At 34.9% G+C, this 144179-nt stretch overlaps 5 protein-coding genes, 1 long non-coding RNA gene and 2 pseudogenes across 6 annotated transcripts; 2 read left to right on the top strand and 6 right to left on the bottom strand.

Moving 5' to 3' along the window:
• The first annotated feature begins 16466 nt into the window (after nucleotides 1–16466).
• LOC120148990 (dCTP pyrophosphatase 1-like) lies at nucleotides 16467–17510 on the top strand. Its single transcript, XM_039161958.1, has 2 exons — nucleotides 16467–16638; nucleotides 17166–17510. The coding sequence occupies exons 1-2, from the start codon at nucleotides 16501–16503 to the stop codon at nucleotides 17394–17396; spliced, it is 369 nt and encodes a 122-aa protein (XP_039017889.1). The 5' UTR covers nucleotides 16467–16500; the 3' UTR covers nucleotides 17397–17510.
• Nucleotides 17511–18191: 681 nt separating this feature from the next.
• LOC120144261 lies at nucleotides 18192–21828 on the bottom strand. Its single transcript, XM_039158397.1, has 9 exons — nucleotides 21710–21828; nucleotides 21132–21271; nucleotides 20751–21030; nucleotides 20292–20655; nucleotides 20092–20198; nucleotides 19593–19911; nucleotides 18986–19285; nucleotides 18613–18863; nucleotides 18192–18527 (listed from the first exon to the last, which is right to left on the bottom strand). Exons 1-9 carry the CDS (start codon nucleotides 21826–21828, stop codon nucleotides 18359–18361), a joined length of 2049 nt encoding a protein of 682 aa, XP_039014328.1. The 3' UTR covers nucleotides 18192–18358.
• Nucleotides 21829–64930: 43102 nt separating this feature from the next.
• Nucleotides 64931–68107, bottom strand: LOC120148923. Its single transcript, XR_005518414.1, has 3 exons — nucleotides 68023–68107; nucleotides 67385–67481; nucleotides 64931–65080 (listed from the first exon to the last, which is right to left on the bottom strand). It is a non-coding gene; the product is annotated as an uncharacterized LOC120148923 (long non-coding RNA).
• A 17579-nt stretch (nucleotides 68108–85686) lies between these two features.
• Nucleotides 85687–89573, top strand: LOC120152406 (probable serine/threonine protein phosphatase 2A regulatory subunit B''gamma). The gene is made up of 4 exons (XM_039164657.1): nucleotides 85687–85809; nucleotides 85929–86054; nucleotides 89212–89372; nucleotides 89556–89573. The coding sequence occupies exons 1-3, from the start codon at nucleotides 85702–85704 to the stop codon at nucleotides 89350–89352; spliced, it is 375 nt and encodes a 124-aa protein (XP_039020588.1). The 5' UTR covers nucleotides 85687–85701; the 3' UTR covers nucleotides 89353–89372; nucleotides 89556–89573.
• Nucleotides 89574–90774: 1201 nt separating this feature from the next.
• LOC120144161 (probable serine/threonine-protein kinase ndrB) lies at nucleotides 90775–92434 on the bottom strand. Its single transcript, XM_039158323.1, has 6 exons — nucleotides 92381–92434; nucleotides 92188–92301; nucleotides 92056–92103; nucleotides 91498–91582; nucleotides 91232–91285; nucleotides 90775–91112 (listed from the first exon to the last, which is right to left on the bottom strand). The coding sequence occupies exons 1-6, from the start codon at nucleotides 92432–92434 to the stop codon at nucleotides 91012–91014; spliced, it is 456 nt and encodes a 151-aa protein (XP_039014254.1). The 3' UTR covers nucleotides 90775–91011.
• Nucleotides 92435–96401: 3967 nt separating this feature from the next.
• On the bottom strand, nucleotides 96402–128445 carry LOC120152212 (annotated as a pseudogene).
• On the bottom strand, nucleotides 108235–108933 carry LOC120152311 (protein LIGHT-DEPENDENT SHORT HYPOCOTYLS 4-like). Its single transcript, XM_039164586.1, has one exon. The coding sequence runs from the start codon at nucleotides 108877–108879 to the stop codon at nucleotides 108271–108273; it is 609 nt and encodes a 202-aa protein (XP_039020517.1). The 5' UTR covers nucleotides 108880–108933; the 3' UTR covers nucleotides 108235–108270.
• On the bottom strand, nucleotides 126650–130527 carry LOC120144070 (annotated as a pseudogene).
• Between the last annotated feature and the right edge of the window lie 13652 nt (nucleotides 130528–144179).

The raw sequence follows: 144179 nt of genomic DNA, 5'->3' as shown, positions 1-144179 counted from the left end.
AATAACCAGAAATTAATCATAAGGATACACATAAGACGTCCCGGACAAAATGAGCATCTACAAATTCAATACAAAATAATGATTCTTTAAAGATAGTGCAAGTTGTCATATTATGAAAATTTTGGAATTAAAGTGGAAATGGATTAGATGCTAAAGAGTAATGTTTAAATGTTTGATTAGAATGCTTGAGTATATTTTAGATGCTTGGAATTTAAGTTAAATGGCAAGATACCATTTTGAATAAATTGAAAATGTTGAGAAGAATTCTAAAAGAATTCATTTTAATGGTTAGATGGGGGAATTTGTAAGAATTAATTGAGTTATGAGTTAACATGCATGTTAAGAGGATTGAAGTTATATTTTAAGTGTTATGATTAGCATTGACGTTTTGAAATGGATTTAATATCGAATAAGTATTGATAGAATTTTTATACTAAATTGTGTATATGTTAGTAAGATACTAATATATGCTTTGGAATGTATGTGATGTATAAATGACGAATGTGAATATCAAGATCAAAGAAAGCTTAAAGGTAAAGAAAAAGTTCAAGAGTGAAGTTAGGAACACTAAGTAAGGTTACTAGTGAGGCATTACCAGGTGAGTGCATTCTTACTATACTTTTATATATAATAGGAGGAAGACTTGCGATGAGTCAACCTCGAATGTTTAGAAAGAAAAAGGTTTTGAATTTTATTATGATATACTTTTATAATGCTTTGTTAAATAATTTTTGAATAATTTGGCTTGTGATGAGCCAATCTTGAAAGTTTGACAATGAAAATGATTTGGTTTATGTTATGATATTTTCCTAATATTTTATTGAAAATATTTGAATGATTTCGGGTATGAACTGTCAAATGCAACTTTTATATGATATTTAGATATATTCGTGTTTATGAAACTTTGACATGTGAATGGTATATGGATTTAAATATAAGGCCCATTGTATGTGCATTGAGAGTAAGTGGTACAATTGGCATGCCAAGAGTTCGAGTGATTATTGATCGATCTTACATTGTACATTCGTGTACATTCTACACGGCACTTTCGAGTGCAATTATATGTGGCACTTTATGAGCAATTCTACGCGGCACTATTTGTGCATTCAGGAAACTCATGATGATTGATCTTTATGATATTCCTAATTTATAAAGTGTTGATGTGTTCTACAGTACCTATATATTCTACGTGCCACTTTATGTGCATATTATCTACGTGGCATTTTTAACTATATATTTGCGCACACTCATATATGACTCACGTATCATGCATTCTTATTTATCATACATTAGACTATGAATTGAAACGAAAGTGAAACGTACAAGTTTGATATATTTTATTGAAAGTAAAATTGTATAAGATGATTTTACATTATGTCATATGTATGAGATTTTCCTATACATGTTTTTTTAATTATTATTCTTATTTTTATTTTTGATAGTATCATAATGTATCACTAAGTGTATACTTAGCGTGTGATGATTTTCATGCGTAGGTAAAAGTAAGAGATCGGAGTAAGGAACTAGGCCCAACATCAACTTTTGAAGATCATATATGTTCCAGAATCAGTATGACATCTTTTGAATATTGATAATACTAGTTGGCATGTATACTACAAGGTTGTGATATTTAGAACTCGAAATGTTTTTATCTGGTTTTAAATGGATGATATTGCTTAATACTATTTATGAATAATAGTTTATTATCTAGTATTTTAGTGAAAATGATTTTCAATGCTATCGTTTTATTAAAATATTTTATGATTCTTGATATAATTGATTTATTTTAGAAATGAACAAAATTTTACTGGTTTTCGGAAAAGGACTAATTTTCCAACTCTGTGTGACATCCTGGACTCATATGCGGTAACGTGTACAAGAAATGGGTGTTACAACTCTTGAGTCAAACAATACCTGGCATGCGGTTACTCTTCCATCTTCTAAAAAAACCATAGGTTGCAAATGGGTGTATTGGATAATGTATAAGGCTAATGGTGAAGTTGAGCGCTTTAAAGCTCATCCAGTAGCCAAAGGATATACCCAGAGGGTAGCTGTAGATTATGTTGAGACCTTCTCTCCAGTGACTAAGCTGGTAACTGTTAGACTCTTCTTAGCTCTTTCCTCCTTGAATAAATGGTCGGTTTATCACATGGACGTCTATAACGCTTTCTTAAAAGGAGACTTGTATGAAGAGGTTTATATGTTGCAGCCTGAGGGTTTTTGCAGTCAGGGGGAACCAAGGTCTACAGACTGCAAAAATCCCTTTATGGATTAAAGCAGACCTCGAGGCAATGGTACTTAAAATTAATTGAGGCGTTGCTTTGCAAAGGTATCGACAAAGTAAGCATGGTTACTCATTATTCACTGAGAAGGAAAAAGATGGCATAGTTATCTTACTGATATATGTAGATGATCTGCTCATCACGGGTAGTAATGGTAGAAGAACTCAAAGAAATCTTAAAAAAAACATTCAGGATTAAAGATTTGGGAGAGTTGAGGTTTTTAATAGGCTTTGAGGTTCTTCGATCAAAAGAATGAATGGTTCTCAATCAAAGGAAATACACTCTGGAATTGATAGAAGATATGGGGATAGAGGGAGCAAAACCAGCACCAACCTCATTGAAGCAGAACAAGAAATTCACGTCCCATGATTTTGATCAGACCATGGAGATGTGCAGTGAAGAAAAACTATTGGAGGACAAATGAATGTTTCAAATTCTTGTAAGATGGCTAATATATCTGACACATACGAGACCGTATATAACCTTTTTTATTCATTTTCTAAGCCAGTTTATGCAGCAGCTTAACAATTGCATCTTGAAGATGCTACTAGAGTGGTAAGGTATATAAAAAAACTGGGCAGGGGATTTTACTGAGTGCAGAATGTGAAAAACAACTTGTTACCTATTTTGATTCATACTGGGCATCCTGTACCATGAAAAGATGGCATGTAACAGGGTTTTTTTAATTAAACTTGGAATTCTTTGATATCTTGGAAATCAAAGAAATGAAGCATTGTTGTTAGATCTTCAGCAGAAGCTGAATACCGAAGCATGGTAGTTACTGCTGCACAAATCATGTGGTTGGAGGGACTCTTAAAAGAACTTGGAGTAATAAGTATAAAGCGTGCTAAGCTATTATGTGACAGAAAAGATGCGCTCCAAATGGCTAAAAACCCTGTGTTCCATGTGTAGAAAGTCAAAACTTATTATGGGTGAACCGAAAGGTACAATTAAGGAACTGAAAATTAGGTGTTGAATTTTTTGATTTTTTATGGGCAAATTACAAACTCTAGTCACTAAACTTTAGGGTATTTACAATATTAGTCTTTAAGCTTCAAGTATAAATACCCTATCCCATTTGGCTTCAAAATTATCCCAAATCATTCTAGTTTTCTCCCAACACTAGAGAGTTTCTTGAGAGTTGTTTTTCTCATTTTTTTTATCAAGAGAGAATTATCATTGTTTTCTTCTTGGTAGATCGAGAGAGGTTGTAATTCATATTTTCTCATAGTGAAATTCTTCTACCGTTGCCCGTGGTTTTTATCCTATATTATTTAGGGGTTTTTCACGTAAATTTTGTGTCTCTTTTATCTTATTTTTTATTTTCTCAAATTATCAGTTGTGATTTTGCTATATTTGATAGCCGTCTTCCGCAACAATTGGTATCCGAGCCAGATTTGAGTGTGTAATATCTGCTTATTTTCTTTATGGTTGTCACCAAAAGGTGGATCCTCCAATATAAGAAAGTAAGAAGGTATTACCCATTCTTTGAAGGTTCCAGAGAACTATTCACGATAGTGAAATAGTGGGAGCTATCCGTAATAGAAGTTATGGTAACAAAATTTGATATTGAAAAGTTCAATGGGAGAAATTTCTCATTGTGGAAATTGAAGATGAAGGTCATCCTGAGGAAAGACGGTTGTCTAGCAGTTGTTAATGAAAGGTCGATAGATTTTACTGATGACAAAAAATATATCGAAATGGACGGGAATGATATGGCAAACTTTCATTTAGCATTAGCAGATGAAGTATTATCAAGCATTAAGGAGAAAAAGACAGCTTAGGAGATATGGGATCATCTCACCAAATTGTATGAGGCCACATCGCTGCACAATAAAATTTTCCTTAAGAGGAAATTGTACACTCTCCGGATGCCAAAATCTACTTCAGTGACAGAGTACTTAAACACGATGAACACTTTATTTTCTCAGCTTACATCCCTAAGATGTACAATAGGAGAACAAGAATGTGATGAACTTTTACTTCAAAGTCTACCTGATTCGTATGATCAGCTCTTCATCAACTTGACAAACAGTAATGTCACCAGTCTAGTCTTTGATGACGTTGCAGTTGAAATTCTACAAGAAGAAAATCGGTGCAAGAACAAGGAAGACAGACAAGTAAATCTGCAACAAGCGGAAGCGTTGACAACGATGAGAGGAAGATCAATAGAACGTGGCCAAAGTAGCACTCACAAACATGGTAGATCAAAGTCGAGAAATAAGAAGAATTTAAAGTGCTACAATTGTGGAAAAAGGGGTCACTTGAAGAAGGATTGTTGGAGTCTAAATAAAAACACCAATCCACAAGGAAATACAGTAAACACTTCAAATGATGGAGATGTTTTATACTGTGAAGTGTCAACCACTTTCGAAGGAAGAAAAAGATTTGCATATATATGGCTCGATTCGGGAGCAACATATCACATGACCTCAAGAAGAGAATGGTTCCATCATTATGAACCTGTCTCAGGAGGATCTGTGTATAGTTGCAATGATCATGCCTTAGAGATCATTGGCGTGGGAACCATCAAATTGAAGATGTATGATGGAACAATTAAAGTTGTTCGAGATGTGTGACACGTAAAAGGCCTGAAGAAAAATTTATTATCCTACGGATTGTTGGATAATATTGCAAGCAAGATTGAAACACATAGAGGAATCATGAAGTTGTTCCGTGGAGCGCTTGTGGTGGTGAAAGGTGAAAAGATAACAACAAACTTGTACATGCTGAAGGGAGAGACTTTGCTAGAAGAAGAAGCCTTTGTTGCCTCATGAAGTTTAGATTCTGCAATGCTATTGCATCAGAAACTTGGACACATGTAAGAACAAGGAATGAAAGTCTTTGTGGAGCAAAAGCTACTTCTAGGCTTAACAAAGGTATCACTTACTTTGTGTGTGCATTGCATAACAAGTAAGCAGCACCGGTTGAAATTCAACACGTCAAATTCTAGAGGCAAAAATGTTCTAGAATTGGTTCACTCTGACGTATGACAAGCACCAGTTACATCCCTAGGCGGAGCAAAATACTTTGTCTCATTTATTGATGACTACTCCAGGAGATGTTGGGTGTACCCTATTAAGAAGAAGTCAGACGTGTTTTCAACTTTCAAAAACTTCAAAGCACGGGTGGAACTTGATTCTGGAAATAATATCAAGTGTTTCAGAACATATAATGGAGGAGAATACACAAGCGAAGAATTTGATGACTTTTATAGGAAAGAAGGCATCAAAAGACAGTTCACATTGGTGAACACTCCTCAACAAAATGGAGTGGCAGAGCAGATGAACAGAACCTTGTTAGAAAGAACAAGAGCAATGTTAAGGGATACAGGCCTAGAAAAATCATTCCGGGCAGAAGCAGGCAATACCGCCTGTTATTTGGTGAATCGAGCTCCATCAACTGCAATAGAGCTCAAGACACCAATGGAGATGTGGACTGGTAAACCAGCTAATTATTCAAATCTCCATTTATTTGGAAGTATTGTGTACGTGATGTACAACTCCCAAGAAATTTCAAAGTTGGATCCAAAATCCAAGAAATGTAAATTCTTGGGGTATGCTGATGGTGTAAAGGGGTATCGCTTGTGGGATCCCACTGCCCACAAAGTGATCATTAGCAGAGATATTATCTTTGTAGAAGATAAGCTACAAAGAAAAGAAGAATATGGTAGCACTGAAAAGTCAGAGACTACACATATACATGTGGAAAAGGAGTTTGAACATGGAGATTCTTCTGAAGCAGAACCAGCACATGATGAACAAGAACCAGAGAGTTATGAAGCTCCAACAACTCGTCAATCAGATCGTGTGAGAAGACGTCCCAATTGGCACTCATATTACGTTATAGAAAGAAATATTTCATATTGCCTTTTAACAGAGGACGGTGAGCCATCAACATACCAGGAGGCAATAAACAACTCAGATGCTTCACTGTGGATGATGGCGATGCAAGAAGAAATTGAAGCCCTTCATAAAAAAAATACATGGGACCTTGTGCCACTACCACAAGGAATGAAGCCAATTGGAAATAAATGGGTCCTCAAAATCAAGTGAAATGGTGACGATCAAGTGGAGAGGTATCGTTCAAGACTGGTGGTCAAAGGATATGCTCAAAAAGAAGGTATTGATTTCAATGAAATCTTTTCTCCTGTGGTTCGACTAACAATAGTTCGAGTAGTTTTGGCAATGTGTTCTATATTGAACTTAAATCTAGAGCAGCTAGATGTTAAAATAGCTTTTCTTTATGGAAATCTTGAAGAAGAGATTTACATGCTCCAGCTTGAAGGTTTTGAAGAAAAAGAAAAGAAGAACTTGGTTTGCAGGTTGAATAAATCTCTTTACTGTCTAAAGCAAGCGCCGAGGTGTTGGTATAAGAGATTTGATTCCTTCATTATGTGTCTTGGATACAACAGACTTAATGCAGACCCTTGTGCTTATTTCAAGAGGTCTAGTGATAATAATTTTGTTATATTGTTGTTGTATGTGGATGACATGTTGGTTGCAGGACCCAACAAAGATCATATTGAATAATTGAAGGCACAACTGGCTAGGGAATTTGAAATGAAGGACTTGGGATTAGCAAACAAAATTCTAGGGATGCAAATTCACCGAGACAGAAGTAATAGGAAGATTTGGCTTTCACAAAAGAATTACTTGAAGAAGATCTTGTCAAGATTCAGCAAGCAAGATTGTAAGCCAATTTCTACCCCTCTTCCTATTAACTTCAAATTATCCTCCAGTATGAGTCCTAGCAGTGAAGAAGAGAGGATGGAGATGTCTCGAGTACCGTATGCATCAGCAGTGGGAAGTTTAATGTTCGTTATGATATGCACAAGACCAAACATTACACAAGCAGTGGGAGTGGTTAGTCGGTACATGACGAATCCAGGCAAAGAACATTGGAATACAGTGAAGAGGATCCTGAGATACATCAAAGGGATATCAAATGTTGCATTATGTTACGGAGGATCAAACTTACTAATCAATGGGTATATAGATTCTGACTATGCAGGGGATTTGGATAAAAGCAAATCTACTACAGGATATGTGTTCAAAGTTGATGGTGAAGTTGTAAGTTGGGTTTCAAAATTGCAGTCAGTTGTGGCTACGCCCACAACAGAAGCAGAATATGTAGCAGCTACACAAGCCAGTAAAGAAGCAATTTGTTTGAAGATGTTATTGGAGGAGCTTGGGCACAATCAAGAGTATGTCTCTTTGTTTTGTGACACTCAAAGCGCCTTGCATTTAGCAAGGAATCCAATATTTCATTCAAGGACAAAACACATACGAGTTAAATACCATTTCATTCATGAAAAGGTGGAAGAATAGACGGTAGATATGCAGAAGATCTATACCAAAGATAACATAGCAGATTTCATGACGAAAGTGATCAACGCTGATAAATTTACTTGGTGTCGATCCTCTTGTGGCCTGTCAGAGACGTAAGCAACATGATGGTACAAGGTAGAAAGAATGGTGTAAAGATATGATTGTTCCAATCAAATCTTCAAGTGGGAGATTGTAGAAAGTCAAAACTTATTATGGGTGCACCGAAAGGTGCAATTAAGGCACCGAAAATTAGGTGTTGAATTTGTTGATTTTTTATGGGCAAATTACAAACTCTAGTCACTAAACTTTAGGGTATTTATAAGATTAGTCCTTAAGCTTCAAGTATAAATACCCTATCCCATTTAGCTTCAAAATCATCCCAAATCATTCTAGCTTTCTCCCAACACTAGAGAGTTTCTTGAGAGTTGTTTTTCTCCTTTTTTATCAAGCGAGAATTATCATTGTTTTCTCCTTGGTAGATCGAGAGAGGTTTTAATTCATATTTTCTGTAACCCTAGACCCGGCCTATGCGTTTCGACTAAGTCTAGTGGATCACATTCATGATTCTTAAAGACATTTTTCTGAAACCGTTATTCTATCAACGTAAAATCATATTTATAAATGACATTTATGAAATTATAATAAATTATACTATATAAAAAAATAACCAACTCATAATTATGAGAAAAAATAACAAGTTAATTAAAACATGTCTTAAAAATCCAAATTACAATAAACCAATATAAATTAGCAAAAGGTGTACTCATTATAAAATCCAATACTTTTAAAATAAGGCTCATGTTACCATAATAGAGTCAACTTAAAAGATAAAACATTACAATACGATATACTTCAAGAGATATGTTGATCCTCCAAGTGCTTGATCCGAGTATCTAACCAACAGTATCTAAAAAGTGGAAAATATTTTCGAAAAGTGAGCTAGGTTCAGTGTGTACCAATAGTACAATAAAATCATAGTAGGTACAGTAATTAAGTAATAGTTTAGAAATTCATCATCAAACCATAATGAAGTTTAACTTTTGAAACTCGTAATTTAAAACCCTTCTCTTGTACACCATCCGCAATTCCCAAGAACTGCGTCCATAGGGCTTACCTTAAGCACACAACAGAAAAGAAGCCAACCTAAATATAGGCTTTGGGGCCTGTATCCTTAAGTCTGTAGGGATTACCCTAAGCACACAGCAAAGGGAGCCAACCTAATGAAGCATATTGAGGCCTGTGAGCCTACCCAAGAGTCACATTAGGTCCATAAGGTTTACCAGCTTGATCAAAGTTGTACCTCCGTAACGCAATCCAACCCAAAATTAGTATTTCAAAAATACTATTTATGCAGTAAGCATAATTTCCATAATTCCATAATTAATATTATCATATACCAATGAAAATCAATAATCATATATCAGTCATATTCCATAAACCATCACCAGTAAATAGGTGGATTAATAAAACATTAAACCATAGCTTTCAATATACCATATTTCAAAACATATAAAACAATCAAGTAGTACACAGGGAACACACCTCGACAATAGGTTTAAATAGTAGATCTAGTGATTGTTGGCCTCGCCACGCTCTGCTACTGTTTTCGAACCTAATCCATAATAATACTATATTACTAATGGGTAACAAAATTAATTTCTGAAATCATAAAATTTACGGGTCTTACGGGTGAATACTAGCACACGTGGCTTAACTGATCTAGAGGAGCTGGGTCGAGCTGTCGAACGGTCAGGAGAGTCTCTTGTACCTTCAAACATTAATAATTTATCAGTCCCAAGTCTTACTCAACCATTCAAAGCTTAAACTCTTTAGTATATAAGCATTTTTCTGGCTTGACTATCAATTTGAAGGCTTTCGAGTCTGAATTTTACCAAACGGAGTGTGGAATCGGAATCAGGGCGTCGAACAACATAAAGTATGACTTTTCGAAAATTCAAATTCTTGGTCAAAATCAAAGTCAACGGGTTTGACTGACGATTCGGAGACTTTTGGTTTTGAATTTTGTGAAACCGACCCCAAAAACGGATTCGGAACGTCGAAAACTATCAGGATAGGTATTCTCGGAAAAGATTAACGGTTGTTTAATAGCCAGTCAAAGTTCTGGTCAAAAGTGGTCAACAATACTATTTATGCAGTAAGCATAATTTCCATAATTCCATAATTAATATTATCATATACCAATGAAAACCAATAATCATATATCAGTCATATTCCATAAACAATCACCAGTAAATAGGTGGATTAATAAAACATTAAACCATAACTTTCAATATACCATATTTCAAAACATATAAAACAATCAAGTAGTACACAGGGAACACACCTCGACAATAGGTTTAAATAGTAGATCTAGTGATTGCTGGCCTCGCCACGCTCTGCTACTGTTTTCGAACCTAATCCATAATAACATTATATTACTAATGGGTAACAAAATTAATTTCTGAAATCATAAAATTTACGGGTCTTACGGGTGAATACTAGCACACGCGGCTTAACTAATCTAGATGAGCTAGGTAGAGCTGTCGAACGGTCAGGAGAGTCTCTTGTACCTTCAAACATTAATAATTTATCAGTCGCAAGTCTTACTCAACCATTCAAAGCTTAAACTCTTTAGTATATAAGCATTTTCCGGGCTTGACTATCAATTTGAAGGCTTTCGAGTCTGAATTTTACCAAATTGAGTGGGAACCGGAATCAGGGCGTCGAACAACATAAAGTATGACTTTTCGAAAATTCAAATTCTTGGTCAAAATCAAAGTCAACGGGTTTGACTGATGATTTGGAGGCCTTCGGGTTCGAATTTGGCGAAACGGACTTCGGAAACGGATTCGGCACATCGAAAAATGTCAAAATAGGTATACTCGAACAAAATCAAAGGTCGTTTAATGGCTGTTTAAAGCCGGTAAGTTATGGTCAAAAGGGTTCAATAGTCCACATTCGAAAATTACAAAAATATCACCTTTTTTTTAAATAATTACCAAAATATCATCGTTTTACAAATAATTCCCAAAATGTTATCGTTTTAAAAATAATTACCAGAATGTCACTATTTTTAAAAAATTTCCAAAAATGTAACTGGGTCGGGTCGGTCAACGCGTGGGGGCGCATGAGACCGCCTCCGGTCTTCAAAAATCACGAAAAAATTCCTAAAAATTATTTTGAACGATTTTGAGATACTTACAAAGCTCGGTTCAAATTTTTGAATGGGGGAGAGCTCGATTCCAACAAATCGAAAACTTTGACCGCTTCACCTCCACACGCGCCGCCGCTGCCGGAGAAAAGGAGGATACCGGTGGACTCGGAATGGCACAAGGAACACGATGGTACGGGAGGTGTCGAAAACGGAGCGATGATCAGCGATGAATTTAGGATTTTCTAAGCGGTTGTGCTAAAAAAACGTCGATGTTTTGACTTGAAATTCACGGCGTTTGGCAGCGTTTCTCTTCAATTAACTTAAGTGATTTGTTCCTGACTCGATATGGAACACGATGGTAGTTTCAAAATGACGATCAGAATTCGGACGGCGTCGGGATCGTCGTCGGAAGTTGAGGTTGGGAGAGGGAAATTTGGGAGAATATATGAGCAATTGGTTTCTGAAATCAGAAACCAATTGTCGTATATAATGCCCAACATTACCAATTTTTCTTGGGCAAATTCAGTGCTTGGTCCCTGAATTTGTTTTAACTCTAAAATAAGCTACAAGTTTTAAAATCTTTCAATTTAGTCCCCAAATTTTCACCAATGACACAATTAAATCTTCAAATTCCAATTAAATATTATTTTGAAATTTTCAGGTTGTTACATTTTCTCATAGTGAAATTCTTCTACCATTGCCCGTGGCTTTTACCCTATATTATTTAGGGGTTTTCCACGTAAATTTTGTTTCTATTTTATCTTTATTTTTATTTTCTCAAATTATCAGTTGTGATTTTGCTCTATTCGATAGTCGTCTTCCGCAACACCATGAAAGGACTGAACACGTTGAAATAGATTGCCATTTCATTAGAGAAAAAGTTCAAGGAGTGATTAAAACAAAACATGTAAGAACAAATGAACAACTAGCAGATGTAATGACAAAAGCTCTGAGAGTTCAACAATACAGCTACTTGGTTTCCAAGCTGGGGTTTAAAGATATCTTTCAACCACCAGTTTGAGAGGGAGTGTTGAGAGTGTGTGACCGGTTGTATTTTTAGTTAGGTTGTTAGCTAGTTAGTTCGTTAGCAAGTTTGTTACATTTGTTTCCTTTATATTGAAAACTTCTACAAAGTTATGATTATTGAATGAAGAAATTTTTCTTCTTAGTTTCCTTTTCAACAACAATGACCAGAGATATACCTCATATCATAAAGACTGGCCCCCAATCAGCATCAGCCAAAACTATCACCTTCACATTTGTTTCTCTAGGAGACATGACCAAGTTGCGGTCTAGGGTGCCTACTAAATAACGCAATATTCTTCTAACAAGAAGCATATGTCCCTAATATGGTGCATGCATGTACTGCACCACTTTTTTCACACTAAAAGTGATGTTTGGACGTGTGCGGCACACATACAACAAAGCCCCTATGATGCTTTAATACTCTCGAGCATCACACAGTAACGCCCCTGCAACCTGAGTTAGTTTAGACAACAACATGGAAGTTGAGAATGGATTAGCACATCCCCTTTAGCTTTCATTAGCAGTTCAAGAACGAACTTATGTTGACTGAGAACATACACATAAAATAATTAATTCTTCGAGAATCTAGTTAGGACAAATAATGCTATCAACTTTATTTCAACCAATTAATGTTACATCATCAACCCAATTTTTAATAAGGTTGGGTTGAGGATGTTACAATCTATGTTTACTTGCTTATGTTTAATTTAGTACAAGTAGTATTGATACCAGTCTACTAAGAGGCATCGATACTATCCTATAAATTAAGTATCAATACTGAGTATAAATTTTAGATTCTAGTAATCCCAATTTAGTATTGATATTCGTATTGAGTGTCGGTACTATCAAAGTAGTATCGATATTGAAATATAAGCATGGTAAATTAAAAATTTATTCATTTTCACTCATTGGACTTTCATTTCATTCAATTTAATCGCTAAACTTTATACATTGAATTTGTTTTAATTGTTCTGTCGTTTTCTCCCTGACACTATGATGATATGTAAATTTTTATTATTTTTAATCAATTAACATTTTATTAAAATTATTTTTATATAATTTTTATATATAAAAACCTATGACCAATTTAAATATAATATCCGCAAATAGCACAAAATTCCTTATTAAAATATATTATAGTTTAGCTTTCTCCCCTTTAATTAACCACTAAATGGAATCTGATTCTACTTTATCTTAAAATACTATATCATTGGATATAAATAAAAGATTATGAGTTAACTATTTTAAATATATTTATGTTACGTGTATCCAACACTCATCTTCAAATTTAAATGGCCATAAAATTGATCAATATAAAATTTCATAACAAAAAGGTCTTACATTTGACCCCATAGTTTATTGGGTAAGCTACATGTTCAGTACCCCAACTATTATTTTTTTTTCAATTTTGGCCACCCAACTATTTTTTATTTCAAAATCTTGCCTAACGTTATGTTTTAATTTTATTTTATTTTAGTCACTCGCTATTAAAAAAAATTAACAGAACTACTTATGTGATACTTTTAGTTTTTTCAATGATGACATGACACTATCTTATGATGATATGTCATCATCAATGTTAATTTTTTAACGGAAGGCGACCAAAATGAAACCAAAACGTAACATTAAGTATGATTTTGAAACAAAAAAATAGTTGAGTGATCAAAACAAAACAAAAGTGATAGTTGAGTTACTAAACTTGTAGTTTACTCTGTTTATTTAAACAAATTATAACTAAAGAGCTTTGAATCTTGACAATTTTTTTTAATTAAGCTAAGATGATTATAAAGTAATATATGTTTTAGATATTCTAAATCATTTTATAAGGAACACTCAATTACTCCACTTTAACTACTAATGTTCGAACCCGTAACCTCTAAAAATAACAATGATTCTTTTAACCGTTGTAGTAAGTTGGTTTGTGCAATCTTACCGACAGTTTTTGATTATTCTAAGCTGTAATGAGACTGATTTCCGTATGTAATGGTTTAAGTATCACGATTTTGGAATAGGTTAGTTTTCTTTTAATTAATTAAATGGAATCAGATTCTTCTTAATGAGGTTTCGGTTCCTTTTTTTCCCCTCTAAAATATCAGATTTAATATATATTTAAATATTTATACGTTTAGTTTTTCATTACTGTTCGGATTGAAATGTACTTTTTTTTAAAAAAAAAAGAATAATCTTTTAAAAATTGTTTTTAAAAAATACTGCAGAAAAATATTGTAAAAAGTGTGATTTCCTAATTTATATGTTAATATTATTTTTAACAAGTGTTTTGAAAATTAAAATATTCACTTTAAGTATATGTTAAAATTATAATTAATTACAAAATATAAAAAATAAGAGTGTTCTGATAGTTTTGTTCAAAAAGTTTTTTAAAAGTCAAAAATATTATTTTCAAATTAATTTTGAGTTAAAAATTGGTTTAAAATATATCTAATCTTAAAAGTTCCTTATTCTTCATTAGTTATGTTACAAAAAAATACTTTTATTTTTATTTTAAAAAGTGTTTTATATTTTAGATAATGAAAATAACTTATAAATGTTATATAAAGCATTATTAATTTTTTTGGTACAAAAGTATTATTAATTATTTTTATTTATTTTAAAAAGAAAAAATATATGAATATATAGATGATTTAAAAATTTACCAAATAAATGTTAAGAACATAAAATAAATTTAATTTATCAAAATAAAGTAATTTGGAAATTTTAATATAAAAAACCGAGAACGGACCAAATTAAGATGAACTATTCAGAAACTTTAAGATATATGATCGAATCGAATTGATTTTACTTTTACGTGTTATGTTTTTAGACATTCTTAGAAAAATAAATTATTTTCCTAGAAACAATCTACGTTCGAATTAATTTTATGAAAAGTATATTAATTTTTTTAGGCAAAAGGATAACTTTAGTAGACTCAATTTATTACTTTCGCTCCTATCGTATTTTCGCATCAATTTAACCATTAAAATTGTTCAATTGCATCATTCTATAATCCTACCCCTAACTTAAAATCCTAAATTATAAATTATAAACCCTAAACCATAACCTTATTACCTCTAAACACAAACTTAGGGTTTATAATTTAGGGTTTTAAGTTAGGGGAAGGGCATAAAATGATGTAATTGAACAACTTCAAGGGCTAAATTGATGTGAAAATGTGATAGGGGCGAAAGTGATAAATTGAGTCTACTATAGGGGCAAATGTGAGCCTTAAGCCTTTTTTTATTAAGCCAAGATGATTACAAAGTAGTATATGTTCTAAATACTCTCAATCAATTGGCAATGAACTCTCAATCACCTTTTTGCAATCGTTGGTACTCAAATCCATGACCTCTAGGAACAACAACGATTCCTTTAACCACTGAAGTAAGTTGGTTCGTGCAAAAGTATCTTAATTTTAAATATGAAATGTCAAATTTAAATAACATAAAAATATATAAAAACTAGATATTATATAAGTATAGACGTATGATTATACTTCTCCAAAGTGTGATTACACGTTAGGGACGGATTTCTAAAATTTTATAAGAGAATGAACTTATAATTTTAAGGAAAGAAAACAGATTATCAATAAAAAGATATTGTAATATATGATAATTTAGAATTTTCAAAAGAACAATTATCTCTAGCCGTCCATCCCTGATATCACATTTGTAATTTAAGTGAATATCGACAAGTTGCAACAATAATAAATTCAGCTTGAGATGCTACCAAATTGGAATATTGTAAACTAACATTAAGAAGCATCAGATTCCGGAAGTGATTCGATTTAAAATTTTCAGTCATTTCACCACAAATCATAAGTCGGTTTCATCTTATCGTATCTAAAGAGAATTTAACTTGTTTTCTTATATATATATTTTTAAAACTTTTACATTTTTATGCGTGTGTGTTTTTCAACAAATAAGCCACGATTTTGGAATATGGGGAAGAATCACAAATAGGATTCAATTCAAAAATCAGATTGGATGGATAACCAACTGTTAAATTTGGGATTATTGTCAAGTTTATTCCACTTGTTTTTACAGGATTTTGGCCATAATTCTTTTTTTATGTATGCATCAGAATATAGCATCTGAGTTTGTTTGACATATTTTGGTAAACTATTCGATCAGTGATTACATTATGGAATCGATTCTGACCACTAAATAATCTATTCTAAGTAGATCATTAACGTTTAAAATGTTGATCAACCAAATCATCGATAGTTAAATCAATAATATAAATGATGAAGTATCTTTATTATACCTCTGAATTGCTAGTTCTTCGTCAATCAAGATCCCTGGACAGATTTTCTTCGTTTATCGGAGCTCTCGAGGAATTTATATCTTTCGAACATAAAAGTATCATAATCTTCAAGCCAGTTACAGTGCATAAACAAGAACTTTGATAGACCCATGTGATCTATTAGAGAAAAACCCAAAATCTGATAACTGGATATATTTAGCATGTTGAACTACAAGCAGTCATAGTTACCCTATATCAAACATTATTAACTAGAGTCATTGTAAATATCATTGATAGAAATGTTTAAAAAAGGAATATTTCAAACTAAATTAAGGAGTATGAGTGGGGCAGCAAGGAATCTCATGTTTAAACCATGAATGAAGCATCATTGTTATTAATTTATCCTGCCCCTTCAAAGCTATAAATTTTCCTATCAACTTAAACCATAGCAAGTGAAGCAATAAAAAGCATGGGAGAAGAGAAAGAGGATGCCAAAGAGGGAGCGGTTAACATTAGTCTCAAGGATCTTTCAAAGAAGCTTGAGGAATTTGCCAGTGCCAGGGACTGGGACAAATACCACAGTCCTAGGAACCTCCTCCTTGCTATGGTAATCATTTTTTAACATTTTCTTAAATAGTTTAGAATAATTATAAGGTAATATATATTTAAAAAATTTTTAGTCATTGATAATGTACACACGTCCGTAGACTCAGCAGCTTAAACTCAAACTCTAGAGAGAACATCATTCTCTTTATTCACTAAGGCCACTTGATGGATTCCTTTCTCACTCTTTTTTAAATAACCTAGGTTGATTACAAGGTATTATCTGTTCAGGATCTTTCATAGTCATTAACAATGGACACACACCCACAGAAAAAAATATTTAAAATTGAGACTTTTAAGGAAAACAACACTCATTTTACGCAGACGACTTGAATTCCCTTTTTAACACTTTTTTTAATTACTAGAATTCAACTAAATTCTTATTTTTGTCTAAAGTTCCCTTAACTACACGTGTGAAAGTAGGATATTGGAGATGTGTAACAAAACTTAAAAACGAGTGTGAAAGTAGGATATTGGAGATGTGTAACAAAACTTAAAAACGAGTGATTTATTTGTGTTATGGATGTGTAGGTTGGAGAAGTGGGGGAGCTATCAGAGATATTCCAATGGAGAGGAGAAGTGGAGAAAGGGTTGCCAAATTGGGAGGAATCAGAGAAAGAACATTTAGGAGAAGAACTTTCTGATGTGCTTTTATACCTCATCAGACTCTCTGATATTTGTGGCATTGATCTCACTGATGCTGCTTCCAGAAAACTTGTTAAGAACGCTATCAAATACCCACCACCACCCAAGTTTTTATAAACTGCCTTTGCCTTTGCCTCCAAAACAAAAGAAAAGAAAACCCTCACTTGGATGCTATATCATCTTTCTTTTCACACTTTGGAATAATAAAATTCTTCTCCATTTTCCTTTCTGTTTTGGGCCTTATTTTAATATATATATATATATACTCTTATTGTATAGTTACTAATTTTTTTAGAGAGATTGGTCACAAACAATTTACTAAATTCATTAGGATTTATGAATGAGTCACTTTTTATATTGTAAATTAAAATTTACATAACATTATACTCTTGAACTATAAAATTTAAAAACTTTAAATAAACAAAGGGATTCATCACCAACAAGAGTTAGTTCAAACGATAAACAATTTAATATTGTTTAAGCAAAGTCTTAGGTCTAAATTCTTGTGTATGCATAAAATCTCTGTTGAGAGACTTATCCATCAAAACTAGGTGTGCAACGTGGGTCAATCCGAATTAATCATGATGAAGACTTGGAACCGGGATGGCAACAAGAGGAAGAGAGAGAGGGGAGAAGGGGATCATCGTTTTCGTGGATAAATTAATACTTTATGGCAGCATAATTTTTTAAATCAATTTCTTTTCAGACTTTTAAGGTTCTTTTTTAGTTGTGATAATTAATAAATTAAATCCTTTCAAGATTAACACATTTTTTCTGGATTTGTTAAGATTTCAGATTCTTTCAAAAAAAAATATTTAGTATAAATTTCATCATATGAACGCCTTTCATTAAAGGATCATGAGAGTGTCTTAACAATTTAATAATCGTCATCCAAAAATAGCAACAGTTGTTGCATCTGTTAGAAATCCCTCTTTTAAATGACTTTCCAGAAAATCTATTCCAAAATAATTGCATTTCTACTGATTCATTTGTTGGATTAAACCCAGTAGACATTAAGTAGTTAAAGTTCGCTAATTAAAATTCTCACCCCTGGTAGCAAGGTTTGTGGACTGACTCAACTAGGTTGTAGAAATGGGTTTCTCAACTTCTCTCGATAACTTGTAGATCACGGCATTCACATGTTGCCTTCCTTCCGGTCGACACCAAAGGGCTCTGAGAATTACAGGAGGAAAGACGGGAGCTGGCAGCGCAACCCACCAGTTCTCATCCACTTCAAGTCCATTCAAACTGCTTGTGATTGAAGCACTACAATATATTAGGAGAATTCTTGGGTTTGACTATCATAAACACATCAAAAGATTAAAAAGCTTACCTATTTACAATATTCAGCATGTTAGGCCATTCGGCAAGCTTGAAATGCACATCCACAACCCCGGTAATTCTTTTCATCGTACACTTGACTTTTGCATAAGAATTGCATATTTTCTGGAATTTGCTATTAAAGTTAATGTTTGATATCCTCACCATTGTTGTCATGGGTGCATCAATCCTTAGGATTGATAGCTTCCTTTCCGAAACAAGAATGGATCGTTGTGCAAGTGCCCTCTCTTTGGCATCTTCTGTCTGATAAGTTAAGCTTCATAATTACATATTTAAATATGAAACCAAAACTACAAAGACCCTTAATAGAAACTGAACAGACAGTTAAATGCTTAGATATTAACAGCAAAGGGACATAAGTTCACCTCAAACTCCACACGTACGACAGAACTTGTGGAAACAAAGAAAATGTTGGATATGTTAGAATGACAAAAGGCAAGTGCTTCTTTCAGCTGCTGTGAGCTTATATCCTCAGGCAGGTGTTTGACTTTAACTGTTTTGATAGGATTCTTCACTAATGAACTTGTAGCCTCAGGATCACCAATCAAATCAGGAATGGAAATCGCACTACCCGAGTCTTCTGAAGAAATCGACTCCACAAGGGCTTCTGCTTCCATAATATTGAGGTCATTTTTCTTAAGAGAAGTTTCGGAACCTTGACTTGTCTGCAAAAAAAGCCGGAAAAGATTAAGACGCTTGATTGATGAAACCGAATACTTCCATAAGTTCTACATATACTTCCTAAATCAAGCTCAGCAGAGACTAGAACCTGGTTAATAAAACTATTTCACTTTTCCTGATGCCTATAAACTTTATATAGACAAATATTATTAAAAAAAAAGGCAACGGAGTAAATCAATCAAGAAGTAATTAGAGCCTACAATCTATATATATATATATATATATATATATATATATATATATATATGGGGAGGTAGGGTGGCAGTGTGAAGCAACTATCAATGAAGTGACCTCAAAATGTACCAAAAAATCTTTGAAAGGGCTCTGTTTAGGAGAGGAAAGTTCCTCTATGTTCACAATGGGGCCGCAATCACTGAAAGCTTCAAGTATATTTTGCTTCTCAACATTTTTGGTCAAAAACCGGACAAGTACTTTGTTATCCTTGGATCCTTCTTTGCCGAGAAAACAAGTTTGTAAATGGCTTTCAACCTCTTCTCTGCTAACCGGATGCGAACCATTAGAGTTCGACCCTGATTTTACATAATTGGAATTGGCCAAATTCAAGCTGCTATCCTCCTTCTCACTTATGGATTCTGCAAGAGAACTTGACTCTTCTTTCTCGTCAAGTGACATTTTATTTCCATGGCTCATAAGATGTTCTTTAAACAATGTACATCTTTTAACATCAGAGTTTTGCAATTTAGCTGGGCTCTGAACATTGTTAGGGAACCCTCCATTTCTACATTGATCAGTTACATTTGAGATTATCCTCTCCTGATCCTTCATAGATTGTTCTTCTCCAAGTATTTGTTTCAATAATGTATGTCTTCTTTTAACATCAGACTTATGCAAGTTAGCTGGGGTCCGAACAGTGTTACACAAGCCTCCTTTGCTGTGCTGATCAGTTACATTAGAGATTACCCTCTCCAAAACCTCCAAAGTTGGTTCTTCTCCCAGTAAACATTTTACTTTCTATAATGTTTTTTGAACATCAGAGTCCTGAAAGTTAGCTGCGCTCTGATCATTTTTAAGGAACCCTCCAATGGTACGCTGATCAGTTGCATCTAGGATAGTCCTCTCTTGAGCATTAATAGTTTGTTCTTCTCCAAATAGCCCCTTCATGTCTTCAAGTAAACTATTAGTTTTAATGTTCTTCTCCATTTTCTTCCCTTTCAAAGATTCAGTTGGTTCTAGAGTATCCTGCACATTACCTGCCATTTCTCCTCCTGTTGGATCATTCATTTTTCTCATCATGACATTCAACAATTCCTTGACTCTCAAAGACCTTTTGGATGATGTACGGTTTTTGCCAGAATTAGTGCTTGCAGTTGGCCTTTGAACAGAAGTTGCAGTTCTGTTACCAGGTAGATGGTTAATAATTTCAAATAAGTTGTTTGTGTCATCTAGGAAAGTTGCAGGTTTTCCCTATTCGGCTCAAGTACATCCAACATTACCCCTTGAAATCGCTCAACATCATTTTTCAGCTTTTCCACAAACATATCCGAAATCTTTCTTGATTGATTCATTTTCAAAGAGTTCTCTACCGTTACATCAGTAACTGAAGTTCTCAATTCATTGCCATCAGAAACTCTTACAGCTTCTGGTGGCTGAACTATAGTTTGAACGTCACCAAGGGCAACATTATCAGAATTGCTGTGCATTTTACATACCTCTGAAATTGCATTTACATCCGACTCCTTGAAAGCATTTCCTCCAACTGTATCAGATGCTGAACAGGATGAAACATCCTTTTTTCCACCAGGAGAACTTGTTATAAATTCCGTTGATTTAGGTACATCTATAGACTCAAAGATTTAGTGGAAGGTGAACCATGCTCCGTCGCGGTAACATCATATGCTTCAGTGTCAACTTTGGCATCTGATGTTTCCCTGGAAATGGATTTCTGAAACCAAGGCCTTTCTAGCAACGTTTGCTTTACGTTTGATAGAATTCCCTTAAACCATGCCCCACTTTCACAGCATGATCAGTTGTAGAACAAAATTACATCAAAAACACTTAACGCAAACCATACCAACTGATTATAAACATGGATTGTATTCACTCAGGCAAAATAACAGTTAATTGGAATTCCAAATATTATATATATTTATATATCAAGATCAAGATAGGCTATAAAACATTCAAAGAATTTTTTTTCTTACCAAAACCCATCACTTCATCAGTCTAAACTTCAATTAAAATGAATTCCATCAGTAAACAACAGAAAGAAAGCTCGCTTCTTTGGTTCTTTATTTCCTGCTTTGCCCTCCTTTGATGCCTTCAACCCCTTCAAAAACGAAGATTTCGCAGGCCCGTCAGTGGAAAAAGAAGAAATGAAATACTATTTTGTTGATGGGGTAAGCCCTGCAAGAATCATGTATAGAATTCGTTGTTGCTAGAGAACGCACATGAACTGTTCAACAAAATTGCTAGCACAATTCAAAAATATTCCGAAATGGAAACTTTTACCTCTGCCATTAAAATGCAGACCCCGGGGTTTCAGACGAAGGAGGTAGGAGGTTGCCATTTCGAGAAAGGTTTAGCTCTTCCACGGCGAAGAGACGGTGAGGGAGAGAGGAGGAGAAGAGAGGTTTTACAGGGGTCTTAAAAGGTGATTTTCTCCCTTTGGTTCCTAGCTAATAATCTTTTTCGAAATCACATCTTTATATTTGATCCGTCTTCCCTTTCATTGAGAGAAGAAAAAAAGAGTATTATATTATACCGAAAATTATATTTGCACTCATTTCTTCGTTATTTAACAATTTTTATTATTTTGAATAAAATTATTTTTTAAAATAACATTTTTTATATTTATATATTTATTGTATATTTTTAATTAAATGATTAATTATTTAAAATATAAATTTATTTAAATATTATTATTATTTCATAGTAATTTAACTTTCAAATAACATTATACATATTATTATTTCATAATTTGATATCAATTAAGCATGTCTCGAGTTATTTTTTTAAAAGTAAGGGGTTGTTTGATTAAATCAAAATGATTAAGTGTTAAATGATTCAATGGCCTGAATGATTCAATGGCTCTGTATGAATTAGCTCTGAATGTGACATGATGTTTGATAATGGTTCCGAATCATTCAGAATGTACTTTAATACTAAATCATTCAGTAGTATTTTGTTGAATCATTCAGCACAGTCTTTATTCAGAGGTGAGAACCAAACACGCTGAATGCTGAACGGTTCAGCATTCAGCGCTGAATGATTCCATTTAGCAAAAACCAAACAGCCCCTAACTCTGATTTCATTCAAATGTCAATAGCATCAAGCATTACATCTTATTTAATACAATCCGGTTCGTCATGATAGAACCAAAACGGGTTGGTCCTCACAATGCCTATTTAGTTAGTGAATGAGCAACCTTATTCGCCTCACGCGGCGTATACAACATATTAAATTGCTTGTCTATCAAGAGCATCACGAGCCTGTTGAAATGTCAAAGCTTGGGCGGCAGAAAATTGGTTCAAGTTAGGCACCTAATATTGCAATGTCAAAATTAGGTGCAACAATGTTAAAATTAGGTGCAATAATGTTTGAAAATTAAATGGGTAAATTATAAACTTTAGTCACTAAACTTTAGGGTATTTATAAGATTAGTCCTTAAGTTTCAACTATAAATACCCTAGCTCATTTAGCTTCAAAATCATCCCAAAGCATTCTAGCTTTCTTCCAATACTAGAGAGATTTTAGAGAGTTTCTTGAGAGTTGTTTTCTCCTTTTTATCTAGAGATAATTATCATTGTTTTCTCCTTGGTAGATCGAGAGAGGTTGTAATTCATATTTTCTCATAGTGAAATTCGTCTACCGTTGCCCGTGGTTTTTACCCTAAATTTTTAGGTTTTCCACATAAATTTTGTGTCTCTTTTATCTTCATTTTTATTTTCTCAAATTATCAGTTGCGATTTTGCTCTATCCGATAGCCGTATTCCGCAACAATTGGTATCAGAGCTAGATTAGAGTGTGTAATATCTGCTTATTGTCTTTGTGGTTGCCACCAAAAGGTGGATCCTCCAACATAAGAAAGTAAGAAGTTATTACCCATTCTTTGAAGGTTCCAGATAACTATTCACGATAGTGAAATAGTGGGAGCTATCCGTAAACGAAGCAATGGCAACGAAATTTGATATTGAAAAGTTCAATGGGAGAAATTTCTCATTGTGGAAATTGAAGATGAAGGCCATCCTGAGGAAAGACGGTTGTCTAGCATCTATCAGCGAAAGGCTAGTAGATTTCACAGACGACAACAAATGGATCGAAATGGACGGAAATGCTATGGCAAACTTTCATCTAGCATTAGCAGATGAAGTATTGTCAAGTATCGAGGAGAAGAAGACAGCTAAGGAGATATGGGATCATCTCACCAAACTGTACGAGGCCACATCGTTGCACAATAAAATTTTCCTTAAGAGAAAATTGTACACTCTCCGTATGCCAGAATCTACTTCAGTGACGGAGCACTTAAATACACTGAACACTTTATTTTCTCAGCTTACATCCTTAAGCTGTAAAATAGGAGAACAAGAACGTGCTGAACTTCTACTTCAAAGTCTACTGGATTCATATGATCAACTCATCATCAACTTGACAAACAGTAATGTTACCAGTCTAGTCTTCGATGACGTTGCAGCTGTTGTTCTATAAGAAGAAAATCGGCGCAAGAACAAGGAAGACAGACAAGTAAATCTGCAACAAGCAGAAGCATTGACAACGATGACAACGATGAGAGGGAGATCAACAGAACGTGGCCAAAGTAGCAGTCACAAACATGGTAGATCGAAGTCGAGAAGCAAGAAGAATTTAAAGTGTTACAACTGTGGAAAAAAGGGTCACTTGAAGAAGGATTATTGGAGTCTAAATAAAAACTCTAATCCACAAGGCAATACCGCAAACACTTCAGATGATAGAGATGCTCTATGCTGTGAAACGTCAACCACCATGGAAGGAAGAAAACGATTTGCAGATATATGGCTCATTGATTCGGGAGCAACATATCACATGACCTCAAGAAGAGAATGGTTCCATCATTATGAACCTGTCTCAGGAGGATCTATGTATAGTTGCAATGATCATGCCTTAGAGATCGTTGGCGTGGGAACCATCAAATTGAAGATGTATGATGGAACAATTAAAGTTGTTCGAGATGTGTGGCACGTGAAAGGTCTGAAGAAAAATTTATTATCCTACGGATTGTTGGATAATAATGCAAGCAAGATTGAAACACGGAAAGGAATTATGAAGGTGTTCCGTGGAGCGCTTGTGGTGCTAAAAGACGAAAAAATAGCTGCAAACTTGTACATGCTGAAGGGAGAGAGTTTGGTAGAAGCAGAAGCCTCTGTTGCCTCATGTAGTTCAGATTCGGCAATGTTATGGCATCAGAAACTTGGACATATGTCAGAACAAGGAATGAAAGTCCTTGTGGAGCAAAAACTACTTCCAGGCTTAACAAAGGTATTGACAACTGTTGTTTTGATGTCAAAATAAATTCCTTCTTCTCGGATAATAATTAAAGGAAAATTCGTAGCGTAGAGAAGTAGGGTCGAATCCACAGGGACTTAGAAAATTATAAATTTCTGTCTGAATTATTTATGCCAGGCGTGAAACAGTAAAAATGGGGGGATTTTAGTAAAAGATAATAAAGTGATTAAATAAAAGTAATTAAAGTAAAAATAAGAAGATGAAGATTGTGAATAAATACGGTAAAAGTAGCCTCAAGCTTCGCTTTGATTCAATTTCCTTTAGATCATCAAATAAGATTTTCTCTTCGGGATTCACGTCGGTTACTTTGTCTACAAGGGCTATCCTTGTGATTCTATCTTGTATACCGAATACCCAAGGCAATCTTTGATTCCGGCTTCGGTAGTTGATTCTAACAACATCTATTGTCGTAGATCAAATACCGTTTAAGTTCGTGGCGACCGACTCGGATTGTTGTTTCTATAACCGTCAATTCCGATCTCAATTCCCTCTTGGCGAAGCTATCTCGTCAAGTGTGTTCCCAAGAAGTCGAATTGCTTTCTATAAGCCGAATCTTCCTCCCTCACGTTTAATCGCAACAACTTCTTGACCAAAGTCAATCTTCGATTTTGAAAACTGTTTTGATTTTGAAAAATAAACGCAGAGATTGAGAGAGAGATTCCGAAGATATTAAGGGACCGTTTCAATTCTCCCGTTGGAATTGAATCATCGCGACAACTCTCTGCTTATGAAAAATTTAGCTAAGCATGACAAAAGTCATACTTAGCATAAAAATAAAACTTGAAAATAAACAAAAATAAAAAGAACTTGAAAAGGAAAAGAGAAAACTTTTATAAAAACTAGAGAGAAAAGAAGAATGTATTCTGAATGATTCGTTTAGGCTTACCCCAAGTGGGTATTTATAGCCTCTCAAAGCCTAAAGGATAAACAAAGAAAATAATAAAATAATACAAAAGATAATTGTTTTTAAATTTAAATTCAAACTTAAACTAGTCTCCTAATGCAACTCTGCTCGTCAATCTTCTAAAAGGCGTGCAGACGAAGTCTCCTAGAAACCGCCGCTGACTGGACCTTCTAGAAACTGCCATGTCAGACAACGTCGTGCCCAGAGTCGTGCCCATGTCTCCAGCCGTGACCAAATAATAAAAAAAATGCAGAATTCGCCCGTTTTATCACCAATTCTGGAAAGTAAGGACCTGCACGAAAATAGACATAACACAACCAAATCAGCAGCAATAACTTCACAAAATCGAAGAAATAACGAACAGATATTAACGATTCTCAACACTCATCAAATTCCCCCTCACTTATCTCATGCTTGTCCTCAAGTATGGTTAACCAAATCAGTCAAAAACTTCATTAAACGTTCTTTGTCAAGTTTCATATTCAAGGAAGTAAGGTAGAGACCACAATAATTATTGAAGTCAAGAAATCAATCAACTGAACATCACCAATTGAAACAAGTCAAGTGCAATTGTAATATCCATTCATTCATAAATCTCAATGCTCATAACTCAATACCTTATCGGGATTCACTCAAATCACTCAATGTGTTTGGGGTAAAGAAACGCTCAATGTCAGAATCGACACGATATTACCATAAGCCTGCAAGTAAATCAAATCTTCGCTACTAATAAGAACAAGATGCATAAATCAAAGGGTCTTTTATTGGTTGTAACGTGGCTTAGGTAAAGGTGGGGAAAAGGCTAAATATATGGCTAAAATTCAAGGCAAGGAACTAACAAATAATAATCTCAACTCCATCAAAACATTAAACACAACAAGATAAAAAGACGACATATCAAACAACAATTTTCTCGTCGAAATGCATTTTTTCTTTTTCACACTTTTGTTGTTTTGTTTTCCATTTTTTCTTTCATGTCTTTTTTTTCGAACAGTTTTTTTTTCTTTTTCGAACTGCTATTTTTTTCAACATTTTTTTGTGATGGAGAATACAATGGTAAAATTATTCACTTGCCCTGAAAAAGGTAGAAAAGAGGGATAAAATAAAAAGGCTCGGGTTTATGAATATGGTGGAAACAAAGAAATGGAAATAGGCTCAAAAGTGGTTAACTAAGGGAAAATATGCATGGGTAGGCTATTTAGTGGGGAAACGGAATGGTTAATCCTAAGGTGCCCAAATCATTTTTAAGCATCATGTTCATGTGTAATCTCGACAGTATTTAACATGCAGATTCTAGAATGCCAATGTCAAATTCGACACACTCAATCAAACAAAATGAGAGCGAAAATGATATGCTCGTAAAGGCTCAAATCTCACCAAATTGTTTTCATGCATTGAGCTAATCACATTTCAACCAAAAAAATCATGGAATATCACAAAAAATTACCAACTTATCACAATCCAAGCTATCCATTATCAAGAATATCATAACCTAAATAATCATGTGTTCCCAAACAAGCATAGCATTCCAAAAATTTTCACCAAGACAAAGACAATCAATGAAATTTCCGACCAATTCAACTAACACATACTAGATTCAAAGCATAAAAATAAACAAAGGGAAATACAACCAACACTCTACTCCCCCTCACTTAAAGCGTTTTGCCTCAAAACAAAAAAAATTAAAGTGCAAGAGAAAGAACAGAGAACTCCCCGGATTTAATGTCGACCGCGACCATGGTGGGAGGTACTGGAAACATCATATTGTCGGTGGAAAACCAGTATCTACATCCCCCGATTGTGCGTACCATTGTGAGTGGAGAGGTTGAAAACACGTTACCAAGGGCGACGGTGAGGAGAGGAAGAAAGGATGATGGTCTCGTGCTTTTTGGGGAATGAGCGATCGGGTTTGAGAAGATGAAGATGGTTGGAATTTTGGTTGAATTTGGTTTAAAATTGGTTCTTGCCGTGGGTTTTAGAGTTGGGAGTAAATGAGGATTTTTGGTTTTTCTATAATTTAGAAAAAGGTATACTTAAAAATTGAAAAGGTGATTGAAAACGATAAGGTGGGGTCCATGGTCAAAGTAAGATAAAAGAGGGAAGGGGATAAGGTGGGCGGCAGAAGATAACAAAAAGGGGGAAAGAAAAAAAAATGGGGTTTGCTAACGTGCGCCGGCCCTTCTATGGGTTTTGCTAACGTGCGTCGTTTAGTTAAACGGTGCGCACGACTTGAGGCTCTTTTTTTCTGCTCAATTCGATCGTGTACTGCTCAATGGACTCTGAAATTAACACTGTTCGAATCATAATTCCGTAATTTCTCGCCGTTTAAGTTTGAAAAAATATTTGGTTCCTGCAAAATAAAAATAAAAAATAAAAATTAAATTAAACATGCTTGAATGAATAAAAATAAAAAGTAAAAAATATAGTGGAATTGAAAACAATGGGTTGCCTCCCATGAAGCGCTTTTGTTTAACGTCATTAGCTCGACGACCTGATTCAGTCTACAGGTTCCGTGACAGATACTTCCACTTCATTCGCTTTTTCCAACTAATAAATTCCTTATGAGAAATTTGAAAATTCTCACAAAGATTTCTTCGGATATTTCCCAATTTTAAAATCTTGTCCAGAAGAATGGCCGTCAAAACATCTTTTTTACCAAAAAATGATTTCTTCAAACGACTCCTTGATGATTTCGACTTAATTTTTGATGCCTGCAAAAAGGAATGTAAATCTTTAGTTTTTAAAGGAGTTGAGATCAAATTTGAATCAACAACTAAAATATTTTTCAACTCCCTTATGTCGTTTTTTTTTATCATCCGATTCCTTGCATAAATCATCAACAAAGTTAGATTCATCATCAACAAGTTCAAAAATGCCAACAAAATTAATACTATGAATGTTATCCGGATATCTCATTGCTTTATAAACATCAAATTTTAAGATCTCACCGTCAAACTCCATAGTAAGAATACCGCTTCGAACATCAATTTTTGCATTTGCCGTCCTTAGAAAAGGACGACCGAGGAGGATTTCAGAACCAAAGTTGCTACGATCATTTTCCATATCAATCACATAAAAATCAGCAGGGAAAATTAAGTTTTCTACCTCCACTAGAACATTTTCTATGAGTCCTTCAGGATAAATAATTGATTTGTCGGCTAGCTGAAGTGTAACTCTCATCTCTTTCAAAGGCTTGGTGGAAATTAAATTATAGACGGAGAGGGGCATTACATTGATAGAGGCACCTAGATCGCACATAACTCGCTTGATCTTAACCTCACCAATTTTACAAGGTATTGAAAACATACCTTGGTCTTTATACTTCGATGGAAACGGTCATTGGAAAACTGCTGAGACGTTCGCGCCTAAATCCACTTTCTCGACCCCCGGTAAGCTTCCTTTTAGTCATACAGAGATCCTTCAGAAACCGGCAATACCTTGGAACTTTCCGGATAACTTCGAGGAGAGGTATGTTAACTTCCACCTTCCGAAGTATGTCTAATATTTCCTTTTCCTCAGCTTTTTTTATCCTTTTTAACTAACCTTGATGGAAAAGGTGGTGGCACGTCGTAGGGAGATGGCTTCGGATCATCCAATTGTTCTTCTTCATTCTTATTCTGGGATCTTGCGTCATTGGTCTTCTTTTCTTTTTGGACTGCTTGGTCCGATGGGATAGGTGGCGCTACTACTGTACCACTCCGAAGGGTGATGGCGCTAACGTTTTCCCTCGGATTCACTTCAGTTTGAGACGGAAGTTTACCTTGTGACTCTAATCTCCCCACGGTTTGAGCCAGTTGGCTCAATTGCTTGTCCATCTCTTGGAAGTGGGCTTCAGTTTGGGTCTGGAATTTCTCTTGGTATAGTGCTAACCTTTCGACAATCGATTCTAGTGATGTCTTCTGCGGCTGTTGTTGTGGTGAAGGTCTCGCTTGATAGCCTTGATTCGGTCTCGGGTTCTGCGCATAACTGAAGTTCGGGTGATCCCTCCATGCTGGGTTGTATGTATTACCGTAAGGATTATAAGCTTTTTGGGGAGGTCCCGGGAAGTTTCCGACTACGTTGACTTGAGCTGTTGCATCGTCTTGAATCAGTGGATAACCGTCTGTTGGATGATCAGGTAGTGCACATATTCCACATAATCGGTTTTGTCCTGTCTTTCCTGCAACAAGAGAGTTTACGACTTCAGTTAACTTATCTATTTTACTTTCCAATGAAGATGAACTTATCTCATGAACCCTTCGAGAAGGTTCATTATTTGCGCGGAACTGTTGGGAATTTGTAGCCATCGTCGATATTAAGTCTCTAGCCTCGGTAGGAGTTATATTCACCAAGGCTCCACCGCTAGCAGCATTGATCATCTTCATTTCCAGGGGAGATAATCCTTCATAGAAGTATTGAATGAATGTTTGTTCGGTTAGCCCATGTTGTGGGCAACTAGAACACAACTTCTTAAACCGCTCCCAGTAGTCGTAGAGCGACTCTCCATCAAGTTGCTTGATTCCAAGTATTCTCCTTCGTAGTTCACTTACTTTTGCTGCAGGGAAAAACCTGTCAAGAAAAAGACGAGTCATATTAGCCCATGTAGTAACAGAATTAGGAGGAAGATAAAATAACCACTCCTTAGCGGAGTCGGCTAAGGAAAAAGGGAAAGCTCTAAGTTTTATTTAGTCCTCGGTTACTCCCTGTGGTGTCATGCTAGAGCAAACCATGTGAAATTCTTTGAGATGTTTGTGTGGATCCTCGTTTGGCAATCCGCGGAATATAGGGAGGAGATGAATAACGCCAGTTTTCAACTGGTATGGAGTTTCGCCTTGGGGAAAATTAATGCACATAGGTCCTTGTTCAGTGGGTGCCGCGGCTAACTCCCGAATAGTAGGTTCGGCCATCGGATTTGTATTACCTGAATTTGATCTTTCTTCTGGATCTAATTGTTGTCTCCTTCTTTCCCGAAATGTCTGTGCGTGGAGTCTCCTAGCTTCAACTTCGATCTCCGGGTTGTACTCCACTAATGTGCCCGGATTAGTCCTGGTCATAAATAAAAAATAAACAAAAATTAGTAACTTTGGCGAAGTCCCCTGCAACGGCGCCAATTTGACAACTGTCGTTTTGATGTCAAAATAAATTCCTTCATCTCGGATAATAATTAAAGGAAAATTCATAGCGTAGAGAAGTAGGGTCGAATCCACAGGGACTTAGAAAATTATAAATTTTTGTCTGAATTATTTATGCCAGGCGTGAAACAGTAAAAATGGGGGGATTTTAGTAAAAGATAATAAAGTGATTAAATAAAAGTAATTAAAGTAAAAATAAGAAGATGAAGATTATGAATAAATACGGTAAAAGTAGCCTCAAGTTTCGCTTTGATTCAATTTCCTTTAGATCATCGAATAAGATTTTCTCTTCGGGATTCACGTCGGTTACTTTGTCTACAAGGGCTATCCTTGTGACTCTATCTTGTATACCGAATACCCAAGGTAATCTTTGATTCCGGCTTCGGTAGTTGATTCTAACAACATCTATTGTCGTAGATTAAATACCGTTTAAGTTCGTGGCGACCGACTCGGATTGTTGTTTCTATAACCGTCAATTCCGATCTCAATTCCCTCTTGGCGAAGCTATCTCGCCAAGTGTGTTCCCAGGAAGTCGATTTCTTTTCTATAAGCCGAATCTTTCTCCCACACGTTTAATCGCAACAACTTCTTGACCAAAGTCAATCTTCGATTTTGAAAACTGTTTTAATTTTGAAAAATAAGCGCAGAGATTAATAGAGAGATTCTGAAGATATTAAGGGACCGTTTCAATTCTCCCGTTGGAATTGAGTCATCGCGACAGCTCTCGGCTTATGAAAAATTTAGCTAAGCATGACAAAAGTCATACTTAGCATAAAAATAAAACTTGAAAATAAACAAAAATAAAAAGAACTTGAAAAGGAAAAGAGAAAACTTTTATAAAAACTAGAGAGAAAAGAAGAATGTATTCTGAATGATCCGTTTAGGCTTACCCCAAGTGGGTATTTATAGACTCTCAAAGCCTAAAGGATAAACAAAGAAAATAATAAAATAATACAAAAGATAATTGTTTTTAAATTTAAATTCAAACTTAAACTAGTCTCCTAATGCAACTCTGCTCGTCAATCTTCCAGAAGGCGTGCAGACGAAGTCTCCTAGAAACCGCCGCTGACTGGACCTTCTAGAAACTGCCATGTCAGACCGTGTCGTGCCCAGAGTCGTGCCCATGTCTCCAGCCGTGACCAAATAATAAAAAAAATGCAGAATTCGCCCGTTTTATCACCAATTCTGGAAAGTAAGGACCTGCACGAAAATAGACATAACACAACCAAATCAGCAGCAATAACTTCACAAAATCGAAGAAATAACGAACAGATATTAACGATTCTGAACCCTCATCAGGTATCACTTCCTTTGTGTGAGCATTGCATAACAAGTAAGCAGCACCGGTTGAAATTCAACACATCAAATTCTAGAGGCAAAAGTGTTCTAGAATTGGTTCACTCTGACGTATGGCAAGCACCAGTAACGTCCCTAGGTGGAGCAAAATACTTTGACTCATTTATTGATGACTACTCCAGGAGATGTTGGGTGCACCCTATTAAGAAGAAGTCATATGTGTTTTCAACTTTCAAAAACTTCAAAGCGCGGGTGGAACTTGATTCTGGAAATAAAATCAAGTGTTTCAGAACAGATAATGGAGGAGAATACACAAGTGAAGAATTTGATGACTTTTGCAGGAAAGAAGGCATCAAAAGACAATTCACAGTGGCGAACACTCCTCAACAAAATGGAGTGGCAGAGCGGATGAACAGAACCTTGTTAGAAAGAACAAGAGCAATGTTGAGGGATGCAGGCCTAGAAAAATCATTATGGGCAGAAGCAGTCAATACCGCCTGTTATTTGGTGAATCAAGCTCCATCAACTGCAATAGAGCTGAAGACACTAATTGAGATGTGGACTGGAAAACCAACTGATTATTCAAACCTCCATATATTTGGAAGTATAGTGTACGTGATGTACAACTCCCAAGAAATTTCAAAGTTGGATCCAAAATCCAGAAAATGCAAATTCTTGGGGTATGCTGATGGAGTAAAGGGGTATCGCTTGTGGGATCCCACTGCCTGCAAAGTGATCATTAGTAGAGATGTTATCTTTGTAGAAGATAAACTACAAAGAAAAGAAGATGATGATAGCGCTGAAAAGTCAGAGACTACTCAGATACATGTGGAAAAAGAATTTGAAGAAGGAGATTCTTCTGAAGCAGAACCATCACATGATGAACAAGAACCAGAGAGTTCTGAAGCTCCAACAACTCGTCAATCAGATCGTGTGAGAAGACGTCCCAATTGGCACTCATATTATGTTATAGAAGGTAATATTGCATACTGCCTTTTAACAGAGGACGGTGAGCCATCAACATACCATGAGGCAATAAACAGCTCAGATGCTTCACTGTGGATGATGACGATGCAAGAAGAAATCGAAGCCCTTCATAAAAATAATACATGGGACCTTGTGCCACTACCACAAGGAAGGAAGCCAATTGGTAACAAATGGGTCTTCAAAATCAAGCGAAATGGTGACGATCAAGTTGAGAGGTATCGTGCAAGACTGGTGGTCAAAGGATATGCTCAAAAAGAAGGTATTGATTTCAATGAAATATTTTTTCCTGTAGTTCGACTAACAACAGTTCAAGTAGTTTTGGCAATGTGTGCTACATTAAACTTACATCTAGAGCAACTAGATGTTAAAACAGCTTTTCTTCATGGAAATCATGAAGAAGAGATTTATATGCTCCAACCTGAAGGTTTTGAAGAAGATGAAAAGAAGAACTTGGTTTGCAGGTTGAACAAATCTCTGTACGGTCTAAAGCAGGCACCGAGGTGTTGGTATAAGAGATTTGATTCCTTCATTATGTGCCTTGGATACAACAGACTTAATGCAGACCCTTGTGCCTATTTCAAAAGGTCTGGTGATAACGATTTTGTTATATTACTGTTGTATGTGGATGACATGTTGGTTGCAGGACCCAACAAAGATCATATTGAAGAATTGAAGGCACAACTGGCTAGGGAATTTGAAATGAAGGACTTGGGATCAGCAAACAAGATTCTATGGATGCAAATTCACCGAGACAGAAGTAATATGAAGATTTGGCTTTCACAAAAGAATTACTTGAAGAAAATATTGTCACGATTTAGCATGCAAGATTGTAAGCCAATTTCTACCCCTCTTCCTATTAACTTCAAATTATCCTCCAGTATGAGTCCTAGCAGTGAATAAGAGAGGATGGAGATGTCTCGAGTACCGTATGCATCAGCAGTGGGAAGTTTAATGTTCGCTATGATATGCATAAGACCAGACATTACACAAGCAGTGGGAGTGGTTAGTCGGTACATGGCGAATCCAGGCAAAGAGCATTGGAATACAGTAAAGAGGATCCTGAGATACATCAAAGGGACCTCAAATGTTGCATTATGTTACGAAGGATCAAACTTACTAATCAATGGGTATGTAGATTCTGACTATGCAGGGGATTTGGATAAAAGCAAATCTACTACATGATATGTGTTCAAAGTTGCTGGTGGAGCTGTAAGCTGGGTTTCAAAATTGTAGTCAGTTGTGGCTACGTCAACAACAGAAGCAGAATATGTAGCAGCTACACAAGCCAGTAAAGAAGCAATTTGGTTGAAGATGTTATTGGAGGAGCTTGGGCACAATCAAGAGTATGTCTCTCTATTTTGTGACAGTCAAAGCGCCTTGCATCTAGCAAGGAATCCAGCATTTCATTCAAGGACAAAATACATACGAGTTCAGTATCATTTCATTCGTGAAAAGGTGGAAGAAGGGACAGTAGATATACAGAAGATCCATACCAAAGACAACATAGCAGATTTCATGACGAAGGCGATCAACGCTGATAAATTTACCTGGTGTCGATCCTCTTGTGGCCTGTGAGAGACGTAAGCAACATGATGGTACAAGGTAGAAACAATGGTGTGAAGATATGATTGTTCCAATCAAATCTTCAAGTGGGAGATTGTTGAAATGTCAAAGCTTGGGCGGCAGAAAATTGGTTCAAGTTAGGCACCTAATATTGTAATGTCAAAATTAGGTGCAACAATGTCAAAATTAGGTGCAATAATGTTTGAAAATTAAATGGGTAAATTATAAACTTTAGTCACTAAACTTTAGGGTATTTATAAGATTAGTCCTTAAGTTTCAACTATAAATACCCTAGCTCATTTAGCTTCAAAACCATCCCAAAGCATTCTAGCTTTCTTCCAATACTAGAGAGATTTTAGAGAGTTTCTTGAGAGTTGTTTTCTCCTTTTTATCTAGAGATAATTATCATTGTTTTCTCCTTGGTAGATCGAGAGAGGTTGTAATTCCTATTTTCTCATAGTGAAATTCTTCTACCGTTGCCCGTGGTTTTTACCCTAAATTTTTAGGGGTTTTCCACGTAAATTTTGTGTCTCTTTTATCTTCATTTTTATTTTCTCAAATTATCAGTTGCGATTTTGCTCTATCCGATAGACGTCTTCCGTAACAGAGCCTCTATGAGAAACGAACCTACTGCTGAGTGATCATTCTGCCTCTTGTCCAAACGATTGATGACTGAACGTGCGTCCCCGTCGATTATCACCTGAGCCGAATCATTCTCGATGGCCAACCTAAATCCTTGCACAAATGTAGCTGCTTCAGTTAATTTAGGTGAGTGTGCTTGCTCAAGTTTAGAGGCAAAACCTCCAATGACCATTCTATACATGTCGCGAGCCATCACTCCAATGACAGCTTCTCCATTGTAGTCTGGGTAAGTTCCATCAACATTTATCTTAATGCAGTCGGGGGGCGGATGTTGCCATAGTTTCCAATCAATCCTACTCATTCGTTCACTTTGTCCACTTCAGCAGCTAATTCCCATGCCTTGAGGACAACATCTCGATCAGTTTGAAACTCTCGATCGTGTACCTATTTATTCCTTTTGTAACAATTGGACCATAGCAAAGTAACCAGCTTGGCGACACCTGTCATCTCCAAGGTTGAAGAAATATTTTCCAGCAAATCTTTCCCCCTGGTTTCCTGCCACTCCATCAGCTCAAGACCAGAAAAAAAATACAGCACTAATTTGGACTAGGAGCGGTTCTTGAGCGCGTGAAGAGTCGTTTCCACCTCTTGGTTGCAAACAGGGCATAAGGCATTTCCTATTCTTGTTGCAACTAGTTTCTCCCCTGTTGGCAATGCATTATGGCATATTCTCCATCCAAAGATTTAAACTTTTGCCAAAGTAGGGAATTTGTGTATCCGTGTCCATATAAAGGAGTGAGCTCTCGCAGTTCCCTTTCGTATTAATAACCACTTGTGCCCCTACTTTGCTAAGAATAGCCGGAGTTGTGGTGTTCCCAAATGAGGAGGTCTTTTCTAATGGGGGAGATGAAGGACTTGAGGATAAGATTCACGTCATCTTCATGGAACTCGGCTCTGACTTTTCTGGAATCCCATCTAGATTGCCCATGAATCATAAACTCTTTGCGAAGCAAAGGGTTGTTTGGATTGTCAAGATAATGGGTTGAGAATTACACCGCCTTATCACCACCCCATCTATCTTTGTGGATACGAGTTTCTCTATCAAATCTAATCATCTAGAAATAAATGTCTTTAAGTTCTTCTATCTCCTTGTAGATGCTGCTTCAAGCATAGGAGGGTCTATCACCAAGCTTAGCCACCAAGAAAGTTGATTGGGGGAAATATTTTGCCTTAAAAAATTGGAAAAGTATAGACGAAGGGTTATCAATCATTCTCAAAACTTAGTTACCTATAAGTGCAAAATTAAACAACTTTAGATCTCTGAAGCACAAACCGCCATCTCTTTTAGCCTGACAATGTTGTAACGCCCCAAATTCTAAATTAGTAGTTTCGGGTTAACCCTAGTAGGCCTCTGAATAAATTTCTTAGTCTATAGGAAGCCTTGACCCAAATTAAAGTGAATTGGGCTTGGGTTGAGCCCAACAATTGATAATTATGTGATTTTTTAGAGTTGACTAAAACTTGAAGGACCAAGAGTACAATTCACCCATTTTCTTTATGAAAGGCTAATTTTGTTTAATTGTGGGTGAGGTCACGTAGCAGACTTCTTTTTTCTTCATATTAGTTATCTTCTTCTCCCAAGCTTTCATCTTCTCTTTTCTTTCTTCCTTTATGTTGGATAGCTAAAGGTGATACCTTGGTGAACTAGTCAGCTTTGTTTAGATCCTAAAGGCAAGAAATTCAATCCTCTCTTTCCAAGCTTCAATTCAAGTCCACTCTTACAAGTTTTGGCATGGTATTCATAAATGAGTTTTATGGGGGTTTTAGGAACTCAAAGGATTAAATACGTTTTCTTATATTTCTAGTCTTAGGAAGTGTTCTTAAACCCTTCTCAACCTCTAATTTCAGTTAGTAACCCTTATGTTTGATTCTTTCCTAGTGAGGGAAGTTGGAGAAAGCTCCAAAGCTAGAGAAAAGGAAAAGCTTGTTCTTGGGTGACTTTGAGGTGTTTCCAGTAGCTTAGAAATCCAAGGTTACACACTTCTAATTCAACTTTACCTATGTAGATCATTAAGTGTGCTTTGGTAGGTTGTATGAGTTATGAAGCATGTTCATGGTAGCTTGCATATTTTGATGTTTAGCATGTTAAAAAAGCCCTTTTTATGATCCCTTAAATCATACATAAGATTTAAATAATTGTTGGAAACCTCAATAGGGCCTTTGGGGTAAAAATAGTAGAGTTTTGGGAAGGGAGTATTGATACTATAGGTCTAATTTTGATACCCACATGGTGGTATCGATACCGAGGGCACAAATCAAATTCCAGTAGTCATTTTTTGTATTGGTACTCAAGGGAGTAAGGATATCCAGGGTAGAGTATTGATACTCCTAATAGGGGTATCGATACCGAGGTATTTTTCAAAACATCGAACCTAACTTTGGTATCAATACTCAGGCTGGTATTGATACCCAGTACCGGAGTATCGATGTTTAGCCAGGAGTATCGATATTTCCTTTCCCCATCAATATACAATAGTAAGCAGGTATCAATATCAGAAGGTAGGTATCGATACTCAGGGGCCAATATCGATACTGAAGGGTCAGTATCGGTACCAACGTACAGTTTTAGATAAATAATCCAATGAATGAGGGATTTGACTTGAGGGGCTCAACAACATCAAAATATCAAGAGATAAAACTACAAGTGAGAACATTAAGTAATATCAAAACAATTAGAAATAATAACAGCTAAGATTACATAAAACTAGTCTTGTTAGACACTCGAGAAACAACCAGGACACCCGTGTCTCTTTAGCAGAACACGACAGTCAGTTGGATATTCAGTCAGTGCCAAGGAAATTTATTAGCCAACTGGGCACAAATTCCCCAAGACTCCACGGTGTAAGTTGATGGGTGTATGTTTCCGATGCAGCTATGGATCTCACCCAAATACTCGAGGGTATTTCAGAAAGGCTAGAGGGGTGTGTGAGCTTCAAGATACAAAACTCTCAGTCACACTATGATGACTACTCAAGAGTTTATATTAGTATATTGCATGTATTCATGCCTAAGCCACTAGTCAGCTCATTTAGTGAATGCATGTAGTACATTATAGTTATTAGTGTGGCAATGAGCTCGTAAGCTCAACATATAGAATATGTTTTTGTGCGTAGGTTCCTAGATGATCAGTTTGGGAGCGTTATCGTAACCAGATATTCCAGCTCAGTAAGTACGTCTTGATTTGTATTAGAGGGCATGTATTATTGTAAAACCTTATATATTCAAACGTAACTCTATTTTTGGTTTTAAACTCAGTGTTTTTATTCTGGATGATTTAAGAGCTCCCCACATTTTGTAAACTTTATTTATGATGTTTTACTTTATTTTTATTTGAGATAGATTTTACGAAATGTTTTACATACATTTTAAAAGAAATTTTTGTGTTAGCCATTTCAGTGGTCCCGTGTGACATCGTAATTCATGGATCTTCGGATCGGATTGGATTAGGGTATTACAAATGTTATCCCAAATGACTAAAAGCTCACCCTCTCTTCTTTTTTTCTCGACCACCAATACGCCTGAATGCTTAACGTGTTGGCATCAATCACCCCTTCCAAAAGGAGGTAATTTGACATAGCGTACGTCGGCAACGCTTGAGCCACCGATTTGAAGAAGATCTCAAGTCCCTTATAGGAGAGGAGGTTCTTTGTCCAACTGTTAATCCTCTTGTTCATTATGTCCTTAACGAACCCAAACACCTTCGATTTGTTCCTCCCCACTACAAGCAGAAGTCCAAGATAAACCCATGGATTATTCTCTTCGAGCACGCCAAAGATTTCTTATGTTCCTTCTAATGGCATTTATTTTACAAACGCTACTAATATTAATCAATTCAACATACATCTTCTTCTGCTCTGCATTACCCAAATTTAATATCATGTAGTATTATCCAATAACAATAAGCTTAAAATTTAATTACGACACGAATGAAGTAGAACTAAATAATTAAAATAAACCAATATTTAAAAACATTAAAGTGAAATGTAATGTACTTCAACATTGTTCACTAGAATAAACAGAGAATGAACCTAAAAAATCACTTAAGATGATTGATTTTGCGTTTAATTCCTTTGTATCATCTTCCACATAGCTTGAAGTTGATTTTGGAACTCTTAATCTTTTTCGTGATATGTTGCTCCTCTCTTTGCTTCCCTCGCTTCTACTTCGGCTTTAATTTGATTTTTTTTTTCATCCACCTGGATCAATTGTTGTTATTAACACCTAATATTATAAGTTATAATATTATAGATTAATGGTGAAAGAATAGATTAATGGAAAAACATTCTTTCAATCACACCTACCTGTACACCTGAAAATTGAAGGATATTGGGTATTTCAGTAATCTGATTAGCCTAGGACGCAGTAAATAATGACCATGCAATTGAGATGTGAGTGCTTCGTGCCAACTGTTGAATAAGATTATCTCTAGAATGAGAAAAACATATATAGGAAGAACAAGAAATGAACTCATAAAAATTGTTTTCATGAAAATTGTTACCCATATTCTTTCAAGGACTATATACTAATTATGGATCAATAATGTATTCCAGATCTAACACCACTAAATATAACCAACCACAGCCAATGCCTAGAGATTTCTGAATTTCATTTATAGATGTTTCATTTAAATTTGCAAAAATATCAGAAGAATACATAAGAACTAGCTAGAATCTGATAATTTAAGTGTATAAATACTAACAAAATACAAGGATGGTTGCAAGTGTACAAATTTAGGATATGTGTGGACTTGTTTCATCTCTGTTCTAGACAGAACAAACAGAATATATGCGTGAATGGTTCAATTGAAAACATATTTTCAAAGAGGGAAAACATGGGAATATGATGAATATAACAAAAGCCATTCTCGCATCTCATAAGGAAAGCAAATAGTTAAGCTTGAAAAGTAGCAAAGCAATAATTGCTTCATTTAAACAACTTTGAAATCAATTAAACCCAAAAGGGGCTTAGGTGATAGTAAAAGATACATAAATGCTCATACTTCCTCATCAATCCTATAAACTTTCGTCTCATAATCTTTCGCAATAACCCTAACCTTATTCATTGAAGTGAGAACTCTAAACCTAAGAACAAACCGACCCTTACCATAAATAATCGCATCTCTAATAACTTTTATCTCATTATCTTATACCATAACTCGAAACTTATTTACTCAAATTAGAACAAACTTAACATAACCATAAACCTTAACACCCCAATTCTTTACCCCTAAACTCTAACATGTTCTTAAATCGTAGTTAACCTAAAACATCCATGATAAAAAATCTTAGATTTTAAAAATCTAACCCACTAACCTAAAATTTGAAATCATGGTGAATTTAGGGTCTGAAAGACGCTTTTTATGGATGTATCAACCTCAGCAGAAGATGCTGCCCATAGGAAGCCCTTTTGCCACGTCTACAATAGAAGCTTTCTACAGATATCGTTTTTTAATAAGGAGAATCCGAATATATTTTTAGATATATTTGAGTAAAACAAACCCAATAGGGACTTGGTGCATTACTATGCCTAGTTTTTACTTCATACGACCTTTTTGTTAATTGCTGCTGCTGTTCTACACTAATAGTTTCCAGATTGTTGGTAATATTCCCTGCAGCATATTATCATGGTTATTTCGTTTAATTTGCAAGTATTTCTAATCCGTTGATTTGTGTGTATATATGCACTGAAAAATAGGGGAAACAATTTAAAACTAAGGATAAACTATCAAAATTTGCTAGTTCTTTAGGCATACAAGTCTAAACCTTTAATTCTGCCCTGCAGACTGATTCAAGGCATACGGATATTTGTTACATTCAAATTATTCATATTGTACTATAATTTAAATAAGCATATATGTATCAAAATCTCAGTGAAAGCTGGCGACCAAATTTGTTTTTGATAACATTTGCAGCATCATTTTTTGTTCTGATTCCAAGTTTGGAGCAGATGTCAGTGATGAAACCAGCTGAAGATTTTGGGAAATTCTTTTCTCCCCTGTGATAATCAGATTCCATCAAGGACCCTTTTTCAGGGATGGGAGGACAATCCCAGAGATGTAAACATTTCAAATTCTCATCTTCTGATGAGGGGAATTGAAGGGCTTTGTCCCCCAAAAAAGAGTCTTCTTCGCTTTTAACCAATATAGCGATTTCTAAGTCGTCTATGAGATGATCGTGTATGATATCTTGGGGTGTTGAAGCTGATGTGAAAAATGAGCCGAATGATGAATTGGAAGCTCTTGATGAATCTGATGATGATGATGGAGAGGTTGATGCTGAATTGCCGAATCCCGTGATTTCTTTTGATGTTTTGAGGGCTTTTAATCTTGATTGTCTTAATGTTTCGCCTCCTTGTAGTAGTTCTAGGACTTTATCTGATCTTTTCTGCATGTTTAGACCCCAATCGAACCTAAACAGTGAAACACACTAATGATTTTATGATTGCATAAATGTAGACCACATGATGTCAAAAATTACCCTAACAATTGGTAAAATAGTTATTTTGTCTCTATTTTTTAAAAGTTCTTTTAAACGTTTCATTTAGAGTTAAAAATAGTTAAAATATTTCTGACTATAGGAAAATTGTTAAAGGATTAATTAATAGTAAATGTCACTGACATGAAATTACCATGTATCTAAAGTGATGATTAAGTATATGTTACATGTTCAAAATAATAACATGACTAATAATGAGTGTAAAAAGCGATGATATGACATATGTTGCGCGTTAAAAAATGATGATGTGATACATTTTACATGTTAAAAAATAATAACATGACATATGTCATATGTCGAAAATAGTGTCGTGACAAACTCACATTGGCGACAAGTATTAACGTTACTCAACTAACGGTTTCCATCAAACCAGAGATTATTTTATTCTTGAATGAAACGTTGGATGCCAAGTGCTAAAAAAAATAGGGACCAAAATAATTATTTAGCCAAACGTTAGGTGTATCTTTTGTCATGACATAATGTCAAAATCAGCATCCAATGTTTATCAGGATAGTCATTTTGGCCCATATTTTTTGAGCATATTGGCCACTAATGTTTTATTTTAGAGTAAAAATGTCCCCTAACATTTGACTGAATAGTCACTTTAGACTTTATTCTTTTTTATGGATCATTTTGACCATCAACATTTCATTTTAGGATAAAAAACTATTATTTTGGAGCGTTAATCTTTTATTAACTAACGTTTTCATTCACATTAGTCTTATTTTGCCTTAAAATAAAACATTAAAGACTAAAATGCTAAAAAATAAGGGTCAAGTGATTATTTAGTCAAATATTAAAATTATTTTTGACATTACGCGTTCTGCCGTTATACCAATATAAAATTCAAAAGAAAAATAAAGAAACAAAGATAAAGTACCCATTCTCATCAACGTGTGTAAATGTTCCAAGCTCTTCAATACCCTCGTAATCACACATGAATTCATCAGCAAAAGTTGTAGGGCCATGAGTCAGTAAGAATTCAAGGAGTACCAATGTTTTGTAAAATTGTCTCCAATGCTTCCATTCTATGCGATTCAACCTGCACCATATTAATTATCATGTAAATTCCAACTTACCCAAACCAACCCATTATTACACTAGGATCCTATTCATAAGACCAGGAAAAAAAATGGTTTTTCTCTTACATTTTCCAAAAAAAAAAAAAGAGCTTTGGAATTCATCACCTTTTGGGTATAATATGAACAATCCTCCAATAATCATTCATGTTAAATGATGCCTCTGATATTTTAGTCATTGTTCTAACATCAGGTCCCCATGGATCACTGTTTGTTGCGTCTTCGGTCAATCTTCATTAATATATTTATAAAATCATCAGTCAAATTTTTATTATTTTTCATCAGATTATTTATCGGAAAATGTTACACATATAATAAGGGACTTACAATTCCGCAGCAGTAACATCAGTGAAGGCAATCCTTGCATTTCTGTATTTTTCTTGAAGAAAACACGAAGCTTGTTTCTTAATCTTGTTTAGCAGTAAGGTCCCCATGAATAGAAGACTTTTGGGTTCTTTTAATCAGAAATTTAATAAATTAAAAGGTTGTGATGAAGAATTTTTATGGGCTTTATAAGAAGAGATTTGTTATTTGTATGGATAAGCATGATTTTAGTTCAAAATGTCGAGGGAAATTGCTATACTCTTGGACGCATGAAATTTGAGAGGGGAAATGAGTGTTTGATTGAACAGAAAATTAGGATCCTGAAATGGTGCAGATTGCACAACACTCCATCGCCACAACCATCAAAGGTGCTTCTTGGATCGAAATAAAGAGGAAGAAGCCTACAATCCCCACAGATTCAACAGAAATCATCGTCAATGTAAGCATAGGAGTCCTTGAATATGGAGGCAACTGGGAGGGAAGTCCTGCAACACCAGACCACATCAACAATGCTGGAACTGTTAGGAGGAAAAGCTAAGTGTGTACCACCATGAGCTCATCAACAGAAGATTACGTTTGTTAGAATGACGCCTGCATGATCTATGGATCACCTCAACAAGTTTCCTTTGCTCCTTCACTGATACTGTTTAATGGAAGCAGATGATAAAGCCATGATGGAAGATAATTAAGTCTCATAACACCGGCATGTGCTAGGGCTGTAAAACTATATGAGACAGATTGCGAGCTACTCGAGATCTCGCGATCTGTCTCGGTCAAAGTTCGATCAACTCTCGAATCAAATACATTTGACTCGAGCTCAAGTTTGATTCGAATTTTTAATGAGCCGAAGCAAGCTACTTAAGGTCTATCTCGAGTTTGAGTTTGAACTTCAATCGAGCTAATCTTGAGAATACTTCGAGTTCAAATTTTTTCAAGCTTGAGTCAAGCTTCAATTTTTTATTTCGAGTCAAGCTTGACAATTTTAAGTTGCAAGCTTTCTAGTCGTATAGCTTCATTTTTTTTCATTTAGAGTTTGAGTCAAACTTGACAATTTATTCATGAATTTTCGAATCGGGACGAATTCAGTTTTACACTTTTCGAATAAAGTTAAACTCAGCAATATTCGAACACGAATGAACTCGGTAACAGACCCAATATGTGGAATAGAGATGTCTTATAATATTAAGACAAGACTTCTTCAAAACAGAATGAACTCGTCTTTCCATTAAAAAGTATAGATCTCTCAAGCAGCAATCACCCTGGCAGTCCTCAAGAATGAAAAAATCGAAAAGAAATAAAATACTTTAGTACTGACACCCCACTCTAAGTAAGATATGCCAACAAGAAGTACCCTAAAACAACAAAAAATGAAACTAGTAAAAAGTGGTCGAAGATCACTGCTGGTAGAAGCCACTGTTGAAGGGAGGTGGAAGTGATTAATGTGACGATTTCACTAATAAATTCTATCATTGATTATTACGATATAACACTTCATGTTATTGATATGATAATTTACAGTATTGATGTGACAATTCTCGACTGTACGATAGCTAATTACATAATAGAGAGATTAAATTAATTTTTTTAATCAAGTTTGACAGTCATATTTTTTTAAAGTATATATTTTAAAAAATATTTAAAAGTTAAAGGGTAAACTACCTGGTGACCATTTAACTATGGTCAAAAATCATTTTGACCACCGATGTTTTAATTTAATCAAACAGACTATCCAACTATCTTAATGCTTCAATCAAGCCACCTGCCGCTAACAGTTAACAGAACATGTGACGTGGTAGTTAAAATATTTTGGTATAATTACACAATCGGTTCATGTTACTTGTATATTCTTTCAATTTAGTCCTCATTTTAAAAAATTAAAATATGACACATGTCATCATTTGATTGCAGGACTAAATTTATTTTATTTTTTAATTTAATAGATTTACTTTCCTCCAATCAGAAGATAACACGTGTCACCTTCTGATTAAAAGAAAATAAATCAAAACTAAACGGGTCGAAGAGATTCAAATCATAAACCCCCTAGTTAGGGTAAAAAGCACCAAACCATTAAGTCAAGACATGCAGGGTTACATGTGTACAACAAATAATATATAGAGTAAACTATACCAAAGACCACTCAACTATAGCCCCTTTTCATTTTTTACCACCATTTTTGAATTCTTATCAATCAGACCACTCAATTATTCAAATACATTCAATCAGATCACTAGTCGTTAACATTTAACGAAAGTAATGACGTGGTAGTTAATAAAATTGGTATAATTACACATTTGGTTATTGTTACTTATATATTTTATCAATTTGGTCTTAATTTTAAAAAATTAAAATAAATTTAAACTTTGAATCATATCATGACATGTGTCTCTAATATCAAATATCATGACAAGTGTTGTCATTTGATTGGAAGATTTAATTTATTTTGATTTAATATGTTTAGTTTTCACCAATTAGAGGGTGACACTTGTCACTCTCTGAGTGAATGAAAATTACATATGCTAAATAGGGGGCCATAGGGACTAAAACCAGCAATGTCCGGGAGAGAACGCAATGGCTAAGCCGTTGGGCCAAGTTTAATTTTTGGTTTAAAATTGATTACATATAGTATGTATCTTTGTTTTTAGTATATTCTTAAATTCTTAATATTAAATATATCTTAACTTAAGATCGCATCTTAACATTAAAAATATATTTTATTTTTTTCTTAATTTATTGAATTTATTTTATTCTTATCTTGACTAAAAATATATCTTAACTTATAAATTATTTAATTATTAAATATATTATATTTTTACCTTAAATTATTAAATATTATTTATTCTTTTATTAACTTAATATATATATTATTTTAATTTAAAAATATATATTTTATTCTTATTTTAATTTAAGAAATATATTTTATTTTTATCTTAACTATAAACTTTTTTATCTTAATTGTAAAATATTATAAGAATAAAATTTAAATATTTAACTTAAGGTAAAAATATTTTTTTTTTAAGTTTAAAAAAGAATAAAATATTTTTTTATTTTAGTTAAGAATAAAATATATATTCAATTTTATTAGATGTGAATTTAAGTTAAGATATATATTATATTAAGAATTTAAAATTAAACTAAGATACAAGTTATATATTACATGTAGTTCAATTTAAGGCAAAGAATTAGCTTTGTCCCAATGATTGATGCTATTCTTTGCCACCCACACAAACTAGGGTAGTTCTGCGGTGCGGCGCCTAAAAAACGGCTAATATACGGCGTGACCGGTAAAACAAGTGACCGGTTAAAATTTAGACCGGTTATATTATATTATTTAACCGAAAATATTATAAAGTACAATAACATACTAGGTAGCGCTTATATAATGTAATAGGTAGGCTTATATTTACCTATTTTATAAGTAAACCGGTATATTTATACCGATAGCATTGCAAATTTACCTATTACATTATAATATGTTGAAAGTGTCCATACTTTTTATAAAAAGGATCGATAATTTTTTTAAAGTTATGTAATTTATGTTTCAATTTTTTTTAATAGTGTTTCATGTTTTTTACCAACAATATTAATTTAATAATTTCATTTGCACAAAAAATTATTTGATTGTTTTGATATTTTATAAAATAATATTTAGAATTAAATTTAACAATATTAACCAAAGATAATAATAAATATGTAATATATATTTTTATTATTTTTTAATTTAATATATATATCGTAACGTAAAAAATAAATCATTAGACGCCTATAATTACTAATTATATCTTAAAACTCACTCAAAAGATAACCTTAAATTAATGTTTTCCACAATGAAAAAAGTATGGACACTTTTATAAAAAGGATAGATACTTTACAACTACCTATTACATTATATAAACGATACCTATTACATATATAAGCGCTACCTATTACATCATATTTTACCTATTATATTGAAAGTGTCCATACTTTTTATAAAAAGGATCGACACTTTTTTAAAGTTATTAATTTATGTTTCAATTTTTTTTAATAGTGTTCATGTTTTCCACCTACAATATTAATTAATAATTTCATTTACACAAAAAATTATTTGATTGTTTTGATATTTTATAAAAATATTTAGAATTTAAATTTAACAATATTAACCAAAGATAATAATAAATATGTAATATATATGTTTATTGTTTTTAATATAATAATAATATATATCGTAACGTAAAAAATAAATCATTAGACGCCTATAATTACTAAATTAATATCTTAAAACTCACTCAAAAGATAACCTTAATTAATGTTTTCCACAATGAAAAAAGTATGGACACTTTTATAAAAAGGATAGATACTTTACAACTACCTATTACATTATAAACGATACCTATTACATTATATAAGCGCTACCTATACATCATATTTTTACCTATTTATTGAAAGTGTCCATACTTTTTATAAAAAGGATCGACACTTTTTTTAAAGTTATTAATTATGTTTCAATTTTTTTTAATAGTGTTTCATGTTTTCCACCTACAATATTAATTTAATAATTTTATTTACACAAAAAATTATTTGATTGTTTTGATATTTTATAAAATAATATTTAGAATTTAAATTTAACAATATTAACCAAAGATAATAATAAATATGTAATATATATGTTTATTGTTTTTAATATAATAATAATATATATCGTAACGTAAAAAATAAATCATTAGACGCCTATAATTACTAAATTAATATCTTAAAACTCACTCAAAAGATAACCTTAAATTAATGTTTTCCACAATGAAAAAAGTATGGACACTTTTATAAAAAGGATAGATACTTTACAACTACCTATTACATTATATAAACGATACCTATTACATTATATAAGCGCTACCTATTACATCATATTTTTACCTATTATATTGAAAGTGTCCATACTTTTTATAAAAAGGATCGACACTTTTTTAAAAGTTATTAATTTATGTTTCAATTTTTTTTAATAGTGTTTTATGTTTTCCACCTACAATATTAATTTAATAATTTCATTTACACAAAAAATTATTTGATTGTTTTGATATTTTATAAAATAATATTTAGAATTTAAATTTAACAATATTAACCAAAGATAATAATAAATATGTAATATATGTTATTGTTTTTAATATAATAATATATATCGTAACGTAAAAAATAAATCATTAGACGCCTATAATTACTAAATTAATATCTTAAAACTCACTCAAAAGATAACCTTAAATTAATGTTTTCCACAATGAAAAAAGTATGGACACTTTTATAAAAAGGATAGATACTTTACAACTACCTATTTTTTGGATTAATGTAACCCTCTAACTCGGGAAAAAGAGAGCCCAATGTGGTATTTTGACCAATGTTTTTTTGTTGACCAACGTTATGTTAATTCCAACTATTATAAATTGGATAAATTACATCATTCATCAACTATTTTCTTCTCTTCTATTTTGGTCACTAAACTCTGAAAGTTTTCAATTTCGAAAACTCTAGAGACTTCAAACCCCCCGACGTGCGCCATTCTTCTTTTTTCTACAATCTCCCATATCCCATCGTGATATCCTGATCAATGAAATTTGAAATTGAGAGATCATAATTCATCGTATTTGATATTGCCTAACTGTCTCAGTAAGATAGTCATATACATACCTTTCGTCATAGTATCTAGCGCAGTCTCAATTGGACATTTATGAGAAAATTCAACTTTCCCAGATTCTTCTACTTTCTTCATACAAATCTTGAAATCTTCATGGCATTTTATGTCAATCAAACCTTTAAGAAGAAGAAGAAATTCATAATCGAGAAAATTAGTGAATGTAGAATATAAATAAAATAATGAATAAGAGAATGGTTCAACTTTTTTTCTCGATGCATTCGTCGTGGATCTTGCAACAAGCGTCCAGATCGTCGCACGATTTTTCTCCGGCACAACCTGACCACCCTACTCTGCAATATTTCTCGTATCGGATCACAATCGTTACGTTAATGCTGTAATTATTCACAAAAAACAAAACGATTGAAGTGATTGGAGAGGAGAAGAAAATGGGGGAGATTGTACAGAGAAGGACACGAGCGAGGGGAGAGAGGATATGACTCGGGTTGGGTTAACTAAAGAGTTTTCGAAATTGAAAACTTTTAGAGTTTAGTGACCAAAATAGAAAAGAAGAAATAGTTGAGTGATGAATGGTGTAATTTGCCCAATTTATAATAGCATGAACTAACGGAAGTTGGAAGTTGGTTAAAGGGTCACATTGAGTTCTTTTTTTCAAGTTGGAGCCATATTGATCCAAAAAAAATAGGATGAATGTCACATTGGTTTTTTTTAGAAAATTCGAAGACCACGGGTACCTTTTTGCCTATTTTAAATTTCTAAAAGTTTATTAGGTTTCCTACTATGTTATTTCACTAGCCATATATCAGTAGTAATACTCATATGTATTATACGATTTCTTTACATAGATGAAAACAATGCGCGATGTTTCAGATTTTATCATATCATTTCTTTTAAAAGTAAGAGACACAACAAAGCAACACTTCTATAATCGAAGGACCATTATCCAAGTTATACCCTATATAACTGCTCGAATCTGAAAACTCAAGAGAAACAATATTTCTTTTAACCACTAAAGTCATTGGATGGGTACAAAAAGATGTAAACTTAAATTGGAGAAAGGCACATGTCAGATATCCAAGTCATGCTACATACGTAAATTATTTCGTTAAGTGCATGTAACATCCTATCTAAAAGGGGAAAAAAAGCCTTACAATTTGCTTTTAATGAGTTTTCCATAATTAGAAACTACCAAAATATGCTGATCAAAACAAACATTTAAATATGCTATTCAAATTCTGGACAATTAGAGACATAAAAGGACTCTCGACACTTGAGTGAAGAGCTGCATGCATAAATTTCGGTGGCGGATAAATACACGCTGAGGAAGAACAAAGCCGAATTCACTCTTCCATAGCTGATTCTCTTCTGTCTGGGCTTGGGACACATTGACTTTGATTTTTGGAAGACGAAGCGATGAATCTTGTGCAAGAGCGAGTGGAGCTTTGACCAAGTGAATATCCTGCTCCAATTGCTTCCTTGCATCTTTCTGCCTTTGGACTTTGCCCGTCTTAAGCCTGGAAAAAGATTCGAAACGGATGGGTCATTTAGCAAACAGCATGCTATAATATCTTATAATACGAAACAGAAGTGCAAACCAACCTGTTTTTATGTGGTCAGATGCCTGTCTGATCTGATTTTATCAATCTTTTTTAATGGCCTTAAGAGTATTCTCTGCAAGGTTTCGATCATATCTCTCCGGCCTATTACGTTTTCTCTCAAACTCAAAGTTGCGTCCTGTCGAGAAAGAAAGAAACAGATTTGTTTAAGCATTGTACTAATGCAACTGCAGTTACTGATTATTGATGCCTTAGGATATCACCTGAGTCATGTCCTTTCCATGCAAACGCCTATAGGCTTTGGTCCATTTTACTTACGAGGATTCCTTTTCATCTTGAAGTTCTTGTGGCATTGGATCGGCAGAAACGGAAGATGCAAAAGTTGAACCATCAGAAATTAAAAGCAGTCCAAGCAGCAAGAATAGCTTTTTTCTTAATAGCGATTACAAGGTTATATATGTTCAGAATCTTTTTTAACCAACATTTGACATTACACACACTACAAACGAAGTTGGTTGAACTCAGGACCTCTAAGTAGAACAACACTCCCTTTAGCCACTGTGACCACTTGATGGGTTCAACAGCAAGAATAACTTGGAGTAGGGAACATAGTTCTATGAATGATTTTAGCTGATGCCATTAATCCGTCATGACACTGACACAGCTAAATTTTACTGAAAACTGCATGTATATCCATTCTCCACACCACCAAGCATATACACACAGTAGCGGGTAAAAAAAATATAGGCTGCTGATATATGCACATACATACTGTATTAAGAGTAACTAAAACTGAATAGAAAGAAAGGTAACCTCTCTGTGTCAACAAACTAAACAAATGCCGAGTCTATAGCATCAAACAGAATGTGTAATATTGAAGACACTTAATTTCGTTTATGTTTTAAATAATATTACATATTGTAACATTGTTAAGTTTGTCTACAGGCCCAATGTTCGGCCCAGTTTACGCAGTAACCCTAGTTCATGGTTCCCAACTGAGCGCCGCAGACCCAAGAACTCCCCATGCTCCACGCCTCGCCAGCCGCTCAACACACCCGGTTCTCTCGGTCACAAGCAACGGTCGTGGGTTCCAAGCAACTAACAAGCATTCAAACAATGAGTTTCAGTTTGTTTAGGACTCTATGACTAAAAATAGGATGTAAATAAACTATAAATGGATGTAATCAGAACCCATCAAGGGACACTTTTTTTTTTCACAAAAGGTGAGACCGAGAATACAAAAACAAAAATTACACAAAAACTACGAGCAATATTGGGTTGATATCGAAACATTTTTTTTCAAGATTCTCGAAAGCAACAGAAGGTAAAGTCCATACCGTGTACGTTTTGAGGCTTGCATGCTTGTTGTTTCGTTGTTCTTTATTCAAAAAATACCAAAGAAACTGTTTGGCCGATGAACTTTTAGGGGAAGGATGAGATTTTGATCTCAGATCTACCCTCCCCCGAGGCCTATTTCAAAAAAAGGATTTGAGATTGAGTCGAGGGAGAGAAAGGCTTTCAGAAAAACCAATTTTTTTTTTTTTTTTTTTTTTTGGGTTTGCCGCCGATGATCGGTGGCCGGCGCCGACCAACGGCGGCCGGCGAGGCGGCGTGTGGCCCTTTCTGGGATTTTACGGTTCAAAAAAAGGATTTGAGATTGAGTCGAGGGAGAGAAAGGCTTCAGAAAAACCAATTTTTTTTTTTTTTTTTTTTTTTGGGTTTGCCGCCGATGATCGGTGGCCGGCGCCGACCAACGGCGGCCGGCGAGGCGGCGTGTGGCCCTTTCTGGGATTTTACGGCGGCGTGTTCTTCATTTCTGAAGAACACGCATGAACAGATGAAGGAAACGAGAGAAAGAGAGAAAGCTCTCGGGCGAAGAGGAGAGAAATGAAATCTCAAAAAAATATTTGGTCATATAGTTAGCCCAGCGGACCAAACCGGCCCGACCCGGCTTATATCAGATCCGCGTGTTTTGCTAAAAGGGGCAAACTGCGTTTTGGCTCCCTCTGTTTGAAAAACATTCAATTTGGGTCCCCAAATCGGTTGGGTAAACTTCATTTGGCTCCCTCTGTTTTGAAAAATTTAATTTGGTCCCAATCGGTTTAATTCCCCTGGTTATATTCTAATTCTGCCATCTAACCTTATTTGTTTCATTTACCCCTTTATACTTATATATATTTATTATATCTCGTATTTGCTCTTTATACATTGATATTTGGATTTTTATTTATTCCACTATATTATATTATATTCCTATTAGTTTATATATATATTACATATTCTTCTTTATTACATGCTATTTATTATATATATATTACTCATATTTGCCTTTTTATATATTTATTTCTTTGTTTTATATTTTTGTTCATGTATATTTTCATTTACCTATCTATTTTATTTTTATATTTTTTTCTTTATTTGAATTTTCGTATTTTTCCTTGTAAATTTTATTCATATTTCATTCTTAATTCTTGTGTACATTATACTTTCTTTATTTCGTTTGTTCGCCTTATTTTTTTTCTAATTTTATTTTTTATTATCTAACCATTTTTTCAATTTTTTAAGGATGTTTTCAAAACAATCAGAAGTAAGTAATTCAGGGTCAAATTTTACCTTTTTAATTTAACATTGCAATTTTATTAAATCAAGACAACTGGAAATTACACAGTACCGAAAGGGCAGTTCAAGGGTGCTAGCCCTTCCTTGACTGTAACGACTCCCGAATCCGACACATCTCTGGTAAGACGCAGATCAGGTAAGAAATAGGGTATCCGATCAACCCATTTATTTTTAAATAAATGATCGGTGGCGACTCCAATCCACATTTTCCTAAGTCGAAGCCCAATTCCGGGGCCCAACCGAAAGACGGTTGCGACAGCTTGGCGACTCCGCTGGGGACACAGGTAAGTGAGTCAGGCTAAGGTAATTTCCAGTTGTCTTTTAACGAAAAGGGTAAGTTTAAATTTTAAGATAATATTTCGATCCTTATTACTTATTTTTGATTATATTTTTCGAGTAAATAGTTGGACTGACCGTTTTCTAATGATTTCAGCTTTCCAAACATTTTCATCTAAGGCTCTAAACCCGAGCTCCGAATCCGTTTAAGTGGGGGTGAAAGCGACGCTTCGTGTGAATTTATTCACCGTATGGGCCTAGAAGTAGCCTTCGGGATCATATACCTTATGCCTTCGTGTGAATTATTCTCCGTATGGGCATAAGGGAATGTGTCCTCTCGAGTTTAACTTAGTCCACACAAGCCTGTGATGGTTTCGGACTAAGGGTCTGGTCGGTCCAAGGGGGCGCCAGCAAGGAAACTCGAGTACCGTTTTTAGAACCCAAACGGGAGGCTTTGAACAAATAGAGCCTACCCCAAAAACACATTCCAAAACCTAGGACATTTCTTTCCTAACTTTCTATTTTTATGTTTTTTTTTCATTACCATTTATTTATTTTATCTATTTCTATTTTACTAACGCTTTGCCTTTGGTTTGTTTTCTAGCATTTGCATCATTACAAGAGGCTATTGATCCCTAAAAAAACGTTTGTTATACACAAAATAATTCGAGTTAATGGACAAAGGTGTGTAATACAGAGATGAAAAACGCTGAGGCACGACTATGGTCCGAGATGGCTCAGAAAGAGAAGGGAGACAGTCTTCAGGGAAATAGTGTCAGAATGGTTAGTTATGCGCTGTCAGCCTGAAACGAATAATGTCCAGGAGCTGCGAAACATTTGGGACAGTTGGAAGAATGACAGAAAGCAGAAGTTCAGCCAACGATATGGTGATATCGCCCTCTTGCTCCATGTCAAGACTGATGAGCCCTTACTCCGAGCATTAATTCAATTCTGGAACCCGGGATATAGTTGCTTCACCTTTAAAGAGGACATGGTGCCTACCATCGAAGAGTATACTACTCTACTACTGCGAAAGCATCAAGCTTGAGCGAGCTACATTAAACACATCAAAAGTCAGCCCTTCAAGAATGCACTGGCCAAAATTGCAGGAGTAGTAGAGAAATGGGTAATCGATCGGACTCAGCGTAGAGGCAGGAGAAGGAATTGAATGGATACACATAAAGCAACTAATGAAAACCACCCTGATGAGTGGAAGACTATAGACCTTTTTGCACTGGGTCTGTACGGTTTGATTATCTTTCCGAAAGCTTTGGGGTGCATTGACGTTGCCGTGGTGGAACTATTGAGCAACTTTCTAAACGAGTTAACCCAGCACCGGCCATCTTGGCCGAGACCTTTCGATCGCTCAACCATTGCCGAAGAACTGGCGGAGGAAGATTTACGGGTGTATTCAGCTCCTTCAGGTCTGGATTCACAGCCACTTCTGGAAGACTAACGGAGTTGCCTACCGCCGTTTCAGCACACCTATTCACCTCTAGGTGAATTTATTACCTTAAATGGCATGAAGGCGCCTCGAAAGAAAAATGGATGAAGGTCTTTACGCATCTTCAAGACCGAGATATTGTCTGGAGAGCCCCTTGGTTATTCATCAGTGATGTTCTTTTTCGTGTGGTGACTCCGACACTGTGACCTTACTTGGACTTTGGGGAGCAGTCGGGTATGCTCCGCTATTAGCACTTAGACAGTATGGAGCACGCCAGTTTGTCCCAGTAACATGCGGGTTAGCTAGGTCAGAGTTTGAGTATCACGGCGACAGCTATAAGAAGATGATCAAAGAAGCAGCCGATTCGTGGAGGAAAGTATTCCGGATGGATGTTGTAGCTGCCAGAAGCATGCTCACTCCGGTTATATGGAGTGGCGAAAATTGAGAAAGAATGACAATATCCCGGTGCCAGACTGTGATGACACCCGGACATGGAAGAACATCAGGCATGTCCCTTCTGAACTCGAGATAGCCAAGACCGAGTTGAAGCCGTGAATAATGAGCTGAAGCAAAGGATAAAGGAACTTGAAGCTGAACGTTATCAGTGGAAGCTCGATGCTGACTCTCAAAAGATCGGGCAGAAAAACTGGAAAAGAACAAAAAAAGAGTCCGTTTTGAGCTTGAAGACTTGAGAAAGGGTATCAAGACAAAGTCAAGGATAACTCCAAGTTGAAGGTAACCTCTGAATACTGGAAAGACGAGGCTCATAGCCTGAAAAGGAAGTTTGAAGGGCCTGATGAGAAAGCTTGGAAGGAGAGACTGCCCAAAGACGCTTGGCAGATAGTCAATATCAGAACCAGCGCTTGAGAGTTCGGATAGCTGACTTAGAAGAACGACATGAGAAAGATGGCAAGACAATAGCTGAGTTAGAAGCTATTGTAGAGGGGTTCAAGAGGCAAGCAAACGAGCTTCAGATGGTGCCGTTTGATGGAGGATTACAATGGCGTTTCCGTTGGGAACAAGCACAGCAAAGGGTGAGGGCCCGAGACGCAACCATCCGAGATTTCCTGGATCAAGTGCAAAAAGCAGCCCGTCATCTTCACGGCCTAGCAAGGGAAGCGGGTGTGGTTCGACAAGGCATTCAACCAGTGACATGAAGGCAGAAGACTTGTCAACCTACTGGAAGCTGTTCGGGGTCTAGAGGATTTAGTCCAAATGTACCTTAATCTGTTTTTATGTCTCTTAAAAGATAAGACATTTTGTCTGAACAAGGGTTATTTATAATAATGAAACACTTTTCTGGATCAATGCCTCCAATTGCATACATCATGCATTGCATTTCTTGTTTTATTTTTCATGTCTGTTTATTTATATTTTTTCCATGTTTTTACATTCGTATTAACTAACAGAACATGTCTCAGACACCGAGCTTACCACCACAAGCATCAGATACACATCACCCGCACAATACTCGAACAAAAAAGAGACAATGGAAGCCAGAATGGAGAAAATCGAAGAGCACATGGCAAGACTTCAAAAGGAACTAGAAGATAAGATGGCTCAGAACAGTGAAAGTACTCTTGAGTCCATCAAGAAAAATCAGGAGTCCTTGGTCGACCAAATCGTAGCCAAGTTGTCAGGTCTACAGCAAGCTAGTGCATCAGGGGGCATCTCTTCCGAGGGGTGGCCATACCACCAACCCCGCAAGTGGTTCTCTCACCCGGAATATTACCAGGGGACGCATCTGCTACTAAAGGGAAAGCAGCACTACCCGGGGACTCATCCGCTACCAAAGTGAAAGTTGCACCTGCTGTGAAGATACAAACTTCTACAATCATCCCTGATGATCATCCGGATGCTTATAATGTCCCAGACTTTGACGAGGAAGATAAAGCCAAAAAGATGGAAGAAAAGATAAAAATATTAGAAGATCAATAAAGATGGTCCAGGGAGACCATGATATTATGGAGTGGACGCATGGAGCTAAGCCTAGTTCCAGACTTGGTGCTTCCACCAAGTTTAAAATTCCTGAGTTTGAGAAGTTCGACGGGAACAGCTGCCCTTCAGCCCATATCACTATGTTCTGTCGAAAGATGACAGGATATGGAGGGAATGATCAACTCCTGATCCATTGTTTCAGGAGAGCCTGTCCGGTTCAGCTATTCGGTGGTACAACCAGCTTAGCCGAACTCATATCAAGACGTGGAAAGACTTAGCCAAGTCTTTCCTGGAGCAGTATAAGCATATCAACGATATGAGACCAGACCGGGTCATGTTACAAAGCCTGGAGAAGAAACACAATGAGAGTTTCCGACAATACGCACAGAGATGGAGGGATTTATCTGTGCAAGTTCATCCACCTTTGGATGAAAAGGAAACTAGAAAGCTGTTCGTACAGACCCTGAGGGCACCTTACTTCGGGCATTTGGTAGCAATCACGTCGGGGAGTTTTTCAGATTTAGTCATGGCGGCGAAATGATCGAGTTGGCCATTAAACAAGGAAAGATTGAGGGAGGAGACTCCAGTAAAAAGCCTTCCACGAAAAACAAGGAGCGAGAGATCAACAATGTGAACACCTACAACGTCAACAAGGGGGTTACGATCTCAAGCTCAAATTCCACAGCAGCTGTACCATCCGGTACTTCTAGACAGAACCAGAGAGAACCAAGAAGAGAAAGGGAAAGGGAAAGTTTTACCCCATTCCCATGACGTATAAAGAATTATACCAACAGCTCTTCGACACTCATGCAGTGCGCCTTATCCTATGAATCCAATAAATCCCCCTTACCGAAATGGTATGACGAGAGCGCTCACTGCGAATACCATGGCGGTGTGCAGGGGCATTCGATTGAAAGTTGTCTTGCATTCAAGAGACTTGTGCAAAGAATGAGAAACAAGAATTGGATCACTTTCAACTCCGGAGCACCAAACGTCGCTCAGAATCCCTTGCCCAATCATCAGGAGACAGGAATCAATGCCATTACTACTGAAAGGGGAAGGAGAATTAAATCAAGTGTTTCAGAGATCAAGTCTCCTTTGGCTTGGGTATGGAGCCAAATGGTGAAGGCAGGGCTTCTTGCACAATACCCAGATACGACAGAAATGAAGATGGTAACCATTGTTGTTACCACAACAAAGAAGGGCATAAAGTGCAAGATTGCCCAGAGTTCAAATGTTAGTCCAGCTCATGATGGATCGAAAGGAGTTGGAATTTTACGAAGAAATTCAAGATTCTTGGGAAGCAGATGTTTGTGCCACCGGAGAATCATCAGATAGAAAATTTGGTAGGGGTAGTCCTTTGATAATTACCCCTAAGGCAAGCATGACAGTGACAACACCAGCCAAGGTGGTAATCTCCGCACCGCGGCTTTTCAATATAAGGACAATCGGCAAGTGCCATGGAAGTACGAGTGTCAGGTGAGCACTTCCGGAGGAGGTAATAGTAAAGTGGGGCAAAGACCACTGGAGCCATTCAAAGAAGATGTGCTAGTCGTCAATGAACCTATAAAGGAGGAAGAAGCTAAAGAGTTCCTCAAGATCTTGAAGCACAGCGAGTACAACATTGTAGAACAGCTCCACAACTTACCTACACGTACTTCAATGCTAGCACTATTTTTAAGCTCGGAAGCACACCGAGAAGCGTTGTTGAATGTCCTTAATCAAACGTTCGTGCCACAAGACATACCAGTCAGCAAGATGGATCGACTGGTGAACAATATTCAAGCTGATAATCATCTCGTTTTCAGATGATGAGATTCCATCCGGAGGAAGAGGCCGAACGAAGGCGTTACATATTACTACCTACTGTAAGGGGCACGCTTTACCAAGTGTCTTAATCGATAATGGTTCAGCCCTGAACGTGATGCCTTCGATTACATTGAAGAGGCTACCAGTAGATACCTCTCATATGAGGACTTGTCAGAATGTGGTCCGAGCATTTGATGGGACCAAAAGAGAGGTAATTGGAAAGATTGAGGTACCATTGACCATCGGACCAGCCACCTATGATGTTGAGTTCCTTGTGATGGATATCATGCCGTCCTATAGCTGTCTTTTGGGAAGGCCGTGGATTCATCAAGCAGGTGCAGTACCCTCCACGTTGCACCAGAAAGTTAAATTTGTCATTGATGGGGCCTTAGTAATTGTCAACGCTGAGGAAGATATCGTAGCAAGCGTGACCACAGAGGCTCCATACATCGAAGTAGGCGAGGAAGCGGTAGAATGTTCGTTCCGTTCCCTGGAATTTGTGAATGCCACATTCGTGGCAGAAGGAAAAAGAATCCCAAGACCTCGACTCTCCAAATGCACAATGATGGAGATCAAGCAAACCCTAGGCCGAGGCGCAAGAACCGGGAGAGGTTTTGGAAAATATTTGCAAGGAATGATCAACCCTGTACGTCCTATCCCAAAATTAGACCAATTTGGGCTCGGTTTTCAGCCCTGTTATCATGAAAAGAGAAAGGAGATCCAGAAGAACCGGGAGAGAAGGTTAGCTAGATTGACTGGAAACGAACTCCAATGGAAGCCTATGACATTCCCGCCGCTTTTCAGAACATTCAAGTCAGGTGGTTATGTGTTTGAGACCACCACATCCGAGTTAGAAACGGCTCTGGAAGATCTGAACGTTAATGCCGTGACCACAGAAGATGTTGACAACGGAGATAGATCTGGGATATGCCTTCTGCCACATGGGTTCGTGCCTAGCAGTTGGTCGGTGGAAGAACTACCTGTGGTTTACAAGAATCTTTCAGAGTAATATTCGAACTATCCCTATTTGCCTATACCCGGGGCAATAGGTGATCTTTTGTAAGGGTGAATAAATATTTTGTTTAAGTTTAATAAAGGATGCATTTTTTTCTTTTCCATGGCAAACAAATTTTTCTTTTATTTATTATCTATCTCCCTCATTCCAGCACTTCATTTCCAGTTACTCTCAAAGTTAGTTCTTGACCATTCCGTGTGGGATATTATCCTCTCACACATACACATCTTCTTCCTTTCAGGTTCCCAGATAACGATAATGTGGGCACTAATGACCCTGATCCGGAGGTGGATTTCGAATCAACCATTTGTCTTGGGGAATTTGAAGAATGCGATAATGAAGAAGAGTACAACTTGCCTACCGAATTGTTGAGAATGATAGAAAAAGAAGAAAAGCAAATACTGCCACATGAGGAGGCGATCGAAATCTTAAATTTGGGCACTGAGGAAGATCGAAAGGAGGTTAAAATCGGTACAACTCTTTCGACTGAAGCAAGAAAAAACCTGATAACCTTACTTCAGGAGTACGAAGATGTGTTTGCTTGGTCGTATCAAGACATGCCGGGACTAGACACAGATATGGTAGTTCACAAACTGCCAATCAAACCAGAATTCAAACCAGTGCAGCAAAAACTGAGAAGAATGCAACCAGAAATGCTCCTTAAGATCAAGGAAGAAGTCAAGAAGCAATTTGATGCCGGTTTTCTCCAAGTAGCCAAATACCCTGAATGGGTGGCCAACATAGTGCCTGTGTCGAAGAAGGACGGGAAAGTACGCATGTGTGTCGATTACCGGGACCTTAATAAGGCCAGTCCCAAGGACAACTTTCCTCTGCCACACATAGACACTCTGGTGGACAATACGGCCGGGAACGCCTACTTTCATTCATGGATGGATTTTCGGGGTACAATCAGATCAAGATGCATCCCGAAGACATGGAAAAGACCACTTTCGTCACAATGTGGGGAACTTTCTGTTACAAAGTGATGCCTTTCGGATTAAAGAATGCTGGGGCAACATATCAGAGAGCTATGGTGACCCTGTTCCACGACATGATGCACAAAGAAATCGAGGTTTATGTCGACGACATGATTGTCAAGGCACAGACCGAGAGTGAACATGTCAAGAATCTGAGGAAGCTCTTCCAGAGATTGAGAAAGTTCCAACTGAGACTAAACCCTAGCAAGTGTACCTTCGGGGTAACATCTGGAAAACTACTAGGCTTTATAGTCAGCAGGAGAGGCATACAGGTCGATCCAGATAAGGTTAAGGCTATCCAGAATCTACCTCCACCACGAACCCAAAAAGAAGTCCGAGGTTTTCTGGGCAGACTAAACTACATAGCTCGGTTCATCTCTCAGTTAACCGACAAATGTGACCCCATCTTTCGTCTCCTCCGAAAGAATAGCCCTGGGGCATGGGATAAAAACTGTCAGATTGCATTTGAGAAGGTAAAAGAGTACTTGTCTCACACTCCTGTCCTGATGTCCCCTATCCCAGGAAAACCTCTGTTTTTGTATCTCTCCATATTCGAGAACTCCCTGGGGTGTGTTCTGGGTCAACACGACGAGTCTGGGAAGAAGGAAAGAGCCATCTACTACTTAAGCAAGAAGTTCACCGATTGCGAGGTCCGATATCCTCCTATTGAGAAGGTCTGTTGTGCCCTGGTATGGGCTACAAAAAGGCTTCGACAATACATGTTGTATCACACCACTTGGCTGATTTCCAAGTTAGACCCTCTAAAATACATGATGGGTGTACCTGCTCTATCCGGAAGGCTAGCCCGATGGCAGATGCTTTTGTCTGAATTTGACATCGAATACGTAAGCCAAAAAGCGGTAAAAAGGCAGCGCCATATCCGATTTTTTGGCAAGCAGAACTGATGAGAGCTATGAGCCGCTGGACTTTGATTTCCCAGACGAGGACTTAATGGCCATATCTTTAGAGGAAGCAAGCATTTCAACGGACGGTTCCTGGAGAATGCACTTCGATGGGGCATCAAATGCACTAGGACATGGCATCGGGGCAATTCTAGTCTCCCCAGAAGGGAGTCACTACCCATTTACCAGCAGACTGAACTTTGATTGTACCAATAACATGGCAGAATATGAAGCCTGTGTCTTGGGAATTCGGGCTGCACTGGGGCAAATATAAAGACTTTGCGGGTGTACGGAGACTCAGCTTTAGTAGTCTATCAGCTCCGAGGAGAGTGGGAAACCAAGGATATAAAGCTGTTGGAGTACCGAAAACTAGTGTTGGATCTGCTCGAAGAGTTCGACGAAGTCACCTTCCACTACGTGCCTAGAGAAGAAAATCAAATGGCTGACGCTCTAGCTACCTTGGCAGCCACATTCAAGGCTGGCGGGGAGTCTGAAATGATGCCAATTAACATGCAGTGTATGAGTACCCAGCTCATTGTTACCAAATTGAAGAAGTGAAAGACACTAAGCCTTGGTACTACGACATTCTGCAGTATATCAAGCATCGGAGTTATCCAGAAAAAACCACTGAAATCGAGAAGAGAACCCTTAGAAGGTTGGCAGCTGGATATGTCCTTGACAGAGAGGTTTTATACAAGAAAAGCCATAACCAAGTTCTGTTAAGGTGCGTCGATGCTGAAGAGGCAAAAACGATAGTGGAAGAAGTACATGATGGGGTTTGTGGAGCACATGCAAATGGGCATATGATGTCAAGACAAATAATGAGATGCGGATATTTTTGGTCCACACTGGAAAGTGATTGCATCAACTATGCTAGGAGATGTCATAAATGTCAGATTTATGGAGACAAGATAAATGTTCCACCCCATCCGCTTCATGTAATGACGTCACCATGGCCTTTTCTGTGTGGGGCATGGACGTTATCGGGCAAATCCATCCGAAGGCTTCGAATGGTCACCGTTTCATTCTCGTAGCAATTGATATTTCACGAAATGGGTAGAGGCTGCGTCATACGCCAGTGTCACTCAATCCACTATTTGCAAGTTTCTGAAGAAAGAAATTATATGTCGGTATGGTCTACCTGAAAGGATTATCACCGATAACGCAACAAACTTGAACAACAAGATGATGAGTGCTGCCTGCGAACAGTTCAACATAAAACATCACAATTCCACTGCTTACAGACCAAAGATGAACGGAGCAGTAGAAGCAGCAAACAAAAATATTAAGAAGATAGTGGAGAAAACAACTGAAACCTACAAAGACTGGCATGAGAAGTTGCCTTTTGCTTTGTTCGCTTATCGAACCTCGGTACGTACATCGACTGGGGCAACTCCATTTTCACTAGCCTATGGAATGGAAGCAGTGCTACCCATTGAAGTCGAGATTCCGTCTCTCAGGGTCTTGTCAGAAGTCAAACTAGATGATGCAGAGTGGGCACAATCCAGATATGATCAGCTTAATCTGATAGATGAAAAAAGACTAAAAGCCATTCATCATGGTCAAATCTATCAGAAACGAATGATCCGAGCGCACGACAAAAAGGTGCGCCCGAGAATATTCCGTGAAGGGGATCTAGTGCTAAAAAGAATTTGGCCAGTCCAGAAAGATTTCCGAGGAAAATGGACGCCAAATTGGGAAGGACCTTATGTCGTGAAGAAAGCTTTCTCCGGAGGAGCCCTTATCCTGGCTGAAATGGACGGACCTGAGCTGCCACATCCCATTAACTCGGACGCAGTCAAGAAATACTTCGCTTAGGATGAAAACCCGAGAGGGCGTCCTGAGTTGAAAAAAAAAAAAAAAAAAAAAAAAGGAACGTTTAGGGTGAAAACCCGAAAGGGCACCCTAAATTGAAAAAAGAAAAGAGAGGAAAAAAGAAGAGGAAATAAGGTGGGTTCAAGATGAAAACCCGCAAAAGGGCGTCTTGCAACTAAGGATGGGTCCAAGTTGAAAACCCGGAAAGGGCGATTTGGATATCACCGGTGGAAACATCCCGACACATGAATCTTCTACGAACTCAACAAATCGGAGAAATGTTGCACCCTCCCAAACGTTGTCGCATTTTCAAAGATCCTTTGGCAAAGGTTGCATTCAAAGTCACCAAACGGCTTTTCAACTCAGAAGTGCCCACGTTATCGAGATCTAAGACATTCATTTACACATCATTGTGTATTCATTTTCTAGAATGTTTGCCATGTATTACTTGTTCTTCTCCTCCCTTATGAATAAAGACCATCTTTCCTCCAATTCCTTTTGAGCATCTTGAATTAGATTTAAACCTAATGGTTTATTTATTTTTATGAAAGATAATCTCATATTACTGTACAAAGATTCATTGAAAAGTACAGGTATCCAGAAGCCGATCAAGGCTCATGCACATGCTTGAGATGGTTGAGGAGCATCTTCAAAAAAAAAAAAAAAAAAAAAAAAAAAAAAAAACATCAAACATTTGAAGAATTCAAGATCAGAGATCGGAACTTCAAGCTCAAGAGTCAACAACGACAGGCCACCGGAGATCGAGATTACTCCCCAGAGCCCAGAATAACATATGTTGCATATGCATTTTAGGCATACCTAAGGGCATGACATCCATAACATCACATATATGCATATCTTTGCAGGTTTTATTCAGAGCCAATTTCAACTTCACAACGAAGGATATTGGACTCCAGACAACGCAAGTTCAACTTCACGACGAAGGGACCGCTGGCTGTCAACAAACATTTCTCAATTTCAGAGCCAATTTCAACTTCACAACGAAGGATATTGGACTCCAGACAACGTAAGTTCAACTTCACGACGAAGGGACCGCTGGTTGTCAACAAACATTTCTCAATTTCAGAGCCAATTTCAACTTCGCAACGAAGGATATTGGACTCCAGACAACGCAAGTTCAACTTCACGACGAAGGGACCGCTGGCTGTCAACAAACATTTCTCAATTTCAGAGCCAATTTCAACTTCACAACGAAGGATATTGGACTCCAGACAACGTAAGTTCAACTTCACGACGAAGGGACCGCTGGTTGTCAACAAACATTTCTCAATTTCAGAGCCAATTTCAACTTCACAACGAAGGATATTGGACTCCAGACAACGCAAGTTCAACTTCACGACGAAGGGACCGCTGGTTGTCAACAAACATTTCTCAATTTCAGAGCCAATTTCAACTTCACAACGAAGGATATTGGACTCGAAAACAACACAATTTGCTCGAGAGTAGATTTCAACTCCACGACGGAGGATATCCAACTCGAAGCCAAACTTCACAATGAATGACTCATACTCAGAATCTTCCAGCTTTGACTCAACCTCACGACAAGGGAACAATTTCAATATCGAATCTCAACACTACGACAGAGGATATTCGATATGACCGAAATTTGTGTCTTTTAATCTTTGATCTATTATCATTACACGATAATGAGCAAAGAGGGGCAGCTGAAGACACTTAATTTCGTTTATGTTTTAAATAATATTACATATTGTAACATTGTTAAGTTTGTCTACAGGCCCAATGTTCGGCCCAGTTTACGCAGTAACCCTAGTTCATGGTTCCCAACTGAGCGCCGCAGACCCAAGAACTCCCCATGCTCCACGCCTCGCCAGCCGCTCAACACACCCGGTTCTCTCGGTCACAAGCAACGGTCGTGGGTTCCAAGCAACTAACAAGCATTCAAACAATGAGTTTCAGTTTGTTTAGGACTCTATGACTAAAAATAGGATGTAAATAAACTATAAATGGATGTAATCAGAACCCATCAAGGGACACTTTTTTTTTTCACAAAAGGTGAGACCGAGAATACAAAAACAAAAATTACACAAAAACTACGAGCAATATTGGGTTGATATCGAAACATTTTTTTTCAAGATTCTCGAAAGCAACAGAAGGTAAAGTCCATACCGTGTACGTTTTGAGGCTTGCATGCTTGTTGTTTCGTTGTTCTTTATTCAAAAAATACCAAAGAAAACTGTTTGGCCGATGAACTTTTAGGGGAAGGATCGAGATTTTGATCTCAGATCTACCCTCCCCGAGGCCTATTTCAAAAAGGATTTGAGATTTGAGTCGAGGGAGAGAAAGGCTTTCAGAAAAACCAATTTTTTTTTTTTTTTTTTTTGGGTTTGCCGCGATGATCGGTGGCCGGCGCCGACCAACGGCGGCGGCGAGGCGGCGTGTGGCCCTTTCTGGGATTTTACGGCGGCGTGTTCTTCATTTCTGAAGAACACGCATGAACAGATGAAGGAAACGAGAGAAAGAGAGAAAGCTCTCGGGCGAAGAGGAGAGAAATGAAAATCTCAAAAAAATATTTGAGTCATATAGTTAGCCCAGCGGACCAAACCGGCCCGACCCGTGCTTATATCAGATCCGCGTGTTTTGCTAAAAGGGGCAAACTGCGTTTGGCTCCCTCTGTTTTGAAAAACATTCAATTTGGTCCCAAATCGGTTGGGTAAACTTCATTTTGGCTCCCTCTGTTTTGAAAAACATTTAATTTGGTCCCCAAATCGGTTTAATTCCCCTGGTTATATTCTAATTCTGCCATCTAACCTTATTTTGTTTCATTTTACCCCTTTATACTTATATATATTTATTATATCTCGTATTTGCTCTTTATACATTGATATTTGGATTTTTATTTATTTACACTATATTATATATTCCTATTAGTTTATATATATATTACATATTCTTTTATTACATGCTATTTATATATATATATATTACTCATATTTGCCTTTTTTATATATTATTTTCTTTGTTTTTATATTTTTTGTTCATGTATATTTTCATTTACCTATCTATTTATATTTTTATATTTTTTTCTTTATTTGAATTTTCGTATTTTTCCTTGTAAATTTTATTCATATTTCATTCTTAATTCTTGTGTACATTATACTTTCTTTATTTCGTTTGTTCGCCTTATTTTTTTTCTAATTTTATTTTTTATTATCTAACCATTTTTTCAATTTTTTAAGGATGTTTTCAAAACAATCAGAAGTAAGTAATTCAGGGTCAAATTTTACCTTTTTAATTTAACATTGCAATTTTATTAAATCAAGACAACTGGAAATTACACAGTACCGAAAGGGCAGTTCAAGGGTGCTAGCCCTTCCTTGACTGTAACCGACTCCCGAATCCGACACATCTCTGGTAAGACGCAGATCAGGTAAGAAATAGGGTATCCGATCAACCCATTTATTTTTAAATAAATGATCGGTGGCGACTCCAATCCACATTTTCCTAAGTCGAAGCCCAATTCCGGGGCCCAACCGAAAGACGGTTGCGACAAATATCATAAGCCAATATGGATAAGAACTAAATAGAGGCAAAAACAATGAATTTGGAATATAAGAGTCCATTTGTTTCACGGAAAATGAATTACATTTCCTGGAAATTATTTTACGGTATTAGATGATGTTGTGTAATTCATTTTCCACTAGTCGATAAATTTTTTAAAAATTCTTTATTATAAACATCAAATATAATAAATAATATTATTTATTAACAAAATAATAATATTATTTTTAAAATATTAAAATAATAATATTATTAAAATATAAAAAATATAATATTAAAATAAGAATATTATATTATATTTAAGGAGTATATTCAACAACTTAATATTATTTTATGAAATTAATAAATAATATTAATTTTATTAATAATTATTATATATTATTAAAATAAAAGTATAACACTATATATTCTAATAATATAATTATAACAATAAAATCTTATATTATAAAAATTATCAATAAATATAATTTAATAATTAATATTTTTATTAAAATGATACTAAAATAATATATTAATATTAAATATATAAAATAATAATATTTTAAATATTTATACATTGAAGCTATAAATTCATAAAATGACTTATGAAAATTTAATTGACCAGTAAAATAAATTACATTATCTATCTATTTTCCGCCAACCAACCAGAGAAAAACATTTTCTGTACACTTACCTTGGCATCATTGCGAACGAACTGAATACCATGCCCCGGATATACAGTGGAGGAACAAAACCAGCACTTCTCCAATCTCATCTTGCTCTAAAATTAACTGAAAAAAAAAATACAATATCCAAAGCAGAAAGAAGCGAAGGCAACATCAGAAGTAATTACATGATGAAACTAATTAGCAATAGCTAAGGGGCATCCTGTAATCCCGTCTTGTTCTCAAATTAATTAAAAAAATACAGTTTGTAGAACAGAAAATCCCAATCAAGAAACTCAACCTATTAACATTATCCAAGTGAAACAAAATTACTTTTAACAGTGAATGCTAAACCTAATTAGAAATACTTAAGGGTATCCCGTCGCTATATTGCGGCGGTGCCATCCTCCACCACTAAAGACCTCAATACCGGCGGATGGAAGCAGCGATTACAAGCGCTTCCGAAAATAGCGGCGATACCGATAGCTTTATAAAAACCTCCTTTCCCAACAAAGTAAACAGAAAGAGACAAGGTATCAAGCAGTAGGACCGAAGAAGAAAATGAAATGTGGCAGATTTATGCAGTCAGAAACCAGAGAACTCAAAATCTCGTGGCTCAACTAGGTAAATATATCTTCAAGTTAAGTTTAGGGTTTCGAAACGTCACCTTATTTAACTCCCTGGTCTGCAAAAAGAGAGATCTTGGATCAGGGACTAGAGGAGAAGGAGGCTGGTGAGACACTCGCTTGGCGGCGGGGATGTGTGAAGAGAGATCATAGTAGGTCGAGAAATTTTTATAGCATTTTGTTTAGGGTAAACTACACTTACTCTCATTAAGATTCGAGTAAGTTTCTGTTTTCAACATTGAGGTTTCAAAAGTAACGAAACGGTTACTAACATTATCGTTTAATAATATTATCTCCATAAACATTGGGCTTGAGACTGAAATTAAAAAAAACTATTTTTCTTATTTTATTTATTTATTAAAAATTAATATATAAAATATTAGATAAGATCATTTATATAACTTAAAGATAACCGGAAATTTTTAAACTCTAAATAAATATATGAATGCATTGATAAATAAGAAGAAATTATTAAAATTTACATTAACATATAATCTATAAGTACAATTATGATGTTAAAATTGACACATATATGACCAAACATATTTAGTTGATTGTCCAAGCTTATCATCCGTGTTTCCTCATATCCTTTTAAATCATTAGTCTTAAAGGCACTAGAAATATTCATTTTTTTCTTGGAGTCTCCCTCTCTCTTTTTTTTCTAAGTAAGATTAAAATTGAATTTAGAATTTATAAAATAAAAATTACACATATATATAAATTATTTGTTTTCTAATTTGTTTTCTCTTTTTTCTTAATCGTCATCAATTTTTTTTTTTATTTTTGTGAGCGGCAGCGACAACATTAATCTTAGTGTTGATCGCCTACCACCTGTATTTATTATTTTTCCTCTTCTTTATTATAGTGTATTTTAATTTTTTTTCCTTGTTTTTTTATTTCTAATCATGTCTCTATAGCCTGTATTCTTCTGCTTTTATGGCGCATTTTACATTGCTTAGGGTTGGATTTAACATCGCTACGACTAATCAAGATGATGTTTTATTTGTTATCATGTTGATCTTCTCTGCTTTAGACCTTCAAATTGAATTTGGACACGATTTACATTCTTGTATAGTATTAGTGGCCTTTCAATAGTTTTGTCTCTTTTTGTGGCTCATTTACCAATGCGGTCAGAGCTATTCTTATCTACCGTTTATCTGAGTTTATTTTATTTATTTTTTAACATTTTCCTTGTATAGCCTTTGTGATCTTAAACGGCTAGTTTTCTCGCGTTTAGAAAAATATTTTTATTATATTTTTAAGTTATGACAATGATTGTAAACCTTAATTGTAATTTTGATATTTTCTAGTTTTAATAAAACTAATGGCTTCTATAAAAAAAATTTAGACACATTTTTTAAGTTGAGTTATATTTTAAATATTTATACTAATATTTAAACTTATTTATTCTTTTATATAAAAAATTCATTTTAATGTGCAATGATACGTTAATTGATAATATATATAGATATATAAACGTGTTTATTCTTTTTAATGCTTTTCCTTATCCATATGTAAAAGAAAGCGTACCTAAGGCGCCGAGTATATGTAGACGTTAGAAAATTCGCCTCTGACAGCACAAGTGAGATGGTGACCGACGGGCGCACTCTTCCTACGATTTTAGTGCTTTTTCGGAGTAGCACAAGCATTTTTGAGTTCCTTGCTTCTCCCGTCACCACAATGAAGCCACCACGTCGATGTCGCACGCTGCCAGTCACCAACCACAAATCACCAGGTCGTCTCTTTTATCCGTCGTACACTCACACGTTTACCCTTTAGTTTTATTCATTTCTGCCAACTGCGTAACCACCCATTTTATATAAGAATTGAAAAAAAAAACAAAGAAGAGAATTGCGACAGTCAAATATATATTATACTCAAATAGAGTGAATTATAAATATTTAATGCATCATCTTTTCTCAAATTATGCAGAAACAACAATTATTAATAGCATTAATGTCATATTCTTTTCCCAACATGTTATTTAATACATTATATTTTTCCAAATTATGACATTAATGTCATTTTCTTTTCCCAATATGCTATTTATTACATTATTTTTTCCTAAACAGTGAACTATTAAAAAATGAGACAATCAATCAAAAAATTGTTAAACTATTTTGTTCATAAATAATAGATTTTATAATAGTTATTCCGATTGATATTCAATATAATCTTTAGAAAGATTGAAATATAAACTTATTAATTTTAGCAAGACAAAATGTTTTAATCGCGTAATCTAAACCTTTTCATTTTCTAATTATTCGAGTAAACAATCTCATAAACTTTAATTTGTGAGTTGATAACATATGTGTGATTATCTTGTAAATGCACCTATTGAATATTTTTCCACATTATAGATAAATGAACTCATATTTCAATTAGACATACAAGACATTCAGTCTCATCTTTAACTAGTTAGGTTTTAAATTCATTTGAGAATAAATAACACAATAACTTCATGTTCTTTTATTAAAATTTATGCGAATCTCAATAATTTTTTCACATCATTATTGATTGGGATAGTCTAACAAATCATACCAGTTTACTAAATTTTTTGAATTTGTAAACTTTTGATTTACCATGATTCAATATCATTCATATAAACTTGTAAACTTTCTAGTTATTATATGATTCAATCACATTCAAAAATTATAAATTTCTGATTTATCGTAATATGTGATTCACTCTTCATACGTGTGTGTAGTGCAAACAAAAGAAAATTATACAATTTTGAGTTATAAGTTTCTTTAAAACTAAAAAATACATTATCTATTACAAAATAGATCATTCAAATATAATACATTTAGCACTTTTAGAGAATTTAATAAATCTGGTAACATTTTAGGTTTAAATAAAAAAATGTCATGTTCCCTGTATTAAATCATGTGCGTTGGATAAATTTTCAGATCAAGACGTAAAAGAATTGTCGATAGTGATTTTTTTTTTCAATTGAGAAACTCAGATAACATTGTAGATTATAACTATAATTTTTTTAAGATAAACATGATAATATTTTAGATTTAATCAAATAATAATTTAAATTTTACTAATTTTCAATTAAACGAATCATACTATAAATTTACCTTAAATTAGATGCATCAAAACATAAACCTACTTCCGATCAGTTCCATGGGCAGAAGCTCCGGGAAGGCTGCGTTGAAGAAATGCATGATTGAGACAGAGGGCAGTGGGCACATGCCAAAGCCACCTCTCCATATCTAGGGATGGGTATGAGACTGAACCCGATCCGATCCGATTTTTTTTAAAAAAAATTAGGGTCGGGTCGAGTTCGGGTTTAAGGTGAAAAATACTTGACACGACTCAAAAAAATATAAATTTACATTATATATATATAAATAATTACAATAATACCCCTCTATATACTATTTTTTCAATTAAGTTACCGTTTTTATTGAATAAAAATATTTTTTTTATTATTTCGGGTCGAATCGGATCGAATTTTTTAAGTTATATATCAGATCGGATAAAAATTTATTTTAGTCAGATCAGATCGAGTCTCAGGTGGAGGACTCCTTACTCTCGGATCAAATCGAGTGGACCAACCCGACCCATACCATCCCTATCCCTATCAAAACAAACCCCACTCAAAACCTCTTCCTTTTATTTTTCTTCGCTTCGTGGTCGTGGCTTTCATCTTAAAATAAATAAGAAAAAAATTAAAGTAGAAGGATAACTTTTATTTCTGTATTAGATCTAATTTTTTTATTTTTTATTAGATTTTTACCTTAATTTAGGTCTTGAAGTTTTTTAATTGTATCATTTTATATCTTATCTTTAAATTAAACATTAAATTATAAAATTTTAAATCTTAAATTATAATTTAAAATTTTAAGTTAAAGGTAAAATATATAATGATGTAATTAAAAAATTTAAATGTTAAATTAATATGAAAATACTATGAACGAAAATAATAAATAGTAGAAACAAAGGTAACCGTAAATAAAAAAAATTACTATTAAAAATTAAAAGAAAAACACACTGGAAAGTTCTTCGATTTCTCACCCCAAAAGGAAAAAACGATTAATTTCCCCCCAAAACCCCCAAAAAGGAACTCAAAAAATCTTTTCTTTTCCTCGCTTTCTAAAAAATTCGATCGAACTCTCCCTCAATCCAATTTAAAATCTCAATTTCTCTATATTGTAGGGTTTCTAATTTTCTGCTCTTATTGTCATTCAAGAACCCGAAAATTCATTGTTTTGGGAATAGGAAATCATGGAAATAGAGATTGTGGGTGATGTGGCATCTCTTGATCCTGAGTTGCTTCAGCTCCCTGACCTTTCTCCTTCAGTTCTCAAATCAAATCCTTTTCTTGCCGAACAACTCCTCTCTCTTTGGCTTTCCCTTCCCGAAACTGGTCGCCTGGTAAGGTTTTTCACATTTATCGAATAATATTCCTTTTGGCTGGTGGCGCTCCAGCTATCATGTATTGCCTTGGGTTACAGGAATATAAGTTGCGATGAGTGTTCGAGGGCATGGTGTTGGTTCTCACCATGCTAGGAGGAAATACTCTTCGAGCTATGGTGCTTGATGGCTGGTCCTCAGGACCCTCGAGCTAGATGGGTGCTTGAGGACCTCTAGCAGGAATGACGATTAAGCGGGATTTAAATAGCAGTCCGCAATGCAACTGCAAATAGCGCCCGCTATATAGCGGTACCTTCGGGTACCGTTATTGCATGACTCTGATACAGGCAATCATCGCAATAGCGATAAAAGCAAACCGAAAATACGATCACAATCGCAATTTAAATTCCTACTAATGAGTACGCATAACGAAATGGGAGTCGGTGTCCCTCCCTTGAGATGATGCGTTTAGATGTGAATGTCCGGTCGAGTCTAAATTCTCTATATGAGGTTGGGTTCTAGCAAAGGGTTCCCAAGCCATTTTACAACCTGCTAAGGTTGCCTCCGATTCTGGCCCATTACAGACTTCTGAATCGAGTTCGGCTCAGGGGATCACACCACTAAAAGCGTACCTCGGATTCGATATCCGGATAGGCAACTTAGGGTGCTTTCCAGAGATACTTTGTCAGACTCACACAAAGAAGCCCAATACTCCTCGTGAGGTGTGGCGTTTCTCTCTACTTAGGTAAATCGGGTTAGAGCTCGGGTTCAGAGCTCTGATATGCAACAATCCTAAATATTCACAAAAATGTAAGCATTAATGTTGAAAACATTTTGATGTTTCGACATAATAAATTAAGTTAAATGAATTTTAATATTTTACAAAAGATTTTCTAAAAGTATATTTGATTTAATTACTCGAATATCAAGCTATTACTCCAAGTCTTTCAAGATCAATTTTAAACCTTACTAAATAAATTTGTGTTTTATACTTAAACTATTTTTAAACAAATTTTCATAAAGTATTTTGAACCAAAATAAAGCCTAAAATCAATTTTTCAAGGGTATGCACCGATGCATCAATCCATGCATCGATGCATCAATTAATTTCTTGAACATCGAATGCATTTTATGCATCGATGCACTCAGTGCATTTGATGCATCGACACACAAGACCATGCATCGATGCACTCAGGCTTTTTTCAAAACATCGAATGCATTTTATGCATCGATGCACTCTTAGTGCACCGATGCACTAAGAGTCCAACGGTCAAAATATTTGAATTTTACACTGATGCACCTAGGGCATGCATCAATGCACAGACGCTCTCATCCACTTTCATTAATTGTTTTCACACTTAAAAGGCTCTATTGACTCCACTAATCATCCCCAACGTTTAGAATCATTTGAAGGTGTATTTAAACAAGCTTAGAAGCCATTGAAAAACAACAAGAAATATCAAGCAACTAGAATCAAGAGAGAATCAAAGAGAAAGCATCAAACCTCAAGTTTGAGCATTTCAAGCCTATTTTTCATTTAATATTCATTTTGCTTTCAAGAACACTACTTGTACTCAATTGTATTCATTCTTGAGTGTTCTTTTCTTTGTTCTAGAATTGTGCAAACAATCTACCTTGTGAGGATTTCCTTATAAGTTTGCAAATTTGTATTGTTCTCTTTGGGAGAGAGTGTTCTCAAGAATTTGGGGTATAATTCTTGAGGGTTTGTAAGGTTACTCTTTGTTCTCAAAAGAAAGACAAATTAGTGAATTTGTGGAAAATCCTTAGTATAGATAGCTAAGGTAGTGGACGTAGACTTTGGTTGAGAAAGTCGAACCACTCTAAATCGCTGTGCAATTACTTTCAATTTTCTACAAAAGCTTCCACCAAATTTTTAATTGCCAATTCACCCCCTTCTTGGTCGATTCCGTCAATCGATTAACTCAACAATTGGTATCAGAGCCTAACTCATTTGAAGGTTTAATCGCCTCTTGAGTCGATTCGGGAAGAGTTACATCGATAATCAAAGTCATCAATGGCCTCCACTTCAAACTTCGAATCTGGTCTCGATTCGATGCCCGTCAACAAGCCTCATTTCTTCAATGGGGCTAACTATGCCTATTGGAAAAATAGGATGATGTAATTCATTCAAGCAAGTGACATGGGAGCATGGAATGTTGTAAAAGACGGATATATCAAGCCTCTTACTCATCCAAGAATGTGGAGTGAAGGAGAGACAAGATTGTTCCAGCTCAACTCTAAAGCCATTCATATCATATTTTGTGCTCTTGGACCAGATGAATACGGAAGAGTTCCATATTGTACAACCGCCAAAGAAATATGGGACAAGGTTCAAGTCACTCATGAAGGTACCGATGAGGTAAAAAAATCTAAAATTAGTATTATAATGCATAGCTATGAAAATTTCAGGATGAAACCAAATGAAGATATCAAAGCTATGACAGATAGATTCTCGACGATTGTCAATGGTCTCAAGTCATATGGAGAGATCATTTCAAATGAAAAACTTGTGAGGAAGTTAGTTTACTCCCTTCCAAAATCATGGCAATCAAAGAAGACGGCAATCATCGAGTTTAAGGACCTAACGTCCTTAACTCTTGAATAACTAATCGGTTCCCTTCTCACTCATGAAATGATGCTTGAAGATGAAGTGGACCTCGATAAGATTGACGAGACACCAAAGGTGAAGGAGAATAAGAAAAACATTAGAGTTGCTCTCAAATCCACAAAAGATAAGAGTGATTCGAATGACGATGATGATGACGAGGAAATGACATTATTTGCCAAACGATTCAGAAAGTTGATGATGCCCAACCGAGGAAGAAAATTCAAACGTCATAAAGGCTTTAAAACTGAATCGAAGGAGAAAGACCCGATCATTTGCTATGAATGCAAAAAGTCGGGCATGTCAAATATGATTACACACAATTAAAGAAAAAAGGTCAATTCAAAAAGAAGCACAAGGCTCATGTAGCTACATGGAGAGATGAAGAAGGTTCCGATGAAGAGGAACAAGAAGTTGCAAACTTGTGCTTGATGGCTATCGGGTAAGATTCTAAGGTAACCTCTAACTCATTCAATTTGGATGAATTATCTTATGATGAGTTATTAGAGGATTATAATGAGTTGGCTTCGGATTATAAGACTCTATTTTCAAAATACAAAAATGATATTTCAAAATTTTAAAACGAAAATAGTCTTATATCCAAGACCAACAATGAGCTTGAAAGTAAGATCAAATAATTGCAAATCAAAATTAATGATTTTGAAAAGAAAAATATTGATTTGCATAACTTACTTTCAAAAGTTCATGATGATCATCTAAAGAAGATTGATGATCTTAAAACTTCTTTTAATAAGGTTGGAACAAAAAGTTTTGAAAAATGTGAGAATTCAAAATCCAACTTTGTTAAGAAAAGTTTTAGAAGCTACAATCATAGAAGTCCTCAACGAACCTTGAATGGTAAAATTGTTAGGAGTATATGGGTTCCTAAAGAATTCATTACTACTAAAGATAAGGATGTCCTTCATAAATGGATACCAAAGGGGACAAGGATTTTAGAAACTAATGAATATGGACCCAAAAGAATTTGGTACCAAAAATTAGAAATTAATTTATGTTTGTAGGAAAAGGAGCATTACTACAAGGCACGAGAAACAAATCCAAATTCATGGTACCTTGATAGTGGATGCTCGAGACACATGACCGGAGATAAAAGCCAGTTCATAGAGCTTAACGCCAAAAATGGAGGAGAAGTGACTTTTGGTGATAATTCAAAAGGTCACATTGAAGGTATTGGTACTATAGGTAATACATCTTCCATACAAATTAAAAATGTGTTATATGTGAATGAATTAAAGCATAATCTATTGAGTATTAGTCAATTATGCGATAAGGGATTCAATGTCATGTTTGAAATTAATGGTTGTAAAGTCATTGACATTGCATCTAATCGGATTATGCTTGTTGGTCATAGAATAGGAAACATATACATGGTGCATTTAGATTCTATTGATATGACTAATTTGTGCCTAGTTTCTAAGGATGAACATGATAGTTGGTTATGGCATAAGAGACTAAGACATGCTAGTATGAGTGTTTTGCAACAACTAATTCAAGGAGACTTAGTAAGAGGGTTGCCTAAGCTTAAATTTGATAATGATAAAATCTGTGATGCTTGTGCTAAAGGAAAACAAAAGCGAATTTCTTTTAAATCCATTAATGACGTATCAACTAGTAGAGTATTACAATTGATCCATATAGATCTTTTTGGGCCAACTAGGACTACTAGCTTGGTTGGAAAACATTATGCATTTGTCTTGGTAGATGACTATTCTAAATATACTTGGGTTCTATTCTTAAGTACTAAAGATGAAGCATTAGAAAATTTCATCACTTTTTCAAAAGTAATCCAAAACAAAAAAGGTTACTCTATCACTAGTGTTAGAAGTGATCATGGCACTGAATTTGAAAATCTTGGATTTAATGAGTTTTGTAATTCTAATGGTATTAGCCATAATTTTTCAACACCTAGAACCCCTAAAAAAATGGAGTTGTTGAGAGGAAAAATCGAACTTTAGAAGAAATGGCTATAACCATGCTTTGTGAAAATAATTTGCCAAAATATTTTTGGGCGGAAGCCATAAATACCGCTTGTTATGTTGTAAATCGAGTAATGATTAGGTCAATTTTAAAGAAAACTCCATATGAAATTTTCAAAAATAAAAAGCCTAACATTAGCTATTTTCATCATTTTGGATGTAAATGTTTTGTTTTAAACAACGGTAAAGAAAACCTTGGCAAATTTGATGCTAAAAGTGATGAAGGAATTTTTCTGGGTTATTCCTTAAATTCTAAAGCTTATTGAGTATTTAATAAAAGAACTTTAGTTGTAGAAGAGTCTATACATATTGTTTTCGATGATAATCTCCTTCCGAGGAAGGATTCTGGTGTTAATGATGATGTAGGTATTGTACAAGCAAATAACGATAGACATGACGTTGGAAAATCATCATTAAAGGAAGAAACGAAAGATGATGAAACTCGTGATCCTCTCGAGAATCCAACCATTGAAGAAAGGGAAGTATCTTATCCAAGAGATTACAACTATGTCAAGGATGGTGGATTATAGATGATCCATTCAAAGGGGTAACAACTAGATCCTCTCTTAGAAATATTTGTAATTATGTTGCATTTATTTCATGCATAGAGCCTAAGAACATCAAAGAAGCATTAAAAGATGAACATTGGATTATGGCTATGCAAGAAGAATTAAATCAATTTGAGAGAAGTAAAGTATGGACATTAGTTGAAAGGCTTAGTAATAAATCTACTATAGGTACTAGATGGGTATTTAGGAATAAGCTTGATGAAAGTGGTAATATTGTGAGAAACAAGGCTAGATTTATTTCTCAAGGGTATACTCAAGAAGAAGGCTTAGACTATGATGAAACATATGCTCCCGTATCTAGGATGGAAGCAATTAGAATGTTATTAGCATTTGCATGTTTCAATGAATTCAAATTATATCAAATGGATGTTAAAAGTGCATTTTTAAATGGTTTTATAAAAGAATAAGTGTATGTGGAACAACCTCCAGGTTTTGAAGATTCAAAATTTTTGGATCATATTCTTAAATTGACAAAAGCACTTTATGGTTTAAAACAAGCTCCTAGAGCTTGGTATGAAAGATTGTCAAACTTTTTAATTGAAAAAGGTTTTTCAAAAGGGAAGGTTGACACTACATTGTTTTTAAAGCATAAAGGTAAAGATTTATTAGTAGTTCAAATTTATGTTGATGATATAATATTTGGTTCTACTAATAATGTTCTTTGCCAAGAATTTTCTAAGCTAATGCAAAGCGAATTCGAAATGAGCATGATGGGGGAGCTCTCATTTTTTTTGGACTCCAAATCAAGCAAAGAAAAGATGACATCTTCATCAATCAAGCTAAGTACGTCAAAGATATGCTCAAGAAATTTGGATTGGAAAATGGCAAGCCTCATGACACTCTAATGAGCTCTTCAACAAAGCTTGACTTAGATGAAGGAGGTAAATGTGTAGATGTTAAATTATATAGGTCAATGATTAGATCTTTACTTTACCTAACTGCAAGTAGACCGGATATTATGTTTAGTGTTTTCTTATGTGTTAGATTTCAATCATGCCGTAAGGAGTCACATTTTCTAGCTGTTAAGAGAATCTTTAGATACCTTAAGGACACTCCTAGTTTAGGACTTTGATATCCTAGAGACTCTAGCTTTAGCTTGCATGCCTTTTCTGATGCGGATTATGGAAGATGCAAATTAGATAGGAAAAGCACCTCCGAAACTTGCCAATTCCTTGGAAATATGTTGATTTCTTGTTTTTCAAAGAAACAAAATTGTGTTGCATTATCTACCACTGAAGCGGAATACATTTCAGCCGGTAGTTGTTGTGCACAAGTTTTATGGATGAAACAACAACTTTTTGATTATGGAATTGATGTAAGTACTATTCCTATCAAGTGTGACAATACTAGTGCTATTTTTCTCACTAAAAATCCCATCCAACACTCTAGAACTAAGCATATTGAAATAAGACATCACTTCATTAGAGACCATGTCGCTAAGGAAGATGTAGTTCTAGAATTTGTTGATACTTTACACCAATAAGCGGATATTTTTACAAAGCCTTTAGACAATGAAAGATTTTGGACACTTAGGAGAGAATTAGGTTTAACCAACCTATATTCACTTAGTGTTTAAAATAATTTTAGCACTTTTAAGAATAAATAAAAAATGCTTATAATAATAATTTTTTATTGCATTCTATGCTATTAGTTAGGGGGAGTTTATGTTATTTGGTGAAAATTAATTTTATGTTCAAATGTTGTTTAAAGATTAATTTGATTGATTGAACATGATTAATTTTCAATATATGAGTTGCCAATACCACTAGAGCTAATTAATTTAGTATTTTAAGTGTTTAAAACGGATTTTTGACATTTTTGTGCTTCATGCATCGATGCACTTAACAGTGCATCGATGCATCCCTTTGAATGTGCATCGATTCATCTTGCTAATGCACCGATGCACGCCTTGAATGTGCATCTATGCATGTCGATGCATAGGGTCATGCATCGATGCATCCATCAGGTTTTATGTTAAAAAGGCTTATTTTCTCATTTGTTTCAAAACCTAAAACTAAACTCTCTTAGTCGTTCGCCTCCTCTCTCTTTCCTACTCTCAAAATTGCTCCAAATCCTTAGTTTTTGATCGGAATCTTCTAGCTTTTCAACTCCTAATCCTGCTTCAATCATTAATTCGTGCAAAACATCAATACATCCCTCTCAATCCGAAATTTCAAGGTAAACTTTTCTAAAAACTAATTTTATCAATTTTTGATCTTAGGGCTAGTCTTGATTAGTTCTAGGATGAACATTATATCGAGCATTGGTTATATGATGATTCTAAACTAGATTTTACAACAAATTTCATCAAAAACACACAATTTTCTTTGAAATTCGAAATTAAAAAAATATTTTCGAAAATCATTGATGTTTTTGACTTCATTATATTGTTTTTATGAAAACTTTATGAATTGCAATATTTCCAATGATATTTTCAAATAGTTTTTAAAACTTTGCCCGTTAGGATTGTTTTAGAGAACCTTGATTATTGCGGACTCAATTGAGTTTTGGGATTGATTGTTGTGCATACATGTTTTTCAATTTGCAGGTTATCTATTTCTTTCTTTTTTTCGATCTCTAAACCATGTCTAATCCCAAACGCACTAGGACTTCGTCGAGTCATTCTTGTTCAAACCAACCTCCTAATCCCGTTCCTCCTCCACCTACATCTCTATTAGGATCTTGTTTTAACATGTCTGAGCGTCGTAGAGACGACTTGTACTCTAGGTACAAAAATTCTTTTCAAACTTATAGAATCCGAGAAGAGCGTATTCCTTCTCTTCAAGCTATGATAGATATTAACTTTGAATACCTTCTGATTCTTAAAGCTTGGAAGTTTGATAAATTGTTTCAGCTCAAACCTATCGTCTATCAACAATTAGTCCGCATTTTCTATTCCAATGCGGTATGTATTCAAAACGAAACTCAATGTGGAACTATAGCCATTAGATCTTATCTTTTAGGCCAATATATTAATATTGACCCCGAGACTATAGCTTTCCGTTTTGGGTTAGATGATGATGGGATATATAATGAGAATGAAATTGTAGATTATCCCTATGTTCCAAACGCTAGTGTTAGTACTCTACGATCTCATCATGATCGTTTTCTTCATCTGATGATATCTTGGTGGTTTAGACCATCCGGAGGTAGGTACTCCACTCTTCGTATTAGGGATTTGTGGTGGATGCACTGTCTCAAGAATAAAATCAAAATCAATCTACCCCATATTATCTTCAGTCAACTAGTTGATGTCATAAACATTGTTCCTTCAAAACATGTCGAAACATTAGTTTATGGATGTCTTCTTAGTAACCTCTTTATCAAACTTGGTCTAGATGTCTCTCTCAATAATCCTATCCCTCTCCAAAACCAAATCAATCTTACTTCCTTGAAGAAAGCAGATTGGAAACAAGATGAGATAACCGGTCAATGGGTTTTTAGACCCGGTAAGCAAACTCCAGGAGCTAGTTCCTCACGAGCTGCTCCAAGCTCCTCTCGTGCTCCTCCTCCTCTTCCTCCTCCGGCTCCGGCTACTGACGATGATCCTGAATTTCAACAGCTTATGCGAGACATCGATGATCACGTACTCGATGACGAGCCTGCACCAGAACCAGCTCCACAAGAAGATCAAATGCCTCCATATTTTCGTTCGTTTTTTGAGACATTTGATTTACGGTATGCTTCTATCGAATCCCACTTGACTGCTACTCACGAAGCAGTAAATCAACGCTTAGACACTTTGGAAGCTTGTTAGATGGAGTTTCAAAGGGAGATGCTTGCACGCATGGATGCTCTCTCTCTCTTGAGATGCAAGCCCGATTTCCTCCTCCGCCTCCCGATCCTTTTATGGATGACTATACTTATTTTATTTTGATTGTATTTGGGATTAAAACTTAAAACTTGGATTGTTAAAACATTTTGCTGTTTTTGAATTATTTAACTATTATTGGATGTTTGAACTGTTTGGTTTGATCTTTATGAGCTTCATGTTAATTAATTTTTGCATTATTGACATCTTAGTTGCATTATGACCAATTTACAATTTCACATTTGATTTGAATATTGATTATGAACACTAATGACTAACCTCTCTTTTGATATTTGATCTTAGCAGCTTAAGCTATATTCAATTAAAATGTTTAATCAATTGGCTATGTTTTTCAAAGCCTTCTTTCACTCAGTTTTTGAGTCTTTTTTATTTAACAAAAAGGGGGAGAAGTGTTAAGTGTTAAAAGTTTTAAAGGGGAGAAGTGTTATAGTAAGGGGGAGTAATTTGGAGTAATTTCAAAATTGATTTCAAAACTTATTTTCAAAGAAAATCTTAAAATTACTCAAGAGTTTTGTTATATCAAAAAGGGGGAGATTGTTGAAAAATATTTTGATGTTTCGACATAACAAATTAAGTTAAATGAATTTTAAGATTTTACAAAAGATTTTCTAAAAATATATTCGATTTAATTACTCGAATATCAAAATATTACTCCAAGTCTTTCAAGATCAATTTTAAACCTTACTAAATGTGTAAATTTGTGTTTTATACTTAAACTATTTTTAAACAAATTTTCACAAAGTATTTTGAACCAAAATCAAGCCTAAAATCAATTTTTCAAGGGCATGCACCGATGCACCAATCCATGCATCGATGCATCAATTAATTTCTTGAACATCGAATGCATTTTATGCATCGATGCACATACCATGCATCGATGCACTCAGTGCATTTGATGCATCGATGCACAAGACCATGCATCGATGCACTCAGACTTTTTTCAAAACATTGAATGCATTTTATGCATCGGTGCACTCTTAGTGCACCGATGCAATGAGAGTCAAACGATCAAAATATTTGAATTTTACACTGATGCACCGATGCACCTAGGGCATGCATCGATGCACAGACGCTCCCGTCCACTTTCATTAATTGTTTTCACACTTAAACGGCTCTATTGACTCCACTAATCATCCCCAACGTTTAGAATCATTTGAAGGTGTATTTAAACAAGCTTAGAAGCCATTGATCAACAACAAGAAACATCAAGCAACTAGAATCAAGAGAGAATCAAAGAGAAAGCATCAAACCTCAAGTTTGAGCATTTCAAGCCTATTTTTCATTCAATATTCATTTTGCTTTCAAGAACACTACTTGTACTCAATTGTATTCATTCTTGAGTGTTGTTTTCTTTGTTCTAGAATTGTGTAAACAATTTACCTTGTGAGGATTTCCTTGTAAGTTTGCAAATTTGTATTGTTCTCTTTGGGAGAGAGTGTTCTTAAGAATTTGGGGTATAATTCTTGAGGGTTTGTAAGGTTACTCTTTGTCCTCAAAAGAAAGACAAATTAGTGAATTTGTGGAAAATCCTTAGTGTGGATAGCTAAGGTAGTGGACGTAGACTTTGGTTGAGAAAGTCGAACCACTCTAAATCGCTGTGCAATTACTTTTAATTTTCTGCAAAAGCTTCCACCAAATTTTTAATTGCCAATTCACCCCCTCTTGGCCGATTCCGTCAATCGATTAACTCAACAATTAACCAGAAAGAAATCTGTTTTTTTTAAATAACATAATGAACCGTGAATTAAATAAGATCGAACTCATAATTTCCAAAATAATAAATATAGGGTAACCAACTCGTGGCTCGACTCTCAATTTGTTTTTAAAAACAAAAGTCCCCAGCGGAGTCGCCAAGCTGTCGGCATCGTTTTTCGCCCGGGCGGGGAAAGATCGATACCGACTCGGGGTTCTCTTTGAAAATATTTCGAAAATGTGATGAGTCACCACCGATCATTTAAGGTGAGATTGGAACACCGTAAAAACTGAGTGATTTTAATAAAACATTTTATTTTAATAAAACATTTTATTTTAATAAAATACTGAGTTTTAGGGTCTACGAAAATCCATGAATCAGGTTCGGGAGTCAGTTACGTGTGGGGAAGGATTAGCACTCCCACAATCGCCCAAAAATTGGTACCTAGTTGATTATCCTATATTTAAAATCGGAAATTTTGAGTTCAATTTTTATTTAATTTAAAAATCATTAAGGATGCAAAGTTAAAAAGGGTATTCGTTTATTAAGGCCGATAGCATTCACTCCCGAGCATAAATGCTGAAGATCAGCTATTGTGCCTAATAACCGAATATTGCCTTATTTTTAGAAAACATGGTGTAGTTTTGAAAAGGATGTCAGCTTATTTAGGGAATTACCAGTAGTCACCCCTGAGCACGATCGCGTAGGATATACTATTAACTCCTTAATAAGTGAACATTTCCTTAATTTTTAAAAACAATGCAATCAATCAAAATTTTATTTAATCCTAATTATACTAAAAAATAAATTAAGGCTTTTTTTCTAACCTACGGAGTCAAATTATGAAAATTAAGGAACTTAGGGGCTCAAATCTAAAAATATAGGCTCTAATATTAATCCTAAATGAAACCTATTTAATCCAACACTAATCACTGTATACTAATATATTTACATCCACATTATCATGAAAATGAATAACAAACAACATAATGGCTAAAATGAATAAGCAAATAATTCTAAGTCTAAGACCATAAATTAAACAAAAGCCAAGTCATGTAACACAAATAATCACATTTCATGTGTTAAAATCGAAATAAACCCATAATTGCATGTTGGACTAAAATGTAATTATCCAAAGAAGCATACCAAATGTACAAACGAATGAAAATCCAAAATTACTGACTTTAGGGACTAAAATATCAACTAACAAAATTACAGAACACTGAGGACTAAATTGCATTAACCCAAAATAGAGCGGAGTGCTCTCATAAATTTACCCCTAGGTCGGCTAAAGAACTAATTACTCTAATTCAAAACACTGTCGTTTTATGTAAATCTTAAAACTTTAGCTTAACATTTAACCTAAGAACAGAACATCCTCTATACTAAACCTAAAACCATTCCCAAACTAAAACATGACCACCTTCGACACCTCTCTCCCCTCATCTCTCTTCGCTCGACGAAACTAGAGGCTGAAACTCAAGTCGTAAGTCGGCTTAAACCGGCGCCGCTCTAAACACTCTCTACTCTCCACTCACACCCTTCTCTCTTAGATGAACCGGACAGAAACCCAACTGCTTATCTCTCAATCCCGACGATACGAACGGATGAACTGGAAGCTATCACGGTGATAAGTACTCAGGCAATCGATGGGACAACAAGCAATGAAGGTAACGAAATAAAATTCTTTCCTATCTCTTGGTTTCTACTTGCTTCAAAATAAGGACATACATAGAACATACTGGAAATCAAAAGAAAAATAGAAGATACCAATGAAATGTTATTTGTTTTCTATTGCTTCTTGGAAAATGAGGATCAGATCTCCTCTTACAAATGTTCTCTCATCTTTCGAATGGTGAGGGAAAGGATTTACAATCTTGCTCTCGAATTCCCTCTCGTTACAAAATGTTCTCCCCTCCCATTTTTTTCGTATCTCTTTTTCCTCCTGTTCTATACCCTTCCCCAGCTAAATACAAGCTAAATGCAAATAATTAAAGTTGCTTGCTGTTGGTGATGGTGCATTTGGCAGGGGATGGGCCAGCTTTGGCGTGGAGTAGGCTTGGAATTAGTGGAAACATGGGTGCTTCACGTGGGGGCATGGTGGTGGCATGGGATATTGAATATAAAATGGTAGTGGCATGGGATGTTGAATAAAAAATGGTAGTGGCATGGGATGTTGAATAAAATATGGTGGAATAAAAAATGATGGTGCTTACAAGTGGCAATCTTTAGACTCAGAAATCAGAATCATTCAGTATTTTTGTTCTTCATACATACTTGTTGATTTCCTGTTTCAGTGTAATTCAACTTGTCGATGGTTTGTTTATGATACGAAAGTGATCACATGTTGCTAGAGTCTTATATTTACTGATTTTTCCTGTGAATCATTCATCAGGGCAAACAAATGGAAAGGATCCTAATTCATTCTTCCTTTTGACTGCTTTGATAAATAAGTTTCTGATCTGCCTGTCACGTTTGAAGAACTTAAATTTAGCAATCTCTGATTATCATCATGATTAGTGTCATTTAGGGATAATCTATATTCAATAATGACAAACATTACCTGACCAGCCAGTTTGTTCAATTCAGGTTTAAATGCATTGATTTTGATGGGAATGGGCTGCTCACACCAAATGAAATGCAATTCTTTTACGAGGAGCAGTTGCACCGGATGGAGTGTATAACCCAAGAACCAGTGCAATTTGAGGACATATTATTCCAGATTATTGACATGATTGGACCAGAGGTCGTCCCTGGATTCTATATTGATGATTCATTTGTCTTTTGACTGCATGTAGACATGTATTAGTGCATACAACATAATTCTGCATGACCAGTGTTAATACAATGATTGGCTGATTACAGAATGGGGGTTACATCACTCTTCGTGACTTGAAAGGCTGCAAACTATCCGGAAACGTATTCAACATTCTTTTCAACCTCAACAAGTTTATTGCTTTTGAAAGTCGAGACCCTTTCCTTATTCGTCAGGTAAATGCATGTTTAACTTTGAACATTACCATTATTTTAAGGCATAATGACAAATTGTTCCCCAACGTTTGCATAAATGGTTATTTTGACTCCTATTCTTTTTAAGGGTAATTTAGCTTCCAACATTTCAGTTTTTGATTAAAAACTCATGTTGGAAGGAAACCGTTAGTTGACAAACGATCGACACATGTTGTTGATGTGGCACTTTCATGTGTTTAATTGTTGATGTGGTATGTGTCACGTTATGAAAGTAATGATACGACACATGTCACGTCACCCGTAGTGATGACGTGGTATGTGGCGTGTCAACAATTAAGCATATGTCAGAATGCTACATGAACAACATGTTTTGACCCTTATTGACTAACGGTTTTCTTCCAAGAGGAGGTATTTGTTATGAGCCTTGGTATAGGATCTAGTCATAAGTCTAGACTCAAAGAATTTTCGCTCTGACCTATGGTTAATCAAAGCAAATTCGTCCTTGACAGAACACCCTCTGTGAGTAAAGTTTTCTAATAAAGTAATTGCTTATTTTTTTATTCAATATTACCAGCCTTTAATAGGCCTTTAATGACAAGAAATTATCCTAATGGAAATAAAGATCCTTAACATATAGGATCTTGACTAGCAAGACTGAAGTTATAAAAGAAGTAAGAATCTAGTGTAATAGAGGAAACAAATAAAACACTAATTTTCTGCCCTTAATATATTTATTGCCTTCCTTCCCTAATATTGCTTTCCAATAAAGGCATACACATCAATACTCCCTTTCTCAGAGTTGAGCTTGTCCTCAAGCTCAATTTCAGGATAAGCTTTTTTGTAGAACTTCAAATGATTCCTAAATGGTGTCTTCTCGAGAACAACCTGTCCAGTGTCCAAAACTATAGATTTTGATTGAAATACCTCCGCAAAGAAGACAACAACAACAAATATAGCAGTAAACAGATGAGCCAAGGGAAGAAATTGAGTGTATTTTGATAGTCTATTCACAACCATCATAAGTTTAAATTTCCCTTTAATCTTAAGTAGACCCTCCATGGAGACATGAGCCCAAATTTGTTGTGAAATTGGAAGGGATTGAAGCAATCCTGTAGGTTGTAAATTTTGCCATTTATGGCATTGACAAACTAAACAGTTTTGTACAAATTCTAAAGTTGCAAGCTTCATCCCTTTGAAGAAAATCAACCCATCTTGCACAACCCAATCTGACCCCAATTCTCCTTGAGTAATTCGTTGCTGGTGTTGTAATAATTCTGGAGAAGTTTTTGATTCATGACGGACTGTATCAAGAATTTCGACTCGAGGGGGAAGGAATCGTCATGAGATGCGACAAATCCTCATCTTTTTTAAAATGTGGATATCGATATGGTCTGACTACAATATGATCCTTGCATTAAACAAAGTTGTGGAACTACCTCTAGAAACTGCCCTCGCTCTAGTATCTCCTTTCCGTTTACAATAAATTTCATCATCAAAGAGTTGAAGTCTCATAAAATCAGACCAAGAGAACACAACCATTTTATCCCGAAAATCAAATCAAACCCCTCTAGTGGTACGGTATAGAAATAAGCTTGAAAGCCGTCATTTGCAACTATGATCTGTACTGATTTACAAATACCTATGCTAGGCACTCGCTTCCCATTAGCCAAACAATCTTGTAGTCCTGGTTTTTCCCATACTTCCAATCCCATCCTTGGCATCAAACCTTGATGTAACAAGTTGTGTGTACTGCCCAAATCAACAAGTACTAGCACTGTCACTCTGACCACTTTGCTATCAATTGAATAGTAGAAGAAATACGAGTCATGCTGATGGCATGTAAAGAAATTTCTAGATCTTCCACCTCATCATTATCTTGCTCACCATCATAATCTGGTACTTCAATCCAATATGTGCCCAAGGAATAAGACTCATCACAATTATAACACATCCCCTTAGAGCGTCTTTCTGCTTTGTTTGTGTCAGTCTCTTGATAAAAGGTGCTGAAGAACTTGCTTTGTTGATGTTCCCCATTGGTTTCGTTGTTTGTCCCCCTCCATTTGCATTAAAGCTCTTAGTCGTCGGAATGATCAGATTGTTGTCAGTGTTTTTGGGAAGTTGGCCGATTAAGGTTGGTTCGAGATGAAATTTTTGAAGAGACCTTTTGTTTACGTTCCAATTCTCAAGCCATGTTCATTGCAACTCCTAGGTTTCCTGGCTGTTGCATCTCAACGTTGATTCTAAATTCCTCTACCAACCTAGCAATAAAGAGATCTACTTGTTGTCTTGGTTTAAGATCAGAAATCCTAGCCAATAGTGATTGAAATTGGCTTTGATATTCTTATATAGTCCCGGTCTGTTTTAGGTTGGCAAGTTCCTCCAAAGGATTATTACTCAGGTGGTCCAAACCTCACATGACAATATTCCTTGAAATGCCCCCAATCAAGGATTGCCTCCTCTTCTTCCATTTGATCAAACCGTAATTGCGTCTCTCCTAAAAGATGAATTGCTACTAAGCCTGCCTTGTCATCTTCATTAGTCTGCTGATTACCAAATAAATTTTCGCACCATTTCAGCCACCCTAAAGGATCTCCAACACTATTATAGGTGCGAAATTTCTCTTTGGTATTTCCCTTTAGATACCCCTTCGCCGTCTTTTGGATCGAATGAGATAATCCAGCCATCTGCTCCTCTAATGCTTGCTGCCTTGTAGTCATTTGTTCCATGAAAGTATTCAACTTTGTCAAATCCGCTGTGTTACCCATGATAACTGGCTCTGACACCAAGATGTTATGAACCTTGGCGTAGGATCTAGTCACAGGTCTAGACGTGAAAGAATTTCTGCTCTGACCTATGGTTAATCAGAGAAGCAGATTCGCCCTTGATGGAACCCCTCTATGAATAATGTTTTCTAATAGAGTAATTGCTTATCTTCTTTATTCAATGTTAGCCGCCCTTAATAGGCCTTTAGTGACAGGAAATAATCTTAATGGAAATAAAGATCCCTAACATTTAGGATCTTGACTAGCAAGACTAAAGTTATAAAGGAAATAAGAATCTAATGTAATAAGGATCAAAGTGATAGTTTATGCAAACATTCGGAAGTAAATTTGTCATTATGTCTTATTTTAATTGTTTTTCCCCCTCAAGTGCTGATGACAAGATATAATTATATTAGGAGCGTGAAAATCCAACAATGACAGAGTGGGATCGGTTTTCTCATAGAGAATACATTAGGCTTTCAATGGAAGAAGATGTTGAGGATTCATCAAATGGAAGTGGTGATATCTGGGATGAATCATTTGAGGCTCCCTTTTGAAATTAGTTTGAGGTATAGAGGTTGTTGTAAATACATGCGAGTGAAGTTTGTTTCCTTTCCATAATTTTTATTGTGAGGAAAATAATGCAGAATCAATACATCTCTAGCTTCTTTCCACGTGTTTCATATGGGGTGGTTTTGTTACTAAAATCAGAATGAATGAGTATATACCCCTAGTTTGACAGTTTTGGCCTTTTTCATAGGACGGTTGTCCATTACCTTTGTGCATTAATCAAATTGATTTTCTTTTGTAAACTTATACATGAATTTTGATATTACATTAAGTTAATTGATTTTATAAATATTTATTTGAGTTAAAAAGTTGTCCGAGGACCTAAATTATAGTGTTGTTCAGTATGTAAGCTTAAATTGTGTAAATTATTAGCAGTAGAATTTTCCATTGTTTGCTATTTATATTTTTTTAAAAAGATTTTGAGGATAGTTGAAGTAGACGTAGATTTGTTTAAAAGTTGAACTACTCAAATGTGTTAATTTCCGATTCTTTGAAAAAATAAATTTTATGTGTCGATTCATTACTCAATTGACTCAACGGTTGATATCAATAGTTGGCTCATTGAAGGATCTAAAAACATCTTGAAAAATCTGAGAGTCGATCATCCATAAATCATTCATAACCTTTACATCAGCTTTTGGCATTTTTGGTGTCTCTCAACTCATTAACAAGCCTCTATATAACTATACCGCAATGAAGTCAAGTAAATGAATATGATGAAATCTTAATCTTTAATCTCAATAATTTTTAAAACCGGCCATTTTGGTTTTTTTTAAATATAATTCTGACAATGATATGGAACCGACGTCAATCATTCTTCCTTTCTATTTTCCTTTTTTTTTTTTCATATCTTAAGGACCGCTCCATCACAACTTGGAATCCTTTGGTTTGTTACTTTGTTGTATCACAATTTTGGAGAGAGATGGAACTGGTCAATTCTACCATAGCTTTAGAAAGAAAGATTGATCTGAAAGGGCCTTTCCACAACTTTAGAGAGAGGAAATTGAGAACCTTTCGTCTTCTGTACCACAACTTGGGAGAAATACGATCCACAACTTTAGAACATGTATATTTCGTCTGCTCTACCATGACTTGGGGGAAATAAACAGGACTGAAAATCTTTCAACTACTCTGCCACAACTTCCAAGATAAAAACCCTACAAATTCTAACAATTACAATTCATTAATATGCTCAAACAACTTATTATCATACTATCATGCTCAAGAGATTTATAAATGACCCAAAGGACTTGCATTGATCCAAGTGAATAAGACAATTACACCATGAAAATAGAAATAAAAAAGGTTATGAACGAATGTAAAACTAAATTAGAATTACCGTAATGTAAAAGTAATTTAGTTTAATTTCTTCGTACATCTTTTGTTTTGGTTAAGAACAATTGGGGCATTGAGATGACAAAACAAAACATATTAATATATAAAATAATTACACAAATAAATATGAAAGAATATTTACTTTTTACCAGATATCATTGTACATGGAACAAATCTCCTATACCTGATTCAAACAGCCAATCTGATCAAATCTCAAACCACTTTCCATTGAAAATCCGAAACGTTAAGACTGCAAAACAAACGCCATTTCATTTTCTTCCCATCTCTGCATTCCGGCGATATCGAGGAATTCATTTCCTCAAACCATTCTCGGGGGCTTCTATTTTCGGTGGCAAGAGGTTTAAGAAGCTCCCTTGAACAGGTTGACAGGCAGCCGCGACCGACTCATCCTCTGCAAAACATAGACCAAGCAAAACCGGAATGAACCACAGCCTGATCGATATGCTATCGATTCGAAAAGACCACTCACATTGTCCCAAACTTAACCCAATAATAGTTATAATATCTTACCAAAAAGGGATTTGATGGAGGGTCTCTTCGGCTTAGAGCACTTCTTCAATTCAACTGCAGAAAAGATGGAATATATAAAAATCAGTCATACGCAGAAACTCGTGAGAAAAACAGACTAATTGAATGGGGATTGATTGAGAAAAGCACACACCGATGATCTTCACAAAGACGCAAATTGTATTCGAGAATAAAAAGATAAGCTTACATGCATGGGAAGCAGGAGTAACTAAGGACAAAAAGTTAAACCGAGGGAGGAAGCAAAATACGGATGCCAGGTAACTGATTATCGTTTACAATTTCGACGTTCTTGTATGTGTAACCAACAAAGTTTACATCTTTGGATGAAAGCATCTGCATCAAAGGGGAAAATTTGAATAACATTCTGGATGTAGTATCGCTTTTTAACCATGATAAATAGGATGATTTCAATAGTATTACATATTTTACAACGGACTTCATTATATCTGTGCTTTCCTTAGAAAGTTGATTTCAATCATTTAAGAAACATACCAAAATATAAATTAAAAATGGTATTTAAGGCAACAGACCAGAAGACGGTATGTCTCCCAAGAAAAAAAAAATCACATGAAACTGGATTTGGTATTTAAGGAGAAAAAAAAGGCAGATTTCCAAAGAATTCATACATGAACCAACAGAAAAACCCCAGCACAAAGAAATCGTACCAACTAATTTCCGAAATGGCAATCATGGAAATTTCTAGCAAACTTGGTTAAGGATCAGTATATATAAAATTTTTGTTCGGTACTAATTACTCATTCTTGGTTCTAAACATTTTAACAGAAAATATATAAAATTGCACTAACTTTTCTCCATGGACCTGATTTTGCTGCAGATGGAATTTGGTTGTCAACCTGGTGCATGAAAGAAAAGAGAATGATAAGAATACGTCTAAGGAGAATTGCATATTTATAGCCACTGTAACACTAATTATATACCTCTTCGAACTTCTCGAAATTTTGTGTATCCAACTCATCATTGACTTCAGGAATAAATGCAGCTTTCCTTTGATATAATTTGTCCCATTCAGCACCCTTAAACCAAGGGTGATTCTGCAAACGGATACAGCCAGTTCATTTCGAATTTAGCAATCTTACGAAACAAAATCGAAGAATCTAGGACAGGACAGACCACACAACACCTTAATCTCATGGACGCCTTTTGTGCCAACCCTCTGTTGAACATTGCATAGAAGTTTACTGATAAGATCTTTTGCTTCTGGGGATAGTTCTGCTTCTTCTGGAAATTTTAAGTGGGTTCTCCAATTTACGATCTGGAAAATATAGAGGGCAGGTTAAGCATTGAATTGGACAATATTTAATCATCTCTAACAATGAACATAAAAAGTACAATGAAGAGTTGTGATATATAGAAGTAGATAATAGAAAACACACACCTTTCGACAGGTTGACATTGGCTCATCCGAATAAAAGGGCGGATATCCAACAAGCATTTCATGCATGATAGCACCAAGAGACCACCTGAAAAGCATAAAAAATATAATTATAACCATCACTCACAAATCACAATATAAGTATATTACAAAGAAGAATTCATGTTAATTTACAAACCAATCGCATCCCATTCCATATGCTTTCTTCAGCAAAACCTCTGGAGCGATATAGTCAGGTGTACCGAATGTAGAATAAGCCTGAAATACTATATTGTGTAAATGTTCAAGCAACACTCGTACGCCATTTCAATGAAAAGAGAGAAAAAAATGAATTTACACCCGTAAATACCTAACAAACTAAACATGAATATCTTAAAAAATAAACAAACAAATAGAAACATAAATTTATTCATTCAAGCTAGGTTCATTTACACCCGTAGATATTAGGTTCGAGAACATAATAAAAAAGGACGATTTTAAAATATGTCAATAATTAAATGATCATTTTATAATTTTTAATGGTCAAAGTACTAAAAAAAGTAACGATCTATAGTTAAGGACCACTTTATCCTCTTTTCCCGCCACCATTTCCTCCCTTACTCTCCCCCACGCTCTTTCTCCCACCACCCACAACTCCAACGTCCTCCTTATCCTCGCCGTCATCTCCGCTGTTTTCGCTTCTATCGTCGCTGCTTTCCTCATCTTCTTCTACTGCCGACGCAGGCAGAAAGGTGGGTCTTTGGATGATAACAAGACCTTAACGTCCAACAATAGCAGCAGATTGTACTCCAATCATGTTCTTGCTGGTAAGCTGAGGACAACTTCCACCACTAGCTCCGAATTGCTTTATTTGGGTATGTTGGTAAATGCGTGGAGCGGAGTCGATGGGTGGCTCTTTTAATTCGCCGGCCAGTGCTCGATTCGATCCCAGGAAAACGGATTCCCCGGAGCTGCAGCCGTTACCGCCGCTGTCTCGACAGAACACTGGTCGAAACTTTCGAGCGAGTGAAGTTGTGTTGGTTACTGAAGAAGAGCATTTTTATTCACCGAGAGGATCTTCTGGCAGTCGAGATAGTCCTAGAGGAAACGGATCCGGGTCAAGAAGAGCATTTGCGGCGATTGCTGTGAAAAGCATTGAATCTATCAGCACTTACTCGAGTTCATCTTCGAGTTGAAGTTCACCCGCCAGGTCTAAATCACTTAGTATATGTCCATCGGCTAGTGCGAGTCCGGTAAGATCAAACCCGAAATCTCCCGAACTCGAGCAAGTTCAACCTTCTCTGCCTCCGGCTAGGATTTCAGTTGATTTGCCACGAATTCCAAATGCTTCCAATGAAAATGTACAATCTCCCTCGCTGTCTTTAACTTCAAAGTCACCGGACAGGGGGGAACCAAATAATCGAAGTGTGCAATCTCCTTTGTTGTCTCCGATGTTCGTCCAAAACCCAGAATCACATGTTGTTCCCGATCGAAGCATTGGGTCATCTTCGCCGTCTTCGCCAACTGCATATCCAAATAGAGCATTGACAAAGAAACTAGATGCATCGAATAGAAATTTCAAGCATTTGGTTCGAAATATGGGGACTCCATTGTTTTCAGCTTCAGCTGCTAGTATTCCATAATTAAAAAAAAATGGTAAATTGCAAACTTGTCACTAAATTGCTTTGATTTACAAAAATGTACATAATTAAATTTTATCTAAAGTTTAAGGATTAAAACAAAAATTAAATCATTTTATGAGCAATATTAAACCTTTAATGGTCGTTTTGGATAAGTGACCACATCTTAATTAAAACAAAACGAAAGCTACCACATCTTAATTAAAACGAAACGAAAGTGACTACAAATTAAGTTTTTTTTATTTGAGTGACTATACGTTTATAAAACTGAAACAAAAATGCCCAACTCCATAGTTTACCCTTAATATAAATATTCCTAAGTTTTTAGAATCTCAAAAAAAACTTGATCAAAATGATTTGATTTTGATGTTGCCAGTTGTATATGGTATGGACATTGTTATTTAATTGTTGTTGGTTTTTAGGCTTAAATGTAAAAATGCTCAAATTATAATTTTTTTGCTAACATTAAGTTTTTAAAATGTTTCTAATTCAAAGTAGATGTCAAATACTTTTTTCGTTAGATTTTTAGGTATATACGTTGAAATGACCGTTAAAAATCTTATTAAATGAAATATGTCATAGTTATATTTTTGAAAATTTTATTTTAAAAAAATTAAAAAAATATATATATATATAATTTAAAAAACTCCAATTTGAAAAATACAAAAAAAAACCTCATAATCTTAAAAAATTTCATTTCAACCCCATTACCAATCTTTGTCAATCTTCTGCTATCACCGTCTCTATTACCATCCACCCACTTGTCAGCCATCATCTTTTCCGTCACCCCAAACCCCTAAATACTTAAACCCATAAATCTCTAACCCTAAATTTAATGGGTGGAGATTTAGTTAGATTTAATCCCAATAATCCCACCTTTTTAAACTTGGTGGGTTTGGGTTGGGAGTTGGGGAGGAGCGTGGGAGGGGACGAGATAGGAGTTTTTTTAGTGATACTTTTTAGGATAAAAATTTAAAAGAATATGGCAATATGACAATATTAATCAATAATTTTTTACAATTTTTACGTTATAAACACTTAAAATTATAACGTTAGAATATTAGACACCTACTAAGGAAAATTCTTAAATAACTAAGGTTAACAAAGGATATAATTCAGACTTGATAATGATAATATTTATATTTTTGTATAAATATATTTATGTGTGTGATTAATAACTATTTACATTACTAACATGGGTTGATTCAAGTGGTAAACAGTTTGATTCCGCTTAAGCAATGTTTTAAGTTTGAGTCTGTATATGCATAAAATCTATGTTGGAAGATTCAACTATTAAAACCAGGCGTGTGACGTAAGTTAATCCAGATTAGCTAAGGCAAAACCTTAAAACTGAGAGGACAACCAAATAAAAAAATAATTATTTGCATTATATAATATGTATGTAAAATATTTTTAAAAATAATATTAAATCATTTTGTTATAATAAAGCAAAAGCGATACACTAAAATATGTTGATAACATTAGGATATTGAGTATTTTAATTAATAGGTAAATTACCCATGAAATCATGTACAAACACATGATTTTAAAGAAGACACAAACTTATAAAATTTTAAGAGATGAAAATATATTATCAATAAAAATAAAAAATATATAAAAATTAAATTTTTTAAAGAGGACTAAATCTTTACCGTTCAACATTAGATCAAATGTCATTCAAATTATGTTACAGTAAACATTATCCCCCCACTCATGAAGAAATCAATATTTTTTTTATTACTCTCGTATGATTATAAGATAATTTTTGTTTGAAAGAGATTCAACCATTCAACAATGAACGTTTATATACCGTCATACTAGAATCCAGAACCTCAAGATATAACAATCATCTCTTTAACCACCGAGATAATTTGATATGTGGGAATAAATCAATGTTAAACTAGTGATAAGAACAACTCTTTGAAGACAGCCTAACCAACCAAGAACAAATAACATTACAGGAATTACTCCCCAAAAAAAACATTATAGGTAAAGCAAAGGAGAATGTGTAAGAAGAATATTCATTTATGGAAAAACTTGCAAGTTAAAATCCACAATGATTATGCACTTCAGCATTGTATATATTACGTTAAAATGGTTATTATTAGCCACCAGCTGAAGTAACTATGAACAACAAAATAGAGAAAAACAAAAATTGAATAATAGCCTATAGCTCACAATGACCAGTTTATGACTTGCCAAGTATTCATAACAACAAAATGAAAAAAAAGGGTAAAAGAATAATAATGTGAACCATTATATAATGCTACAAAATGAAACTGTTTACTGCAATTTTAGTAATGGTTTACCTTAATCTCTTTGGTGCTGCAGAACTATAAGGATTGAAATAATTCTATCCGGAATTCCTGAGGCTTTCACTTGTCAGCCACAATTTCTTTTGGACAATGAACACAACATCGCCTTTGTTATCTGAATCACCACCGGCATCAGCTGTTGCCACTGCTTCCCAGTGCAGAGCTGATAAATACTTCTTTATGAAATCTATCACCGGTTGTTTGTCCCGGATGATTACGAAACCACTGGGACGGAGAATACGATCCATTTCGAGTAATAAATCCTCACCACTGCAGCCTTTCTTCTCGATATCAGAAAAGACGGTCCAAGCATGGAGTAAATCGTAGGTTCGAGGATACGTGGAAAAGGCTTCGCACCTGCCAAAATGACCAAATCAATAAACACAAGATCATGTGGTTTGAGGATATGTGAAGTTTGCCTTTCATCAGACATATTGTATTCCTTCCACTGATAATTGTTTCTCACCGTTCCTAACTCGTGCAAATAGAGAAAAACGGAAGGGGAGACGAAAAAAATGCAAATAGAGAAAGAAATGTGCAAAAAATGGCCTTTAACAGAAAAAAATTCATATTTTTTTTGGCCATACCAGTTATGAGTAGTGCCGATCAAGCCTCTGTCATATATCAATTTAAGTGTGTTTGGTCCATCCTCCGGGACGACGTTCATCACCCAAACATTCTTACTTTTAAGAGCAGCTGCAAATGATCCTAAGTTTGCTTTCATGTCCATCAAATTTCTCACCGTGTCAGCCTCAATCTTCGGACTCAAGAGATCCCAATAGCTTTCAAACCGATGAAGCCAAGTTTCCTGCACAATTGCAAAGGCTATATTAGTGTCTACATCTATGCCATTGCTGCATAAGTTCAAATTCAAGCACAAGAAAATTTTCACAAATAAAGGCACAGATGAAGCAATGCTCCGTTCATTACCGTTTCTTTTTCAAACATTTCACTCGAATAACCAAAATCAGCAAGTCTCAGAGGAGGAGACGTCAATCTGGCTGGCCAAGGAGCCAATCCGCTCCCCTTGGCCTTTTGCACATCTGATATAAACAAAGAGAAGTTTTGGTTAATATAAAATTTAAAGGTCGAAGCTTTCAAAGCAATCAACTAAAAGGATCTTTCTGATTTTTACCACGACATATAGACGACGAGCAACGATTTTATACTCTATAACTTGCAAAGATTAAAAAGAATACAAGAGCAGAAAGAATGCACTATCAAATATAACTCGAGCATGGAAAAGGTTCAAAAAATGAAAGCAGAAGACCACAAATTATTTTAGACAACTCACGGTCAGAATAAGGAGTGATACAAGCTTCCATTGGAACACCCCAAACAGCGTCCTCTTTCCATATAACAATCTTTTGTTAAAGGTTTTTGCCAAATGACAGTTTGGTTCCTCTTTGCAGCTATTCTCCAACACATACGTCCCACAAGGGCACTCATCTCTCTCCATATGCGAAGATCCTCTTCGTCTTGTGCATAAGCTTCTGGGGATGAATAGGCAAAATAGCCTCTGGGTCTAAGTAACCGGTCTAGCTCAAGAAGAAGAATCCCATCCCTTTGAAGCCAATCAATCCTACAGCGAGAACAGTGAGCAAGTTCAAATGATCTGCTTGGGTAAGGGAGTCTTTTGGTCCCTAGAACACCAAGATATGCGGGAATTCCTCTCTCGAGGGCAAATTGGATTTGGTTCTGATGCACATCATTGGGTGCTAATGACATTGCTATAATATCAGAAGAAAGAAGATATGCTCCAAACTTGCAACACCACAACCAACATCGAGAACATTTCGTATTCTTCCTTCATTGTTTAAATTGTCGTGCGAAAAGTTGAGCATCTGCCAATTCAAAAATCATACAAGTGTTGTTTCTACAGAGGTTTGACAAGTTCAATCATTCTAAGAATCCATTCCTAACAGTAAAAGGAGCGAAAACATGATGAAAAAAGCTCACACACACATATGACCATTCTTTAATAGATGTTCAAGATTATTTCTCATGTGTCAAAATATTTCTTTCAACCCAAAATCAGTAGGCATTGGTAATCTTACATTCGCAATCGAAGCGATATACTTGTCGGCTCCATAGTGAAAATGGGTTCCTCCCCCTGGAAATACAATCTTTTCACCTTTTATAACCATCCAGTTCTGGCCAGACTTCTCATGTGCAAGGTGTGTATGGGGAATATTTGCCTTCCATACTTCATCTCGGCTTTGAGGCCACTTAATTGGGATCTGTAATCTCACATGAATATAGCAGGACTGTCATCATCAGTATAACAATATACAGCAACGAAAATCTGATTGTCAGCTTTACGACTGTACCTTGTATCCCGGAGGAGGAGGAATCAAGCAATTGTATCTCCTTTCAGGCAGAGGGCAGTGGCGTTCGTAGCGCTCCATCACAGACAAGTCGAGTTTTAACCTCATTTGGTATATCAAATGCCTGTCTAAGCAGGGAATTAATTCCGAATGGCGATCATCACAAACCTTCAAAGTCATAAAGAGATATATTACAAGACAAGGCATTCAGGGGTGCAAAGGTGCATAGAAATGATTCTGCAATTAAAAACTTACAGGGAAAGTTTTTGGCACAACATCTTCTTCTCCTTCGTTCATTCCGAATTTTGTCAAAGATTCGTATTGCTTGCCATCAGTGTCATCATCTCTACCCAGATAAGATGATCCAAGTTTTCTCAAAGATCTGCTGCCATACTCTAGAGCTGCAGCACCACGGTTCGATGATCCATAATATACATACAAAAAACAAAGAAAGATTGCCACAACACAGAGAGAGGCGGATAACCGCTTCTTTTGGCCTGAATCAGATCTTCCCCTCATCCTTCTTAAGTAATACAACTCTTCACAACTGTTTTCAGTTGTGCTCTATATTGTCACAGCACAGATCTCCTTATCCTAGTCTAGCATCAGAGTCTATTCAGTATAATGAACAACACAAACTACTTCAACTTCTCGAAACAAAACACCGGGGGATAACGTATCGATCCTGTAAACAGACGAGTAAAGAAAAGTCAAGTTTAAACGATCATATTATTATTACTTCAAATCACCAATAACATATGCAAGTGAATCTATTGTTAAATCACTAATAAGTCTAAAAAGCCTCAACTTGTGCCATCTTCAAATGGCAAATATAAGTCTAATAAGGATGCCTAATTGTTCTGGGGAAAGAGCATCAATGCATAACCATTGGCACAAAACAGGTTATTGTAGAAGGTTCAACAAAAAATTCAAAAGCAAGCATTAAACTTGATTAACAATTCAGATCCATATTAATAGTTAAAAAAACTATGATAAATTAATTAAAAGGTAGGATTATAAAAAAACCAAAGGGAACCGATTATGCTAGTGATGCCAACTGCCGACACATGTAACCAGTTGATTGCCAGCCAAGCAATGAAAAGGATTGTTCCATGAAAAAAGCACTAAAAGGAAGAAACCAATACCTTTTTTCCGACTGAATTGAAACAATGGGAAACATGAAAACGACAGCTACTTCGGTACTGGAATCAAATAAATAAACAGATCTGCGGTAAAACCTCAACTCAACGCCAATTTTTTTATACCAAATTAAACCATCAAGAATGAAACTTTGATTCCAAAAGAAACGAAAAGACTAACAATCTTGTAGTAAAGGATAAGAAAGTGAGATTGAACCCATTAAAACTACCGCAAAAACAAGCAAAACCCACAAATCAGATCTCCATAAAAGAAACGAGAACGAAATTTCAGTGGAAAAAAATAAATATCCAAAAAAAATGAAAGGAAAGCTTAGAAGGAACAAGCCTTACTGAGATTCAATCAATGCAACGAAACGAGCAAGTATAAATGAGATCTAAGAAAAAGATACTGTCGGTTATCTCCCTACCTAAATGTAGAGCCAGAAACAAAGCAAGGGAAAAAAATAGAGAAAAAGAGTGAATTTAGATCTCAAAGAATCTTTTTTTCCTGCTGTTTTTTCGTCTTGGGTTTGCTATTTTTAGGGAGGAGGGGAACTAAGAGGTACTGTAATTATGTATGAACAAAGGGAGAGGGAGTGTTACGTTATTGTTGTTTGAAGAATCTATGATTTATCGGTTCAAGATTGGATTTGAAGGTGATCCAAAAATGATTATTTTTTTCCATGAAAAAGAAAATAAAAGATTGTTACGGGTGTCGGCTGTCGTGTTTGTAAATCATAAAACTCGGGTGTCGGCTGTCGTGTGTCGGCTGTTCGAGTCGGGTGCCGGCTTTCGTATTATTATTATTATTTTATGATTCTTTAACTTATTTTTTTGTATGATTCTTTAACTTAGATAATTTTAATGTGGTCATTTAATCAATATTTTACATCGTTGATTATTATAATATTAATGTGTCAATTTATGATGTTGATATAACGATCTATCGTGCTAACATGACAAATGTTTGAATTATTAATTTAGTCAATATGACATGTCATCTATCACATTAACCTGTCATCAAGGGTTGTTATGTCAACATCGTGGATTACCACGTCAACACCATGACAGACGTCGTATTATTATCAAACAACTCATTATTCTCAAAAATAAATAAAGAAAAGAGTAGTAAAGAGAAGTAGGATCGATTCACATAGATTTTGGAGTTTATGTGATTGTGGAGTTTTTTATTTAGATATAGAAAAATATGAGAAAAGATATGAATTTGGATAAAGGTGAGAAAAGATAGGATGAGAAAAAAGGTTCTAAATTGTTTAAAAAATAATAATTTGAGATAAAGATAAGATAAATAAATAAATTGAAATAAGGAAAATTTATGATGAAAACAACCTCATGCTTCAAGTTTTGCTTGATCCTTGGAATAGATTTTTCACTTCGGATATTTGTCAGTTACAGTCTATATGGTACAACTCTTGTAACTTATTTTTCTCTCTTATAAATCGAAAATCCAAAAGTTATCTTTGAATTCCAGCCCCTATGTGGATTAACTACGATTATTATCGTCAGCACCTATTTAGTTTTAAAGTTTTGGAAAAACCCAACTCGGATTATGTTGTCTCAATGAGAATCGAGCCAGATCTCAATTTCCCTTAGCAGACCGCCGCTAAGTGTGTCCACAGGAAGTCGAACTTGCTACCAGTCGATTTTTCCTCCCAACTTTAAACCAGAACAACATCCAAACCAACATCGACTTTTTGATTTAAAAACATTTTGATTTTAAAGGATGGGTCGATTACCTATCCTATTTCTCCATAAAATTGAGAAAATTATCCAAAGGTATTTTAAGTGTTTTTCAATCCTCACAATAGGAATTGAGTCATCGTTTTAGCCATTGGCTTGTGGAGAAACTAGCTAAGTATGACAATCATACTTAGCATCTTTAAAAAAAACTTTGAAAAAAAAAAGAAAAATTTATAAAAATCAAAGTAAAGAAGAATAATGAATTCTGAATGAGTTTTCAGGCTTACCGTGAGAGTGTATTTGTAGCCTTCAAAATCCCTAAAAATACTAAAAAGATAACTCCTAAAAATAAGAGATAATTCCTAAAGATAGTTCTTAAAATATTTAAACTAAAATCTTAAAACTATGATATTAACTTGAATTGGAATTTCAAAAACGCGGAAGACCCATTCGACCTTCTAGAAGCGCTGATTGGACCTTCTGAAAGGTGCTGATTTAACGCCACGTCACATGTGTCATGCCCACTAATCCAGCATTGATTCCGAAAATAAAAAAATGCAGAAGTATGTCCTTTAAGTGCAATTTCCATAATATAGTATTCTATATAGAAAATGAATCAAAATGAACAAATAAACCACAAAAGCCAACAACTAAGGAGCAATTTAAGGCAAAATAATAACTAAATAAACCAACTATCACACCATAAACTATTATATCAGTACCGTAACGGTCAATGACGAAAAAACGTTGGTAAAAGGGTCACATTAAGTTATTTTCTAAGTTAGAGGATCACATTGAGAGAGAAAAATAATGCGATGACTACATTAGTTTTTTTCCCCAAAAAATATATGGATCTCTTATGCCTTTTTGCTAAAAATAAACAACATTGTTAATTTCGATATTTTTTATTATCTTTATGGTCTTTTTGGTTTTCCATAGCTTTATTATGATTAATTTGTACTAACATGTGTTGCAAATTTGAATTTGGTGGATGAACCTCTTAACAAAAACTTTCTATATATATAATAATTCAAACTCGAGACCTATTTAAATAATATCAAATTACTTATAGAATCATGTGTCCAAATAAATTTTGCACTTTACATTAATTAATAGGAAAACTTCCAAATTACCTCGACCTTGGCATGATCAAATTTTATGCCTTCGAAAAAATACCTTATGCCCTAGAACAATTTCATTTTGAATCATAAAATGACTCTTCTTTCAATTAAAACGAAATTAGTTTAACGCCGCAATACTTTCTTAGATTAAATAAAAAAAACATCAAATGAATTAACTATAATAGAGAAGTCATTCATAAATATCTCCAATATTACCTCAATAAATATCATCAAAAATGACCACCATACATTATTGGAATATGGTTGCACATTACACAATTTAAAAGACATCCGATGAAAGGCAAATGAACCATAAGAACATGTGAAAGTAATCTTTCTTAGGCTTCTGGATCTATGACAATTTGATTGTAGCTCGAATATTTATCTAGGAAACAGTAGTACTCCTTTCCAGCTAATCAACCTAACATTCGATAAAAAAAAAGGAAAAACAAAATAATTTTTTCCTTGTTCGGGTAAGGATAAGTTCATTGTTGTCATTTTTAATCATGTTTATCCTTCCCTTTTAGGCATGTAATGAGTTGGGTTCACCCATGAGTTATTAGAAATTGGGTAAATTACTCCGGCATCAATGGCTTATTTTTTTAACAATTTTTCTCATTAGAGGATTCAAACGACGTTATTGCTCTATTGAATAACTGTAATAAAATTCAAGCAAGATTTTATGTATGCAAAAAGCAGGGCTAATTCCTTTGATATCAGAAATCGTACATCGCCGTAGGAGCTCCCACAATTTCTAATCTTATTGTGCACATAAGTTTGCAGAAATGATAACAGGCAATGTGTGTCCAACTCTCAAATAAACATACTTCTAATAGTTTGGTAGCGGTTTAAGCTCCAGTTGTGGTGGTTCTTATAGGGATGGCTTTAATGGTCTGTAAAGTCGTTCAAATAGCTCAAATGATTCAGGTTGTTACTTTGTCCATGCTTACTGTGCAACAGATCCTGATAAAGACAAAACTTGTTCAGAACATTCATCAGCAGCAGACATGTCTGTATTGCTTTTGCAACTCTTTGTTGTTTCATTATCCAAGCAAAGCTCTTGTGCTTCAGTTCAGTAGCAATGCTTCAAAATATACGTTTCTAGAATTGATTCCAACATGTTGCATTCTTCACTATCATATAAAGTTGTGCAATTTAGGGGGTGATTTATTTTAGCATCATTCTTATGCATCCTTCAGTCAATGTGATAGTCTCAGATTCTCCCAACTTAATAAATTTTGTGTAATTTGGCTTCTATTATAAAGCTTCAACCAAAGGTATGTTAATGTGCAAATGCGTAAAACATTAATAAATAACATGGAAAAGTACTGCCATTTTTATTATCGCCATGCCGATGTCATTAGTTCAATTAGCATATAGAGGTAGGCAAATTGTGGATGGGATATTGGTGGCAAACGAAACCATTCATTCGATGTCGTCGAGAGGAGGTGCGTCAGGGATGTTGTATTAAAACTGAATTTTTCAAAGGCATATAACTGTGTTAGGTGGGAGTTTCTTTTGATGGTACTGGAAAAGATGGGATTTGGTTGCATTTGATCCTGGATTTGGGGCTACATTTCATCGGTAAAGGTTTCAGTGTTAGTTAATGGATCCCCTCGAAAGAGTTTCCTATGTAGAGAGAACTTCGACAGGGGGATCCGCTCTCATTTATTATAGTGACAAAGGCCCTGCATCAGTTATTTATTCAAGCTGAAGTCTATGGGTGCTATTGATGGAATTAGAGATATTATCCCAAACCAGATTTTCTCTAATCTTCAGTTCGCGAATGATACTATTGTTTTCGTGAAACTGGAGGAGAAGTACATTTGTAACTTGAAGCGCATATTGAGGTGTTTCGAAATTAGCTCAGGGCTGTGTATCAATTTTAGTAAGTCTTGTCTAGTGGGGTGGGAGTTGAGACTCCCAAGGTTGAGATGCTGCCATCATGTTATGGGTGTAAAGTGGGTTCTCTTCTGTTCACTTATTTGGGGATTCCGTTAGGAGCTGATCCGCGAAGAGCATTAACTTGGGAACCGATTATTGAGAGATTTTAGTCCAAACTCGTCGATTAGAAAAGCAACACACTCTCGTTTGCTAGTAGAGTGGTTCTTATAAATGCAGTACTTTCAGTCCTTTCGCTATATTACATGTCCTCATTTGAAATTCCAAAAACAATGATCCTCAAGATTGAAAGAACTAGAAGGAGCTTCTTGTGAGGGTCCGAATGGGAAGAAAAAACTAGCTCAGGTTAGTTGGAAAAGAGTGTGTTTATCACGAAACAAGGGTGGTGCCGAGGTTGTTAACCTTCAAGCGAAGAATAGGGATTACTTAGCAAAATGGGGTTGGCACTTCAGTGTGGAGAGTCGTGCTCTTTGGAGGAGAATTATCTCGTCTAAATATGGGTGTCGCCCTGATAATGAAATATTAAAGTCTACCAATATTAAAAATATGTATGTAGTTTGGCAGGGTATCATGAAAAATTGGAAGAAGCGGAATGTGAGTAGATGGATGATTCATGACTCGTTTATGTGGTTGATAGGCGATGGTAGAATGGTATTGTTTTGGGTGGACGTATGGTGGGGCGATAAACCATTGAGGTGCTTGTTTCCCAGGCTATTTCGTTCGTCAGCTAATAAAAGGGCGGTGGTTGTGGACGTTGTTTCTCCAAATGGTTTGAATGGGGAGAACTGGGCTGCCTTATTTTGGAGAGCTCTGTTGGACAGGGAAATGATGATGGTGGATGAATTAAAAGAGTTCATCCAAGGTGTGCATAGTTCATGCAAAATTGACCGTTTTAAATGGATTCATGATAGAGAAGGCCGTTTCTCGGTGAAGAAGCTATCTCAACTGATTGTTGATGCCGGTGTGGACGAACCTGATTTTGAGTTTGATAAAGTGTGGAAATTAAAAGTCCCCCCCCCCCCCCAAGGTAAGAAAATTTTTATGGATGCCGATTTTACATAGGATTCCTACTAAGGAGTTTCTTATGACTCGGGACATGAGACTGGAAGGTATAGATTGTCAATGTCGTTGATGTGGGTCGGAGGTTGAGGAGGTAAATCATTTGTTTATGATCTGTAATATTATGGTGAAATTTGGAGAGAGATTGATGTTTGGTGGAGTGTAGATTTGGGATGACTAACGATGTGGTGGAGTTGTTTATTTTCAGCTTCTCAGTCAATCTCTCTGCTAAAGTGAAAAGTGTGTGGTTGGTGTCTATAGTTGCTGCTGCTTGGAGTGTTTGGTTAAATCGTAGTGAGCTGGTGTTTAAGAGGAAGAGGTTCGTTTTTAAAGATATGATCTTCTTCTTTAAGTAGGGAGCCTTGGTCTGCCTTCATCTTCTCTTGGCGCTCTGAATGCCCCAAGTGTCATGCTTGAAATAGCGGGTGTTGGTGGGTTTCGGAGTGTCGATCGGATTCAGGAGTAATCAGAGTTATTTTTTAGGGCCTGTCTTAGACGCTAATGCTGAAATTGCTGTGCTATTTGGGAATAAGTCGACTTGTGATATTTTTGTCGAGGATTGCTGGCTTGGCAATACCAATTTGGTGGTGAATTTTCACTCTACCATTGTTCAAAATTGGTTGTCCAACCCTGGTTTACGGTCTTTGAAAGTCTAGCCAGTTCTTCATGACATTGATGCTCGCATAATTCAGATTAATAAAACTGCTGATAAAAAATTCACCTCAAACTTAATAAAAAATGATTAATAAAATTACTAATATGATTTTAAAAAAAGGTATATAGTAATATATTTTATCCTCATTACTTGCATCACATATTAATATGATCATAATTCCAAATAAATCAATAAATTTAACCATCTGTATTTCAAAATTATATCAATTTAATCATATGAATTAATTTTAAAAAACAACCATCGCGAAAATTTGTTTTATTAGTTATTTTAAAATTAAATATTTAATAAATTATTATTAATGTAATTTTAAATAATTTATTCCTCTCATTATTTTATTTTAACTGTTATAGATATTACATAAATATGCATCAGAAAATACAAAATACAGAATGCAATCAGATTTGGTCCCAGCAGAATCTTAAATATATCATATAATGATGTCCAGTCTAGTAAAATAATAGTCTCTTATAAAGTTTCAACTTAATATTATTGATAGGTATAATAAATCCAACTTTCACTAAATAAAATAAAATCCTTTGGCATTTATCATGAATAATTTCATTTTTCAAATTTAATATTTATAAATATATTAAGTGATCACTGTGCTAAATAAAATGTTTTTTAAGAATTTAGATTTGAATGACTACATCTATAGAGTGTGTGTATCATTAATAGATTAAAAATTAGATTCTAAATAAATACTACCTATTAATTTCCAAGATTATTAAAAAAAATAGAAACCAAACACCCATGAAGAATCAACAAAGAGGAAAAACAAATGCAATGAAGGTTTCATGAAACTCAACAACGAAAGCAATCAAGGGCTAGTTGAAGCAAGTTATCCAATAGACAAATTGTATTAGTCCACGAAAGAATAGTTAGCAAGGATTTAAGCAGCGATATACTATCGGAACGGCGAACTTTATATAACGATAAAAGTATCATTTAAAATTGTTATTGTATAATTACTATATCTATAATAATACTCGCTGTTACTATAATCACAGTAAACATTATACAAAAAAAAAATCACCGCAGCCTTAATTTAAAACCATAATAGGTAAGGTTATTATGATTTGGGTTCAAGTGAAGAACTCAAGCAACAAGTTCGACTGTTGATTAGGGTTCATGTGACGATGGGAGTTCCACTTGATAAAATAAATATCTTCCCTCCCTTGGGGGAACAGATATGACAGATTGCAGAAATGGGAGATGGATTTTTCCAATATATCTGAATCAGCTTTAAACTACTCAACCTACTTCCTGCATGCATCAATCTTGCAGTGGACTGATGGGATTTTTAGCTGTCCATAACATGAAACCTTCTCATTCCCAGATTTGTACAGTTTCATTAGCCAATGAAGGAAACAAGGAAATAAAATAAAACGATACTAAAAAGAAATCCTTCTTTTGAAAACAACCGACACATGATTCTTTGCAAACCCTTTTTAGTGCCTGCAGATTGATCTTGGGGAGAAGCTACGAGAAAATACAACTTTGATATGCAAATCTTACGTTGTCATAAATGGCTTATCAAAGGTACTTATCAATGACAATTCGAGATGTTAAGTCACGTAGACCTTAATTTGTAGGGTAATAACCATTAATGAAGAGATCAATACTTGCAAGATAATAAGATCTCATAATTAAGATTGAATAATACTGGAAAGAGAGAGAGAAAAAAAAACCCCATGCAGCTGGTTGATGATCTGATCACACCTGTTTTCAATTTTCGTGCTTATTTTGAACTTACTGGTTTTGATTTCCATTTAAGAAGTGGAAGAAGGAGGTGGCTGATGCGCTAATTGAGGTGGTCGCTTTCTTTTCTTCTTCTCGTAACTTATGCCTCTTGCTTTGGACTGCGAATCACGAACCTCACGTAGGTAGAGCCTAATAGCTCTAGCTCCGAAAGGGTTTGCTTCCGGCTTGCCGCCGTGTTCCTCAAAGGCGGCTCTGAGGCGTCCGATGAGAGCATCGAGGCTACCCCAAGCTTGACGGAGGGGACAAGGGAATGGAGCTGGAGGGTTAGGGTGACCGAAGAAAGGGCACAGTGGAGTGTGGACTTTGGTTTTTCCGAACTGGTCGAGATAGCGGAGGAATTCGAGAACGTGGGCGCCGCTGCAGCGGGAGAGGGAGAGTGGAGGGCGGTGGTTACGGAGGTATTGCCCGAAAGTGTTCCAGTCACGGCGTTTTTGGTTCTCGTAGCGGCTGAGAGTGGTGGAAGGAGAAGTGGACGAAGAAGCGGGAGGAGGGGAGAAGGAGACGATGGCCGCCGCCGCCGGTGAGGGGTTTGTGTTGTTGGTATTGGCGTTGTTCATGGTGGACATGGAAAGAGTTGCAGGGAAATTTGGGGTTTCGAAATTCTGAAGAGAATACATGTAAGATCTATGAAAAGCAGAAAAGGGTTTTGCAGAATTCAGATAAACCTGAAAACAAAAGAGAGTAGATTCAAAAACAAAGTTTTCTATAGAAATGAAAGAAAACAGACAAAAATTATTAAATATAATTTAGTGTCTTAAGGAAAACAAAATATAAAAAAAAATTACGTATTCATTTTTTTAAAAACTATAAAAAATTTAGATCCGTCACTATATATTTAGAAAATTTTTAATCTACTGACAATTCTCATATACTAAATGTAATTGTTCAAACCTGAATTTGGATATTATATGAAAGAACAATATTTTCTTTTACAATTAAGATCAATTAATGTGTTTAACCTCAACAAAAATTAAATGTAATAAGATCGGTTAATAATATTATCTATCAGAATTTAATTTTTAAATAAGAGAAATACAAGAAATTTTTTTTTTACATAATATGACGAGAAAGAAAGAATGGTTCATTTGCGTGTAGGAAAAATCATTTTCTCAGCTAAGGTTAAATGAACATTGCATGGGGAAAGAAAATCGGACCATTTAGCGTCTTTGAGAAAGACACATAAGATATTACATCTTTTGGGTTGATACTTTACTAAGGTTGATAGTCAGACTATATACGATTTGAGGAAGACGTGTCTTCTAAACGTCTTCCCAAAGACTTTAGATAATCCGGTCATTTTTTCACATGCACTGTTCATTTTAATTTCGTTGAGAAAATAATTTCTCTAACATCTCATACGAATATTTTTTCTAAACTATTATCCCATCAGTTTTAAATACGATGATCAAATTCATGAATTTAAAAGCAGGGGGAAATTTCTAAAAGTTGAAAGACTAGAGGGATTGAAGGAAAAATTAAACCCAGATAGTAACAGAGAGGAGAAAAGAATAGTTAGGTCAGGCATTTAGGGGAAATTAAGCAGCAACTGGGGTCTGGCACAGTTCCTTTGGTTTTTATCTGTCATGAATCTTTGGTTTGATAAATCCTAGAAAACTTGAAAGGCTTATGATGTCTTTCAACATTGTTTTGCTGTTTAAAAAAGAAAAGAAAAAAACATTTCAAAGCTAGGGCAGTCAGTGTTTTGTCATGTTTAACTGTAAGTGTGTTTTTTTTTTTGGCAGAAAAATGGGGGAAGCGAACTCTCAGTTCCATCACTGCCTGAGACTGGCAATGGTAAATGGGTAACTCTAAATAACTTTCTTATTGTGGAACGGTAAAGAGGTTTAAACACTTGCATAAAACAAGAAATGTAAATATATGTTTTTGAAGTTACTAACAAGGATGGTCAATTTCGTACTATAATGATAAATGTATGCTTAGAGGTTGGTTTCGGATTTTCTTTATTCAAGTATCACTCATAAAATTTAATGAAAATAATAATATTTATTTTAGATTATTTTTTAAATTGATATTCTTTTGTGTTACGGATCTAATTTTTTTTTAGGGTGAATCACATATATATTAATAATATAAATTTTTGAAGACGATAAAATTTCAAGATACGCACCACATAATTTCAGGGTAGGGACACAAATATTAATAAAACATAATTTTGATTTTTAAAGAAGAAATTTTGAATTCCAGCAAATTTCAACTAATATCAATGTGGATCCGCCACAGATGTCACATATATAGTTAAGATGTGTTGTATAAAAATATTTTCAAAAGAGCTTTAAACAGAAAATATCTTCTACCTACGTGACAGTAGTACGAGCATAGGTTAGACTAAAATAAAATAAAGGAAAAAAGGAATAAAATATATTAACAAAATATACGAATTTTGTTCAAAAAAACATTTATTTAGATTTGTAAGAGCTTGCGAGAATTAGCTTTAATCTACATTTGATGCTTAATATGCGAGAGAGTTAAGCATAGATCTACACGGACAATAAGGTTAAGATGAGAAGCAAACCCTAACTCACCTTAAAGATAAAAATAGAGTTTTAATGACAAAAAAGAATAGAGCTTCATATATAATAACTTGCTAGAGTTTACGTATAGATGTATTGTTTTAGCATTTCCACATTTAGTTTCTTACTAGAAAAACAACTTAGTAAACTCTGTCGAGCAACGTATTAAGGGAAGGTGTAAGACATTTCTTTTAAACAAATCATAGGATTCCACAATAGACTCAACCTTTTATCATTTTTGAGTGTTTCACACGTGTGAGGTCTCGTATCATTAATGACTTATCTCGTAACCCATTTCTCAACACAATTTTGCTACAACATTCTTAAACACTACGTTTTTGTTACAACATTTAATTATCATTGTTCATACTACTCATATACAATACTTGTTTATATATTTTGTGTGCATATTCTTTACGTAATTTTCCTCCAATGCATGTAGAGATGATCTCACTCATCACTTTATTACTTGAGTGACGTGTATACTTGCACAGTTTATGAATCATTTACACACACAACATATATTCAAATGCAATTTTTGATATTGGGATCCCGAGTTTTAGAAGACAACAACTAACAGATTTGATCAAGTTAATGACTTGTCTTTGACAACTCAAAATCAATATGTTTGGTAATGATCTTTTCAAATCACACATATTTTATACACGAAGTTCTTTTTAAGTGTTTAAATATAATATTTTAAACATGCATTAATTGAGTGATTGTTGCTGCCCACTTCGACTAGTGCTTGTTGAAATACTTGTCGAAGAAATACATTGTGTGTGTGTTTTTTTTACATATTTTTGGCCCCCATTCTCTCTTTACTTAATTCTAACCCAACCTTAAATATTTTAATCGACTTCTACTACATCATCAGAAGATACTTTCTACAAAAAAAATCCTCTTTTGATAAGCCCTTTTCACGTAACGTTCTTTCGGCCTATGTGGCCCAAAAAAATGTCAATGTAACACTCTCAACCCGTACTCGACCCGGATACGAGTCCGAGGTTTCACATTGACTTTTCAAACTTTGACTCTTAAAGAAAATATAGAAATTTTAAACTTTCATTAAAACAAAAGTTGTTAACTTATACAAGTTCGACCAAAATGATACAAAATTGATCAGAGCATTCATAATTAACAAATTGTTTACATGCCAACACACTAGATACAACAAAATACATACTTTGCCAATTACTTCTGATCTGATCTTCTAGTAGGGATGTTGTCCTTGCAACTTCTAATTCTGGTCTTCTTGTTTCTTGGTACTTACGTGTAAACCACTTACACGCTAGGTCACAGACTTAGTGAGGCATAAATGAACATCTAACGATAAATTCATGAACATGCACTAGTATCAATCAATCATGACATTGCAATTTACATGTATCTACCAAACTATAACATATATGATTATGATATGCAAAATATGGACTTTAACTTCTTATAAGAGTTTTCATTCAATTTATATTTGGATGTCCATGCACATTATGGAAAACAGGAGGTACGTGAGTACACTGAGGTTGTGCACGAATGATGTCACCACTGCTCGAATAAATTCCCACTAGGAGCATTGAATATTTGTCTCGAAGGACCACTATGTCCCGCAGGACCACTAATAATCCTTCGACTCTTGGCATGCCAATTATACCTACAGTTCTCATATTATATAACATGGGCTTAAAGATGAGTACGTTTCTCATTTACATATCTCTTTTATCACTTCTCATATAAACACATAATTCACTTCACATGCATACATATGATCACTTTCTTTATTTCACATACATGGATTGATTTTCTTGTAATTGCATACATTCATATAATATCATGTTAAAACATTTACAAATTATGCAAGTGCTTATTGTAACCATAACATATGCATGTATATAAAAAGGAAAACATGAAATCAAATAAAGTAAATAGACTTATCCCAAGTCTTATTTCCATTAAACTATATATATATTATGCACTCACCTTAGCCTTGCTTGATTCGAATCAATTCTAGCACTTTATATTTCTCTCAACGTTTTCTAATTCTTTGATTGATCCGGAACGAGATTACGTTCTATATCTACATAATCACAAATTGATATATATAAGTAATCTAAATGGTATACTATAATCTTTCATTTCTTAAACTAAAGGAAAGGCAAAACTTTACTTTCTATTTAAACTGGTATCGGTACCCGCTATAGGGTATCGATACATCCCTTAACTGAGGTATCAGTACCATTCCTAGGTATCGATACCCATATTGCATTCTGTAATTTTTCGTTCAAAGATGGTATCGATACCTTCCTTAAGGTATCAGTACCTTTGGTATCGATACTGTTCTTCATGGTATCGGTACCCCTTGAATTTCTTCCTAAATTTCACTCTTGAAGTATTGGTACCTGTTGAATGGGTATTGATACCCCTAGCCCAGAAATCACATTTTAAGCACAAAATTACTTCATTTCAACTCAAAAACTTCATAACTTAGCTTCTTTAATACCCTTAACTCAAGGATACATACTCAAACACATTCCTAACCCTTTAACACATCTTTATCCTCAAATTATCATCCTCCATATGAAATTCAAGAATCATACCAAATTTTCTACTTGTTCTAAATTCAATTCTAACACTTCATACTTCTTAATTAGGTTGATGGCAAGTCAATTCCAGTCTTAAACTTCACTTACTAACCCTTTTCCAAAATTTCACTTACTCCTCTCTTTTCTTTAATCCTTCCTAACTCTCTTATCTTTGATTTTTAAGATAACTTAAGCTTTCCTTAAGCTTAATTATCATCTAATGATCATAAACCAACCTTAAATTCAACAAGTAATTAACTAACAAGAAAATTCACCTTTGCTTGGCTCTCACGTATGAAGGAAAAGGAAGAAGAGGAGAATTCTAAAAAACTTGTTTTGCTTTCCTTCACTTCCACATGGGTTAATATATAACCATAACCAAAATTAATTATTTTCCTTGTCAATGACCATTTTGTCCTTCAATTCCTTCTTCTTTATAATTTAATCCTACACAACATTTCTCATATAAGTCTTTGAACTATTCAATTATTCTACTTTAGTCACCAAATTCTAAAGTTTTACAATTTAGTCACTAACCCGATATTGAGGATGTTACAGTAAACCGATTAATAATCTCAAATGAGTGTTATTTTTATATTAATTTTTTGTTGAAATTGGTAAAAAAGAAGTTGGGTAAAATTCATAGATAATGTGGTGGGAAAAGAGATTAATTAATTTAAGGTGTTCATTGGGATATTTGTTACTGTAAAAATAGGAAGACGCATGAATTATGGAATCTTTGGGAAGACTTATGGAAGACAATTCTTCCCCACGCTACATACAATTGGAAATAGAGTAGCAAATTAGAAGATGTCATCTTTTAGACATCTTTTCAAAGATGTTAAATAATCTGCGAGTCTTCCTACTAATATTGTAACAAACATATTATCTTAGAAAATAAATTCCTCGTCACTTTAAATGAGTCATTTTTCTCTAACACATTATCCATACATTTTTACCAAGGCAGTTGGTTTCGGGTTATTACTATTTTTTCACTTTTTATATATAAATTAAATATAGTCAATTTTATATAAATATATTGATACAAAATGTAAACCTTAAAATTATTAATTAATTTTAATTATTTGATTAAATAATAATATTTTATTTCTAAATATTCCTATAAATAAAAGATGATATACATCTACAAAAGCTATTGTTAACCGAAATGAACTAAAGCACGTCGAAATTTTAACCAGAACATAACTTATATATTCATGAATTCAAAGCACTTTACCACTCTTCTACTTAGACATTTAGCGTTTAATTAGTTACGTTTATAAAATATATTTATATCATTAATGATTAATTTTTTTGAATATATATTATATTATATTCAATTTATACTATTAAATGTTTTTATAAGACTTTATTGACAAAATTATAAGTATATTTATATATCAGTTTATATATATTATATTGGAAATTCTTTATTGTTAAACTACTTTTTCATGAAACTAGTTCATTAAATTAAAATTCAAGACATCACTCTAAATAAAATCATTTATTTTTTATACTTTAATATGATAAGTCAGATATAAATTCATATTTAAGTATTTAGATGAGTTCTCAATGTCAAGTGATTGAGGGTACTCATATTTGAACAAATATAATATTGTACTTATTTCAGATTAATATAAGAATCCATAATAAACCACTAGATTACTTAAGCAAAGTCAAAAGTTTAATCTTAATGTTTGTGAATAAATAAAATTAGGTTAAGAGAGTCGTTCTCATTTCTATAATACCGAATTCAAATTAATTAATTAAATATAAATGATTATAAGAAATATATATTAAATCTAATATATTCAATAATTTATATTTATAAAAAGAACGTTTAAAAACATATCAACATGAAATATAATAAGATCTAAAAAGCTGGAGAGAGAGAAAAGATAGATGGAGACATGATAAAGGTAAAGGGTTAAAAATACGAGGGGATAACATGATTTTGTTTCTTCGCCTTTTTCTTCTTCTTGGTTTCCATTGACTGACAGCACCTATAGTGAATGACTACAATACCCTTCATTGACTCCAATTGGGCAATAGCATAACAATTTTGCATCAACCTGAAAGCATAAGTCTATCAAGTAACAGTGCCTTGCAAAATGCCAACAGTTGACGCGGGGAGCCATGGTTTTCATCCCCATCTTTTTCTTGGCTGCCATACAAAAATAATTATAAAGATTCATCTACTTCTTACCAAATTAGTTTTCAACCCCAGCTTTTGTTTAATTTAATGTGGGTTTTAAGTTAAAATATTATCATATTTAACCTAAATTGTTATAGATTTTGTAACGTTTTCAGTTAACACTGAAAAATTATATTTCGGTGGTTTAGATATACAATCAAAAAATTATGTAATTTATAACATTTTCGATTGTAATTTAAAATATTATAAATAATATGATATTTTCAGTTTTAACTTAAAATGTTACTCTCCAACTTAAAAATTATGTTTTTTTTATAAAATTTTCGATTGCAATCGATTTGTATTGTTTTTTGATTTTATATTAGCAAATTATATTTTAGACTTTCTATTTGAGAAGAGAATATATAGTATAAAATTTAAAACTTTTATTTTGAATTTAGATATTATAACTTTTGATATTTCAACTACTATACACAATGAATTTATAATTTGATATAGTTATTCATATTTAGATATTTATTACTTGAATTATCCATTATTTTATAAATCTGAATTTGTTTCTATTATCTGACAAGCGTAGAAATTGCTAAATAAATAAATATTTTAATCCCATAATGAAAGAAGTATAGAGAAATAGATGTTGATCCACGTAGACTAAAAAAGTTCGATAAATTTGTTTCTTTCGATTCTTGGATTTTACTTGCAAAAGAAAAAAATGAGGATTTAAAAATAATGAAAGTAAATAAATAATAAAAATGAATAATGAATAATAAATAAAAATGATGAAAAAGTAAATAAAGTAAATAAGGTAGAAGAATTCAATTGAGATCCTCAAGCTTCACTTAGTCTCAATTTTGATTGATTGTATAAATAAATTCTCTTTTGGATGCATGCCAGTTACAATCAACAAAGCGCAACCATTGCATCTATCTTTTCTATCCGGCTAACTGATATTGCCAAGTTTATCTCCAAAATTCAGTCCTTGTTGGACAAACCACGCCTATCGCATTAGATCCAAGATATCTTTAAATGTTGTAAAAGCCTGACTCAAGTTATAGTGTTTCATCGAGAATCGAACTTGATTTTAATTCCCCTTAGCGGACCACCATTAAGTTTATTCACAAAAAGTCGAATTACAACCAATTGATTTGTTTTTCCAATTGTAAGTCAAAACAACTTTCAAGCCAACGTCTTTTTGGATTGAAGATGTAGTAACTTTAAAGGAATGGTCAATTATCACTCATAGGTTCCAGAGAACCGAAGAATGTTATATGAAGTTATGAAAAACAAGATTCTTTCTCATGATTTAGAATTGAGCTTCGCAAAGCTTTAGGCTAAGTGGAGTTGTAAGGTATGACTCATAAATATACCGGTAAAGAGGACAGGGTCAACATATCAAGTCAACCAGGTCGGGTGTTTTTGAATACCCCCTAGATTTAAATGGTGGTTACGATTTGCGTTTATGTTTATTAAATTTATGGGTATTATAGTATTTTTAATCCTAAAATTCCATACTAGGCTTATAGAGTCATCACAGAAATATTGGATGTCTAATAGATATTCTTTAAGTTTTTTCAGCAATAAAGAATATTGATACTCATTATATTGATACTCATTATATTGATACAATAGAATGAGCATAAATATTCATAGTGAGCATATCAAATTGACACATTGAATTTTCAAACACAACATTAAGTAGAGGCGAAACTAGAAATTTATTATAGTGGGAGTTAAAATATTTTTTATTTTCCATAAATAATTTTTTTGATTGAGGGATGATATATTTTCTTTATTTTTTTAAATTATATATTTTATATATTAATTAATAATTAAAAATATAATTGACGGAGGCCAAGACTTCCCTTGGCCCCGCGATGTTCCGCCCATGACATCAAGTATCGATAACATAGGTTAAATATAGATAATCTATACTGAGTATCGATACCTCAGGAATGAGTATTAATATACCATAAACAAATATAAATTCTACATGAATAACTAACTCTTAAAAGAAAGGATACATGAAATAGTAACGGAAGAATGATAATATTTCATTGATTCGTTACTCCTAATACAAGCAACATTTATACAACACTACTGCATGCAGTTAGAGAAACACTATTGCATGAGAAACTACTCAGCTAACAAACCCTAACAGTCTAACTGCTAAACTGACTTTTGACTTCACGAGCAACAAACTAGCTCACTCAACTTACTCTAACATTCCCACTGTTTTCTCCCCTCTTTAGGTCTTCAACATAAATTCACACATAACTTGTCTCTAAACATTTTAAATGTACCCTTTACCAAAGGATTTGTCAACCCATCTGCGACTTGATGAGCTACAGGAACATAACTTACACGTAATTGTTTCAATGCCACTTTTCCCAAATAAAGTGGATGTTAAGATCAACGTGTTTGTTGTGTGCATGATACACATGGTTTGCACTCAACGCAACGAAACTCGTGTTGTCGTACCATATGATTGGTTCTTCATGTTGTATCACGCCTAACAGCAAGCAATGCTTCTATCCAAGTAACTCCTGTTGCAATTTCTACCACACTTTTATACTCGGCCTCCATCATAGAGTGAGACACTGAATTTTATTTTTTTGAGCTCCAAACAACCAAATTATTCCCAACAAACACATTACGTCCAGATACAAACCTTCAATCCTCAAGACTACCTCCCCAGTTTGTATCAGCAAAGGTAACAACCTTCACTTTAGTTTCAACCGACAAAAACACCAAACCATAGTTCAATGTCCCTACTTGTAAGGTATGGCTCATAAATATACCGGTAAAGAGGACAGGGTATGGAGCGGAGTGAGCAAAGCGAACATCAACTGTCCTTATAAAGAAAGTCTTATAGAGGGGGTTACGATTATGTGGGTTGGGGGTGCGGGGGTTGTGCTCCCGCAGTACGGTACAGGGTTAATTTTGTAATTATGTACCAGGGTTTTCTATTATAAATAGAGATGTAACCTAAACCTATTATCATTAAATAAAAATTTTCTAGCGCCGCCTAGGCACCGAGGACGTAAGAACATTGCCGAACCTCGTTAAAATTCTTGTGTTCTTTCATTTACTTTGCCCGATTTATCAACAATTGGTATCAGATGTCAGGAGCAAAATACGAAGTTGCGAAATTCGATGGTCTGGGTAACTTCGGATTATGGCAAACGAGGGTGAAGGATCTGTTGGCGCAGCAGGGGATCCTGAAGGCTTTGCGACCTACAAAGCCGGTGTCGATGGAGGAGGAAGATTGGGAAGAATTGCAACAACGAGCAGCAGAAACCATACGATTATGCTTGGCGGACGAGGTTATGTATCACGTCATGCATCTATCGTCTCCAGACGAAATTTGGAGGAAGTTGGAAAGTCAGTTTATGTCCAAATCCTTAAAGACAAAACTATATCTAAAGCAGCAGCTGTATGAGCTGAAGATGCAGGACGATCATGATTTGGCGCAACACGTGAATGTCTTCAATCAAATCGTTTCTGATTTGACTCGGCTTGATGTAAAAATTGAGGATGAAGACAGAGCGATGATTTTGTTGTGTTCATTGCCTCCCTTTTACGAACACATGGTGACTACTCTTACATATGGGAAAGAGGCTATCAACGTTGAGGAGATTACTTCAGCCTTGTTGGCTCACAACCAGCTGAAGCAGAATACAGGGGAAAACTCTCAAGCCGATAGCTTATATGTCAAGAGTAATCGAGAACGTGGACGGAAGCCATAGAAGGTAGGGTCTGGCAAGTGGAATTCCAAATCCAAATCTAGGGATAAGAAGACAATTCACTGTTACAAGTGCAAGGAGGCGGGACATATGAAGCGAGACTGTCCAAAGTTGAAAAAGCAGACTGATGAGAAGCGTGATGTTTCATCCAAGTCAGTGATCGTGGTCGAGGATGAAAATTCTGATTGCAGTGAGGGTGATATGCTTTCTATTTCAACGACTTAATTGACGAATGCGTGGATTCTTGATTCTGGATGTTCTTATCACATCAAGCCAAATAGAGAATAGTTTTCGACATACAGGTCGGTTAATTCTGGTTCTGTTTATTTGGGTGATGATCGATGTTGCAATATTGTTGGTATTGGTGATGTCAGAATTAAGATGTATGATGGCTCTGTTCGGACGTTGAGTGGTGTTCGACATATCCCAGATTTGAAGAAGAATTTGATTTCTTTGGGCACTTTGCACAAGAATGGTTTTATCCCTAAGGTTGATGAGGATAGGGAAACAATTCGGATTGTTAATGGTGCTTTGACTGTAATGAAAGGAAAGATGACTGCAGGAAATATTTATAGATTGTTAGGGAGTACCGTTACAGGTAGAGTTCATTCTGTTGAATCCTGTGATGATACTACAAAACTGTGGCATATGCGTCTTGATCATCTTAGTGAACGTGGTATGACAGAATTACACAAAAGAAATCTGTTGCATGGTGTCAAAAGTTGTAAGCTCGATTTTTGCAAGTATTGTGTTCTTGGTAAACATACTAAAGTCCTTTTCAAGACTGCGAAGCACACAACTCAAGGGATTCTTGATTATGTGCATTCTGATGTATGGGGGCCTTCCACGACATCGTCTTTGGGTGGATCTAGGTATTATGTTACTTTTATTGATGATTTTTCACGGAAATTTTGGGTGTATTTTTTGAAATAGAAATATGAAGTTTTTGAGAAGTTCAAGCTGTGGAAAGGAGAGGTAGAAAACCAAACAGGAAGAAAAATCAAGTGTTTACGGTCTGACAATGGTACGGAGTACACAGATTCACAGTTCTTACACTTCTGTAAGGAGCACGGGATTAAGAGACATTTTACAGTGCGCAAGACACCACAACAGAATAGTGTTGCAGAACGGATGAACAGGTCGTTGAATGAAAGAGCCAGATGTTTGCGGTTGAATGCTGGGCTTCCCAAACACTTCTGGGCCGAGGCTGTTAACATGACGTGTTATCTTATCAACAAATCGCCAAGGGCATCATTGGCTGGGAAAGTTGCAGAAGAGGTATGGACTGGTCATGATGTTAGTTTTGATAACTTACAGATTTTTGGTTGTCCTACTTATGTGCATGTACCTGCTGATGAGAGATCCAAACTTGATGCAAAATCGAAAGAGTGCATTTTTCTGGGTTACAAGAAAGGTGTCAAAGGATTCAAGTTCTGGGATCCAGTTGCGAAGAAAATTGTGATCAGTAGAGATGTTGTTTTTTATGAACAATCCATGTTGCAACAGAAGAAAGACACGACAGTGGTGGATTTCGAGCAGTTTCCAGTTGAGAAACCAGAAACGTCTCAACCGACTTCTGGTGGTTCCACTACGGATGATTTGCAGGATTATAGTCTTGCCAGAGACAGGGTGAAACGGACGAATATAAAGCCTCCGAGTAGATTGAGTTTTGAAGACTTGGTCTCTTTTGCACTTATTGTTAGCAGTGATGATCCGGTTACTTTTCATGATGTTGTTACTAGTCAGGAAAATGACAAGTGGATGGCAGCCATGGTTAAGGAGATGGAGTCTTTGAATCACAATCGTACATGGGAGTTGGTTCCCCTTCCTGAGGGTAAAAATCCGATTGGTTGCAAATGGGTGTATAAGAAGAAACCAACAGTAACAGAAAAAGAGGGGGAGAAGTTCAAGGCTCGTTTGGTAGCAAAGGGTTTTTCACAGCAGAAATGAGTTGATTATGATGAAATCTTTTCTCCTGTGGTCAGACACACTTCAATCCGAGCAGTACTTGCATTGGTGGCCAGTTGGGATTTGCATTTAGAGCAGATGGATGTTAAAACTGCTTTTTTGCATGGTGATTTAGAGGAGCAGATCTACATGCGGCAACCTGAAGGTTTCACTCAACCTGGAAACGAGCATTTAGTTTGCAGATTGAAGAAATCTTTGTACGGGTTGAAACAGTCTCCGAGACAGTGGTATAAACGGTTTGACTCCTATATGATCAAGATTGACTACAACCGATGTGAGTATGATTGTTGTGTCTATGTTAAGAGCCTTGATGATGGTTCTTTTATTTTTCTATTACTGTATGTTGATGATATGTTGATTGCTGCGAAGAACATGGATGATGTTATCGGTTTGAAAACTTTATTGAGTCAGGAATTTGATATGAAAGATTTAGGTGCTGCAAAGAAAATGCTTGGAATGGAAATTTGCAGGGATAGAGACTCAAGGAAACTGTGGCTATCTCAACGGGGTTATGTTAAAAAAATGCTAGAAAGGTTTGCGATGAGCAGCGCAAAACCAGTTAGCACTCCATTGGCGAACCACTTTAAGCTCTCATCAGAACAGTGCCCTAAGACAGATAAGGAAGCTGAAGATATGGAAAAGGTTCCGTATTCTAATGTTGTTGGCATCTTGATGTATGCAATGGTATGTACTCGTCCTGATTTAGCTCATGCTGTTAGTCAAGTTTGTAAGTACATGTCTAAACCTGGTAAGCAACATTGGGAAGCAGTCAAGTGGATCTTTCGGTACTTAAAGGATACTGTGGGACATGGAATTGTTTTTGGTAGTCAACGAGATAATCCTTTGGTTGTAGGATATGTGGATTCAGATTATGCAGGTGACTTGGATAATAGAAGATCTACGACAGAGTATGTTTTTACTCTTGGTGGAGGACCTATTTGTTGGAAGTCTACTGTTCAATCTGTTGTGGCACTATCTACAACTGAAGCTGAGTACATGGCAACGGCTGAAGCTACAAAAGAAGCTTTTATGGCTCACTGGTTTAGTGAAGGAGTTGGGTGTGTCAGCAAGGTGGAGTTCAGCTGCTTTGCGACAATCAAAGTGCTATTCACTTAGCTAAGAATTCGGTATATCGTGTTAGAATTAAGCACATTGATGTACGTTTTCACAAGATCAGAGAGTTGGTTACATCTGGAGAGATTTTGTTTCAGAAGGTACACACTGATGAGAATGCCGCTGATATGTTCACCAAGCCAGTTACAACAGACAAGTTCAAGCATTTCTTGGACTTGTTGAATGTTTCAAATTGTTAAAGAAGTAAGGTAACCCAACCCACATTGAATGTTTCCTAAGGGGTAGGATATTCACCAAGGTGGAGATTTGTAAGGTATGGCTCATAAATATACTGGTAAAGCCTTACAAAGAAAATCTTGTAAAGGGGGTTATGATTATGTGGGTTGAGGGTGCGGGGGCTGTGCCCCGCGGTACGGTACATGATTAATTTTGTAATTATGTACCAGGATTTTCTATTATAAATAGAGATGTAACCTAAACCTATTATCCTTGAATAAAAATTTTCTAGCGCCGCCTAGGCACCGAGGACGTAAGCACATTGCCGAACCTCGTTAAAATTCTTGTGTTCTTTCGTTTACTTTGCCCGATTTATCAACAGGAGTTTAGTTCAGCATGGATTGGATCATGCTTAGCATTGTAGAAAGAAAATAATGAAATAAAAGTGGAGAAGAAAGAAAAACAGAACTTCAATAAATAATTAAGGAAATATAATTTCCAATCTATCTTTCAAGCTTAAACTATAAACAAAGAGTTCTAAGTAAATAAAATAACTAATTCTTAAATAAAATAATCAAACTAAAAATTTTAAATTTAAATGGTTTATCATAAAAGATAAAAAATAAATATTTAAGTTTCTAGTTCTTGTTGAATTCTACTTCATCTTCTAGATAATCTTATCCTAGTTAAATTCCAAATTAAATATTTATGATAATTTTGCTTGTCTTTTAGAAGATGTTGACTGGATTGTCAAAATCTATTGATTTTTGGGCTAACTAATCCAATGGAGCGCTTAGGGATGGGCATGGATCGGATTAGGTCGGGTTTCTGGTCCACCCGACCTGACTCGAGAATAAGAAATCCTTACCTGAGATCCGACCCGACCCGAAATAATAAAAAAATATTATTTTATTCAATAAAAATAGTGACTTAATTGAAAAAAATAATATATAGAGGGGTATTGTTGTAATTATTCCTAAATATATAACTAAAATTATATATTTTTTGGGTCGGATCGGGTATTTTTTACCTTAAACCCGAACCCAACCCGATCTCAATTTTTTAAAAAAACCCGATCCGATCGGGTTGGGTCGGAACCCATTGGGGTAGGGTCCCATACCCATCCCTAGAAGCGATGTCCAAAATGAACACAAAAGAAAATAAAACAGTGATATCCAAGCGACAAATGATGAGTAAATAATAGTAAAAAATTTACAATATTCAACGCTTATCAAATTCTCCATCACTTATAATGATTGTCCTCAAGCATACATTAGTTCAACATATTAACTTTTCCATTTAACTTCTATCATCTTTTATCATTTTGCTTCGGGGTGACTGCCCCCACCCGCCCCCTTGGTCCATCACTGGTTCACATCAAATATTCAAACCAAAATAATAATCAAGAAAAGCATGAATAAGATAAATTTATGGCAAAATCATAATATCCCATTAATCAATTAATTTTTTATTAAATTATGACTTTGTTCTATTACCATTGTTATAAAATGATTTTTAAATTTGTGGAGTGCTTACACTTATTATAAAGTCACAATGATCATTTTACAACGTTTGATAAATTTAATAACCATTTTATAACTTTTAAAAATTTAATAATCAGAGTAATCATTTAAGTATAGTTTAATGATATTTGATGTATTATATATATAAATATATATAATACATAATTTATATTATTATCTCTTATTAGATTATATATATGGATGAGGATCATACATGGTGACACTTAAACCAAAATAAATTTAAAGAAAAAAAGATATAATGTATGCACGAAGAATCAAATTTGAAATTTTATTTTATTTTTATATATTTTTTCGTTGAGTATTGATACCTAAGTAAAAGATATCAATACTATGCCTAATTAAGCTAACAAAAAAAATTTCTAGTAATTATATATGGTATCGATACTTGAATAAGGGAATCAAAACTCATGTCAATATATCAATACTTGAACATGAATATTTAAATCTATGTCAAAATTTGATTACTGCTATCGATACTTAAATGATTTAGTGAATTTTCTAAAAACATCAAACCCTTAAAAAGGTACCAATACGTGGTGAGGATATCGATATCCAAGCCACGATATCAATGTATATGAATGCATATTGATACCTATTTTTATTTTCCAGACATCGAGCCTTCAACGAGTATCAATATAATAGATTAGTATAAATACCCAACCTGGAGTCTAGAACAAAGCCATCATTCTTTTTAGAATAAGAACTTCTATTGCATTAGCTACAAATGCCATCGTTCGAAATACAATTAGGATAATCATATGCAAAGTTTAACGGCTTACAAAAATTGGACTTATAATGTATTTCAAATATAACATTTGGCAAATGACATTGCTTAGGTGGCAATCAATTAAAATAGTATCTTATGTAAACCCTAAAAACCTAATTTTTTTTCTTATTAGTGTGCCACTCATCTCTTTTATCTTTCGTTTTTGTTGATCGACAGTAACACCAACTTTAATGTTGGTTGTCGAACGATATTCTTTATTTTCTTTTTCTTTTCTATATCATGTTTTTTTTATTTTCAATAAGTTTGCTTGTGTTGAGTATTTTCATCTGCCTTTATGACACGTTTTCATCTGCTTATGAATCATTTTCTTATGCTTTTTGGCATGTTTTTCGGCTTTTTGATATTTTTTATTTATCTTTCTTTAAGGGTTGATTTGACATTGTCACGATGATCAAGATGACGTTTATCTGATATATTGTGATATTCCTTACTTTGGACTCTCGAATTGGATTTGAATATCTGATTTGCATTCGTGGATATCTTTTCACGTCGCTCGAGCCTGATTTGCGGTTTGTCGGTGGTCTTTTAATAGTTTGATCCCCTTTTGTGATTCGTTTATCGATACGATCAGGTCTGTTTGTATCTATCTTTGTTTGAGTTTCTTGGTTAGATTTAATATTTCATTGTATGATCCTTATGTGATCTTAAGTTACTAATTTTGTTTAAATGATTATTAGAAAATTTTCTAATATTATGTATAATTTACGATTATGAATGTAAATCTTTATTGTAATTTAGAATATTATATATTTTGAATAAAATTAGTTGCTTGTATTAAAAAAATGTTTGCAATCAATTGATAACTCTAAATTTCATATTATAACTTTTATTGGCTGTCATAGATATAGATAAATACGATTTCTAAAAAAAAAAAAAACCAAATTACCTACTGTCAACGACTCTTTTGAATAAAATAAAATCTTATCTTACCATATCACATTATAAAATAATTTTTTACATGTAAATATCCTGAATTACGTTTTCACATTTAATTAAGACCTTACTTAACTGATTTTTTAAAACATAAATATTTTATTTTATTGGGTAAACTACATATTTAGTACTCCAACTATCATTTTTATTCCATTTTAGTCCCTCACTATTTTTTGTTTCAAAATCATACCCAAGATTACATTTTATTTCATTTTTTCACACACCGTTAAAAAATAATGCTAATGCCAATGTATCACCATAAGGTAATATCACATTATCATTTAATTTTTTTTATAAAAAATACACATCATCAATTATGTTAATTTTTTAATAAAGGGTGACCAAAATGAAACCAAAACGTAACATTAAATATGATTTAAAAAAAATAATAGTTGAGTGATCAAAACAGAACAAAAGTGATAGCTGAAACGTGTAATTTGCCCTATTTTATTAGGAAGTTTGCAAATATAAGCCCCAACTGAGTCCGAGTAACACAAGGGATACTACATTTTCAACCTTAAAAAACTAGGCGATAACGGTTCTCCCTCGCTAAAACTATTCCCAGATGAACTAGAATCAATTACATTTATGCATAACTCAGTCCCATTGCACTGAAAAGACAAATGGAAGTTAATTTACTGGTCACCTGTAATCGTAACGGCATCATCGAGTACAACAATACCGGAAAAATATATATTTAACATATAGGATTGAATGTTAATTATCATCGGTAACAAACAACAAAACGTTGTAACTGCCAGTACTCATCCTCATTTCTACAAATATATATAGCCAGTAAAACCTACATGCAACACATTGGTAGAACATGAAGAGCTAATCATGGCGGTGGCGTTTTAAAGGTAAAAGCATTTACCTCATGGTTTTTCTCTGGTGGTCATCGTTTTCGAGAAAGATTTCATGTTACACGAATCAGAAGCACGACCATGATGAAAACCCATGTCATGGCTAACATCAGCAGCCATTGGAAACATGTAGTCATAGAGGTTTCATAATATACCTTCATTGCACGGACATTCGTATGTCCAGTGGTAGCAAGACTCTGCTCAATAGCCGTCTCGGTGGAATCAAGTATCTGTAGTACACTATTATTAGTCTATACACTAATGGATTGCAAATGTTCCATTAGTTGAACAAAATGGATTGAAGAGATGCAGAAACTTTGCAACCTTGGGTTTAGTACTCGAGACTTGATCAAATAGTCTATAGATGCTTAGATATTAAGTTTCAATGGAAGATATAAATATGAAAACATTGAATTAATATGCCATGCTATACTTTTTATACCTTTAAAACTTGGTCACCATGCTAGTTATTTCTTAGAAAGACCTATTTTCTTATAAATCTGAATGAAGAAAATCCCATTCCCACCCATTAGAAATCAATAAAATGTGTCTAAATTCTTAGACATGAATCCAGTAAAGAGGACCCTCATAACAGCTTCAGATGAGAAATTTGAGTCTAAGCTCATCATAAAATTTGACAAATGGTATGTCTTATCAAGAGTAGGTAATCAATCAGAAATCATGGAATAAAAATTAGTACACAAGTTAACTTTACCTTTTCAGTGTTCTCCAAGGACCTGCTCATCATGAGACTACGCCCTTTAAGTTGCTCTGCCAATCCAACCATCTCATCTGTTAAATCCTCTTGAAGCTTTCTGTATTGGAGGAGAATATAAATTAACAGCCATAAACAGAAAAACAAACCCAAATAAACATGGAATATATTCAATTTCAAGCTTATCATCATTCAGGTTACTTCTAACATATCTTTGACACGACAAGTATGATTGAGAGATGAGCCATTGACTGACATCATATTTTCAGCTCCTTCCAGCAGAGGTATATATTGTGTTAAGGACAGAGCATAATCTTAACTCTAAGTATCAATTATGTAATAGCAATAAAAAAATGATACCTGTGTTTTTGTATGTGCGCTTCTGCTGCAGCATCAAGTTTGATAGGGGCGGATGTATCAGCCTCAGTGGTGTCATGAGTTCTATCTTTGATGTTTGACATGGGCCTGCTCAACGGCTCAAAGCAATCAAAACAATATTTATGATAAAATTCAAGAGCTAATCTGAACTACAGTTACCCTCAGTACTAAAGATTCACTTACACAACTCTCCTCCTTAATCCTGGAGAGGAAAGCATGTGACTTTCTGAATATGATTTAGGACTGCTTAAAAGAATTTCTTGTGACAGGCTCCTCAGATACCTTAATTTCAGGCAACAAATTAACAATTTAAAATAATGATTGGAAATTAAAACCTCTATGAATAAGAATCACGAGTCAGAGGACACACATGAAACATGCACCAAGCGAAGACAAGCAAAAGGTATACAAACTGACATGACCATGGAAGGAAAAGCTTAACTGCCTATACATTTAAAAATCCCAATGCTATCATTTCTTTATTTCCTTCTTATAATTCCAGGTATTTCTTAAATCATAATAAGCTAAACCTTAAAGAACATAGAAACACACCAGTGGGGCACTTAATTCTGAAGCAATGTCCTCTATCTTTTTTGAATAATCATTGACCACAGCACTTGAAAGTCTGGGAAGAAAACAAATTAAAATTGAAAAGTTTACAAGCTGTCATGGAAACAAAACAATTAAATCTGTTGCATGAGAGAAGTAAAGAGGAATCAATTAGCCAAAAAAAAATCTTTTTGTTTATATCATTTTGTTCCGTAACAAATTAAAAGTTACATCCAAGTAGCAATTGAATCAGAGTAAAGCATAAAAGAGAAGAAAGAATCAACCTAGGTAAACCTTCTGGTGTTACTCTCTTCAGCTAACTGTTCTAAAAGTTCTCGCAAAGTATCAACATACTGCAAATGAAAAAAAGAGTTCAATTCTTTACATCATTCCTGAATTCAAAAGGAAAAATATATATAGATAAAAGGGAAATTGAAAAATAACTCAGAGGAAGAAAACCAATCAGAGAGCTACGAAAGACATGAAAGCAAAATTGACATCAAATGCTATATAATTAAAGGTTAGAGTTGAAACATGAGAAGACATACATGTACGAGTTTAGAATTATTATTTTTTGTTGGGGTGCAGCTGCAAGTAACCTTTGAAAATTCACTTCTGTTTTACGCCTTCCCATATCTATGCCCTGTTTTGTAACCAAATTTTAAATAATTGATAAAAAAACTCACTATCAGAGAAACAATCAATGAACAGTTTATTCATCAATCATCAGTGCTCATCAGCAAAATATTCTGCCTGTTAACCTGATGCTTTGAAACAATGAGTCCCATACAGTCAAGTAAACCAATGGATCACATTTCCAAGTCCGTCTCTAATCCGAAACTTTGGTTGACATGTTTGTACATATTTCCTAGTTCAAAGAACCACATTTGGCCATGACAAACTATAATCCGATAATAGGAAAGAAATACAGGAAAAATACCAAAGTTTATTTTATATTTTCATGCAGACACTTTTATACATATTACAGCATAAGTCTCACATTTTTCAGATCAAAAGCACCAACTGATTCCCTAATGGCTTATTGTAAAATGCAGTCAACTCAAATATCGAAGTGCAATTGATTTAGTTAAACCAAAATGATGAAATGATGTTGATCTATTCAAGATAAATGGTAATTGTTCCTTCAATATTTAGGTTGACAACCAGCACTTCATTTTATAGCTATCTATCCATTATTGGTTGGTTTCAAAGGGCGGCAATACCCGTCCCTAGCTTCACCATCAGAAATGGGAAATTACTTAAGCAAGTTAATTTTTACAAGAAAATAACATTAAATTAACAAAAAGAAGTTAAAATCAGACTACAGAAAACAATTCAATTAATTTTTGCTAGAAGTCTGTTTTCAGAAATGCATGATTTACAGAATTTCCATAGACATTTTATTTTTCTCTCCGGTCACTAAGCATTCTAATACCGAACACTATAAGAACATTCATTAACTGGATCAGGATTTGAAACTTGTTGAGCAAAGACAGCAAAGATGTACACGATGATTAAATGGACCTAACTTGACTTTGCCCTATTATAAGAAACTTTTGTTTGATAATGTCACTTTATTTGGTATTTCAATGTTGTGCCACTCAAACTTGGGTGCAAATATCAGATACAGCATGTGTCCAACAAGGTCATCTTTATTTGGCCATGTATTTGGAACATTCATGGAGGGCTATATCACCATAATCATGTTCAAATATGTATAGGACATGATTACAGAACAAACTAAGCAACATGGAATGAATGAACATAAAAAAACAACAATCAAACAGGTAAACACCAACGTTCACAGATCCCATCACCCAGAGTCCATTGAGGAAATTGAATTAGTCGTGCAAATACAGAATGATAGCCAAACAAAGATATTTAAGTTTGAAACATTAATCAATAGGTCCAAACAGAAACATAAAAAAGCTGTAATGTTCATTCCCCAATCTTGGGTTCTTCCTAAAACAAAAAAAAAGACTAACGTCCCACATACATTAGAAAGAACCCAAAAAGAGTTTGGTGCCGAAAACAGAAAAACAAACATGGGAATGGGAATTGAAAATAAGCAAGAAAAATACGCAAAAATGAAGTTTCATTTTGCATGATTTTATCAAAGATTTTGAGGTAAGCAAAGACGGGTTGACCTGAGCGTTAGAGTAAAGCCAAGTTGAAGAAATACCTGCAGCAGGTTAAGGATTTTGACTTGGTTTTGGATTGAGATAGCGGAAGCTCCCCCTTGTTCTCAACTTCTCTTATGGCTTTTCGATCACTCTCTCTCGCCCCAGAGTAAGATGACAAATGGGTTATCATATTTTAAACGGTTGGGTAAACTACGCCAATGATCACTAAGTTTTGGATAGTGTCCGTTTTCACCATTTAACGATAGGACTTGAGATGAGCTCGAAAATAGTGGGGACAGCACAGGGATTTTACTCCGCGGGGTCTCAGCATGAAGTTGGGCTGTTGATGGCCATGAATTTCGCTTTCCTGGAAGGGAAATACAATGGGAGCACTATAACGACACTGGGGAGGAACACTCTGTTCTCCAAAGTGAGGAAGATGTCGGTGGTCGGAGGGAGTGGACTTTTCCGGTTTGCTAGAGGCTATGTTCAGGCTAAAATCATCGTTTTGATCCTATAACCGGGATGCTGTTGTTGAGTATAATTGTTATGTCATGCATTGCTAATTAGCCTTCCTTTCTCTTTTTTTCCTCCGAATTTAGGCTTTGTTTTAAATCGTCAGCTTGAATCCAATAACCGGGATGCTGTTGTTGAGTATAATTGTTATGTCATGCATTGCTAATTAGCCTTCCTTTCTCTTTTTTTTCCTCCGAATTTAGGCTTTGTTTTAAATCGTCAGCTTGAATCCTGTTTTTTTATAGAACAACCCAGATTTTGGTGGAGGAGGAGGAGGAGGAGGAGGAGGAGGAGGAGGAGGAGGAGGAGGAGGAGGAGGAGGAGGAGGAGGAGAAGAAGGGGAGGAGAAGGAGAAAAAAAAAGGGGAGGAGGAGGAGGAGGAGGAGGAGGAGAGGAAGGAGAAGAAGGAGAAGAAGGGGAGGAGAAGGAGAAAAAAAAAGGGAGGAGGAGGAGGAGGAGGAGGGGAGGAGGAGGAGGAGGAGGAGGAGGAGGAGGAGGAGGAGGAGGAGGAGGAGGAGGAGGAAGAGGAGGAGAATTTTGCATTTTTTTGCTAATTACCAACCCGTATAGAGGATCTGCCTAATGATTTATTTGCATGGGCATTAGGTAATTGCATGGGTGGTAATTTATATTGAAGAAGAAGAAGAGTCAAAGGATCGGTCAAACATGATGAATCAACTGGTTTAACGTAGAAGAAGAAGAAGAAGAAGAAGAAGAAGAAGAATTTTGCATTTTTTCCTAATTACCAACCCGTATAGAGGATCTGCCTAATGATTTATTTGCATGGGCATTAGGTAATTGCATGGGTGGTAATTTATATTGAAGAAGAAGAAGAGTCAAAGAATCGGTTAAACATACTGAATCAACTGGTTTAACGTAGAAGAAGAAGAAGAAGAAGAAGAAGAAGAAGAATTTTGCATTCAATTTTTCTAATTACCAACCCGTATAGAGGATCTGCCTAATGATTTATTTGCATGGGCATTAGGTAATTGCATGGGTGGTAATTTATATTGAAGAAGAAGAAGAGTCAAAGGATCAGTCAAACATGCTGAATCAACTGGTTTAACGTGTCACGTAAGCATTCCGTTATTGCAGTAACGGTTTTGTTGAGTTAATCGAATGACGAAATTGGCCAAGAGGGGGGTGAATTGGCAATAAAAATTTTGTGGAAGCTTTTGCAGAAAATTGAAAGTAATTGCACAGCGATTTACAGTGGTTCGACTTTCTCAAACAAAGTCTACGTCCACTACCTTAGCTATCCACACTAAGGATTTTCCAACAAATTCACTAATTTGTTCTTTCTTTTGAGGCCAAAGAGATAACCTTACAATTCCCTCAAGAGTATACCCCAACTCTTGAGAACACTCTTTTCTCAAAGAGAAGATTACAAATTTGCAAACTTACAAGAAAACCTCACAAGGTAAGATGTTTGCACAATTCTAGAATAAAGAAAAGAACACTCAAAGATGAATACAATTGAGCACAAAAAGTGTTCTTGAAAGCAAAATGAATATTGAATGAAAATAGACTTGAAATGCTCAAACTTGAGGTTTGATGCTTTCTCTTTGATTCTCTCTTGATTCTAGTTGCTTGATGTTTCTTATTGTTGATCAATGGCTTCTAAGCTTGCTTAAATACACCTTGGATCACTTTTGAACGTTGGGGATAATTAGAGAAGATATTATAGCCGTTTTAGTGTGAAAACATTTAATAAAACAGCTTGGATAGTGGGGGGAATCGGTTCCCTCTCATAGGGAATCGGTTCCCTAAGTGTAAAATTCAAATATTTCGACCGTTGAACAGGGGGGAATCGGTTCCCTCCGAGCATTCTGGAAATCTCGGAGCCAAACCATTCAGGGGGGAATCGGTTCCTCCTATGGGGGGGAATCGGTTCCCTCTGAGTAATCTGGAATTTTTGGCTTTGAATTGGTTCGAAATACTTTGTAAAATTATTTTGAAATTGTTTTATGATTAAAACTTAATTTTACACTTAAGTAAGGATCAAAAATGATTTTTGAAATATTTGGAGTAATGTTTTGATATTCGAATAGTTATATCGAATATACTTAGAAAATCATTTGGAAAATCTTAAAATCCATTTAACTTAATTTGTTATATCGAAATATTAAAATGTTTCAACAATCTCCCCCTTTTTGATATAACAAAATTTTTAGTAATTTTAAGATTTTTGAAATCAAGTTTTGAAATTACTCCCCCTTACTTTAACACTTCTTCAATTATCATGTAAACATTTAACACTTATTCTTCTCCCCCTTTTTGTTAAATCAAAAAGACATTGTAAACAAGGTTTTGAAAATCATTTAGCCAATTGATTTATTAATTATAAGCTTAAGCTGCTAAGATCACAATCAAAAGAGAGGTTAGCCATTAGTTTCATAAATCAATATTCATAAATAATGTGATATGGCAAAATTGGTCATATTGCTAATGATAATGTAAATGATGCAAAAATGAATAAAACACACCAAACATATAAGTTCACACCATTCATAAATCCAAAATCCAACAATCCACAAAATCAAACAATTCAAAATGTTGAAACAATATTCATTTTGTTCAAAGTTTTAAAGCTAAACATAAGATCAAGCATCCGGATCGGTAGGAGGAAAACGGGCTCGCATAGCGGCCATCTCGTGTGTAGTTCATTGATACGAGCGTTGGTTGATTCATTGTTTGCACGCATCTCCCGAAGAATCTCTAATTGTTGAGCTCCCATTGTGGATAAATGAGACTCTATAGAGGAAAAGCGCGAGTCCATGGTAGCGTATCGGAAATCGAATGTCTCCATAAAGGATTGAAAATATGGAGGCATTTGATGCGTTTGTTGTGCTTGCTCCTCGGGCTGCTCTTCGGGTTGTTCAGGTTCTTCTTCAGCTTCATCAATATCCCTCATTAATTGTTCAAACTCGGGATCTTCGTCAGCCTCGGGTGGAGCTTGTGAAGAACTAGCTCCCGGAGTAGAAGAACGAACCCATTCACCGGTTTCTTTGTCCTTTATCCATCCCGCTCTCGTTAAGGAAAGAAGATTTATTTGTTTCTTAAGAGGAAAAACGACATCTAGACCGACTCTAAGCCCAGCTTTGGAAAACAGATTACTCAAAAAGCAACCGTAAACTAGAGATGAACAGTGTTTCTTGTTAGGAACAAGATTTACGGTTTCAACAATTTCAGCAAAAATAATCTGAGGTAGGTTAATTTTAATACGGTTTTCGAAACAATGTAACCACCAAAGATCCAAAGCTCTAAGAGTAGAATAACGACCTCCGGATGGTCGAAACCACCAAGAAATCATTAGATGAAGAAAACGCTCATGTAGGTCTAAGACACTCGCACTATCCCTTCTTTTATAACGAGAACCTAAAATTTGTTTTTCATTCGAAATACCATCATTATCTAATCCAAATGTATTGGCTATATATGCCGGATCAATATATAAGAATTGTCCTAGAAGGTAGGAACGAATTCCTATGGTTTCGGTTTCAGCTTGGTTTTTAACACATACGGCATTAGAGTAGAATATACGAACAAGTGATGGTAAACGATGGGTTCAAGATCAAATAGTTTATCAAATTTCCATTCTTGTAAAATGGGAAGATATTTAAAATCGATAGTTAACATAGCTTGACGAGAAGGAATACGTTCTTCCCGGATTTTGTAAGAATCGAAATATTGATAATACCAAAATCGGTGATTTCTAGACCCAGGATGATTGAAACACGAATTTTGGATAGTCAAGTTAGGATCAGTGGGATTGGGATTAGAAATTGGAATAGAAGGAGGATTTGGAGGTGGATTTGGTTGACGACTAGAACGACTAGATGAAGACCTAGGACGTTTAGGATTTGACATGGTGAAGGAAATCGGAATAGATAGAATAACCTGCAATTTTAAAACAATGTATGCAATTCAATTAATCCCAAAACTCAAATGAGTCCTCAATATTTCAAGATTCTCTAAATCAATCCTAATGGGCAAAGTTTTTGAAAAACTTTTGAAAAATATGGTTTTGAGAAACAATATATGTATAGTTTTTCATAACAACAATATAATTTAATCAAAACACAATAATTTGAAAAATAACATTTTTTTATTTCGAAAATTTAAAAAAAATTGAAAAATTCTTGTGTTTTTGATGAAATTAGTTGTAACATCTAGTTTCTAATCACTAAATAATCAATGCCCGATCACTATTTCAACCTAGAACTAATTGAAACTAATCCTATGTTCAAAAATAATGAAATAAAGAGTTTAGAAAATTTACCTTGAATATGAAGATTGAGGGGATTTAGATGTTGTTTGCACGATTTTAATGATTCCAACAGGTTTGGAAGATGATTTATGAAGCAAATTCCGATTAATATCGTTGATTTGAGGCAACAATGGAGATTTGAGGGATTTAGAGGGAAGAAACGGCGAAGAGAGAATAATAGGGTTTTTGAGATTTGGGGTTGTTTTGCCCGATTTTAGCAGAACCCCAGGGGGTATCGATTCCCCTGTGGGGGGAATCGGTTCCCCTGTGGGGGGAATCGGTTCCCCTTCAAAGGGGGAATCGGTTCCCTCAGGGGGGGATCGATTCCCTCTGCACCAAAATGCTAAAATCCGATTTTTAAGCACAAATGCTAAATTAATCTTTTCTAGTGGTATTGGCAACTCATATATCAAAAATTAATGTTCAAACAATTAAATTAATCTTTAATCGATTTTTGAACATAAAATTAATTTTCACTAAGAATCACAAACTCCCCCTAACTAATAGCAAGAATGCAAAAAAAATTATTATAAGCATTTTTCAAGATTTATTAAAAGTGCTAAAATTATTTTAAACAGTAAGTGAAGATAGGTTGGTCAAACTTAATTCTCTCTTAAGTGTCCAAAATCTTTCCTTGTCTAAGGGTTTTGTAAAGATATCCGCTAATTGGTGCAAAGTATCAACAAATTCTAGAACTACATCTTCCTTAGTGACATGGTCTCTAATGAAGTGATGTCTTATTTCAATGTGCTTAGTTCTAGAGTGTTGGATGGGATTTTTAGTGAGACAAATAGCACTAGTATTGTCACACTTGATAGGAATGGTACCTACTTCAATTCCATAATCAAAAATTTGTTGTTTCATCCATAAAACTTGTGCACAGCAACTACCAGCTGAAATGTATTCGGCTTCAGTGGTAGATAATGCAACACAATTTGTTTCTTGAAAACCAAGAAATCAGCATATTTCCAAGGAATTGGCAAGTACCGGAGGTGCTTTTCCTATCTAATTTGCATCCTCCATAATCCGCATCAGAAAAAGCATGCAAGCTAAAGCTAGAGTCTCTAGGATACCAAAGTCCTAAACTAGGAGTGTCCTTAAGGTATCTAAAGATCTCTTAACAGCTAGTAAATGTGATTCCTTAGGACATGATTGAAATCTAGCACATAGCAAACACTAAACATAATGTCCGGTCTACTTGCAGTTAGATAAAGCAAAGAGCCAATCATTGACCTATATAATTAACATCTACACATTTACCTCCTTCATCTAAGTCAAGCTTTGTTGAAGAGCTCATTGGAGTGTCATGAGGTTTCCTATTTTCCAGTCCAAACTTCTTGAGCATATCTTTGACGTACTTAGCTTGATTAATGAAGATGCCATCTTTTCTTTGCTTGATTTGGAGTCCCAAGAAAAATGAGAGCTCCCCCATCATGCTCATCTCAAACTCACTTTGCATTAGCTTAGAAAATTCTTGACAAAGAACATCATTAGTAGAACCAAATATATATCATCAACATAAATTTGAACTACTAATAAATCTTACCTTTTCTCTTTAAAAACAATGTAGTGTCAACCTTTCCTTTTAAAAAACATTTTTCAATTAAAAAATTTGACAATCTTTCATACCAAGCTCTAGGAGCTTGTTTTAAACCATAAAGAGCTTTTGTCAATTTTAAAACATGATCCGGAAAATTTGAATCTTCAAAACCTGGAGGTTGTTCCACGTACACTTCTTCTTTTATAAAACCATTTAAAAATGCACTTTTAACATCCATTTGATATAATTTAAATTCATTGAAACATGCAAATGCTAATAACATTCTAATTGCTTCCATCCTAGCTACGGGAGCGTATGTTTCATCATAGTCTATGCCTTCTTCTTGAGTATAGCCTTGAGCAACAAGTCTAGCCTTGTTCCTCACTATATTACCACTTTCATCAAGTTTATTTCTAAAAAACCCATCTAGTACCTACAGTAGATTTATTACTAGGCCTTTCAACTAATGTCCATACTTTACTTCTCTCAAATTGATTTAATTCTTCTTGCATAGCCATAATCCATGTTCATCTTTTAATGCTTCTTTGATGTTCTTAGGCTCTATGCATGAAATAAATGCAACATAATTACAGATATTCTTAAGAGAAGATCGAGTAGTTACCCCTTTTGATGGATCACCTATAATTTCACCATCCTTGACATAGTTGTACTCTCTTGGAAAAGATACTTCCCTTTCTTCAATGGTTGGATTCTCGAGGGGATCATGAGTTTCCTCATCTTTTGTTTCTTCCTTGATGATGATTCTCCAACGTCATGTCTAACGTCATTTGCTTGTACAATACCTACATCATCATTAACAGAAGAATCCTTCCTCGGAAGGGGATTATCATCGAAAACAACATGTATAGACTCTTCTACAACTAAAGTTCTTTTATTAAATACACGATAAGCTTTAGAATTTAAGGAATAACCCAAAAAATTCCTTCATCACTCTTAGCATCAAATTTACCAAGATTTTCTTTACCGTTGTTTAAAACAAAACATTTACATCCAAAAGGATGAAAATAGCTAATGTTAGGCTTTTTATTTTTGAGAATTTCATATGGAGTTTTCTTTAAAATTGGCCTAATCATTACTCGATTTACAACATAACAAGCGGTATTTGTGGCTTCCGCCCAAAAATATTTTGGCAAATTATTTTCACAAAGCATGGTTCTAGCCATTTCTTCTAAAGTTCGATTTTTCCTCTCAACAACTCCATTTTGTTGAGGGGTTCTAGGTGCTGAAAAATTGTGGCTAATACCATTAGAATTACAAAACTCAATAAATCCAAGATTTTCAAATTCAGTTCCATGATCACTTCTAACACTAGTGATAGAGTAACCTTTTTCATTTTGGATTATTTTTGAAAATGTGATGAAATTTTCTAATGCTTCATCTTTAGTACTTAAGAATAGAACCCAAGTGTATCTAGAATAGTCATCTACCAAGACAAATGCATATTGTTTTCCTCCCAAGCTAGTAGTTCTAGTTGGCCCAAAAAGATCTAAATGGATCAATTGTAATACTCTACTAGTTGATACATCATTAATAGATTTAAAAGAAACTCGTTTTTGTTTCCTTTAACACAAGCATCACATATTTTATCATTATCAAATTTAAGCTTGGGCAACCCTCTTACTAAGTCTCCTTGAATTAACCGTTGCAAAACACTCATACTAGCATGACCTAGTCTCCTATGCCATAACCAGCTATCATGCTCATCCTTAGCAACTAGGCATAAATTAGTCATATCAATAGAATCTAAATGCACCATGTAAATGTTTCCTATTCTATGACCAACAAGCATAATCCGATTAGATGCAATGTCAATGACTTTACAACCATTAATTTCAAATAAGACATTGAATCCTTTATCGCATAATTGACTAATACTCAATAGATTATGCTTTAATCCATTCACATATAAAACATTCTTAATTTGTATGGAAGAGGTATTACCTATTGTACCAATACCTTCAATGTAACCTTTTGAATTGTCTCCAAAAGTCACTTCTCCTCCATTTTTGGCGTTAAGCTCAATGAACCGCTTTTGTCTCCGGTCATATGTCTTGAGCATCCACTATCAAGGTACCATGAGTTTTGAATTTGTTTCCCGTGCCTTGTAGCAATGCTCCTTTCCTACAAACATAGATTAATTTTTGATTTTTGGTACCCAAATTCTTTTGGGTCCATATTCATTAGTTTCCAAAATCCTAGTCCCCTTAGGTATCCATTTGTGTAGGATATTTTATCTTTAGTAGTAATGAGTTCTTTAGGAACCACACACTTCTAATGATTTTTCCATTAGAGGTTCTTTGGGGACCTCTATGATTGTAGTTTCTAAAACTTTTTCTAACAAAGTTGGATTTTGAATTTCCACCTTTTTCAAAATGTTTTGTTCCAACTTTATCAAAAGAAGTTTTAAGATCATCAATTTTCTTTTGATGATCATCATTGATCTTTGAAAGTAAATTTTGCAAATCTAAATTTTTCTTTTCAAATCTCTAGTTTGATTTGCAAATTTTTGATTTTACTTTCAAGATCGTTGTTGGTTTTGGATATGAGTTTGTTTTCATTTTTCAATTTTGAAACATCATTTTTATATTTTAAAAACAATTTCTCATAATCCGAAGCCAACCCATTGTACTCCTCAAATAACTCATCATAAGATAAATCATCAAAATCAGATGAGTTAGAGGTTACCTTAGAATCTTCCCCGAATGCCATCAAGCACAAGTTTGCTACTTCTTGTTCCTTTTCATCGGAACCTTCTTCATCGCTCCATGTAGCCACATGTGCCTTGTGCTTATTCTTTGATTGACCCTTTTTCTTCAATTGTGGGCAATCATATTTGACATGCCCGGCTTTTGCATTCATAGCAAATGATTGGGTCATTCTCTTTTGGTTCATTTTTGAGGCCTTCGTTTCGTTTGAATTTTCTTCCTTGGTAAGGTCTCATCATTTTTCTGAACCGTTTGGCAAACAATGCCATTTCCTCGTCATCATCATCATCATTAGAATCACTCTCATCTTTTGTGGATTTGAGAGCAACTCCAATGTTTTTCTTCTTCTCCTTCTCCTTTGGTGTCTCTTCAACTTTATCAAGGTCCACCTCATCTTCAAGCATCATCTCATGATGAGGAGTGAACCGATAAGTTCTTCAAGAGTTAAGGACGATAGGTCCTTAGACTCGATGATTGCCGTCTTCTTTGATTGCCATGATTTGGGAGGGAGTATACTAACTTCCTCACAAGCTTTTCATTTGAGATGATCTCTCCATATGATTTGAGACCATTGACAATCGTTGAAATCTATCCGTCATAGCTTTGATGTCTTCATTTGGTTTCATCCTGAAATTTTCATAGCTATGCGTTTAGAATACTAATTTTTGATTTCTTTACCTCATCGGTACCTTCATGTGTGACTTGAAGCTTGTCCCATATTTCTTTGGCGGTTGTACACGATGAAACTCTTTCGTATTCATCTGGTCCAAGAGCACAAAAGATAATATGGATGGCTTTGGAGTTGAGCTGGAACATTTTTGTATCTCCTTCACTCCACAACCTTGGATGAGTGATAGGCTTAATGTATCCTTCTTCTACGGCATTCCATGCTCCCATGTCACTTGCTTGAATGAAGTACATCATTCTATCTTCTAATAGGCGTAGTTAGCTCCATTGAAGAAAGGAGGCTTGTTGACGGGCATCGAATCGAGACCGGAGTCGAAGTTTGAAGCGGAGGCCATTGATGACTTTAATAATCGATATAACTCTTCCCGAATCGACTCAAGAGGCGATAAAACCTTCAAATGAGTTAGGCTCTGATACCAATTGTTGAGTTAATCGAATGACGAAATTGGCCAAGAGGGGGTGAATTGGCAATAAAAATTTTGTGGAAGCTTTTGCAGAAAATTGAAAGTAATTGCACAACGATTACAGTGGTTCGACTTTCTCAAACAAAGTCTACGTCCACTACCTTAGCTATCCACACTAAGGATTTTCCAACAAATTCACTAATTTGTTCTTTCTTTTGAGGCCAAAGAGATAACCTTACAATTCCCTCAAGAGTATACCCCAACTCTTGAGAACACTCTTTTCTCAAAGAGAAGATTACAAATTTGCAAACTTACAAGAAAACCTCACAAGGTAAGATGTTTGCACATTCTAGAACAAAGAAAAGAACACTCAAAGATGAATACAATTGAGCACAAAAAGTGTTCTTGAAAGCAAAATGAATATTGAATGAAATAGGCTTGAAATGCTCAACTTGAGGTTGATGCTTTCTTTGATTCTCTCTTGATTCTAGTTGCTTGATGTTTCTTATTGTTGATCAATGGCTTCTAAGCTTGCTTAAATACACCTTGGATCACTTCTGAACGTTGGGGATAATTAGAGAAGATATTATAGCCGTTTTAGTGTGAAAACATTTAATAAAACAGCTTGGACAGTGGGGGGAATCGGTTCCCTCTCATAGGGAATCGGTTCCCTAAGTGTAAAATTCAAATATTTTGACCGTTGAACAGGGGGGAATCGGTACCCCCTTGGGGGGAATCGGTTCCCTCCGAGCATTCTGGAAATCTCGGAGCCAAACCATTCAGGGGGGAATCGGTTCCTCCTATGGGGGGGAATCGGTTCCCTCTGAGTAATCTGGAATTTTTGGCTTTGAATTGGTTCGAAATACTTTGTAAAATTATTTTGAAATTGTTTTATGATTAAAACTTAATTTTACACTTAAGTAAGGATCAAAAATGATTTTTGAAATATTTGGAGTAATGTTTTGATATTCGAATAGTTATATCGAATATACTTAGAAAATCATTTGGAAAATCTTAAAATCCATTTAACTTAATTTGTTATATCGAAATATTAAAATGTTTCAACAGGTTTGTTAACGACTATTAACGCTGAGTGACCATTTTGTAACAAATAATAACGTTAGTGATAAAGCCTTGTGTAATGGGTCAGAACAACCTAGATTTTTTCATTCAACTTTTCTAACTACCAACTCGTATAGAGGATCTGCCTAATGATTTATTTGCATGGGCATTAGGTAACTGCATGGGTGGTAATTTATATTGAAGAAGAAGAAGAATAATAATAAGAAAAAGAGTCAAAGGATCGGTCAAACATGTTGAGTCAGCTGGTTTAACGTGTCACGTAAGCATTCCGTTATTGCATTAACGGTTTGTTAACGACTATTAAAGTTGAGTGACCATTTTGTAACAAACAATAACTGTAACACCCTTAACTCATATCCGACCCGAATACAAGTCTGAGGTGTCACATTCACTTTTCAAACTTTGACTCTTATAGAAAATCCCGGAAACTTTTAAAACTTTCATTAAAATGAAATACTTTAATTTACATAAGACCATAAAATACAAAATCGATCAGAGTATTCGTAATTAACACTTATTACATGCCAACATTCTATACATAACCAAGTACATACTTTGTCAATTGCTTCTGATATGATCTTCTAGTAATGATACTATCTTTGCCACTTCTATTCTTGTTCTTCTCGTTTCTTGGTACCTACGTGTAAATCACTTACACGCTAAGTCATAGACTTAGTGAGGCATATAAAACATATAATATTCATATAACATAAGCATACATAAAATACCATCATTATCAGTAAGAAACACACATAACATCATATGGTTTATGTAACACATTTCAAACCACTTACCTTTGATAACTATTTATAAACCCATCGTATACATATCACATTCAGTATGTTTGTTTGATCTCTTTATTAGCCCATGTACACTATTGATAACTTAAGGTATGTGAGTACATTGAGGTTGTGCACTAATGCTGTCACCACAGCTCGTATCAATTCCCTCATGGGGCACTGAACCTTAGTTCAGTATTCGTCCCGAAGGACCAGTCCATAGATCGAAGATAGACATAAGTAAACCCTCGACCCTTGCATCCAACTATACAACTAGCTCTTATCACATAACATGGCATTAACATACAGTTCAATTTACTTATTCATATCCTTTTCTTATGAACATATATCTTTTCTTTTCAGTCACGTACCAATACGTGTAATCATTGATCTTAATCACATGTTCATTCTCTTCGGTCACATACCATATGTGTAAACATATACTAATATCATATAACACGCATCACAATGCATGATTCACATAATCATTTCTTATAGCTTTATTCATATCACATATTCATATAAGTCATATCTTATTTCACCTATACTTTCCATATAACTTATATCTCATAATCACACAAATCATAACATTGATCACCAATCAAATAACATTTAGGAGTTCTCACCATAGTAACTCATCACTAGCTCATCGCAAGCGAATGTTTATTCATAATAAGTACAAATTAAATTGCACTCACTTTAGCTTTGCTTTGATTCGATTCTATCCTTCAGTTGATTCGAAACGAGATCACGTTCTATATCTACATAATCATACATAGATCTATATCAGTATCATAACTAATATACTCTAATGGTTCACTCTTTAGACCAAGAGAAAAGTCATTCATCTTTTAATGAAGGTATGCATCGATGCACTACTGATGCATCGGTGCATAAATGTATTCGATGTTGTATTACTAGGATGCATCGATGCACTACTTATGCATCGATGCACGAATTACATTCGATGTTTCATTATTAATGGGATGCATCGATGCACTACCAATGCATCGATACACCTTCAAACAATTTCTGGGTTTTAACCTTGATGCATCGATGCACAATGAATATGCATCGAACTCTACCCAGAATCCTTTTTTTAAACCCGAAAATTCATTCATTTTGGATTAAATCCTTCATTTCATCACCTTTTTCAGTCTTAACTCTAGTACACATACTAAACCAATCTATATTCATTTATTTCATCTTAAACCTCAAATCCTATCTTCCATATGTAATTCAATAATTACATAATTTCGCAACATGTTTCAAATCCAATTCTATTACTTCATATCTCTTACTTAGATTGATAACAAGTCAAATCCAACTTTCAATTCTTGTTATAACTCTATTCCAATATTTCATTCAAGAACCTCTAATCTTTAATCTTCTCTATCTCCTTTATCTTTTGATCTTAAGATAACTTAAGCTTTCCTTAAGCTCAGTTATCATCTAATGATCTAAACCCAATCTTAAACTTAACAAATAATTAACTAAGTAGAAGACTCACCTTTGAGCTTGAGATACGGGAGGAGAGGAAGAAGAAGGAGAAGAAGTTCTGGAAATATCCCTACATGCTTATCTCTTAATAAAGAGATAAGATAATTATCTTTTAGATAAAAGACCATTTGCCCTTTAATTCCTTTAATAATTACTAACAACTTTTAGGATTTATTTCCAGATAAATCATTGAACTAATCCATTCTTCTACTTTAATCACCAAATTCTGAAACTTTACAATTAAGTCACTA

This window comes from Hibiscus syriacus, unplaced genomic scaffold (assembly GCF_006381635.1).
Source record: "Hibiscus syriacus cultivar Baekdansim isolate YM2019G1 unplaced genomic scaffold, ASM638163v2 tig00000218_pilon, whole genome shotgun sequence".
Taxonomy (NCBI): domain Eukaryota; kingdom Viridiplantae; phylum Streptophyta; class Magnoliopsida; order Malvales; family Malvaceae; genus Hibiscus; species Hibiscus syriacus.
The sequence above is the reverse complement of the archived record's forward strand: the minus strand, read 5'-3'. Positions and strand labels throughout refer to the sequence as shown.

Coding starts and splice junctions, on each gene's coding strand:
- LOC120148990 (XM_039161958.1), top strand. CDS start 16,501: ATGGGAGAAGAGAAAGAGGATGCCAAAGAGGGAGCGGTTAACATTAGT. Junction 16,639..17,165: donor GGAACCTCCTCCTTGCTATG/GTAATCATTTTT, acceptor ATGGATGTGTAG/GTTGGAGAAGTGGGGGAGCT.
- LOC120144261 (XM_039158397.1), bottom strand. CDS start 21,828: ATGGCAACCTCCTACCTCCTTCGTCTGAAACCCCGGGGTCTGCATTTT. Junction 19,912..20,091: donor CAAATACTTGGAGAAGAACA/ATCTATGAAGGA, acceptor CGAGAAAGAAGA/GTCAAGTTCTCTTGCAGAAT. Junction 18,864..18,985: donor TCGTACGTGTGGAGTTTGAG/GTGAACTTATGT, acceptor TTAACTTATCAG/ACAGAAGATGCCAAAGAGAG.
- LOC120152406 (XM_039164657.1), top strand. CDS start 85,702: ATGCAATTCTTTTACGAGGAGCAGTTGCACCGGATGGAGTGTATAACC. Junction 85,810..85,928: donor TTGACATGATTGGACCAGAG/GTCGTCCCTGGA, acceptor GGCTGATTACAG/AATGGGGGTTACATCACTCT. Junction 86,055..89,211: donor ACCCTTTCCTTATTCGTCAG/GTAAATGCATGT, acceptor TAATTATATTAG/GAGCGTGAAAATCCAACAAT.
- LOC120144161 (XM_039158323.1), bottom strand. CDS start 92,434: ATGTTCAACAGAGGGTTGGCACAAAAGGCGTCCATGAGATTAAGGTGT. Junction 92,104..92,187: donor ATTTCGAGAAGTTCGAAGAG/GTATATAATTAG, acceptor TTCATGCACCAG/GTTGACAACCAAATTCCATC. Junction 91,113..91,231: donor CTCCATCAAATCCCTTTTTG/GTAAGATATTAT, acceptor TATGTTTTGCAG/AGGATGAGTCGGTCGCGGCT.
- LOC120152311 (XM_039164586.1), bottom strand. CDS start 108,879: ATGTATTCTCTTCAGAATTTCGAAACCCCAAATTTCCCTGCAACTCTT.